General features: G+C 47.3%; 1 protein-coding gene and 1 non-coding gene across 2 annotated transcripts; both read left to right on the top strand.

The window, feature by feature from the left end:
• The first annotated feature begins 1204 nt into the window (after positions 1-1204).
• On the top strand, positions 1205-1335 carry LOC125349808. The gene has a single exon (XR_007210612.1). It is a non-coding gene; the product is annotated as a small nucleolar RNA SNORA11 (small nucleolar RNA).
• A 68102-nt stretch (positions 1336-69437) lies between these two features.
• LOC125349672 (CXADR like membrane protein) lies at positions 69438-141059 on the top strand. Its single transcript, XM_048344025.1, has 7 exons — positions 69438-69777; positions 125570-125727; positions 130697-130898; positions 132324-132491; positions 133613-133735; positions 138912-139050; positions 139638-141059. The coding sequence occupies exons 1-7, from the start codon at positions 69750-69752 to the stop codon at positions 139936-139938; spliced, it is 1119 nt and encodes a 372-aa protein (XP_048199982.1). The 5' UTR covers positions 69438-69749; the 3' UTR covers positions 139939-141059.
• The last annotated feature ends 3120 nt before the right edge of the window (positions 141060-144179 follow it).

Genomic DNA, 144179 nt, shown 5'->3' with positions numbered 1-144179 from the left:
AGCAGACCTCAAACAGAAGAGTCAAAACTCAGCCCTCGCACACTGCATGCAGGTCTATGGCACATGGGTGTCCTAAGAAATACCAAATTTGTGGAGAAAGAAAAGGAATAGGTAAAATTATTTTTAACTTAGGTTGACTTATTCTCCAGCCTCATCAGCTGTTAAACCAGCGCTCTAAGAAAATAACCCCACTAATTCATTCCTGCTTTTTGACAAGCCAAAATTAATCATTGAGCTTGGGTTGGTCTCGCTGCTAAATAAAGCCACCAGCACAGTCTTCTTTACCTGGGTTTGGGCTTTCTCAGACAAATAGTAGGAAGCTTGTGCATATGGGGGTGGCATATGAAGGGGAGGGATGGGCCAAGCCCTGGAATCAACATTCTCTATTGCTTGTTGCCAACTGAGCTCAATGGAGGGAATGGCCTCAGCCAAGATGAAGAAAGACCTCAGGCGTACAGAAGCTTGAATTCCAAGGGACCTGCATGTACTCTCTTGGAAGTGCTGGTCTCCCTTAAATTGTGCTACAATTCCTTTGCATTACAGAACTTGAAGTGGGCTGGGAAGTGGTTTAGCGGTAGAGTGCTTGCCTACCATGCATGAAGCCCTGGGTTCGATTCCTCAACACCACATAAACAGAAAAAGGCAGAAGTGGCACTGTGGTTCAAGTGATAGAGTGCTAGCCTTGAGCAAAAGAAGCTCAGGGCAGTGCCCAGGCCCTGAGTTCAAGCCACAGGACTGGCCAAAAAAAGAAAGAAAGAATAAAGAACTTGATTTAACCACTGTTCAGCTATATGGGACCAGGATTCACAAATAAGGATAATTGAAAAAAAATTAAGGAAGATTTTTTAAGTAGCAAGACTATAAACTATAAATCCCTTCTGTGATTTAAGTGTCAAGGCTCCTTGGCAGTGATTCACATGACAACACCTTTATTGAATAGGAGCATTGTCAAATGGGTGCTGATAGTTCACATCTGTAATCCTAGCTACTCAGGAAGCTGAGAGCTGAAGATCCCAGTTTAAGGCCAACAGGGCAGGCAAGTCTAGAAGACTCTTCTCTCCATCCTTTAGCCACCAAAAAGCCAGAAACGGAGCTGTGGCTCAAGTGGTAGAGCTCCAGCCACGAGTGAAAAAGCCAAGCGAGAGCAAGAAGTCCTGAGTAGAAGCCCCAGTATCGACACAAAATAAAGTAAAACTTTAAAAGTGGGGTGTGCTCAGAGCATGGGTTCCAAAGAATGGCTCTCCTGTTTATAACACACTCAAAAGCAATCTGTGGTCTTTGATGAGGAAGAAAACAAAAATGCTGTGGCTTCCTATGAATAAATGCCCTACATGGGGGAAAAAAAAGAAAAGGGGGGCACTGGGCCTCAAGGAAATGGATAGTCTTTCTCTCCACTCTAAATGCTGTAAGTTAGATTTGCATATGGATTCATATTTTAGGCAACCCCTTTGTGTATCAAGTATAAGGAAGAGCTCTGTGACTCTCCCTGTAGATACAGAGAAATATTTAATGATGAACGGTGAGAAAGGATGACAAGGAAAAGTGAAAGTGGCAAGCTGCAAGGAAAGTATAAGGTAGGGAAATCAACGTATTTAAAACCGGGACATTGGCTTTCGGCCCCATAAGCATTCCCGCTGCTTATGCACATCTTGTCTCAGTGCCTTAGTTTCTGTGACTTTAAAATATGAATAACAATCATTTATTCTGCATAAGATTTCTGCCACGGACAACTCATGAGACAAGTGACAATTCAGCAGTATAGACTGAGCACCCTCAATCTGAAATCCACACTTTCTTAGCACTAACATGATGTCCTAAGTGGAAGGCTCTAAGTCTGACTTCCCATGGCAGGTCACAGTCAAATACAGGTGCATTTAGAATACTGTATAAAATCGTTATCATACCTGAATACGGGCACAAAAAAAAATATGAATTTCCTGTTTAACTTGGATTATCATCAAGATACCGCATTACGAAAATGAAAATATTAAATGGAAAACTAAATCTGATCTACTGTGGTCCCAAGCATTTTAGACAAGAAACATTTGGCGTAGGATGAAACCATAAAACTGAAAGGTTTGGAGGAGCTTTTGTTCAGGGAAGAGCTATAGAAGCTGTTGGGGGGAAAAAAATAAGAAAAGAAAATGGAGCTGAAGAATACATTCACAAATATATCTTGACAAAGACCAGCAGGAAGTGGCCCAGGTTCACGGGTAAATGTCTGAGGAAGATGCATGGTCTGGCAAGGCGGGGCCACAGACGGCCACGTTCTTCCTGGTGGCTCATAGACCCTCTGAGCCGAGAGACCTTGACATGGAGGGGAAGGCGTCCCAACCAGGAGGCTGTACTCTGACTTGTCAGTAGTAATGCAAGTCGAGGCCTGGGTTTATCGTTTCCCCTTTGTCCCCAGATGCATTAAGAAGAACTTGCTTGGTTTCCCGAGCCATGCCAGATACAACGGCAAGAACTAGATAGCCAAGAAGAAAGAATGCCAAGCCAGGCACCGGTGGCCCACGCCTGTGGTCCTAGCTACTCAAGAAGCTGAGATATGAGAAGCTCAGCTCACAGTAAGCCTGGGCAGGAAAGTCCATGAGACTCTTATCTCCAATAAACTTCTCAGAAAAAGCCCGACGTGCGCTCGGGCTCAAGTGGTAGAATGCTACCCAGCCTTGGGCACAAAGGGGCTCAGCGATGGCACCCAGGCTCTGATTTCAAGCCCAAGGACTGGCAAATAAATAATTTTAAAAAGAAGGAATACGAAGAAAACAGCAACATGCCTGCCTGGTTAAAGGAGGCAGAGAGACTGGCTTCTGCCTTCCCCGGTGTGGACTGTCATGTTAGTTCTTCATCCGACGGCATGTCCACATGGCCCCTGTCAATCTTCTAATTGCTCCCTGACTCAGAGGCACAGACCCGTTTACTTCTAAAGGGAAATCTCAGCCCCTACAAGGTGATGCGGCAGGAAGAAGCGTTCCTTTCTGAGTCAAACTGTCCCATCCATTGCCCCTTTGAAGTCAGAACTGACTCAACAGCAGGCTTCATCACTCTCTCATCTAGATACCACACCAGGCAAAACCGCATTTTAAAAGTAGTAGAGGGAGAACTGTATAAGCCTTCAAAAGATAAGAAAATGGAGCCATAAATATCCTATGAAACATGAATGTGCATAGGAATGATAAGCCTTATGAAGAATCTTACATTTTTTACATCGACCCAATCAACCCTGCCTGATAACAACCCCCTCCCCGCACACCCTGAAACAGGCATTGTTGGTTCTACACAGGAGGGTGTGAATTTCACTACAGCTAGATCTACGAGGACTTCAGGGAGTAAGCCCATATCTAAGCCAATTATATATCATCTACTTTGTGCTTGTACAACAGTCTCATTCCGTTTGCTACCGAAGCACTGTTGCACCAGCAGGGATGAGCTGCCAGCCAGATCAACGAACCGGGCCCATGAAATGGAGAGGACTGGGATTCGGCTTCCCTACAGGTCAGCTCCGGCCAATGAGAGTCCTTCTGTCCACCAATGAGATCTCCAAAATGATTCCAAGGCTGGAAGAAGGGAGAGAAGGGGGTGGGGGGAGGGAGAGAGGGGGGAAGAAAGAGAGAGAGACAGAGAGAGGAGAGAGAGGCCAAGGAGGAGGAGGAGGAAATGCTAAGCTTCTTGGAATCACTTCAGTGGAACTCTTCCTGCCAACTGAGCCAGACAAGGCTCCTTTCTGGCTCTGGCCCACCATCCACAACACTGTTCTTTAAGGGCAGCCACGGAAGCGCAGGCTCTGGGCTGGCCAGGCAGTCTTCTCAAGGAAGCCTTCTTAGCTGATTAAATAGAATATTATGCAAAATATTCAAGCCACCCAGCACTGGCTGTGTGGGTGTTCTAGATAAAAATCTCAAAAAAAAAAAGAACTGCCATCCCAGGGTCATTTGTTTAATTTCAATCCTGCAAAATGTAAAAATAGAACGAGCCTCTGAGAGGGGCTGGGGCTTGACAGCTTCCACACGGAGCGTCCCCGGCACGCGGGCGGCGGGCTGCTCCGCCTGCGCTCGCTCCTCCAGGGGAGAAGGGCAGACTGGGAGAACCCGAGCGCCAGGGGACGCTTCCTCCTCTTCCTCCCTTGGCCCTTGGCCTCCGCTGCACATCGGCCTTGAAGATGCTCTCTGCACCATCCTCTTGGCCCATCTGCCTTTCCTCCCACCGGCCGCCTTCCAGCCTGCCCTCTCCCCATCATCCTGTCCGTCCGTCACTCCCCATTTGCTTCTTCCCAGCGACCAGGTCTGGTCCCATCCTTTGGCATCCTCACCGGCCTGCCTTGGCTTGGCTCCTGGCCCCCTTGGTCTCACCAAGTCTTCTAAGAATTGCTGTCCCTCACCTGGCCCTCCCTCTACCTCCCCCCTCCCCCACCAGGTGTCTGAAAAGGTGGCGTTTGGGAGATGAGCTAGATGGAGTGGCAGATGAGTTGTAGGAGCTGTCTCTTTCCTACCCCCTCCTCCAGCTAAATCTGTTGAGTATTCAGTGAGCTCAGAGCTCCTGGAGGGAGGGGAGCAGGCAGGTGGTACATCACTGGGCCTTTAGTTTGAAAAATCCATTTTTATTCGTACAAAGGCTTTTTGAAAAATAAATGCTCAAGTTACACTCGCCAAATTCTTGAACCTCAAAGTCTGCAGCCACCTCCATACCTACCCTGGGACGAGCCTGGCTCAGGAAGGAGAGCTGTCCTTCGCAGCTCTGGATCTATGCCGAAAGCCCTCCCCAACGCCGACACAGGACAGTCTGTGGCCTTCTTGCCTCTAAGGGCCTCACAAATGTCCCCCCTTTGACCAGCTTTCAAACCAAAGGAGTTGTTTGTCTCCAAATAATGATGATCAAAAGAGTTATTAAAGGCCTGCTAATAGGTGCATAAAACCAACCCCATGAAGCTCTTCCACACAGCTAGAATGGGGTTATCACCCGTAGTCTGTGAGTGACAGCTGCTATTCTTCAGGTCCCTGGAGACTTTCTCTCTGAAGACAAAACTTAACCGCCGCGTGGAGGAGCACTGGGAGGAAAGGTGGGTAGCAGCTCATGAGCTCACCATTGATCAATGCCAGCCCATTCTAAAAAGACGAATTTATATTCCTGGTTCTGTGTGTGTGTGTGTGTGTGTGTGTGTGTGTGTGTGTGTGTGTGTGAGAGAGAGAGAGAGAGAGAGAGAGAGAGAGAGAGAGAGAGAGAGAGAGAGAGAGAGCACATGCGCACCAGGTCTGGGGCTTAAACTCAGGGGCCTGTCCTTGAGCTTCTTTGCTCAAGGCTAGTGCTCTGCCACTTGAGCCACAGCTCCACTTCCAGCTTTTGGTGTTTCACTGGAGATAAGAGTCTCATGGACTTCCTGCCTGGGCTGGCTTTGATCTGAGATCCTCAGATCTCAGTCCCCTGTGTACCTAGATTACATGTGTGAGCCACAGGCACCTGGCTATATACCTGGTTTTCTAGCTACCTTGTGAGTCACCTAACAAAAATTACTCCACCTACAGAAGTCTATTCTCTCTCTCTCCTCTCTCTCTCTCTCTGTCTCCTCTCTCTCTCTCTCTCTCTCTCTCTGTCTGTCTCTCTCTCTCTCTCACACACACACACACACACACACGAGGGATGTCCATAAACTACAGCGACCCTCCTGAGAGCCCATGCCAGCTCAGGATCCATTCCCTGAGATGCATCACTTCCTCTCTCTGTTGTAACAATGTTTCCACCTCTGGCCTCTCCGAAACTGTATCTGTCCATTGTGCGGATGCACAATGCAGACCCCACAGCTTCCAAACTGATGGGCTGCCAGGTTGTGCCTTAGGAGCCAGGGCCTTGTGAAGCCCCCAGAGACGGGCGTGGGGAATGGGACCGAAAGATGCAGGCAGCACTGGGGCTTTGCACGTGGATGAAACCGAGGCACTAAATGCTTTTATTGACATTCGAAGAATGATTATGAGTAGGCCGAAAAAGAAATGTGGCTCCTAGGGCATCCATCCACAGGTGCAGAAAGGGAAAGGGAGAGGAAGAAAGACGAGGCTCTTTGAAAGACCCAGGAGTCCCCGCAAATGACAAGTGACCTCAGCAGAACCCCAGAGATAGCAACCCCACCTCAGGGCCAAGCAGAACGAGATCATCTGTGGCAGAGTTGTCAGCACAGCCCCAAGCATAGGCAGCTACGATCTGCAAACCACCTGCGCAAAGCAGCCCCCGGGGAGCCACGCCTGCCGAGGCCTCCGAACCACAGCCGTGGGGCTGGGTAAGCGTTCCCGGTGATTCCCACGGACCGCAAGGCTCCCGATGGCAGATGCGGGGGACAGAAGTGACAGCCAGCTCGGGCACGAGTATGGGAACTGGTGGCGAAGGGCCGGAAGGCAGTGGCAGGGGGGTGGATGTGATTTCCCTCCAGATCCACGATCTTTCGGTACGGCAAACCAAGAAGGCGCTCCCAACAGGTGGCCGAGTCAAAGTGAGATGCTTCCTCACGACTCCACTGTGGCGTCCATAATGATTTCTTTCCAACACATACCGATTCCCAGTCGGGAATCGCCCAAACTGGAAACCATCTGAACGTGATCAGGGGGCTATCCGAATCTCTGCTGTCCCTCTGACACCCTGGGTGTCTCGAATGGCAGTGACCCCTAGCAGAGCTCTCACCTAAGTTGTAGGTAGAGAATGACACCCCTAAGCAAGGTACTAAGAGAGGAGCCCAAGGAGGGGGGGCTCAGGCAGCACCGACGACCCTATCATAGACCATCAAAGGAGCCAAGTAAGAGTGCTGAGAAGCCAGGCGCTGGGGGCTCCCGCCTGTCATCCCCGCTACTCAGGAGGCTGAGATCTGAGGATGACGGTTCAAAGCCAGCCTGGGTAGGAAAGTCTGCGAGACTCTTATCTCCAGTGAACCACCAGAAAACTGGACATGGCACTATGGCTCAAAGTGATAGAGCATGAGCCTTCAGCTGAAGAGCTCAGGGACAGTGCCCAGGCCCAGATGACGGTTCAAAGCCAGCCTGGGTAGGAAAGTCTGCGAGACTCTTATCTCCAGTGAACCACCAGAAAACTGGACATGGCACTATGGCTCAAAGTGATAGAGCATGAGCCTTCAGCTGAAGAGCTCAGGGACAGTGCCCAGGCCCAGAGTTTGAGCCCCACCACTGACAAAAAAAAAGAGTGCTGAGAAGCGGAGAAGGTGGCCTGGATGGGGACATCCAGTAAGAGCAAGAAACACAACCTTCCAGTGAGGAGCGAAGGTGGGAGGTACGGCTGAATAAAAGGAGTAATTGTTAACCTCATCTCCAGAACAAGACTGGGTGGCTCACAAAGGAGCCGCACGTCACCCATCTCTAACATGCTATCTAATCTACAGGCCATGGGTGCACGTAAAGCAGGGGCTGGGAGAGCACCTCCTTTTGACTCTGCTCTTGTACAATGAGCCTCCTTATCAGATACGGAGCCTCTCTATCGGTAGCAATGCAACATTTTCAATCTGTTTCCAGTATTCAGTTTCCTGAATTCACAGAGGGAGTCCCAGCTCTGATTTGTCCCCCCTGAAGAAGCCCTGGGGCAGGGCGTACCCGCAGAGGTGCGGGCAGAAGAAGCCCTAGAGCAGGGCGTACCCCAGAGGCACGGGCAGAGGAGTCCCTGGGGCAGGGTGTACCCCAGAGGCACGGGCAGAGGAGGCCCTGGGGCAGGGTGTACCCGCAGAGGCGCGGGCAGAAGAGCGCCAGCTTGGCCCCCTGTGCAAGTTTCTTTGTGTTTGCCTGAAGTGGTGGGAGGTTTTTACATCTGCTGCTATCATGAAAACATTTTTTTTTATTTATTTTTCAGAAGCCTTTAAAAATGATTCCTTCTTTGGTAGGGGGCAGGAATTGAAGTATCTCCCAGGCATCTGTGGTTGTGGGAGATCCTGGGCCTGGAGTAGAGCTGCCCCTTACATTTGCTCCAGTCTACCCAAGATCCCAGCCTGGGGCCTGCATTCAACCACTTGTTCCCTGTCACCCTGAACACCCCTCCCGCTATTTGCTGAAGAACTTTTCCAGTGTGTGTGTGTGGGGGGGGGGGGGGTTAGTGGGACTTGAACTTGTGTTGAGTGGGTGCTTTCCCTGAGCTTTTTTTTTTTTGGCCACAGCTCTATTTCCAGCTTTAACTGGAGAGAAGTCTCATGGACTTACCTGCCCCAGCTGACTTCACACTGGGATCTTTAGATCTCCGTCACCAGGATTACAGATATGAGCCATTAGCAGCTAGCTATGAAACTGTTGGAGGAATGAAGTTTCTCTGGGTCTGAGGAGGTGGGCGAGAGGGTTCACACAACTTCATTCTAATGATGTCTTCTCACCACAGGTCCACATACATAGTCATGATTTCTCCAGGTAACCACACACATTCCTAAATGCAAACCAGGAGTTCCCTTCATTGCTAAACCTAGGAGATGAGAGGACGGTGAGCCCAATCTCTGACCTAGCCACAGTGGTACCTGGGCATTCCTTTTGTCTTTCTGCCAAATCTTGGAGTTGCACCATACAAAGGGACTCTGCATAAGGCTGAGGGGGGAGGGGGAGGGCGAGGAGAGCCAAGGCGCCCTGCCTTCACTTTTGCCAGAAAGGTGGGAGGAAGCGGAGGCGATCTCCATGCCCCGGGTCCGGCCTCCCCTCTGCCAGGAGCCGTCTCCAGCCCTCGGTGGGAATGAAGTCAGCCTGCCACCCCCAGAAACCACGAGGGGATCTCTCTCTGGGACACCAACTCCACGCCCGGTGTCAGGCACCGCAGCCAGGCCACAATCCGTGTTAATAGCTTTACTGTGCCCTCTGGTAACTTCCATTGAGTGCTAAGAACATTCCGAGACCGGACAGCACCCCCAGCCCGCCCTCGGCGTCCCGGGGCCCCCCGTGCTGCCTTCCAGGGGTGCTTCTGGAGGGCTCGGGGCGGCGGGAAGTTCTTACCTGGGTTTGGCTGGAGAGCCGCTCATGTGGGCTCGGACCCGGGGCGCGGCGACCGGGGATCGGCGATCAGCCGGGACCGGGTCGCACCGGCTGCGGGCTCCGGCTCCCCACACCCCCGGGCCTGGCTTTGCCCCGAGCGCAGCCGAGCCAGCCCCGTCCGTCCGGGGCGGGAGAGGAGGGGCGCGGAGCCCGGGGACGCGCGCCGGCGCGGCGGCTGGAGCGGGAGCCGCGACCCGGCGGGCGGGCGGGCGGGCGCGGGACACCGGGCGGGCGGGCGCGGGGCTCGGCGCGGACCCCGGGCGCCGCCGCGGGCCGCCCGGGGCAGGGTGCGCGGGAGGAGGTGGGCTGCGGCTCCGGCGCCCGGGCGCCCACCGGTTCCCCGGCGAGGTGTTCCCGCACCGGCGCCTGGCTATAAATACCCAGCCCCTCCGGTGCGTGCGCCCGCTCTCCCCGGGGCTGCCCGCCCGCCCGGGCGCTGCCTCCTCCTGCCCCCCCCCCCGGCTCTGCCCCCGCCCTGCCTCCTCCGGCCCCCCCTCCCGGCTCTGCCCCCGCCCTGCCTCCTCCTGCCCCCCCTCCCCGCCCTGCCTCCTGCCCCCGGCCCTGCCTCCGTCCCTGCCTCGGTCTCGGCTGCTGCCCCCGGCCCTGCCTCCGTCCGTCCGTCCGTCCCTGGTGCTGCCCGGCTCTGCCTCCGTGGTTTCGGCTCCCCTCCCCGCCCCCCCCCCCGATCGCCTGGTTACCTCGGCCCCTCTCCTTCGCGCGCTCCTCCCTCTCTGGGGGAGCCCTGACGCCCCCGGATTCTCCTCCTCGCGCCTCGTTCCCGCACTTGGCACTGCGGTGGAACTCAGAGGCGGAGGAGGACCAGACAGTAGCATCCAAGCCAACCGCTCCTTAGGATCCGAACGTCCTGGGTTCGAATCCACACACACACACACAACCCGGTGGCGGGGAGACGTGAGCCCAGTGTACCCCTGATTTCCAGGGAGGACGGGGAGGGGGCGGGGGCGACCTGCACCTGTCTGCAGGTGACCCGCAGCGGGGGCCTCGGGTGTGGAGATCCTGGTGCTTCTGAGCAGGATGGCACCCCGGGGTCACGAGGTTCAGGGGAGAAAACTGAAGCTCAGCGGGGTCCAGGGGCTCCCCCGGGACCCCGGCCCCCTCCCAAGGGCTCCCCAGGACTTCCTACCCTGGAAAAGAATGGCTTCTCTGGGGCAGGCTCAGCTGCCCCCACACAAATGCCTCCTGTGTCTGCGAGGCCCCCAGCCCCCGAGAAAAACATAAGCCGGCACCTGGCGGCTCCTAAAGGCCCTCCTTCCCCCCACGTCCTGGAGGGCAGAATCCGCCCAAGGCGCCGCTGCTGCGCTCCTCCTAGCCGTGCTCAGGACCTGAATTGACCCATCGCTGTCCACCGTGCTTTCCAGAGAGCCCGCTGCAAAGGCCCGCTGGACAGACCCCCCTCCACGGAGGCCCGCTGGACAGACCCCCCATGGAGGCCCGCTGGACAGACCCCCCACGGAGGCCCACTGGACAGACCCCCCATGGAGGCCCACTGGACAGACCCCCATGGAGGCCCGCTGGACAGACCCCCCCACGGAGGCCCGCTGGACAGACCCCCCATGGAGGTCCGCTGGACAGACCCCCCTACTTGGAGGCCCGCTGGACAGACCCCCCCATGGAGGCCCGCTGGACAGACCCCCCTCCACGGAGGCCCACTGGACAGACCCCCCATGGAGGCCCGCTGCAAAGGCCCGCTGGACAGACCCCCCTATTTGGAGGCCCACTGGACAGACCCCCCCATGGAGGCCCGCTGGACAGACCCCCCACGGAGGCCCGCTGGACAGACCCCCCCATGGAGGCCCGCTGGACAGACCCCCCCTTACCGACGCCCGCTGGACAGACACCCCTCCACGGAAGTCAGCTGGACAGACCCCCTCCCCTCTTCCCCCCAGCCTCCATACCCTTCTGACCTACCAGAAAAATAACTCGCCAACATGAAGCCCTAGGTTTGATCTCCAACAGTGTAAAAGAAAAGACAAAACAGACAGCAGCAACAATAAAATAAACGAAAAAGGGCTCTGAGTTTAACTCAAGCAGTAAAGTGCCTGCCTAGCAAGCACGAAGATCTGATTTTAAACTCCAGCATCACAATTAAAACACAAAACAAAAATCAATCAGAAATCAAACATTGCTATGAGTTCCCAGACACTAAAGGCTATGCTCTGACATAATTATCTCATTTCACATTCTCCAATTCTAAGCACATTTTCCATGTGTTTTATGCATGACCCATTCAGGTAGCCATAGCTGTAGATTTATTGAGACAGGAGGAGGCCTGCTTTCTTAGTTCATGGCCCAGAAAGGACAGCAGACTTGTACACATGAATAAAGCTGGGGTAGCAGTAGTCCCCGGCCTCCTTATCTTTGTACAGGCAAAATATTTCTAGATATTTATTCTATGGAACCCTAACTAGGTGTTGTTGTTTTTTGTTTTTTGTTTTTACAATATTAATAGATGGTATCCAATCAAGGATTCTGCAGCCCTGTGTGTTTGGGGAAAAATCAAATTAAGGAAAGCTAAAAATAAAAAAGCCATGTTTCATTTTGTTTTGTTCTCTTGCTCTTGCTTTGAGACAGTCTCTCTATGCAACCCAGGTTGGTCTCAAACTCCTTATCCTCTTACCTTGGCCTCACAAGTGCCGAGATTACGGACATGTACCGCAGTGCCCAGCTGGCTTTTTAGTGCAGGACAATTTAGGCATTTCCTCTGTGTATGGGTATGGTGAACACACCTTCAGTCAGAAACCCCGTTCTTGCAGGGTGCCTGGGGGAATTCGTGGGGCAAGGCACGTAGTGAAGGGAACGCTGCGCTGCCCTCTGGCAATGCGGCAAGCCGCGGGGCTGCTGGGTTGTGTGAGCTCCGGATGCACGACCGGTGTGAACCCATCCTCGGCATTGGCTCGGTCCTCCATCTACTTAGCTGAATCCGCGGGCCAAGGGGAGCGTGCCACCTCTTCCCTGCGCCTGGGCTTGCTGTGGAGAACTGGAGCGGCTGGGCGCGTGGGGCGTGACTCCTGCCACGGAGCAGGCAGTTCTCCCCTCCCTGCCCTGGCCTGGATTTTCTGGCAAGCTGGCCGGTACGGTCCCATGGTGAAGGGCCTAGGATCGGGGCATAGATTCGCTAAGGTGTAACCTTATCTCCATTTCCCACCAGCTGCGGGACTTGGAGCCAGTTGCTTAACCCCAACCCTCAGTTTTTCTGATTTGCTAAAGAAAAACAAAAATCAACGTCATCACACAAAGCCCTGGCACCGCTGACACCCCAAATCTTGAGTTATATTATGAAAAGAGGTAATGATGGCAATAGTCATAGCGCATCATTGCAGGCCATCGCTCAGTAGCATGGCAGGGTTTGGCTTAATCCAAAACCTCCTAGGAGCCAGGCGCGGTGGTTACACACGCAGCACTCAGAAGGCAGAAGAATCACAAGTGTGACGTCAGTTGGGGCGACACAGCCTTGTCTCTGAATAAATACATACATGCATCCACACCTGAATAAATACCTCCCAGGACCAAGAATCCAGAAAGCCCGACACTCCCTTTGCGCTCTCCCCATGCGGCCTGCCGGAGTCACCCAGCAGTGAGAGGCGTCCCCAGAGCGGGAGGAAGTGAGTAATCCACACGCTGTGTCATCTCAGAGGCCTCTCCGTCATAGAGAGTTTGGAGCAAGCTCCGAAATGAACACGAAGGGATAGTGAGCATTCATAGGTGCCAAAAGCTTCCTTTAAGGGAGCAGCTCCTCAACACCAGACTTCCTTCTACGCGATGCGCATTCACGAGCTAGCCATCGCACGGTCCGTCTGCTCTCCGGGCAGCCTGAGCGTCGCTAAAGAGAGCTCAAGAGAGCCATCCGTATCTCGCTTTGAAAATTTAGAAGAAAAAGACAAATGGTTGGAAAGTTGATGGAGTGATAGGGTAATTTGATCCAAGGAGCAAATGAGCCACTAGCTGCCCTGTGACTTCTTAAGCGTGAGGGAAAGGGAGGGGTATTATATCCCGAAACACACTTGAGGAAACACGGAGGGACTGGGAGCCTTTCTTTCTTTTGGAGACAGCCATGAATCCACTGGCAATTAATGACAAGATAACTAGGAAATAGAGCCAAGACTATATCTGTAGTCAGCATACAATAGAGGCACCTGCACATTCATGTTCAATGCGGCACTGTTCACAGTAGCCAAACTATGGAAACAGCCCAGATGCCGTAGAATGAACCAAGAACATGTGCTGCATACACATAATGGAGTAGTATTCAACCCTAAAGAAAAATGGAATTGTGCTGTTCACAGGGAAAGGGATGAACTGGAGACGATCCTGTTAAAGGAAGTAAGCCAGGTTGAGAGGACAAAGGTTATGTATTCTCTCACCTGAGAGATAAGCAAGTATCACATGTTCGCACTTGTGGGACTGCTTGAAGGTGTTCGAATGGGGGAGAGTGTTAGAGGGTGAACAATAACCAAATCCATGGCATCTGTGAACAAAGATGGCAACACAAAACTCACCCAACTCTGTTGAATAATACAGGTGGAGAATGGTGAGAGTTAAGTGAAGAGGTCAGTCTGTTTCAAATATTGTGTGTGTGTGTGTGTGTGTGTGGTGTGTGTGTGTGAAATAGCACAGTGAGCCAGGCACTGGTGGCTCATGCCTGTAATCCCAGCTACTCAGGAGGTTGAGATCCAAGAATTGCAGTGCCAAGTCAGCCCAGGCAGGAAAATCCCTGAGACTCTTATCTCCAATTAACAACCAGAAAATGGGAAGCAGTGCTGTAGCTCAAGTGGTGGAGCACTAGCTTTGAGCTAAAGAGCTCAGGACAGTGCCCAGGTCCAGAGTTCAAGCCCCACGACCAAAAAAGAAAAAAAGAAAGAAGGAATCTTTTGAGGTTGGGAATGTGGCTTAGCAGTAGAGTGCTTGCCTAGCACGCATGAAGCTCTGGGTCTGATTCCTCAGTACCACATAAACAGAAAAGGCTGGAAGTGGCACTGTGGCTCAAGTGGTAGAGTGCTAGCCTTGAGGACAGAGAGGCTCAGGGACAGTGCTCAGGCCCTGAGTTCACGCCCCAGCCAGGACTGGCGAAAGGAAGGAAGGAAGGAAGGGAGGGAGGGAGGGAGGGAGGGAGGGAGGGAGGGAGGGAGGGAGGGAGGGAGGGAGGGAGAGAGGGAGGGAGGAAGGAAGGAAGGAAGGAAGGAAGGAAGGAAGGAAGGAAGGAAGGAAGGAAGGAAGGAAGGAAGAAAGGAAGGTGGGTGCACAGTGAAACTCCTTTGAGCAATAAATGCATATTCCTGAAAAGTAAGTTACAGAAGCTGGTTGCCAGTGGCTCACAGCTGTGCATTTTAGCTATTTAAGAGGCTGAGGGATGAGGATCTCAATTCAGAGTCAGTCTAGGAAGACAAATTAGAGAGACCCTTAACTCCAATTAACCAGCAAAAGTGGAGGTAGGTACTATGTAACTGTACCCTTTTTGCACAACACCTTGTAAAAAAAATTTTGTGTTCAATTAATAAACAAAAAAAAGTGGAGGTAGGGCTCAAGTGGTAGAGTTTTTATTTTAAAATAAACACCAAGGGGCTGGGAATGTGGCTTAGTGGTGGAGTGCTTGCCTAGCATGCACGAAGCCCTGGGTTCAATTCCCCAGCACCACATACACAGAAAAAAGCCAAAAGTGGCACTGTGGCTCAAGTGGCAGAGTGCTAGCCTTGAGCAAAAAGAAGCCAGGGACAGTGCTCAGGCCCTGAGCCCGAGGCCCAGGACTGGCAAACAAAACAAAACAAAACAAAACCCACCAAGTTGTGCAAGTCAGTGAGTCCAAGTCCCAGTACCAATGCATGTATCTCATACACACACACACACACACACACACACACACACACACACACACGACAGCACAGTAAAATCGTTCCTGCTCAAGGTGTGGGTATTGGCGTGAAGGGGAAAATGGAGAAAGACGGTGAAGGGGGATGAATATGGTCCAAATGTTTTCCTTATGAGCATATTGAACACTGAAGCTTGAGATTGGTTTGGGAAAGCGGATGGTGGTGAAAGAGAGGGATGGTGGGGCGAGTCTGATTACTGTACTGCGAATGCATAAATAGACAAGTCACAACGAACCCCCTTGAACAGTTACTTGATGCCAATGTTTTTTCCTTTTTTCTTTCTTTCTTTCTTTCTTTCTTTCTTTCTTTCTTTCTTTCTTTCTTTCTTTCTCTCTCTCTCTCTCTTTCTTTCTCTCTCTCTCTTTCTTTCTTTCTTTCTTTCTTTCTTTCTTTCTTTCTTTCTTTCTTTCTTTCTTTCTGTTTTTCTGTTTTTCTTTCTGGCCAGTCCTGGGCCTTGAACTCAGGGCCTGAGCACTGTCCCTGGCTTCTTTTTGCTCAAGGCCAGCACTCTACCACTTGAGCCACAGCGCCATGTCTGGCTTTTTCTGTTTTATGTGGTGAATCGAACCCAGGGCTTCATACATGCTAGGCGGGAACTCTACCACTAGGCCACATTCCCAGCGCTTGATGCCAATTTTTTAAATGTATGGGGGGAAAGAATATGACTTCAACTGTCTATGCCAAGGTTCCACTGGCTGCACTTTTCCTGTCTGGCTAGGACTCCCATTAGCCCGCTGAAAGGGAACAGGGACCCAACTGAACAGAAAGACACTTTATATACAAATACAGAGCTTTCTTCCTACTCCCAGTAAAATGGATGATGAATTGAGGCCCTTTCTTCCCACTCTCACCTTCACCCAAAATGTCCTCAGACTCTCACCCACCCCCCAGCTCCATCCTGGCAAGGAGAGGGGTGCGAAGGGCGACTCCTCCATGCCTGACCTGGGGCTCACTGTCTCCTTCAGGTGAGCAGTGGGGCGGGCCGGCGCTGTCCCTCCTGAAGGCCAGCTCCCGACAGGCGGCCAAGACAGACTCCAACTCCTGCCATCAAACACAACTGTGTTTTTACTATTCTAATTATTATTATTCTAGAGGGTTTGGAAAGAAACCAAGCTAATAAGAAAGAAAAGAAAAGTGAGCAGAGCTTTGTTATTTCCCCAGGCAAAACATAACAAGGAGGAGGAGGGGGAGGAGGAAGAGGAGGAGGAAGAATAGGAGGGGAGAAGAGGAGGAGGAGGAAGAAGGGGAGGAGAAGGAAGAGGAGGAGGAGGAAGAAGAGGAGGAGGAGGAGGAGGAGGAGGAGGAGGAGGAGGAGGAGGAGGAGGAGGAGGAGGAGGACACCTTCACAGCTGAGACTGCACAATGGTCCACACATGTACTTTCCGTCACCCAGTCTCTGCCTGGTGGCTGTATGGCTATACGGATGTAAGGATGTGGGTGCATTAAGGGGTTTATTGGGTGAGGATGGCAAAACACCACCTTTGTGAAGAACCACGGCAATGTTGTACCACCCAAAACACCTTTTCCTGTGAGTTTTACAACATCCAGAAAGGTGAGCTTTATAGAGGAGAACTCAGAGTCATGACAGAAGCTAAGTAACTAGTCCAGGGCCACCCAGTAAATAAGGGCTGTGATTGACAAAAGCAATCCAGCTCTCTTGCATAGCACACTTTCTAGCCGCTCTCTTGCATAGCACGCTTTCTAGCCAGAGAGCCAGTGACCGCAGAAGGTAAAGTAAATGCTTCATCCAACTTGTACATGAGGAAACCAAGGCACAGTTTAAACTGAGGCTTGCAGTAACTTCTTCGAGCTCCAACAAGTATAAAATGGCGCCTCGCTCTTGAATCTGGGGGCAGGCTGTATCAGTCCAACATTATAGCAAATCTAGACATTTCTAGATTTGGAAATGCAGGTGCCTCCAGGAATCAGAAAGTGTGTCATTCTTTGGAGGAAGGCCCCCCGGTAAATCACCGTGCCAAACCAGAAAGGTCAAATCCACAGGGAAGCTCAAGACATTCCTGTGGGCGAGCACCAGTGGCTCGTGACTGCAATCCTATCTACTCAGGAAGCTAGGACCTGAGCATCCAGATTCAAAGCCAGCTCAGGCAGGAAAGTCTCTGCGGCTGTTACGTTCAGTCAACCAGCAGAAAGCCAGAAGAGGAGCTGTGGCTCAAGCGGTAGAGCACCACCCTTGAGCAGAAAAAGCGAAAAGGCAGCACCCAGGTCTTGAATTCAAGCCACAGTACAGGCACAAACCTTCAAGCCGAATGTCCAGTTCTCCCTGGGTGAAACAGAATAGGAAAGATGACAGTAAGAACAGTAAGAACAGTATGCATTTAATTCAACCCTAATAAACCTCAGGTCTGGTGGGAAGTGCTCTATGTTTTATTTACTCATGTAATCATGACTCTCGCTGCGCAACAGGTATTATTATCCTCTTACTTTTCACATGAGGAAACAAGGCAGAGAAGGTGAGGTCATTCACTCAAGGTGTTTGAACTGGCCAGGGCAGAGCGAGGACTTCTTAAATCCAAGGCACCAGAACCAAGCGTGGAGGCTTCCTGGCTGTCTGGACATGGTTGGTGGCTCTGAAGAGATCTACCAGAGAGGTCCTGGGGGCAGGGAGAGGGGCGCTCTGGGGCTCTCATCCACCCACGCTGCACCGGGCCCCCAGACACGTGGCCTCTTCCCTCCACCCACCTCCTGGACAACCTCACCAGCTGCCCCGGGTCAGCCTGGCTGGGAAGGGAGAGGGGCAGCACTGCTGCTCTGTCCCTCTGCCAAGCTGGGGACTTCTGCCCCCCTCCCCCGTCTCCGGGAGCTGCCATCTGGCCTGGATTACCAGTTTGTTTGTGCTTTCCAAAGCCTGCTTTCAAGAGAGGGAAACGGGCTTCAGTCCCACAAACTGCCCGTTAATCCACTGAGGGGTGTTATCCCTGATTGCAGGCATTGCCCAGTCTTCCTTACAGAGACAGGGAGCCAGCCAAAGACGTGGAAGGACACGGGTGGCCAGGCACCTTTGGGGTGTGCACTGGGCCTCAAGCCGGTTGTTAAGGAACGGGGCAGAGGGACATGGGCGTGGATTGAGAAAGAGACAGCTTGGGATGGTGGATGGACACACGCTCACAGCTCAGTGGGCTCAAGTCCTTGTCCAAAGTTCTGACCATGAGGCTTCACTGCTGTTGCCTATAAAACGAGACAGCTGGGTCTGATGGACCTGCAAGGCCCCTTCTGTATCGTATGAGAGAGAAGAACTTCTCCGTGCGGTGGCCGTCCATGCCCCTTCCCGGAAGGGCTCGCATCCCCAGTCCTCTACCATCACCATGCCATTGTTCCAGCTGCCACAGGCCTGACTTGGATCTTATTTTGTCTTTTTCCATGGCAAAAACAAACAAAAAACTAATAAAATCTTATAAGGTGTCAGACAATTAGCTAATCGGAGATACGGTCAATACATTTTGCAACAATTTCACAAAGAAAATCTATCAGATCCTACAACTAAGTCAGGCTCTGTCTCTCCTGGCCAGTGACTACCAGGCAAAGCAGGTGATTCAAAGCTCTTCCAACGGCTTTTGTTGTTTAAGTTTTTTTTCTTACTTCTCCTCTATCTTAAAAGAAATAAGAGCCAGCTAAAATAAGAGCCAGGCTGGATTGCATGAGGAAGAAATCATCTCTGGTATCTTGGATTGTACTGTAAGTCCTAGGAGTAGGTGCTAAGTCTTGGTTAGATGACTTTGTACAGCATGAAGTATAGCACCGTACACCCCAGCAAACAATCAATACAGCCTTTTAGTGGTGACAGCTGGTGATGAAATGCTCTGTCCTTTGTCGAAAGCTCACTGCTCATTCCTTTTCACCAGGTCATGTTGGCAGCCATCGGAACTGGATTTGAGTGGAGGGACCTTGTGCACAAAGGGCCTGGGACTCCAGAATTAAGTCTAGTGCTGTGGCCGGGCTTTTCCCTTTAGGGAAAGTCACAGTAGCAGATAACAACAGCAAAAAAGAGGAGATCCAGGCAAACGGCACGTGATTTCTGGAGAGGACAGCGGCTCTCAGATGGAGGAGCGATATTCTGAAGGCAGAAGGTGAACACGGTGACACACATAACGTAGGGACGTGCAGTTGGCTTCCGGGAGGTCTGAGCTGTACCCAGCCTCTGGACCCCACTCCCTGAAGGAGCCAGTGAGAACAGCCAGTCCTACGGCGACCCGGACGGTGACCCGGACGGCTGGCTTCCAAAGTCAGAACCACGTGGCAGGGCTGTGCGGAAAACTCAGTCTCAGAACCCAGGTCCTGCACACACTGACTACTCTATCCCCCCTCAGGATCAGGCTGGAGCTATGTGCTTGGGCAATCTGTGGGCCAGAAGTCATTAGAGTCCATCCTGGAAAATGTTTACCGACGGACTATCAACGGGTGTGGGAAGAGCCTCTTCTGCAGTGTGTGCTGAAAGGTGCTACTCGAGCTGGCCTTGGAGACGCACGCTTGCAGGCTCGGCTACTCCGGCGGTGGGAGTAGAAGCATGGCCGTCTGTGGCTGGCCTGAGTGGAAGCGTGAGACCCTGTCCAAGAAGAAACTAAAGCTACAAGGGCTGGGGGCATGGTTCAGAGGGGTAGAGTGCTTGCCAAGTGCCAGGCTAAGTTTAAACTCCAGAACTACCAAGCAAACAGAAAAGATAGTACCCAGGACCCAGAAGGCTCCCGTCAAGAACAGGGGTGGAAGTCCCAGTTCCGTGAACGCACGGAGCCACTCAGGAATGCAATCAAATGCAGCCTCTGACCCACAGTGATCCTTCTGAGAAGCTGGGCGGCTGCCGCCCCCATAGGTTTCAGAAAAGCAGAAGCTAGAGTGTCTCTAACAAAGCATTAGGCACGATGATTTAATACGTAACTTAACATGGACAAAAGAGAAGCAACTTGGAGCCATGCTGAGTGAGTCTCATTTGCCCTTTGAATGGGCTTCTGGCAGAGGTCAAAATATCCTCACTTAATCCTGTCTTTCACTCCGCCCGCAAGCCTTAATGAAAACGCTTCTATAAGTGATCCGTTAGTTGGCCAGAGTGTTAAGTATCTTTCCTCTCACTTAGATGCCGTATTTGTGAACTGTCTCTTCAAATGGCTTTCACTAGGAACAACGACTACTATTCTTTGTAGATGACGTCTAACTAGGTCTGGCCAGAGTAGCAGGGACATCGACCACCACTGAGGGTCTGTTGACAATTGTGGAGGAGACCGCAGCATTCATGAGTCTCTTGTCCATGCCGCCATGCTTCTAGTCTAGTTGGTTTTTGTTTTGCTGATGGTACTGGGCCTTGAACTCAGGGCAGGTGCTTGCTGTCCCTGAGCCTTTTTTTTTCTTTTGTGTGAGAATACATCATCCATATAAGTTTTTATTTTTAATAGTTTCAAACTCCCTGAGCTTTTTCCACTTAAGGCTGGTGTTCTACGACTTGAGCCAAAACTCCACTTGTGGCTTTTCGGTGGTTAATTGGAGATAAGACTCTCATAGACTTTTCTGCCCAGGCTGGCTTTGAACCTTAATCCTCAGGTCTCAGCCTGTTCAGTAGCTAGGATTACAGGTGTGAGCTACCAGAGCCTGGCTTAGTTGGGTTTTTTCATTATTCCCACAGCTTCTAAGTCACAAATTTGGTTACCATTGTCACATGGTACTTCTTTTTCCTAGACTACCCACGAAAGTAGCAGAGATATTGGACACAGAGCAGTTAGCTATTATTAGGCTGACATGGAATAGAGTTAATCACTGTGGTGAGAAAAGGGGCTCCTCAGCAAATTCCGGGGTGCTCCATTTATTTTTAATATACTTTTGAAAGAGACACAAGAGTCTTAATGTGAACAAAAAAGAAAAACTTTCATAGAGTTCAAAGAATACTGAAATGGCCAGGCTTATGCCAAGAGACTGACTCTAATTTCATTGAAGCACCAGTTCCTGGGTCTACATGAGGGGCTATTGCTCTTGCTGAGAATCTGGCCTATTTTGTGCCCCACAAAGGACAGTTCACTTTGAGACAGTGCTGGATAATAATCCCAGCAGACTAATGGGAGGAGACAGCAGTAATAAATATCCCTGCTATGAGAGCACATGGGAAGTAAACCCTTGAGGTATCTCTAGAGCACCAGCTGCTTCCTAATAAAGGCAATGATAATGTGATTCCTTGGCCAGGCTGCAAAAACATCTTTTAGTTACAGGTGTCAAAGCCTAAGTGTCTGGCCCTTGCTTTATGATGGCCATTTAGTATGCTGTTAGCGTCTGCATGCAATATAGATGGCTCCTCTCTCTGTCTCTCTCTCTCTCTCTCTCTCTGTCTCTCTCTCTCCCCCCTCCTCTGCACACACACACACACACACACACACACACACACACACACACACACACTGGAAAGACTATGTCAGTATCCAGTAAGAAGGCAGCTGTCAACAAAACAGGAAAGAGAGTCACAATCAGAACCAAGAATGCCAGCACCTCGATCTCAGCCTCTATCAGTCTTTTAATCTTCCTGTGAGAGAATAGATGTATTTATTGAAACTTCTCAATATTTAATACTTTGTTATGGTAGCCTGAGGAGACTAAGATTGGTGAATACATAGATGATAGGTAGGTAGGTAGGTAGATAGATAGATAGATAGATAGATAGATAGATAGATAGATAGATAGATGCATACATGCATACACGCACACACACGTCCTAATTCTAGGTACAGTTCTTTATCAGATTCTTGCTTTACAAATATTTTCTCCCCATCTAAGAATTGTCTTTCCATTCTCTTCACACTATCTTTGAAAGATCAGATAGTTTTAGTTTTGATGGAGTAAATGCTGAAGTGCATTTACTTAGTTTTCAAACCTTTGAGTGACATTTGGTAACATCCCATTGGTCCAAACCAGAATCAGAGGAGGCAGGTCCTGCAAGGGGAACTAGACGGTGCAGATTAGAATAAGGGATGGTGAGCAGTGAGGAATCACCGTGAGCCTCAGCTCCCGGCTGGGGCCACATCTGCATTTTACTTTCTTTGGTCGAGTGGTTATTAAACTTCAACTGTCATTCTTTCCCAATTGCTTTGGTAAGATCTGAGACATTTCTAAGAGCAGAGACTAAGGGTAGGTACCATGTGGACAATTAGCTCTAATTTTCAAGAAATCTTCAAAGGCAGAGAAGACCAAGAGTCCATTAATGGACTCTTACATCCAGAATATTATACAATAATTGGAACCTTTTTGGTTGCAAATGATAGAAATCTAAATGCAAGTGGTTTAAAAAGAAAAGGAATTTTACAGCTCCCATAAACATAGCAGGCTTAATATTATTTGAGGTTTTGGATAAATGATCTCCAATAATGACTCTTTTGTGGTACTAGAGATTGAACCTAGGGTCATACAGATGTTAAACAACTACTCAACCACTGAGATATACCCTGAACTTATGGCATTTGTGTGTGTGTGTGTGTGTGTGTGTGTGTGTGTGTGCGTGTGAGAGAGAGAGAGAGAGGTGGGAGAGGGAGCAAGCAGGAGAGATAGGGAGAGAGAAGGAGAGAGAGAGAGAGAGAGAGAGAGAGGGAGGGAGCAGAGTTGGCACTGGGTCTTGAACTCGGGGTCTTGTACTCTTGGTTAGCCTTTTTTTTCTGGTGGTGGGGCTTGAACTCAGTGCCTGGGCACTGTCCCTGAGCTCTTTCGCTCAAGGATAGCATTCTACTGCTTTAAGCCACAGTGCCAGTTCCCTGGTGGTTGATTGGATATGAGCGTCTCTTGGACTTTCCTGCTTGGGCTGGCTTTGAATCACTATCCTCAAATCTCAGCCTCCTGAGTAGCTAGGATGACAGGTATGAGGTACTGGTGCCAGACTTACTTAGCTATTTTTGCTCAAAACGGACACTACTAGTTGAGCCGTGCCTCCATTTCTGGCTTTTGAGTAGTTAATTGCATATAAGAGTCAGTAGGGTTTGTCAGTCTGGCCTGGCTTCAAACTTGGACCCTCAGATCTCAGCATCCTGAGTAGCTAGGATTAAAGGCGTGAACCACTGGCACCAGGCTGGCTACCTAGTTTTTAATGAAGTTTTCTTAGCACCCAACCATACTCATTCATTTATGTCATATGTAATCAAAATTATTTCACTTATAGCTTGTTTGTTTTGCAGTACTGGGGTTTGAACTCAGGGCTTTGTGCTTGTGCTTTGTGCTTTACCAATTGACCCATACATACCCCAAGTAACTCATTTATGTCTTTTCCTTTTCTTTTTCCTTTTGGTATGAAACCAGGACTCTGATACTTTTGCTCACTAGCTGGCATTGTACTACTTGAGACATGCCTCCAACCCCTCATTTATGTCTTATATACAGTTGAGTTTGTTCATGTATGTCGTATATACAAGTAGCTTAGTATTTAGGACAGAGTCATATAGTGTGTGTGTGTGTGTGTGTGTGTGTGTGTGTGTGTGTGTGTGTTTTGTGGGTTTTTTGTTGGTTTTTTTGCCAGTCATGGGGCTTGAACTCAGGGCCTGGGCACTGTCTCTGAGCTTCTTTTTGCTCGAGGCTAGCACTCTACCCTTGGGCCACAACACCTCTTCCAGCTTTTTCTGTTTATGTGGTGCTGAGGAATCGAACCCAGAGCTTCATGCATGCTAGGCAAGGACTCTACCACTAAGCCACCTTCCCAGCCAAATTCAATTCTTTTTTATAGTTTTTTGCTGACTTTTAAAAACCATAGCTTTATACCTTTCAATTATGACATTCAGAGAGTAATAACCGTGTATGCCTAACTTATGTAATTATTTGTTTGCTCAATTTATAGTTTTATTATCAACTGATTGCTTTTTGTCTCTTTGTTTTTTAAAACATGATGTCACTACGGAGCCTATGTTGACCTCAAACTCTCAATCCTCCTGCCTCAGCCTCTCGATTGATTCAGGTATATAGTGTGGGAACTTCCAGTGTAACTCTCACCCCAGGTGCTGAAAATGATAGAATCAGCTGTAAGCAGGAGGTCTTGCATCCCACAAAGAACCACCAAGTTGTTGTTATGGACAGAAGGGGCAGATAGACTGGATAGGTTATAAAGGACAGGTGTCCGTTACAGCTGGTGGTGTGCTAAAGGGAGAATTCATTCAGACACCACAGCTCTCTGACTCCAGGACCACATGGCCAGGGAGGAAACCCTGGCAGCCTTTGTCAGGGTGTTTATTTGGCAGAACGGCCATTCGGGGGCTCCACCAAAGAGGCTCAGCCCTAGGAATCAGGCTGCTAGAGGGTGATTTTTTTTTTGTCTTGTTATGTTCCAAGATCTGCACAAGCTCTGAATGTACACTGTTCAGGAACAGTCTAGCAGGTGGGCTGGCTCTGTCATGAACGAAACTCTGGGTCTGTTTAGATATTGGGACACACAGACAGAGTCCACAGGAGCAATCTTGGACAGCCTGTCTGTGGCCTTGACAGTGAGTGGTCTGAAGGAAAGATGAAGTATTCTTCATGGGCACAGACCCCGAGACAAGATGAAATTCCATCTAATCATCCACCCAAGGCCGAGGGTGAAATTTACCAAATGACACGAGGATGCAATCTGTATATACCCTGAGGAGCGGGTATCCAAACTTGCTTTTCTCTGATTTCCTCTTTGAACCTGGAAAATGAGAACTGGGAATGGGAAAAGCGGCCATTCACTTTGATCAATGCTGACAAATCAATACCTTCCATTTTTCAGAAGGAATTAATGAAAAGAGGAGCACCCCTGGTGTTTCATCTCATAATCAAGGCAAAGATGCTTCATTTTCATTTAAGGACATTTACAGGCAGATTTAAGCAGATGACAGTGCACAGCGTGGTCTGTGGGGTAAGAACATTTTGCTCCCTTCTTTTCTTGTTATTCCTCCTATCTAAAAGCCACACGTTTATCTTCTACTAGTCTCTGTTTTGCAGAATGCCTAACAGGCTTCCCAATAATATATTTAGTTCCTCTAAGCCAGTTACAGCATAGCTATCCTCTAGTTAAAGATTTTTAAAGCAGGAATATTCCTTTGAGGTCATTCTGATAACTTCTTCCAGGCCCAGGGAAGTTAAATAAACATCCCCAAACACCCAGTACTTTTGGCAACAGATAAAAGTCTATAGCTTAGACATATATCTCAACTTTGATTTGAGCTCTCTTTCAACTGTGCTGATCAATATGATGCTACTCTAGAGGACCGGAGATGTTTTCTGGGTGATCCATCGAGAACATGCACTTTGGACTCTGGCATCTTTGGATAGCATCATTGCAGCCTGTGGAAATAAGTCTAGAAGTAGGGCAGGACAAACTGTATGGGAAGGACAGAAAAGGAGGGAAAGGAATTAGAGGAATTTTATAGGATGAGAGAAAGGGTGTGGGGATAGACAAGTAAGTCAGAAGTGAAGCTAAGAGTCTAGGTTTGAGCAAAAGAAATCAGAAAGGTAAAAAAAAAAGGGGGGGGGGAGATTTAATTTCCTTCCTGACTGGAAGATCATTATAAGAGTGCTTCTCTCCGACAGTTGAATTTATTACATATGATTAATTTGCCAGGCACTGGTAGCTCACACCTGTCATCCTAGCTACTCAGGAAGCTGAGACCTGAGGAGCATGGTTCAAAGCCAGCCTGGGCAGGAAAGTCCATGAGACTCTTATCTCCAATTAGAAAACTGAAGTGGCGGTGTGGCTCAAGTGGCAGAGCACTGGCCTTGAGTTGAAGAGCTCAGGGACAGTGCCCAGGCCCAGAGCTCAAGCCCCATGACAGATAAAAAAATAATAATAATTTGACATTAGAAATTTGGGAGTTGGAACTATCCAGCTTTAAATGTGCTGTGAGACTTAGAGTTCTGAGACAAAAAGAAACCAGTGCCACAGAGGATGGAGGGCATAGAGATCCGTTACATCTTTGGAGCGTGTGTTTTGGTGCAGAGGTGCACAGCAGAGATTCTTCGAGAATGCTGGTTGGAAGTGTTTGTACCTGAGCTAGAGGAAAAAGAAACGCGTTCTTCCCATGCATAGAGCAGGAACGTGCTCAGAGAATGGCGAAGCACATCAGATAGAGCAGAGCCCTCAAAGGCCAGACAAACATGCCCGTCAATGAGATTCTAGTGTGTGATACTCCAGGGGCGAAGAGGAGTTGAGGACACAGAAACAAACCTCTGGATTTTGTCATTAAAAGGTAACAGCTTATGGTGAGAATCAAATTTGAGTTTGGCCACAGAAATTTCTTTAAAAATACATGGATGGCCAGGCACGATGGGTCACCGTATCATCCTGGCTACCCAGAAGACTGAGCCCAAATGGGTCTTTCTGTGTTATTATGGTCCCAGTTCTACCAGTCCACGTGTCACAAGTGAAATCCACACTACTTTGTTCACTGGTGCCTTGCCAGGATCCGGCCCATAGTAAACCCCCAGACAATATTTGCTGAATGATTAAATGAGACGTGCTGAAGAACTATCGCTTGATATAGATCCAGTGATGGTACCCCTGGCTTCCACAGATGATGCAGCAGAGCAGAGATTCCATAGCTGAGGACGAGACGCCATTCTGGAAAATCCACCAGCACTCCTTATCCTGGGGTGTGATCCAGATTTGTGGAAGCAGAAGGGGGGCGGGGGTGGGGGGGAGGAAGAGCTGGGCTGCCCGCCAAGAAATCCTCTGAGGTCTTGGGGGAATTCGATGGTGCGGGAGCTCTGACTCACGCCCGGAAGCCATCCCAACACCTCGACACTCCTTGAGCAGCGGAGCCCGGCACCAGGCTCGGGGCACTTCTGGATTCTCTCTGGTCTTCCTCCTTTGAGAAGAGGGAGCTCGTTTTGCACCATGACTTGTTCGGCCTTCCAGCTGCTGCCGTTACGCTGAATTCAGGATCTGGTGAGGTGCCTCAGGCGGGATCCATGACCTTCCTGTTGCCATTCCCTCGGAGCCCAGGAAGCTGCCAGGAGCAGGAAAACTGGAGGTGGAAAGATGGACTCAGCGGATGACATCAACTCCACGTGTCCTGATTAAGCTCATGCTCCCCGCCCTCCCCCAAGCCTGCCCCCTCAACTCCGTTTAGCTCGCGGGGCCGTCACAGTTTCTCAGCTCCAAGCGCTCTCTTCCTCACTCTCATTCCCGACACCTCTGTGTCCTGTCCATCGTGCTGTGCAACGGCTTCCAGATGAGCCTTCTCCGCAGTCCTGGTGCCCTTGGCTTTATCAAGCTCTTCCCAACGCTCCTCAGAAGGACCACAATGGCTTCCTGTCCTTCCATCTGCCTCCAAGCTCTCCAGTAGCAGCAGATCTGAAGAGGTCCTTCTTGTTGGGAATAGCCACGGCTCACCTACTGCCTAGTGAATAAAGTCCAGAACGCACAACTTATCCTTCAAAACAGCATTTAATGCCATGATTTCCAGCCAGGCACCAGTGGCTCACACCTGTAATCCTAGCTACTCAGGAGCCTAAGATTCGAGGGCTGTACTTGAAACCAGCCAGGGCAGGAAAGTCCACAAGACTCTCGTCTCCAATTAAGTATCAGAAAAGCTGGAAATGGAGCCGTGGCTCCAATGGTAAAATGATAGCCTTGAGCAAAAAAAGCTCAGGGACTGTGCTCAGGCCCTGAGTTTAAGCCTTAGGACTGACATACACACACACACACACACACACACACACACACACACACACACACGGGGGGGTGGATAGAGGGGGGAGGCAGGAGGGAAGGAAAAGAAAGCAAAGCAAGGTTAGGCCGTGGATCTATCCTGAGCAAATGCGACAGGGTAACGTGGCAGTGCGTGGTGAGGTGTCACCGTGGCAGGGGCTGGTCTCGGGGGAGGACTCTGGCATTGAGACCTGACTGCAGAAATATTGGGGAGAAAGCACCACACAGAACAGACCTCAGGCATCGAGCGGCTGGGACAGGACCAGCTTGGGGGGACCCAGGACCTGAAGGAGGAGGGGAGAAAGGGGAAGGGGCAGCCACTCCCAGCAAGCAGCAGGAGCTAAATGGGTTGCTGAGGCCCTGGTGCCGGGGACAGCGATGAGGACACAACGTTGACAGGGGCCCCTAGAGAAGGAGGGCTATGAAACTGGGCCAAAGCCCAAGTGTGATCTTTGGCAGGACTTCAGGTACTAAATGTTCTCTGTAGTTGGCAGCAAAGAAAGCCTCGTCAGAGATGGGCAGTGTGACCTGTGTCCTCCATGAACACCACTGCCCCTGGCTCCCGGCGTTCCCAAGTCCCGTTCTTGTTCCTATTCCTTCATTCTTTCTGAGGCCAAGCCCACGACCCACTGTACCTGCTGCTGCTATTTGAGCTCTGGGTCACGAGGCTATGCATCAATACCGGGATCTGCGCTTCACAAGGAAGCACACAGGAAGTCTGGACTCTCCCTACCTCAGAGAGCCTTCTGGCTGAGACTTTGAGGTTGACAGTAGTCCGTTCCAGGATGCTACAAAGGAATCAGCAGCCTTGCGCTTCCCTGAGCCCTGCCTCTGACGTCACCATGGCAACCCACTGGCAAGGGAGCGTCCCCAGGGAGTAGGAGAATGTATGGCCAAGGGCTCGGATTTTCAACTAGACGCTGTCATTTGTGAGCTATAGGGCTAAGCAACTTCAGGCTCCCTCACCGCACAGACAGCAAGTGTGCTGCGTCTACGGAGCCTCCCAGGAAGCTAGGTCCTTAGTAGGTTCTCAGCTGTGCTGCTTAATATAACCTATTGTTGCTAACACGTAGTGCTACCATGCTGCTATTTTGAGAACCACTTGTGCAGGCTCATGATGCCCTGAAAGAGGAGGTGCAGAGGTTGACTGTCCCAAAGTGGGTGACGATCCAAATGGGATTAAGAACTTGGTGAACACTGGTGGCTCACGCCTATAATCCTAGCTACTCGGGAGGCTGAGATCTGAAGACTGCAGTTCAAGGCCAGCCTGGGCAGCAAAGTCCATGACAATTATCTCATTCATCAGCAAAAATCTACAACTACTGAAGGTGTGAATGGCTCAACTGGTAGAGTGCCAGCTGTGTGTGAAAAAGCCAAGCAAACGTGCAAATCCAGGAGCTCAAGCCCCGGTACTGAAGTATGTGCACTTGCGTGTGCGCACACACACAAAGAACCTAAGCTGTGAAGATGGGGGATGATGGTGAACAGCGTCTTCCAGAAGAACCGGAACAGGTGAAGCAATGACGTTGGGTGAGAGAGCTCTCAGTGCAGACTGAGGAAGAGGAAGGCTTCCGGGAAGAGCTTGAGGCCATGGGGTGGTTACGGACTGGATGCTCGCACGTGGAGGAGGATGAGCAGGCCGGAAGCCACCCCGTCAGCGTGAAGGCAGGGACGCCCGCCACTCCCCGGCCCCCCTGCACAGCGGTCTTCCTGCCCCCCTCCCTGCACCCCCCCCCGACCTTGGCTTGGCGGGTTAGTGGCTCTCCTGACTCTCCCCATCCTTCTTCTCCACCATCTGTTTCCTAAACAAGCCTCTCTTGATTTCTAGCATGGCACCTGGCAGTGGCTTCTAATTTAGTCTTTTTTGCCTCTTAGCTCAGCTATCCTTCACCCCGAACCCCAACCCTATTCATCCTGCCTGCAGCTGACAGAATGTTGCTTTTTAACTTCACAAATCCAACACCCCCATTCCACCACTCAGCGCTCATCCCCCAGCGCGCCATCCGTCACCGGCCAGACAGGCTCTGCCCCCTGCCATGGCCAGTCATTCACAAGTGAGCTCCCGCGTCGGGCCGGTGCCACCCTCCACGTCTCTCCCTTCAGGCCTTCATGCTCTAGCAGCACTCAATTATTCATAGTTTCGGAGCATGCCGCTGTGTCTTGTCATGCTTCTAGCTTTCGTGCATCCCTTTCCACCTGCGTAGACACTATTCCCATTTACCACACCCGCCCTAGACAAAGCCCTTCCAGAACCTTCCAGAATCTACTAGATGCTTGTTCTTTTGTGATGTCCATCTTCGCTGACCCAGCTGGCTCTGGGGATCTTTTTCTTACAATCTCCCAATAGTCTTCACGCCATGACATGAAAGCCATTATGCACTGTGCTAAATTCCCGTGACCCTCTCCTCTTTAGGTCGTAACTCCTGTCAGAGGGCAGCCACTGCCTCTCCGTGCTTAGAGCCTATCCCTATCACATGACTGACTCAGTGTAAGGGCAAAGGCTGATGACTGGCAGAGTCGATGGGTATTTAGGGGTAGAACAGCCCATCCTCTGAAGCATAGTATAAATAATTAGGCTCTGAGTTCCAAAGGAAGATCTAGTGTGGTTTTAGAGCTGACAATATCTGTCTGTTTCATCTCCAGACTTCTTATTCCCTCCCCTTAAACCAAGGTCTTAAAAAAATATGGAACAAAAACACAGCTGGCTCTGTCTGGCTCTCTCTCTCTCCTTCGTCTCCTCCTCCTCCTCCTCCCTCTTCTCTCTCCTCTCTCCCTTCTCTCCCTTCCCCTCCATACATATATAATAGACCAAGAAATATTTCTGCCACCATTTTTCATCTTTCGAGCGGCTCTAAGAATTCCTGGGGCTCCAATTATCTGTTTACTCAGCAAAGCTGTCATAGGCCAGGCACTGTGTCTGCTTTTTTTTTTTTTTCATTTCCATCTTTTTCGTCAGTGGTGGGGCTTGAACTCAGGGCCTAGGCACTGTCCTTGAGCTTTTTTCGCTCAACACTAGTGTTCTACCACTTGGAGCCACAGCGCCACTTCCAGTTTTCCGGTGATTAATTGGAGATAAGAGTCTCAGACCTTTTTCTGCCTGGGCTGGCTTTGAACTGTGATCCTCAAATCTCAGCTCTCTGAGTCACTAGGATTGCAGCAGTGAGCTACGAGCTGTGTCAAGCTTTTCAACTGGACACTCATGATGAAGTGACACCAGGATTGGTTTAAGCTGCTGCAGACACAGAGTGCCCTACCCTGACCTCAAAGCATCAGCTACCCAGGACTCTGCCCCACCCCGGCCCTGAGAGCTTTTCCAGGGAGCTGCGTCTCCAGGGAAGAGCTCTCTTCCTCTCCACACTCCCCAAGTCCTGAAGTCCTGTTGTACTTGAGTCAGAACCAGACAGTTGGCATTAATTGCTCTCTAATTGTTTCGAGGGTGCTATTTTTATCTCCCCAGTGCACTGCACACTCCTTGGTCTTTTGGTCTCACGTCGCTATTGTGCTCCCAGTGCTTAGTGAAAGCTGATTTCTCTATGAGCTGTAATTATTTCCAAGGCCATCCTGGAATCCCAATCACCCCTGGAACTTCGCTGCGCCGTTACTGGTCCCTTCTTTAAGGACATCTTGAACAGAGGCCCCACCTCAGCCTGTGCCGCTGTGACCCCAGCTCTGGGGGTGAGTATGGAGGGGCAAGCCTGTTGTCACGGGTTCTAGTGCAACGCTGATCACCCGTCAGCCCCTGTGACAAGTCGGAGGATTGCTGCCCCGGCACACCCAGGCATCAAGTGAGTCACCAGGGTGGAAAGGGGTCAGAGGGGTAGCTCAAGTGGGAGCACCACCTGCCTAGCGAGCAGAAAGCCCTGAGCTCAGTCCTCAGTACTGCCGAGAGAGCAAGAGACTCCGCCTGGAAGCCCCAGCACCCCAACGACGCCCTCAACATCTACCGCCGCAGACCTCCTGCCGCACTTCCCCCTTGCTCGCGGGGCCTGACGGATTCCTCGTCTGTGAGTTCGTAAGGCCAGCTTCTTGCAGGAGAGACTCAGCCCAGTGCCTGGCATGGGTACCTGCTCGGTGAATCCGTGTGCTAGCTGGCCTGAGAGAGTGGCCGTCATGGAAGTTGCTCTTCCCTTCCTGGGACCACCCTGACCTTGTCACCCTTGTGCTGCAAACGCACGCTCCAAGCTCAGTTCATGCAGACATAGACTTGGACTCAAATGAATCAGAATACAACCTCCCTGGCTCTCTGGTGGCCCTGGGTCTGCATCAGACATGCCAGGACCTGAGCTCCCCAGGGGCCCAGCAGCCCCTTCTGTGGCCTGGTGCAGCGGGAAAGCACAGCGTCCATGGCTCACTTCCTCCAAGGACTGCAGATTCTGCCTTCCACCGTGGAAAGCAGACACCCAACCGGCCCCGCAGACAAGCTCCTCCCGGATGCCTCACCACCGGAGCCTTTCAAAGATGCCCATGTTCCCTCTGCCCAACTAATTCGCTGCACTCAACATGGCAGGAGGGAGTGCTCTGAGAGACGGGGGGACCCACGCACATGCACAGCGCGGCTCCTTTGGCCTTGGCTGTGGCCGGGAGGGAGGAGTGGGCCCGCCTGCCAAGGTGTGGCCTTTAACCGTCCAATCCCTGCGGTCCTCTGACCCCCTGTCCCCAGGAGGGCAGTAAGCTTGAGATGTGACTGCCGCATTGTTTATTTATTTACCGCAGTAATGGGGCTTGAACTCAGAGCCTGGGTGCTGTCCCTTAGCTTTTTTCACGCTCTACCACTTAGGCCACATCTCCACTTTTATGGGGTTTTGTTGTTGTTATTTTGGGTGTTTTTTTTTTTTGGTAGTTCCCGTATTCTTCTCATAGGGCCCCTGTCCAATGGCCGCACTGCTCCTCCCCCTTCCTCTCGCCCTGTCCACCCCCCACCCAGTGTCCTCCGCCCTCCCCGCCCTCCCCGCACAGGCCCTGCAGCCGCCCCTCCTGGACTAGCCCTGTCTGCTGGGCCCCACACGATGTTCTTGCCGGGCTGCACCGGAGGGCGCGGCGGCCCTCTGCCCCTCCCTGCCCTCTGGGTAATCTCAGGAGTTTTCTGGGAAGGAGACACTCTCCACTCAGACCCCAGAGTCCCTGCTCCCTCCACATCCTCCCGGAGCAACCCCGCTGACATGGCGAGGAGGGCGGGGAGATGACCGGCACGCAGGGTGAGGGATCTGGTAGGAAGCAGTGGGGGGGCGGGGGCAAGGCCCCACACGGGTGCAGAGAGCCGCAGGGGGACCAGCAAAACCCACCCGCCCGGCTCCATGCGCTGGCTCCCCTTCCCAGGCAGCTCTTGAGGCCGAGTCTCGGTGGCTGCTAAGCAGGCATCTGGCTTTACTGCGAGGGGCCGCGGGGGGGGGGGGGGAGGAGGGGGGCGGGGGCGGCAGACAGGGCCTCGTCTGCGCTGCGCTGTGCCCTCAGCCGCAGGAGGATGTTTGTTCTGCGTTTATGACACTCGGGAAGCCGGCTTCCAAGACTGCATAGATAATGGCTGGGGAGCCCGGTGTGGCTCCCCACGAAGCATGCCCGTCATCTGAGCTACACCTGCCGCTGCAATCCTCTCTCCCTCTCCCTCTCAGAAACACGCGCACACACACACACGTACACACACACGCACACACACGCGCACACACACACACGCGCACGCACACACGCGCACACACATGTACACACACACACTTGAGAAACTGGGAGCAGGTGGACAGGGGTTCGTTGCTGTTGCACACCACAGAGACACACAAAGCTCTGGAAATGAATGATGTCATGCCTTCTAAATTCAGTGAGCCGCGGTGTCTCTGCTTCCTGTCTGCGTCTGCCTGTGGCTCTCAGCAGCGTCCCCCTCCCGCACCTGAGGTCCGCAGCACTCCCTGTCGTGACCGTTCTGCCATGCTCCTTGGGTTGTGAGGACCCCAGCACCCCTCCCCCGGGCAGTGGATGCTGGCTGGCATCCCAGCAGGATCGAGGGTCGACGCAGCTTCCCTCCCCCCCCCCCCCCCCCCCGCCATCCCCGTCCTGCTTGCCCTGGATTTTTCTGTTTCCCTCACAAGCATGCTGTCGCTTTTCCTAAACGGGGCCCTCTCCCTGGACACACACCCCCAGATCGCTCTTCCCTTCTGCCCCTAATTGCCACCACCCCCGGGCTCGGTGTTGTGCAGACACTTCACAAGAGAAGGAGCAACAGAGACAAGCGGCACCAGCGAGCGGCTCGGAAAACAAGTGAAAATGGAATATTAGACATTCCAGCTTGAAGTGCAACGGCTCGCCCCCGTGAGCCACTTCCGCCACCAGAGAGACTGTACGCCTGGCTTTCTTCAGTGGGCTTCGTCATCCCTGTCTTCATTCCCTCCGGACCCCTCCTCCTCCAGTCTCACCCTTTCCTTCCTAGCTGGAGGGTCCCCTAGAACTCCTGTACCATTTTCAGTGGAGCAATTTAACTATTTCTTTGCCCCCTCCAGACCTGTCCTGAAGCCCAAAGGGTGTGTTTCCATAACCCCTAGACATGCACCAAGACGTTCTGCTAAGACTGAGCTCCCCAAAACATGCATTTAAATCAGCCCAGGCTCCAGTGACTCATGCCTGGAATCCTACGTACTCAGGAGGCTCAGATGATGAAGATGTCGGCATAAAGCCAGCCGGGGCAGACAAATGGATGAGACTCTCTAACCAGTAAAAGGCCAAAGGGGGAGGTGTGGCTCAAGTGGTAGCGCGCCAGCTTACAGCAAAATAGAAGCTAAATGAGAGCACGAAGCCTAGAGTTCAAGTTCCAGTGCCAGCACGTTTTTGTTAAGTAAGTTGAAATTAAACAGCTTGAAATTCACTTGTTCGGTCACTCTAGCAGCGTGTTAAGTGCTTGGCAGCCGCCATGACTCACGGCCTCTGTACGCAATAGCGTTGCTAGCACCGTACAGATGAGCTAAACCCAGATCCCCATCTCACTCCCTATGACCCCCATTTTTTCTGCCTATTTCCTTGATGCGCAGCAAGTCTCGACCCTGCTATAAAGGACTCGGTAACAGTGCTCTGATCCTACCAGTTCTTTAAAGTGGGCAGGGAGGCACCTGATGTTGAGGCACCCAGCAGACTTGACCACTGGGTGGCGACAGTGGGTCACGGGTGGTAAGTGGGGCCCAGGTCCCCCCCCCCCCACCAGGAAACAGGGAAGGTGCTTTTAGGAAACCTTAGGGGAGATTTTCTTGCTTGTAATTATTTTAGTCCCCAAAGGGAGTCACTGAGAAGGAAGCTCCAAGAATACTTTCCAAGGAAGAAAACTTATTCTTGTTTCTTAGCAAGGCAATGCTTCTGGAGGCTAGCAAGACGGGGTGGGGGCGGGGAGGTAGGAAAGAAGGGGGAGCACTTTGGATGATAAAAATAACTGCTTGTCCCCCTCCTCCAGCCACTCCCTCAATCCCTCCTGCTCTCCAAAGCCAGACCGCAGCCTCAAGCACCTGCAAAAGGAAAACCCGCTTGCACACTTTGAGCCCTGACTTGACCCGGTTCCTTCCATCGGCTCCCAGGGGAGGCCCGGGTTCTGTCGTGCTGCCATCTGCTGGCTCTTTCTCCTGCTGCAACCCCGCCATCCCCTGAGAGCCTGGTACAGATGCAAATTCTCCTGACTTACCCCTGACGTCACCAAAAACGCGTAGCAGACCCTGGCGGACGTGTGTTCGCAAGCACCTCGGGTGACTGATCGTGGCGGGTTCACTGATTTCAGTGATGCAGTTCCATCGCGCTCGACAACGAGCAGCGAGCCTCTTCTGTTTGGCGAAACACATCATCGCCAGGTATCACCCGGTGCGTCTACGGCCAAGTGGTGGAAAGGGGTTGATGAGGCCCAATGGTGGGAAACGGGTCTCTTGGGTGTGCCTTAGAAGAGTATATCTTGTGCCCAGCAGAAGAGTAAACTAGACATGACCCCACATGGATAGGATGCAGAATGGCTCGCTTCACATGTGTGGGTCGGAGCACTAGGAAAGAGAAGCATTAAGACCTCTCTTATTCCAAGGAGGACACCGGCCCAGGACTACTGCTACTGCTACCTGACTAGACGAAGGCCCAAGCTCACCCCGTGCATGCCAAGGTCTGCTACCCCCCCAAACCACTTGCCCAACCTCATGCTTGAGGTTTTGCTTGAGGCATGGAGCACATGGCTCCGATGAAGAAAACGTCCTCCCTCTCTGTCATCCATCGCTGAAACTTGTCCTGCTAAGATCTCTCACATTCCTGAAAGCGAATGTGCTACCCAGCTTCCCAGCACTGTGGCAAAGTACCTGAGGGAAGCAGCTCCAGGGAGGAAGGGTTTAGGGGGGCTCACAGTTTTACAAGCTTCAGCCCCAGGTCCCCAAGCCAAAGCGGTTCACCTCAGACTGGACAGACAGTATAGCCAGAGAGGAAGGGGCGGGCGCAATGACCTTCTAAGTCACGCCCCCAGAACCCTATTTCCCCCCGCCCCCAGGACATCAGAGTAGGAATCCATCCGTGGATCAGCCCATCAATGGTGCCAGAGCTCTAATGCTATGACCGCCTTCCAAAAGAAACAGCTGCCTCGGAGAACGAGTCTTCAACAGAGGCGCTTTGGGCACCTTTCCGACCCAAAGTGTAACAGCTAACAGGTTGCCTGCCTGAGTAGGACTTTTCAAAAAGCTCCCACTTCGCTGTCCCCCGCGGTCCCTTCACACAGCTTTGCACAGCATGAAAATGCGTGCACCTTTCTGTGTGCTAAATTCCCCTAGCCAATACAAGGGAATAGGATTCAGCTGCGAAGAAAAAGGAAAATGAACCAGGCCTGCCATCCTAGCTGAGAGCTGAGGAGTTGGGTTTGAAGCCAGCCTGGGCAGGACACTTTTTGAGACTTTTATCTCCAATTAACCACCCAGAATCCTGAAGTGGAGCTGTGGCTAAGTGCCACGGCACGAGCCTTGAGCAATGAAGCTCCAGCCCGGCACCCACGCTCTGGTTCCAGCCCCGGAGCCAGAGCAGCAGGTGCAAAATGGCCCACTCGTTCTCTTCTGCAACCCGGGGCTCCGCGGCTCAGTGAGGGCGGCCCGGCCTGCTGTGGGAGCCTGGGTGCCCGCTGCGGCTCAGGGAACCAGCCTGGCCGGGGCACGGAGGGAGGCTCGCCCGCTCAGCACTGGACTACGCGGACAGCCATCTTGACTCTTCCTGGCTCTGCTTAAACGCGCTGTCTGCGCTCTACCTCTGGCCAGCAGCACTCTTCCTGCCTTCCCCCTGGGAAGCTGGGTATCTAAGAACTACCAGTTTAATCAGCTGTCCAGATTTTCAAAGGGCCAGAATAATAGGCCAAAATCCATTGGAAGCCTGGGGCATAACCGAACCGCAATAATAAAATGAGGACAGTTGATTATCGCTAATCCTCTGCTCAAATATTTTTATATCTCTCCTGATAATCTCTTTTTCTCCCTCTCTCCTTGCTTTCGTTTTTCTCGCCGTGCTCCTACCCCACATCTTTTGTGGCTGAAATATATAATGAAATGGTTTTTGTGTGTGTTCATAAATTTTTAAATATAATCATATAATCTCTTCTCCAAAGTCGACGAGCAGGAGCTCTAGATGTTTCTGTGGTAGCTTGTGGTGGAGGAAGGCTGGCTAAGCTCAGAGATAAATGATCTCTTGACACCAGTCTAAACTTTCCTCCCTGATCTTCAGACATTTTCCTACATTGCCACCCTGCGTAAAGGGCGGCACTTCAGCTTTCTGCCAGCATGGACCATGGTCTGTGGCCAATAAAAACCATCTCCTATCACACGCCTTGGCACAGGCGAACCTTGAGGGCCTTGTGCTGAGTCAAACAAGCCAGTCACAGAAGGGCAGATCCTCTGCAGCTCCATTTACAGGAGGTGCGAAGCACTGTCAAACGCAAGAAAACAGAGTGCTATCTCCCCCTCCCCCCTCCCCCAGTCCCCACCCCCATCCATTTTCCTGCTACTTCTTTCTTTGCTCTATCACAGGTTTGGGCCATGGCATGCCACCTTACCCCAGGACCAAACACGAGGCCAATCAGTCATGGACTAGAACCTTTAAAACCACGAGCTAAAACAAACTGCGCTTCTTTGTGGTTAGTATCTCTGGCATCTGTAGTAGACTTACAGAGTTAACCCCGCACCCTCCTTTCAGGAAAGTGGCTGGCTTGCTCACAACCAACCTTAGGCAATGGCACTGACTCTGCCTACCCAGAGGCCTTCACTTCATCCCACCACGCTGAACTGGAATGCGGTGTCCTTCTCCTCAGGCAGGTGTAGCAAAACTACTGGCATCTAAACGTATCTCCCTATCAGTGCAAAGGGAGGACAGTGCCAGGAGATGGGGGTGAAAATGAGAGCACCAACCTAGGTTTTCCACCACCCATGGGAAGAAGCTGCCCAGGGCCAGGAGCTGGGCAGAACTTTTACAGGGAGAGAACCACAGTTATTAGCACCACCGCATTCTTGGCCTATGCCTGTCACAATGCATAATCACCCCACTTTCTCTCCAGTGCCTCGGGCAGGATCATTATAGAGATAGAGAGGCGCAGAGAGACTGGAAGTCAGCTCCTGCCACGTCCGGCTCTCCCGTAATTGGCTCTTGCTTCAGATGGCGTGGGAGTGGGCGGGAGCTCTTCCAGACCCATCATCAATAACCACTGGCCAAGGCTGTCCTGTTTTGTCCTCTGGTTCAAAAAGAGGAGGAGGAGGATGGAGAACGGGGGGGGGGGGGGGGAGCAGCAAAGCATTTCAATCCTCCCCGCGCCCCCACCTCCTTTAAGCTTGAATCTGAGAATTTGCCCCAGGCTTCATCTTTCCAACCCAACAACAAAAATCTGAAAAGTGAAGTACAAATCAGTGGTTTTAGTTTAAAAAAACATTCCCTTTGAGTGCTGCATAAGGCATAAGACTAGATCATGATCGAAGCAAAAACACTTTCACTCAAGATTACTCAAGACCAAGTCTAGCTGTCCTTCCCTGGTCGTTCCCTGCCCACCAGCGCTGTCACGACAGCCAAGATGCGATCACATGTTAGCCAGGCTGTGCATCCAAGTTCAGGAGTGTGACTCACGAACTCTGCGCTCTCAGCGCTTACCTGGGAGGCCCCACCGTCGTGTTGTTGCTCAGGAAGAAGTGCGGAGGCGCCACCTCTGAACCCTGGTGGCTGCGAACTCTTGGAGAAAGAAAACCCAAATCAGCGGAGGGAGAGATCTGTGCTTCCCCTCCCCCTGGTCTATGGTGTCAACTGAGGGCACGGTCCGGGGAAAACACGGAAGAAGAAGGGGCGGCGTAGGTGCATGGAGGAGGTTCCCCAGGAATTAATGAGGCCCGGACGGAAAGAAGCAGGAGAAGAGGATGTGTGTGTGTGCATGTGTGTGCATGTGTGTGTGTGTGTTGCTGTTTCAGCAAGAGGTCCAATCAAAATGATCCGAGTCCAAAAATCTGTCATCTTAGGTAATTAGAATTTTGCGATTACATGGAGTATACGACTCCCTCCCCTCCTCCCCTCCTTGCACCTAAGCACCCTCGTGTCTACGTAAAAACAACACACAAAAGCCACCAGCAGCTGCAGGACAGAGGAAAGGAGAGCCCAAAGCCCCTCTCCATTAGCCCCTTAGAACTCTGAAGAGCCACCACGCCTAGACTGGCCACGAGGTGGCAGTCGCGAGGGCGCTGATTCCAGGCTCTGGCCCGCTAGCCCGCCCTTCGGGAGACCAGCCCCTTTGCTGGCAGAGGCCTGCAGTACGGAGGTAAATTAGAGGCTGGAGCTGGAAATAATGCAGAGCTGACGATCCCACAGCGAGCATTTCTGTGATGGCAATTTTTATCACTAATAGCACATTTGCTCTGCACCAGGGATCTGAATTAGCAGAGGTTTAATAACTGAAAGCAGCCTAATGTTTAGACTAAGCAAAGCAAGGTCACGAGAGCTTCCAGAGAAATGACCTGAGTAGTCTCCCCACAGGGCTAATATAAATAAAGCGTTTCTTTGATGAGCTTTGTTCTGCTGCCTTCAAAACGACAGGTTTTGGAGCATCACAGTTAAATGACATAATCATGCAAAAACAATACTTAATAAAAACCCCAAGCAAACAAACATGAGAGCAGAATTTTCCAAGCTACTCTTAGCTATTGGGAGGCAGCCTAGTACAGACAAGAGAAGAGGTCGTGGAGTTGACTCTGGATTTGAATCACAGCTTGGCCTGGCCGTAACTGCACATCTTTGAGCAAAGTCTTCACCTCCTAAGAATTCATTTCACAGGCTGACCACAGGCGGTTCACTCCTGTAATCCTAGCTACTCAGGAGGCCGAGCCCCGAGGACGGCGGTGCAAAGACCATCACCGGCAGGAAAGGCCAGGAGACTCTTATCTCTAGTTAAGCAGCAGAACACTGGGAGTGGAGCTGTGGCTCAAGTGGAGGAACCCCAAAGCTCGCGAGTTGAGGAAGAATTGTTCTGTAAGGCAGCAGTGCTCAGCAGGGGCACTTTGGGATGGTGGGTGATTGAATCATTAGAGCTCTTGCATCATCAATAGATCAGTCCCTTGATGGACTCAGAATCCGAGATCGAGTAGCATGGCATTTGAATGTAGCTACAAGGGACACCATCAAAAACTGAGATTTCGGGGCTGGGGATATAGCCTAGCGGCAAGAGTGCCTGCCTCGGATACACGAGGCCCTAGGTTCGATTCCCCAGCACCACATATACAGAAAACGGCCAGAAGTGGCGCTGTGGCTCAAGTGGCAGAGTGCTAGCCTTGAGCAAAAGGAAGCCAGGGACAGTGCTCAGGCCCTGAGTCCAAGGCCCAGGACTGGCCAAAAAAAAAAAAAAACTGAGATTTCTAGCCACTGAGTACTTTGTGTGTCATTATTTTGACTCCTAACTACCCCCAAAATAACAAATGTGGAGATGCAGTAGAAGTGGTACCACAACAGATAGTCTTGAGTGAAAAAGTTAAGTGAGGGCATGACCCTGAGTTCAAACCCCAGTACTGGAGCGTGCGCGCACACACACACACACACACACACACACACACACAATGTAAGTTCATTACATTCATTTCCATTTCTCCTATCCTTTTCACTTATATTTGTCCCTTGTGTTGCAGAGTTGCCTCTGTGCATGCGTGTGTGTGTGTGTGTGTGTGTGTGTGTGTGCGTGCGCGCACATGGTGTTAGGGATTGAACTCTTGAGGTCTCATGCACACTAAGCACCAGCTCAACCACTGAGCCGCACCCTCCAACCCCAAGACTCCTTGACAAGGGGAACTGCACTGGGAATTATAGGAACTCCTTGGCAGTAGAGATCTCTGAAGCAGTTTTAACCAACTGAGCATGAAAAGCCTTTTGACAACACTCCGCTATGCTCTTTATAGACTAATTAGCAATTTTCAACATAGACTTCAACTCAAATGAATCTTTTGATTATAAGATTTATATCTCCTATCTTGCCTTTTGATTTGTCATGTTGTTTGAGTCGATTGATTTTTTTTTTCTTTTTGTAGCTTGAATAGAAAGGATAGCTACTTTCTTCTGACAGAGTGGCTTTTTAAGGAGGGAGGATTGTTTTGGACTAAGAACAATAAAGGAACATAGCAAACTTTTTTTATAATTTATAAAATTTATCTCTTACTCCTTTTTTTTTTTTTTTTTTGGTCAGTCCTGGGCCTTGGACTCAGGGCCTGAGCACTGTCCCTGGCTTCTTCCCGCTCAAGGCTAGCACTCTGCCACTTGAGCCACAGCGCCGCTTCTGGCCGTTTTCTGTATATGTGGTGCTGGGGAATCGAACCTAGGGCCTCGTATATCCGAGGCAGGCACTCTTGCCACTAGGCTATATCCCCAGCCCCCTCTTACTCCTTTTCCTTGCCAAGATCCCTTACTCTCTACCCAGTTCTGTTGAGAAAAATGACCATGTATAGTAAGTCTAAGCTGTGAATAACAAAAGAGCATGAGTGGAAAATATATGCACACACCTGATTGTCACACGCTCTCTGACCAACCCACTGGACAATAGCCACACGGTGATGAGCCGCACAAAAACTTCAACTGGCGACCAGGATGTCACCTGCAAATGATCTCCAGCTCCAGCAAGATTGGAGAGTGGCTGTCGTGCCAGGTTTCTAGAACACAAAAGAGAATCTGCTCAGAAATCCTCTCGACACTGCAGTGGAGGTAAGACCTAGAACTTTCAGTACTGTTCACGTTGTGCTTTCGATTTCACTCAGTATCTCGGTGTTTTTTCTATTTTAGAAATCTTACGTTTGCTTAAGTATTTCTTAAATATTTAGTCAAAAAAAACCCCAAAACCCTTGCCCAATGTCGGAGTGGAGTCAGGACTTGGCACCCTCCAGCCACCCACTCCTTCCGGTGCCTGGGCCTTTGTCCTTCCCAAACCAGCAACCTCCAAGACACCAAGAGCCCTCGCCAGGGCAGCGGGCTGTTCACAGACCTGCCAGCTTTCCCACAGGTGCGCAGACCCAAACGCCGCCCACCTGCTGCTCAACCAGTACTTTTTAAATGTGTTTTGCCTTGAACTCGGGGCCTGGTGTTTTGCTTGGCTTTTTCATCCAAGGCTGGTGCTCTCTTACATGAACCACACCTCAAGTGTGGCATTGTGTTTCTGGTGAATTGGAGATAAGAACCTTAGGGATGTGTCTACTCTGACTGTCTGCAGACGGAGATGCACCTGTTTCAGGTTCCTCACTGCGGCTGGGATGACAGGCCTATGCCACCATACCTGGCTTCTTTTACGGAGTTGCAGTCTCACAAACTTCTCTGCCCAGACTGGCCATCCAGTCACGATCTGCCTGGTCTCAGCTTCCCAAATGGCTAGGATTACTGGCATGCCACACTGGCACCGGCTGAATGCACAGGGTGGGTGGTGGTGGAGGGGGTGTTTTGGTTTTATGGTGCTGGGATTTGAATGAAAGCGTTCAGATCACCTTTCTAGGCAGGTGATACAGCACTTGAGCTAGGCCTCCCACCCGACCTATCTATTTTGAAAGTAAGACTAACTCACATGGAAGTTTAAATGTACTTTCCAAACCAGAATTCACAATGATAAATTATACATTTCTGTGCCATACGAAAGCATATAGAAGATTAAAAACACATTAGCGTGCACGCAGGTCTCTGGCCATGGTAATGTTAGAGAAATGAAGTCCGTTAGAATGCAAAGCCAGCTTCCATGGTGCTTGGGTTTGCTCTGGTTTCCCCTCCCACAGTCCAGCACCCAGCGGGCCCCGGGCGTCTTTCGTGAGGATCTCGGGGAGCGTCCCTGGAAGGAGAGCCATTTCCAGGCCAGCAGAGTCCTCTCATCCGGTAGCTTTGCTGTGGGGGAGCAGATGCCGCCACCCTCTCCCCTTGGTGGGTCCCCCTTCTGCTGAGACCCATGACGCGAAAGCCACACCGTGTGCAGGAGGTTAACTTCCCTAGCCACGCTCGCTGCGAGCGCAGGGAAGAGCGCTGGACACTCGTAGTGTGTCTTCTCATGTCTTTTTTTAAATTAGAAACACCAACAAAAATTATTCTGTGGCAGAAGCAGGTATTTCATGCTTCCGTTTAAAAATCTTTCTGATGCTGGGCACTGGAGTCTCACACCTGTAAGCCTAGCTACCCAGGAGGCGGAGATCTGAGGATGGCGGTTCAAAGCCAGCCCTGGCAGACAAATCTGTGAGACTCTATCTCTCCAAAAGAACAAAGTAGAATCAGGGCTGGAGATGTGATTCACGGAGGAGAATAGCAGCTGAGCAAGCAAGCCAAGCAAGCACCAGACTCTGGAGTTCAAAACCCAGGGAGGGCCAAAAGAGAATGCCGGACTTTCCCATGGTCTCCGGGCAAGCCTTCTCAAGCGCGGCTCCGCTGGGCTCCCCTCTCCCTGCCCTGGAGACACGTCCACGGCTGACCTCAGAACATGATGCCCACAGACACGCCGCCTCCCGTTCAGGGAAGAGCTTTCTCTGAAGTTCCCTTCTGGAATGTTCCTCTAGTGGGCACACAGTTGCCTTCAGTCCTTTCCCTGGAAACTCACCAACCCGGGAAGGTCAAACTCAAGTCACAGAGTAAGACACTGAGTATCCAACACCATTCTCTCCCCTGGGTACCACTTTCAGGTCCCTAAAGCCGCCTCCCCACAGTGAGAGGGCATGGAAGCGCCAACCACCTGGCACGTCTTTGAGTCTCCATACTTGATATGAGTCCCCCAGACATTTTTTTAAAAAAGCTTGCATATATATTTTTCCCCTGTGAATCTACCATCAGATTCAATTATCCAACTTTCCCAGGGGGAATTTGAACTTCCCTACAGCAGTGCGCACTGGCTGCCAGGAACGTCCCTAGTTGTGACCAACATCACCAAATGTCCTCTAGGAGGCAGCACCGCCCCTCGCTGAGAATCCCAGGTCTCAAGCGCCAAAGGGCTCCTTGCAATGAAGCGCTCAGCCTAGGAGGGGCACAAGCGCAGAGCCAGCGTGAGCACCGCCAGCCGCCTTTCCTCGCACACGTGGAGTCGGTGGCCACAATCAGGAAGATGTCCGCAGGCCGCCCAGCTCAACGGCAGGTGCTGATTCTGCACAGGGTGCCGCATGTACACTGAAGTTCAAGAGGGTAAAGGAAAAACCAAGATGCCCAGGGAGATGAGAGCATTTCCAGGGGGAAAAGCCTCCCCGAGCTTACAGGTCTTCATTTCTGTGCTGTTGTAAAAAGAAAAGAAAAAAGGAAAGAAAGAATCCTTTAACCACCCAGCCCCACTCAAATGCTTTGCACGCCAGTGTTCCAACTGTCACTCCCTCCCCGCACCGGTTCTCTTGGAGGCTAGGACACACAGTGAGTGCTTTTCCTATTACAAACCAAAAGTTTAAGTCAAAACCCAGAATCACTCAGAACCTCCAGAAACCAATTTCACTTCAAGAGAAAATGCGAGATCCAAGTCTTAGGAAAAATCTTCATTTCTTTCTTTTTCTGTTTTTGCTTTTTGTGGTGGCATTACTGAGGCTTGAGTTTGGGGCCTCCAACTCTTGCTCTGCTTTGCTTGTTCAGCTGGCGCTCTGCAACTTGAGCCATGCCTCCAGCCTTGCCTTTTGCTGGTTATTTTAAGTTATACATTCAACCACCAGTGAGATGTTTCACAAATCTATGAAAAATGAAGTTCATTAGGAAAAAGAAGGTTAAAGTTGAATCTACCTTGAATTCTAAATTCTCCGTGTCTCACAAGCAACTCTATTTTCCTGATTGATTTAATTCCTGGTGGAACTATGCCCAGCCACACATTTGAAAAGTATTTCACGGGGAAAAAAATGTGAAGTCATACTTCTCAGTATCTCTGAGCTGGACAAAGCCAGACTTTACAATTATTCTCTCTCTCTCTCTCTCTCTCTCTCTCTCTCTCTCTCTCTCTCTCGCTCTCCTCTCTCTCTCTCATGTGCCAGTCCTGGAGCTTGAACTCAGGGACGAGGCACTGTCCTGCTTTTATATTCAAGGCCAGTGCTCTACCACTTGAGCCACAGCTCCACTTCCAGCTTTTTTCTGGCTAATTGGAGGTGAGTCTCACAGACGTCTGTGCCCAGTCTGGCTTTGAGCCTCAATCCTCAGATCTCAGCCTCATGAGTAGCCAAGATCACAGGCATCAGCCACTAGCATCTGGCTCCATTTTTTAAAACTTTTGATAAGGAAACAAGGGAGGTTAAAGACCTGGTCCGTGATCTCCAGACAAACATGGCGAGGAATCTCGGCTGGGACCCAGTTTTTCTGATTCCAGATTTGGAACTCTTCCATCCACATTTGCTTCTCCCAGCAGACCTGCGACCTCGGGCTTCTGGATGACGCTGCCCTGCCCACAGCGGCTGGTGCCAGTCAGTACCCACGCCCATATGGAGCCCTGTCCTCTCGGGAATCAAGTACAGGTGCAACAACAGCGTTCCTCTCACTGTCATGACACAGAGCCTAAATTCCTTTAGTCTTCAATCATCGGGCGCTGATGGAGACACAGTAACTAACACCATATTTAGCAGTTATAAAAACCCTGGCTGGTGAAACTGTGCTGGTCCTCCACGGGCTGGACAAGCATGGCAGGAGAGCACATCTCTAGCCTGCTCACCACACTCACTACACAAACGCTAAGCAAGAGTGCAAGGCCCTGAGTTCAAGCCCTAGTGTTGGCACAGAAGGAAGGAAGAAAGGGAAAGAAGAAGGAAGGGAGGGAGGGAGGGAGGGAGGGAGGGAGGGAGGGAGGGAGGAAGGGAGGGAGGGAGGAGGGAGGGAGGGAGGGAGGGAACAGAGAGGGGAAGGAAGGAAGGAAGGAAGGAGGGAGGGAAGGAAGGGAGGGAGGGAGGGAGAGAGGACGGAAGGAAGAAAGGAAGGAAGGAAGGAAGGAAGGGAGGGAGGGAGGGATGGAGGGAGGGAGGGAGGGAGGGAGGCCACTGTTCAGCCTCTGGAGAGGGTGGCCAGGATCTCACCGCCCTCCCAAGGCTGGTGGCAGGAGCCCCCCTCTCCCCTGGCATGTGCAGGACTATTCCCACACCAGCAAGGTGCAGCTGTGAGTGAACAGCACAGATTGAACTCAGTAAAGCCACCTCAGGGAAAGCAGCGGGGAGGGGGAGGGGGTGCCCACTTCACTGTGCCTCTGGGATGGGTCTCCATAGGTGACCATTCACTCCATCACTAAACCAGTGCATTTCTTCAGTGCACTGAGGAGATTTGAGTTCAGAAGCTCTTGGAGTGGGGGGGGGGGGAGAGAGCACCCGGGAGCCTTGGGACCCTGAGAGAGCTGATGGGGTCAGGAACCCCTCCTTCGGCCAGACCTTCCGGTTTCCTTCTTCCCAGTCCCATAATGACTCTTCCTCCTCAGAGGTTGTCATGACAACCGCGTGGGTCACGTGGCTGTCACTTTATGGTCCGCTTCGGGAGCTGCTTGTAATTCTCACTCCGAGGCACAGTGACAGCTCGCTTAGAATCAATCAAACATTTATGAGTAGAGAGGGTTAGGGGCCGACTGGAATCCTTGGTCCTCGCGGCAAGGGCAGGAGAGAGGCAGAAGTACCTGGAGGTGCGGGAGAAGGGCCCACATTGTCAAGGCTGGGCACATTGGAGGGATCAGCTCCCCAGGGCTGCCTTCGGGTGGTGTGTTCTGGGGAAGAAATGAAGCCCAGACGGGTTCCAGTTCCTTAGGGGAGGTTGCAAGGCTTAAAGATCATGAAAATGAGATCTGGCCGACCCCCGGGAGAGGACTTGGGAGCTGAAGCCCATAATAGATGGCGGAGGGAATGGCAACCATGGCGGCGTCCTGGAGCTCTGGCTGCCCTGAGATCCAAGACTTAAACAAGGGAACTGGTTTCCTCATTGTTCTGGAGACTGGGAATTCAGGCTCAAGACAGAGCAGCTTCCGCGCAGGTGGCAATCTTCTTTGTGTCTTCTTCACAAGGAAGGTGAGAGAAGCCAGTTACCTGGCACCTCTCATTTTATAAGGGCGCTAATCCCATGACACTGGCCCCACCCTCGTGACCCCACCCATGCTCAAAGCTCCACTCCCCAATCTCATCGCGATGGGGATTGGGGGTCCAACACGGGAAGTCTGAGGGACACATGCACTCAGACCATAAGGAGGGTGGAGTGAAATAAAACAAATCATGGTTTGAAGTCGACCACTGAAGGAATGGAGTTATTCGCCTAGTAGTGACTTCCTTCTTTCCTTCCTTCCTTCCTTCCTTCCTTCCTTCCTTCCTTCCTTCCTTCCTTCCTTCCTTCCTTCTTCCTCCCTCCTTCCCTCCCTCCCTCCCTTCCTTTCTCTCTCTTTCTCTCTCCCTCCCTTTTCTCCCTCCCTCCCTCCCTCCCCTCCCCTCCCTCCCCTTCCTTCCTTCCTTCCTCCCTCCCTCCCTCCCTTCCTCCCTCCCTCCCTCCCTTCCTTCCTCCCTCCCTCCCTCCTTCCTTTCTCTCTCCCTTCCTTCCTTCCTCCCTTCCTCCCTTCCTTCCTTCCTTCCTTCCTTCCTTCCCTTCCTTCCTTCTTCCTTCCTTTCTTTTCTTTCTTTCTTTCTTTCTTTCTTTTCTTTCTTTCTTTCTTTCTTTCTTTCTTTCTTTCTTTCTTTCTTTCTTTCTTTCTTTCTTTCCAGTCCTGAGGCTTGAGACTCAGGACCTGAGTACTGTCCCTGGCTTCTTTTTGCTCAAGGCTAGCACTCTGCCACTTGAGCCACAGCACCACTTCTGGCTTTTTCTGTGTATGTGGTAATGAGGAATTGAACCCAGGGCTCCATGCATGCTAGGCAAGCACTCTACCACTAAGCCACTTTTCCAGCCCCCTAGAAGTGATTTTCAAGCAGGAATAATACGAAGCCCAGAAGATCTGGGCTGTCTGCGAGGTTATAGGGTGACAGAATAAGGGTAGAGAGAGGGACACCATACAGCAGAGAACTTTGCATTGGGCCTTTTTTCTGTTTGTTTATTTGGTTGTTTTTATAAGGTACATAACTAAGGGAGTATCTTGCAACATTTTCTTTTCTTCCTTCGCCCATGTGTGAGCACATCCTGGTGACACAGTTTTGCTGGACCACCACTAGCCTATATATAGGTTGCCTTGTATATGCATAGTGGTTAAAAAACTGAATGAATGAAAAGGAAATTATTCAGCAGAACTAATGATACTTTAAGAACAATTGGATTTGATGAAAAGGTCAAAACAAAAACTAATAGTCAACGTCTTCTCCTGGCGTCCTAGTTTCTTACATCCAAATGTGCTAAATATTATTTCCTGGCAGAGGCATTCGGAAAAAAAAAAGAAGTTAACATGTCCAGATGGATCTGACATGGGTGACAACCCCCAGAAGTGAAAATGCCTCCTAGATTGATGAACAGACACCCCCCCCCCCCGCCCCTGCAGAGCCACCGGAGTCTCCGCCAACATTTTTCCATTTGAACTGTTTACAGCCCAAACCGAGGAGACCACTCATCTTGTCCTGGTGTCCCAGCTACCCTCTCTCCCTGCTGCTGCGGCTGATTTAGGGCAGGACTTGGGGACTGTGAGCTGTGGGTCCGGTCTGTGGCCTGCCTCCCGTTCTTCCTCTTTGTTCCTCTCTCCAGCATCTTCCTCGTACGCCTTCTCCCCTTCCTCCTTCTTCCCTCATTCTTTCACTTTCCTTTTCCTTCTTGTCTTTCCTTGCCCGGGATGGGGACTGATAGTAGGCAGCAGAGTCACTCGGGGCTAAAGAACTCACTGTCATGGGCTAAAATAAAACTTGCATGGTCACCCTGGGTCCCTAAAGACTCCCAGCGCTGGTGCACACTCAAGGTCTTACATGACTAATCCATTTAAACGCCACTGCAGCGAGGACACAAATGCCTGTGTTTCCCTCCTCTCCCAAAATCTATACTGGGCACCAACGGCTCACACCTGCAGTCCTAACTACTCAGAGACCTGAGGATCATGGTTCAAAGCCAGCCTGGACAGCAAAGTCCGTGAGACTCTTACCACCAGTTAACCATCGACAAGCTGGAAGTAGTACTGTGTCTCAAGCAGTAAATGCCAGTCTTGAGTGAAAAATCTACGCTACATAGCACACAGGCGCCAGTTCCGGCACACACCAACCGAAGTCCTGCCCTTCCCTTACGCAGGACTGCGAGGCCTTTATCATAGACTTGGTGTCCCAACACACAGCGTCAAGCTACACACACCAGGCGTCGGTGTGGACCCTGCCTCACGGGCCCCCTCCGCAGTCAGCACCCCCAGCTGCCAGTGCTAGTGACTTTCCCCATCACCTGCCCATAGCAATGTAGCGTCTGCAGCCTGCCCCCCCCCACCCCTTGCCCCCGCTACAGTCCCCAGTGGCTTGCCAGTCTCCACCAGGCCAAGTCCACGCGCCCTGCCCGTCCCTCTCAGGCCTCGTCTGCACTGGCCCATCCTCCCTCCACTCGCACTGCCTTCTCTCCTCCCCAGCCCTGCCTCTTTCTGGGCCCTACTTAAACGCTCCCCAGGAGCCCCGCTACCCCATGGCTCCAATGGGGTGCTTGCCTCCCCCCCCCACCCCCCCGTCCCCGAGCCCGGGCTCCTAGAGAGTGGCGCCTTCCCCATTCCCCACAGCTGGCCGGAGTTGTGCTGGCAATGAACTGGGCGTGCGGAGTCCACCAGCCTGATCTCCTTCCCATTCACCCCCTCGGAACCCCCGCGCCCCAGGCCGGATGCGGGGGGCCTGGCACCCAGACGCCAGGAGAGCGCAGAAAGAAGCATGCGGGGCTCGCTCGTCCCAATGGCACTTACGTAGTTCACGCACGACAGTGGAACGTTTTGGACACATGTGAACGCAAATGGATGTGCCCCACAATCCACTCATTTTCCTGATCTAAGAATAAATCATTTTTCTCTGTTGTTGTTGTTGTTGTTTTGAGAATCTCATTTAATTTTGGGGGGCATATAGGATTCAAATTCAGAACTTTGCACCTCTAGGTAGATACTCTTCCACTTGAGTCATTCCATAGCCCTTTGGCTTTTTTTTGCTTTTGCTTTTATTTTTTGAATAAGGTCTCAGTTTATTTCCAGGCTGGCCTGGACTATAATCCTTCTTGCATAACTGCTACGACGCCTTGCACACACTATATATCCTTCTTGCACACCCGACGACACCTCATCCTTTTTGGTTGATCAAAGGTCTCAGGGACTTTTTGTCTAGATGAGCCTCAAACTATCATCCTCCCCATCTCAGCCTCAAGAATAGCTAAGGTTACAGCTGTGAGCCACTGTCCTTTCCTTCCTTCCTTCCTCCCTCCCTCCCTCCCTCCCTCTCCCCTCCCCTCCTGCCCTCCTTTTCCTTCTCTTTCTTTTTGGCAAAGACTGCTTGTGTAGTCCAGGCTGGGCTTGAACTCAAGATCCTCCCGCGGCCATCCCCCAAACGCTGTACCCAGCAGCACTGGACTTGAGGCCACAGCTAGCAAAGCGTCTGCGATGGCTGCTGTTGTTGAGTCGTCGGCGGGCCCCAGGGCTTCACGCATGTTAGGGAAATGCTTTGCCACTGAACTGAACCCCTAGCTGTGGAATGGGCAGCCCTTGCACGGTCGGATGTCATCTTCCTTGAGATCATCTTATTCTTACCTTCTTTAAAGTAACAAAGCTTAGTGCTGATGATGAGAGTAAGCATCTGCTCAGCGTCACACAATGAAACAGCGGTAGAATGTCTCTCTTTGGGCAGCTATAGCAAATTATCTGAGACTGGACGATGTGTACAAAGCAGAAATTTACTTCCTACAGTTCTAGAGGTTAAGTCCCCGGACAGAGCCCTTATCATTCGGTCTATGGAGAGCTGTCTTGCTGCGTCATAACCTCTGTCTTACGGAAGGGCAACCTAGGCGAGGGTTGTGGGAAACCTCCTCTGATGGGTGAGGGGGCCCCCTCCCCAAATCACTGCCTCACTAAAGCCCCACCCCTTATTTGGAAGGACCCATCAAATCCAGCACAGTGTTGGCATAAGAAAGTAGGTTGGAACCGAGGATGGATCGTCCTCCCTTGTCCACACTCTGGGCAAAGACCCCAGTCCCTTTGCTTGGACATTCCATAGTGCTCTCCTTGAGTTATGCGACATGTCAACAGATCATTCTGGATTGTGTCCAGGTTGGCTCTCTAAGTCCCAGGTCAGTAGAAGCCTGTGACATGCAATGAGAAGATTTCAAATCTGACACTTGCCAGTTCCCATTGAAATCCCTGGGAGAAATGTCCCTGTCCTCATCCATTTTTAATGTCACAGTCAATCTAGCAGAAAAAAACATCACCTCCAGGTAAAGGCATTCAGAACACGACTGTCACTCTGGCATGTTTCGGCTGAGGTGGCTCACCGGGTCACTCTTGCTTTCTCCCTAGTCTTTGCCTTCCCAGGGTGTGGGGCCCGGGACAAAGGACAAGGGCCACTCTTCCTGCGAGCCTTTCCTACCCTTACCAAGACAGAAGCTTTCTGTCTTAACAGAGCTTTCTGGGGCTCAACCTCGGGAGCAAGGCGCGCAGCTCAAATGCTGGCGCTACTGCTGATGAGTCCAGTGAGCTGAGCCACTCACTCAACCACACTTCCCATTCCCTTGTCTCTAAAGAAGGAATAAGAGCCTGCTTCATAGCTTTTCCCCCATCACTATGACCTGATACCTGACATAAACAACTTAAGGGAAAGCCAGGTGCTGTGGCTCACACCTGTAATCCTAGCTACTCAGGAGACCGAGATCTGAGGATTAGGGTGGAAGGAAGCCCAGGCAGGAAAGTCTAGGATACTCTTATCTCCAATTAATCACTAGACAACTGGAAGTGGTGGTGCGGCACAACATGGTAGAGGGCTAGCCTTGAGCAAAGGAGCTCAGGGACAGCCCGAAGCCCTGAGTTCAAGACCCGTAGCTGACAAAAAAAACAAACAAACCAACAACAACAACAACTTAAGGGAAGAGAGATTTATTTTTGTTTTGGCTCAAAAAACCAAACCAAACAACAACAACTTAAGGGAAGAGAGATTTATTTTTGTTTGGGCTCAAAAAACCAAACCAAACAACAACAACTTAAGGGAAGAGAGGTTTATTTTTGTTTGGCTCACATTTCAGAGGTTTCAGTTCATGGGCATGGGACTCAAATGTCTGGGCCTGGAGTGAGACAGAGCATCAGGGTAGTTGGAAAAATGTCCAAGGCTATTCATGTCATGGTAGACAAACAGAGGGACTACAAGGAGCTAAGGCAAGATACAGGCACACTGCCCCCCTCCTAAGGATACGTCCTCAATGGCCTACTTCATCCAGGTAGTCCCCACCGCCTACCTTCCTTTTTTTCTTAATGTCAATACTGTTGTGCCAAGTCGCAAGACCACCCCCTAGAAGACCACCGAGATTCAGACACTCCGAAATGCAAAAGCAAGACAAGGCTTTATTTAACAAGCTGCCAACTCGGGCCTCGTCCTACCCACTGACACAGCGGAGGTTAGGAGGGAGCCCCGAGCTGTGATTACACAGGCTTATAAAGGCAAAGAACAAGGTTACAACAATCAGGTGTGCAAGCAAGATTAGAACACAGGTACAAATCTGATTGGCTCAGGGTTTAATTCTAAAAGGGGGTTCACGTGTCTGGCACTTCAGTCTTCTCAAGTTGGCACCAAACTGTAATCCCCAGATCTCAGCCTCCTGAGTAGCCAGAATTATAGGCGTGAGCCTCCAGTGCCAGCTCACCTCTTAATTTTTATTTTTATTTATTTTATTTTTTGCCAGTTGTGGGGCTTGAACTCAGGGCCTAAGCACTGCCCCTGGCTTCTTTTTGTTCAAGGCTAGCACTCTACCACTTGAGCCACAGCGCCACTTCTGGGTTTTTTCCATATATGTGGTGCTGAGGAATCAAACCCAGGGCTTCATGTATACGAGGTAAGCACTCTACCACTAGGCTGTATTCCCAGCCCCTCACCTCTTAATTTTTAATCACCTCTCAATAATGCAATCTATCAGTAATCCACCAAGGATGATTTATAAACGAGAAACTTATCAATGTTACTATACTTATACATTTTAATGGGTATTTGTAATATCCATTAATTAGGCCAGAGCCTTTGTTCTTTTTTTTTTTTTTCAAATTTTTATTATCAAACTGATGTGCAGAGAGGTTACAGTTTCATACGTTAGGAGAGCCTTTGTTCTTAAAAGTTCCTTAGCTGGCAAACAAGTCTTCAGTCCAGGAGGTTGTGGGAAACATTTTGTACTCAAACCACATCACAGCTTGATTTTGGAAGACTAAGAGAGATCTTCACGAAAGTACTTTTTAAACTATAAATCACCCTGTAAGCCTAAGATGCTACATTTTCAGGTTATCCTAGCAAGTGTCCAATTTCCTTTGGAGAGACAAAATGCCAGTGGTGGAAGCAATGTTTTGTCTTTGGAAACAGAGACATTTTCTTTGCAAATAGCTGTTTAGATAGGTCTCATCACACCCAGAAAATCAGTCATCTAAGTTGCTCTTCTTTTCTTCTTTATCCTCACAAATAACAGAATTTGAAGAAATTGCTGTCAAAACACCAGACATTCACATATTCAAAGAACTTCTGCTAGCCCCATGCTGGTGGATCAAGCCTGCAATCGTAAGTACTATGAGGCAGAGGTCTGAGAATCAGAGTCCAAAGCCAGTCCAGGTAGACAATTCCAAAATTCTTATCTGCAACTAGCGAGCCAAGGGTGGAAGTGGAGGTGTGGCCCAAGTGGTAGGGTGTGAAAATCGGGGGGATGTCACTGGATTCTACCTGAGATGAGGTGGACAATTAAACCTTGCCAAGGGGGGAAAAATGCAAGAGAAATGGCTGGTGAAATGCAACCAGCTATGTTAGATCAGGTCCTTCTAAATTCTGGGGTTACTGGTTATTGTTACTTTGCTACCCATCATGATGGCCTGTTTTACCCATCATGCAGTGCAGGGGGGCACCAACCGCTGGAACATAGTTTCCCGAGAGAGGAGCTGGCGAGGGGTTGGTGGCGGCGAGAGTGTGTGACAGGGGAGGGTGGCGTTCCTTCCCCAGGTAACTACTGTCCACTTAGCACGAGTCTGCAGAGGCGCTGCCTCGTCTACTCCATTTGCAGAAAGTGGGTGGCGAGGCAGACGGGGTGGTCAGGAATACAAGTGAAATGTAAGGCCCTTACCGGGCAGTCGGCATTTATTCACTGTGGAAATCAAACGTGAGAGGAAACTCCCAGGCTACCTTGGGACAGGCTGCATCTGCAGCCACATGTGTTGAATGAATTATAAAGAATGAGTGAAGCTGGGAATCTCCCCGTTGCTCTCCCCCAATGGTTCCCTGAGTGAAGGAGAGAAACTTAGGAATGGAAATACGATCTGGGGGCCTTGCTTAGCGTTGTTCAAACATCGCAGCTACCCTGAGGCGCCACTTCGCTTTCCAAGCATTGATTTTCTTTTTGCTGTCTTTATCTCCTCTCATTATCCTCCCTTCCTTTCAATCTTCCTTGGCTTCCTGCCTTTTTTTTTTTTTTTTTTTTGCCTCTCTCCTACTTTATCATTTCTTTCCCAATTTTCCAGTTTTGTTTTTATTCTTACATCCTAGTAATGAAATACAAAAAAAAAAATTATTTGCAACAGGAGACTGGCACTAAGTAAAAAGACAATGCTATCCCCTCAGGAAGCAACTTTAATAATCTCTAAATGTCCGAGTGCGCTCAACCCAACTACTAATGCGGCCACAATTTACATAACTGCTATCATAAAACCTATATCACAGCAGTTTGGGCTGAAGGCAGAAATTAGAGCCATGTGTGCATTCTTTCTGGTTTTAAGGGCCACTGCTCCCTTAGCTGGTTCTGTAATAAACAGCAAGCATCACCATTGTAATAGTGCCAGTGAGATCTACGAGGGAAACCGCACAAGCAAAACTTCACCCGCTGGCCGATAACGAGTACGACTGGGTGGACGTGATCTGAGGGGCCCCTTGGCCTCCCCGCACAGAGCCTTCCTGCCCAATTCAGAGTCCCCACACCCACAGCTGGATAAAGGCCCTCATTCTCTTCTCCCTCTCCATCCAATCACACGCTGGAAATGTGGGTTCACATTAGATTTGGACTGTCTTATATATCTATAAGCTATCACGTTATTTAATGCCGATTTGGAAAGCTATGGTTATCTGCCCCTTGTTTATGTTGTTCAGCTCTGATAAGAAATCAGAAACAATGCGCTAAAAGGAAATAAAAATGTTTTGAGACAATTTCCAGCTTAACAGAGTAAAAAAAGACTTCACAGAGAAAAGGCCTTTGCACAATGCCGTAGGAATCAGTAACACTGAGAAGTCTGACAAAGGAGGAGACAGAAGGCAGTTCCAGATGGAGCAAAGAATGTCAATGAACACAGGAAAGCCTGAGGCTTGTCCTTGAAACAGAGCTAAGTTTGTCTGGGCAGGCCTGGAGGGGGAAAGAGGCAGGTTGAAGGGTGGAAATGTTTGTGATGCTAGGTGATGAAACCTTCCCTAGGCGACCCAGGGCTGGGATAGGGAGCCACTGGAACAAGAGCCTTCATTTGTAGAGCTCCTCCTGAAGCCAGGTCTTTAGACCCAGGCCCAAAGTCCAGGCAGGAGTCCTAAGGTCGGTCTGGCCCACTCACTGCCTAAGCCAACCAAAGGAAAGAGACATGGTGAAGGGCAGGCTGAGGGTCTGTCTGCAGCACCAGGCCCTCGGGCTCCTGACTGAGCTTTCGGCTGCCCTTCCCGGCTTCTGCCCTTCTTTCTTCCCGTTCTAAGGTTTAACGAGGTATACACTGGGTGTTTCAGAGTGCTGAGACAAGTCACGCCAGGAAAGGATTAAGGAAGAGAAAACCAGCCAGGTGTTGGTGGGCTGCTGTAACCCTAGCTACTCAGGAAGCTGAGATCTGAGGATCCCGGTCCCAAGCCAGCCCGGGCAGCAAATCTGAAAGACTCTTCACTCCAATCAAGCAGCAAAATGCCACCCAGTATGGCTCAAGTGGTAGTGCATCAGCCATGATTGAAACCAACAAGTCAGGCCTGACAGCAGTGGCTCACACCTGTTATCCTAGCTACTCAGGAGGCTGAGGACTTCAGCCAACTCAATTCAAAGCCAGCCTAGGCAGGAAAGTTTGTGACACTCTTGTCTCCAATTACTCACCGGAAAACCAGAAAGGGGAGGGGGGGACTGGGAATATGGTCTAGTGGTAGAGTGCTTGCATTGCATACATGAAGCCCTGAGTTCGAGTCCCCAGCATCACATACATAGACAATGGCCAGAAGTGGCGCTGTGGCTCAAGTGGTAGAGTGCTAGCCTTGATCAAAAAAGAAGCCGGGACAGTGCTCAGGCCTGAGTTCAAGCCCCAGGACTGGCAAAACAACAACAACAACAAAAGAAAACCAGACGGGCACTGTGGCTTAAAGGGCTAGAGTGCTAGCCTTGAGTGAAAAAGCTCCAGGACACCCAGGCCCTGAGTTCAAGCCCCAGGACCACTACCAATGCACACACACACACACACACACACACACACACACACACACACTTAATTAATTAATTACATGTGAAAGAAAGGGCTGAGCAGATTCTAAAGCTTTTGTATCTAACTTATGTAGACACAGAAATTTGAACTGAAAAGGGTAGGAAGAACTCAAATATGTCTTGGGTATTCTCATGGTAATTCTCTGCAAGAAAACCAGTGGGGGTGGACCAGAGGCCCCCAGAGCCCAGAAGCAAAGTAACCCTGACTCCCCTTCAGGGTGAGAAAAAGCCAGAAGCTCAAATTAAAGTGTTATCTTGTTGGGAAAAGAAGCGTGAAGAACTGCTGGGCCCTCTTCTAGCAATGCCAGTGAGCTTGTGTATTTTCATTTGAGGTGTTAAATATTGCCAGAGAAAGGCATTCCAGGGGCTTTTAGGTCAAGTGCTAGGATTTCTTTTAACCCTTCAGAATTCTAACTAAGTGATTATGACAAACTGAGGTCCTAAAACTGGACACAGAATTTTCTGGAACCTTAGCAGAGTAGTTACCCATGTTGTTTAAAGGAGAAGGAAGAGGGAGAGGAGGAGGAGGAGGAGGAGGAGGAAGAGGGAGAGAGTGAAGAGGGGGGAAAGGGAGACTAAGAGGAGGAGGAGGAGGAGGAGGAGGAGGAGGAGGAGGAGGAGGAGGAGGAGGAGGAGGAGCTTGCTTCATGTCTGGGCCAGCCTAGACCTTGCTCTTCCTAGTTGTACATCCTCTGGTTAGGATGACAGGCATGCACACACCTAACCAACCATAGGTTAAGATGCAGTTTCTCAACATTTTTTCCCCTCCTCAGCCTGGCTTTGAACTGCCATGCCCCAAACTCCACCTCCCATGTAGCTAGGATTAAAGTCTTGAGCCACCAAACCTAGCACTAAATAGCTTTTAGGAGATTAAAAATATATTCCAGTATGGGCCAATCATGAGGGCACATGCCTATAATATCAGCTACTCACAAAATAGCAATGAGAAGATATTGGGTTGCAGACAACCAGAGCAAAGTGTTAGCCTCTATGTAGCAAACAAAAGAAAACAATTAAAACTGAATTGAGAAGAAATAGTTGGATGCTGAGTTTTGCTCCCACTAGTGGAGAAAGAGAGAGAAAGAGAAGGAGGAGGAGGAGAAGGGGGGAGGGAGGGAGGGAGGGAGGGAGGGAGGGAGGGAGGGAGGGAGGGAAGAGAACAAAAGGAAGAAAGAAAAAGGAAATGAAAGAAAAAGAGAAAGAAGAGAGAAGGAGAGAGAGAGAAAGGGAGAAGGGGGAGGGGAAGGAAGGAGAAAGGGAGGAAAGAAAGAAGGTCAAAAGAATCACTTCTTAGTTGTGTGGCTTGGGGCGAGTTGCTTAACTTCTGTCAGGCTCTATTGCCTGTCTGGTAGATGAAAACGATAAATAATTCTTGACCCGTATGCTTTTCGGAGTTGTAATCATTACTAAGTGAGACAAGTGTTCGGTAGTTTTATACACTGTTGAGTCTTATACGAACGCGTGCATATCTTCCCAGCGTAGGTTTTCTTCACCAGGGAGCTTCCTGGGGACAGTGACCTTGAATTGCATCCTAAGAAGAGAAAGAAAGGTGGCTGCCAGGTGGCCGGAGGTTGTCCAGGGCTTAAGTGTCAGTTTGGACAAAGGCTCAGAAGAGAAGGAAGCGTGAGTTCATCCCAGAAGCCCATAAAACTTTGTGGCCTTGGAGCTCTCAGGAGATGAAAGCTGACAAGCTAAGTGTGCAGAGACTCCAAAATGGCAGGAAGTCACCTGCCCATCAAGCATCAACAGCTCCCCCAATATTGTGTATGGCAAAGGAAAGAAATGAGGCCACTACCTTTGGGACACTACTTTAAATTCTTGTGTTTATTTTCATAAGCTCATGAAAATGTTATATCCCATATGCATCACATACAAAACAATAACTTCTCCATCAAACAACAACCCAAACATGAGCTGGGAGCCAGTAGTTTATCACTGTAATCTAAGAGGCTGAGAGCTGAGGATGGAAGTATGAGACGAACCCCAACAAGAAAGTCAGGGAGACTCTTACCTCCCCAAATGCAAGAAGCAGAGCTGTGGCTGAAGTGATAGAGCGCTAGCCTTGAGCAGAAAAAGCTAAGGGACAGTACTCAGGCCCTGAGTTCAAGTCACAGAAATGTCACACACACAACAAAAATGTTGGGCAAAATTGAATTCCATCAAGACCTTCCACGTCTACTATGTCTAGCCTGATTCTCTGAACAAAGAAGCTGCCCCCAAATGATCATTGGACTGAGGATGTAGCCTAGTGGTAGCAAGAGTGCCTAGCGTGCACAAGGTCCTGGGTTGATCGGCACTGACACACACACACACACACGCACACACACACACACACACACACACACACAGAGCCTGTAGGTATTGGAAGGCTGAAGAAGGGAAAAAGAGATCACTGATGGATGTCTGGGCATGGGAAGGCGGGCATACGGCGGCATCCTGGGCACAGCAGTGAGGTGTGTACCAGGGCTGGTGAAGAGGCAGCTACGGACGGAAGAACAAGAGTGAAGCAACCAGCACTTAGCAGCACTGTGAGACTGACTACAGTTGATTTTCACAAGAGCTCCAGGAAGCCGGTGTTCTTGGCACATCTCACAGATGAAGAAGGATCCTGGGGCCTAGGTAGACAGTGAGGGGTCTGCACCCGAGTCCCAGCCATCAGACACAGCCTGGATCTCCTCCATGATCTCCTACCACTTCAGAACCCAACAGGAATCGCATGGTGCCTGCGCTTCGGTGGACAGAGAAGGAAGACATGAAAAAGCAGGAAGGTATGTAGGAGGAGACAGACAGGGGCAGAGAAGAAACTGAGGGGAGGGAGGGAGAGGGAGGGAGAGGGGAAGGAGAAAGAAGAGCAAGAGAAGGGAAAGAATGAAGCATAAAGGGATGAATAGGAGAAAGGAGAGGGTGGAAGCAAGAGATAAAAAAAGGGAAAAAGAAGAAAAGGAAAGGGGAAAGGGGAGGAAAAAAACCAGCTCACAAGAAGTGAGCCGGGGGCTGGGATGTAGCTCAGTGGCAAAGTGCTTGCTTAGCAAGTGCAATGTCCAGGGTTCAATCCCGAGTTCCAAAAAGGAAAAGACAAACAAAAATACAGTTAAACTCCTCCCCCCAAACAAACAAACAAACAAAACACCTTTGCCTGATGCTGGTGGCTCACATCTGTCATCCTAGCTACTCAGGGGGCTGAGATATGAGGACCACAGTTCAAAGGCAGCCCAGAGCAGGAAAGTCTGTGAAACTTTCATCTGCAATTAATCACCAGAAGACCAGAAGTGGTGCTGTGGCTGAAAGTGGTAGAGCTCTAGTATTGAGTACAAAGAAGCTCAGCGACAGTGAGTGCCCAGGCCCTGAGTTCAAGACCCAATTGACAAACTAAAGAAAAAAAGAAGGAAGGAAGGAAGGAAGGAAGGAAGGAAGGAAGGAAGGAAGGAAGGAAGGAAGGAAGGCAAGCAAGCCAGGGGCATTTTGAGGACATCACAACTCTTTTGAGACTCTAGACCACATCATTTCTAGACCACATCATTTCAAACATATTAAAATATACCCTTTACTGAAAAAATATTGCAATGCTTTGTCATTTGGGGTTTGAAATTTCATCCAAGAACCATTTCCTGGAAATCACTGCCCATAACCAGAAATTCTTGCAACAAGAAAAATCTCAGCTATCAATTGGTTTTAAATATGTAAAAATTGTATAATCATCAAGGCACCAATGAATGAAAAAGACATAATACACCTTTGTAGATATACAGAGGGAAATGAAGAAAGCGGGGGAGGAGAAAGGAGAGAGAGACATACAGAGAGACAGAAATAAAGGCAAGAAAATAAAGACAGATGAGATGAGAATGGGGGGCTGGGAATATGGCTTAGTGGCGGAGTGCTTGCCTAGCATGCATGAAGCCCTGGGTTCAATTGCTCAGTGCCACATACACAGAAAAGGCCAGAAGTGGTGCTGTGGCTCAATAATAGAGTGCTAGCTCAGGGACAGTGCCCAGGCCCTGAGTTCAAGCCCCAGGACAGGTAAAAAGAAAGAAAGAAAGAGAGAGAGAGAGAGAGAGAGAGAGAGAGAGAGAGAGAGACAGAGGCACAGAGAGACAGAGACAGACAGAGATGAGAATAGGATGAGAAGAAAAAGGAAAGAAAAATAGAGAGAGGCCTACACACTTACCCATTTCAATTTTACCAATTTGTTTAAATAGTGAAACCAGCTAACACCACTTAGGACTTGTACATTTTTAGGTCTCTCACCAGAGGCTGAAGATAAACAGCCAGGGTTTGCATAGGTCAGCAGAGCCGGGCTGATGACCCATCAGGGAGGCTTATGGTTGCCATGGAAATGCCATTAGCCACCCTCTCCCCCAGCCATCTTCACACATCTGCACAAGGGGCGTGGGTGTCTGTGGTGGAGTTAATTCCATCTCCCTGTAGCTTCCCTTCTGGAACCTCCGACCCTCCCCACCCCACCCCCAGCACCCCTCCCCCGCATGGTGATGAGGATGAAGCGCGGCTGGGCAGTGTGTGAGGAGTGGAGTACCACACAGCGCTGGAAGCTGGGTACCCAGGTATGAGCTGGGCCCATCACTGTGACCAATGAACTCTGCTCAGCCCAGCCAACCTGGGCACATTCTGAGGCCCAGCTGCAGTCTAAAACAACATTAAACAGTCCCTTTGCTTTGGGGGTTGCTATGACAGCCAGGAATTTCAAACCAAACTGGACCTGGAGAAGAATTCTGTCCTTGGCCCCAAAAGTCTGTGGTTCCAAACTGTTTGCTGCGGGTTTTTGCTGTCCACTTTGACACTGTCCAGATGGAAGGGTCTCTAAATTGGGGATCTGCAAACATTCCAGTGGGAAGGTTATTTTCGAGTTGGCTGACACCCCACTGGAATGTAGGTATAACAGGAGGAACGTCTTGGCAAGAGCAGTTGGAAAACGCAGCAAGAAGTCCCAGAGAGAATCTCGTCGATATCTCCAAGACTCTTTTAGATTTATTTGTTTGGTGCTCTGGAGTTTGCTAAGCCTAGTCACATAAATTATTCACTTAGATGCTCACATCTGCCTGGTATTGCAATACTCATCCAATGACAGGAAAGCTGAGACCAACAGGCTCAAGAGCAATCCACTAATAAGCAGATTTCTGACTCAAGATGCTGTCCTTTTTATTCCACCATGATGATCTTCAAGAACGTGACACAAAGCCTAGTATGGTGGCACACTATTGTAATCCCAGCACTTGAGAGGCTGAGCTAGGAGGGATGTAAGGCCAATCTGGGCTATACAGCGAGGTCCTATCATGCTGGAAGGTTTAGAAGCAAGGCCTTTATTTTTAAAGAAATGATATTGTAGGTGGATGGCTTCTTTTTATTGTGATAAAATGCCACATAAAATTCAACCAAACTTCTTTTTTTTCCCTGGTCGTGGGGCTTGAACTCAGGGCCTGAGCACTATCCCTGAGCCTCTCATGCTCAAGGCTAGCACTCTACCACTTGAGCCACAGCGCTACTTCTGGCCTTTTCTGCTTATGTGGTACTGAGGAATAGAACCCAGGGCTTCATGAATGCTAGGCAAGCACTCTGCCACTAAGCCACATTCCCAGCCCTCTTTTTTTAAATTTTATTTTAATTTATTTGCCATGTAGGGGATCAAATCCAAGGCACAGCATACAGGAAGTTCTATGCCACTGAGCCCATGAGACCAACTTAATGATCTCTTTTTCTCTTTCCATTCCCTTTCCTTTTCCTTTTCTATCTTGCTTTGTTGTTATTGTTATTGGTGGTGGTAGTCCTGGGGCTTGAACTCAGGACCTGGGTGCTGTCCCTCAGCTCCTTTGCTCCAGGCTAGCTAGCACTCTACCACTTTGAGCCACAGAGCCACTTCCAGTTTTCTGGTGGTTAATTGTAGATAAGAGTCTCATGGACTTCTCTGGCCAGGACGAAAAGATTGAACCCAACCCTTAGATCTCAGTCTCCTGAACAGCCAGGATTACACATGTGAGACCCAATGCCTGGCCTTCTTTCTTCATCCTTTGTTCATATGTGCCCGTTTCAGAGAAAAGTTCTCTGTGAGCACACATGTGATTATACCTGATCATCCCCAGTGTTATAATTATGCAGCTAATACTAACATTGTGGTTTGGGAGAAACTACAGGGCCCAATGTGATAGGATATGCCTATAATCCCAACTTCTGAGGAGGTAGAAATTGAGAGAATCATGGTTTGAGGTCAGCCAGAGCAAAAGGTAGCAAGACCTCACCTCAATCAACACACTGGGTTTGCTGGAATGTGTCTGTAAACTCAGCTACACAGGAGACATAGGTAGAAATATTGTGGTCTGAGATTGGCCATGGGAAAAAATGAGAGGATCTACCTGAAAAGTAAAGTGCTGGTGGTTCATGCCTGTAATCCCAGCTACCTAGGCTGAGATCTGAGGATTCTGGTTCAAAGCCAGCCTGGGCAGGAAAGTCTGTGAGACTCTTATCTCTGTTGAACCACTAAAAAAAAAAAAAAAAAAAAAAAGCTGGAAGTGGAGCTGTGGCTCAAGTGGTAGAGTAGATAGCCCTGAGGAAAACGTCCAAGGGATAATGCCCAGGCCCTGAGTTCAAGCCTCAGTATCAGTACCATTAATAATAACAACAACACCAACACCAACAATAGCTAAAGTCTGAAAGCCTCCCAGTGGGACTCAAATGGAAGCACATTGTGTAGCCCCACCCCTTTAAATTGGATACTGCTGCTTTAGAGGCAAAATCCAATTCTGGTTTATAATAAGTATAAAATAGCAGTCTTCCCTTATGCTGATCCTATTCCCTGAAGACCTTGATAAGGTAGGCGAGAATGAACTGTAAAGAGATAGGGTCAGCCAGTGTCTCTGTTACACACCCTCTGGGAAGTCAGGGGAGAGGCCGACCCTGAGTGGGGTTTTGTGGAGCCCTTCTGGGACCATATGTAGCCCTGTCGACTGAAATCGAGCAGCATGGGGTTGGCAGGCTGATGGTGGCGTCCAGCTAGGCCTCCACAACTCCTAACCATTCACAAAGAATGGGAGAGTTTACAAGGCACTAGCATCCTTTTCCTTTTCCTTCAGATAAACAGCAGAGACACAGAGAGGTGCATAATGCGGTCCAGCTGGCTCCGTAGGGAAGGTGCCTTGAGAGCCCCCGTCTGATTGGCTGACATCCGACCTCCTGGCCTGCCCACTCATGGGTCTCCACAGCCATGGCTGTCATACGCAACCTTGAACCTCCTGGGCACTGTATTGTCAAGGAGGATGCGAGAGAGGACAAGACAATGGCCTGAATTGGTCATGCGGCTCTCTGCGGGAAAGGCCATCTCCCGAGCATGGTTACTGCTGACATCAGTCTTGCCAATGAGCAGCGACAGCTTGTATCATCCCAGCCACACATTAGGCGTCCCCCGGGGACACACTAGGCAGAACCCCAGGGCCTAGCCAGGCTTCACACACACACACACACACACACACACACACACACACACACACCCTCCATGTTGGTCTATGGCTGCAAATGGGCCTCATTCATTACTAAGAAAAAAAAAAAAAGAAAACCAGCTCTTCTCTAAGTCCTGATTTTGTCAGTGCATGTCATGGGGTTTTCTGTTCTTGTTTCTGACCTATAAGGAACTGACAATGATGTACCGGGCAATCTCTGTCCTCACTCAAAGAGCAAGGAGCCCATCACTAGGCAGCTGGGTTGCAAATTTGGCTCAGTCTCTAACAAGCATGACCCTGAGATAGCCTGTCACCCTGGTTGAGACTGTCTGCAAAAGCAGGAAGTTAGATGGAAAAAAAAAATAGCTTGCTAGTGAAGGCAGACTTCTGGGCTGGAACACATGGTTTAGGCCTAAACGCACGAAAAGTACACAGTTGCTCCCGTGAGCAACAAGTTTCCCTTCCCCAGCCAGGAAGCTCAAAACGATTGTTGTCTTCCAACTGGCGATTTCAGTACCCGACCTACACAGTGACAGAGGGACAAGGCTGGCTTCTCAGAAAAATCACCCACAGCATGGTTTGGCTACAGACTGAAGCCAGCCTGGGAGTGGCCACCAGCAGATGGCCATGGGAAGAAGTCACTGAGAAGTCACAGCAGGTCTGTGGGAGGGGCAGCAGGAACACTAAACTAGGAGTTGGACTAGGGTCCTTATGCCACCTCGCCATCATCTAGTCGTGTGGCCCTACCTGTGTTCCTCTCTGGGCTGGAAACAACTTAGATTAGACATCTCAATGTTCCTTTCAGTCTAACAATCTCGGCTCTAGTACTTAATCTTCTTACCGCCGCCACATCTGGCTCCCTTTGCCAGCCTATTTTTGAGGGTAATTCTGAGTATTAGAAACCAGAGAAAGGCTGCCTCCTCTTCCTTTTCCTCCTCCTCCTCCTCCTCCTCCTCCTCCTCCTCCTCCTCCTCCTCCTCCTCTTCCTTTTCCTCCTCCTCCTCCTCCTCCTCCTCCTCCTCCTCCTCCTCCTCCTCCTCCTCCTTCTCCTCATTCTTCTTTTCTTTGTGCCAGTACTGGGGCCTGATTTCAGGGCTTGGTGTTAACCCTTAGCTTTTACATTCAAGGCCAGTGCTCTAAAACTTGAACCACAGCTCTACTTCCAGCTTTTTGGTGGTTAACTGGAGATAAGAGTCTCAGAGACTTTTCTGCTCAGGCTGACTTGGAACTATGATCCTCAGATGTCAGCTTCTTGAGTAGCTAGGATTACAGGCATAAGCTATTCATGCTTGGCTAGTGTTGGTGGCGTCCCTTTTTCATTTTTCTTTTTTGCCAGTAGTGGTCTTGAACTTAGGGCCTGAACTCTGTCCCTGAACATTTTTGCTCAAGGCCAATTCTCTACCACTTGCATCACAGCTTCACTTTTTTTTTTTTTTTTTTTTTTTTGGTGGTGGTGAGGTGCCAGACTTTGAAGTCAGGCCCCACCACGTGAACCCCATTTTAGAATTAAACCCTGAGCCAATCAGATTTGTACCTGTGTCCTAATCTTGCTTGCACACCTGATTGTTGTAACCTTGTTCTTTGCCTTTATAAGCCCTGTGTAATCACAGCTCAGGGCTTCCTCCTAACCTCTGCTGTGTCGGTGGGTAGGACGAGGCCCGAGTTGGCAGCTCGTTAAATAAAACCTTGCCTTGCTTTTGCATTTCGGAGTGGCTGAATCTCGGTGGTCTTCTTGGGGGTGGTCTTGCGACTTGGCACAACAGTGGTGGTGGTGGTTAGAGGTAAGTCTTGTGGGCTTTTCCTATCTGAGCTGGCTTCAAGTCATGATCCTTAGATCTCAGCCTCCTGAATAGCTAGGATTATAGGTGTAAACCATCAGCACCTGGCTAGTGTTCTATTTTTATATAGCTATATCTCATCTCAGGTAGGAAATGATGTGAGGAGGGCAGAGAAATAGCCTTTTAACTTAAAAACTTTGGTTATTTACTTTAAAACAGCATCTCCATACGTAGGTCAGGCTGGTCTCAAACTCTATATCCTCCTGCCTCAGCTTCTTGATGGGCCACCACGTCTAGTTTAGGAAATGTTCTTTACTTCTAAAGGAAGATAGCTGTCTGTAGATATAGTTACACTGAAGAGTCAGTACAATGTCCCGATCATTCACAGATACATTGTTGCATTTAACCAGAGAATATATTGTTGCATCCAAAGATACATTGTCACATTTGGGGCACATTGTCTCATTCATTCAGAACACACATTATTGCACTTGAAGATACATTGTCATACCTAGGATACATTGTTGCATTCATTCAGAACATACATTGTTACACTAATTCAATTTAATACTAATTTTATGAGAACCAAGGTGTACATTGCTTTCTTTATACAGTTTCCAGAAGTCTTCAGAACAAATAAATATTACAAAGACATAGAGAATGCAGAGAAAAATTAAGAACTGTGCCTAAAATAGTTGAAATCAGCCTGTCTTCCTCCAAGGCCGAACTGCCTCTCTGAGGTGTTTCCGGTAGAAGCTGGACGCAGGCTATAACAGGAGATGTGAAACCCTGACCTAGCTGACCTCCTGGAAAAAGGTGGAAAGCTCCGCAAAGATTCCGGAGGCTCTTCACCCATGGCAACCTTCGCTATTGTTCATCTTGACTTTTGAGTCTCCCTCAAAACTCCACAAGGTTTAGTGGGACACCAGTGGCTCATGTCTGCAATTCTAACTACTCGGTAGGCTAAAATAAGAGGCTCTCAGTACAAAGCCAGCCCAGGCAGAAAAGTCCATGATACTCTTATATCCAATTAAACACACACACACACACACACACACACACACACACACACACACACACACACACACACACACACACACACACACACCCCAGACGCTGGTAGCTCATGCTTGTAATCCTACCTACTCAGGAAGCTGAGATCTGAAGATCATAGATCAAAGCCAGCAAGAAAATCTTATCTTTAATTAACCAATGAATACTGGAAGTGGATCTGTGGCTCAAGTCATAGAGCACTAGCCTTGGGCCAAAAACAAAGCTTAGGGACAGCACACAGGCCCTGAGTTCAAGCCCCAGGACTGGCACAAAACAAAGCTAGATAAAACACAGAAACTTCTACCCGGTGGAGGGACAACTCTGCATCTGGATACTGGCAGGCAGATGGGGTGAGACCTTTTCTACCCTTATCAACGTTTTACAGGAACGGCCTTGCCTCCTCTGCTGACCACATGGGGGACTGGGGACTGTCGCCCCTCACGTGTGGTAGAACAGGACCCAGCCAGTCCTCTTCTGACCTCTGGGAAGTGAGCAGCCACTTTCTTTACCATGAGAATGTCTTATTCCATAGCCTCCCTGGCACACGGCCTCAGACACAGCCTCAGTCAAAGTTATCCAGGCAAAACCCTGAAAGCCAGCTGGGGCCTCTTACTGTCTGTCCATAAAAAGAAACAACATGTTGCACAGCCAAGTCGAGAAGCTTCCTTGCAGGATGGAAAAGAATATATAAAGACAACTTTGTTTTCATAGAAAAAGTAAATGAGATTGAAATTGGCTCTTCCTACTACACAGAAAAGAATGCTATAAACTCCACTTTAGTTTTTTTTTTTTTGTGAGAACAAATATCTGCCAAGTTTCTGATGTGTTAGACACTGCAGCAGGCGCCCTGCCCTGCAAACTCGCTGATTCCCAACAGTGTTAGGCACAGAGGGAAGGAAGGCGTGGCAAAAATGGAGGGACTTGCCGAGGCCCAGCTTGCCACCTCCGCCTCTCCGTCCTCCATGTGCTCATGACCTTGTGCCTTCCTCTTGGGAGGATGGAGCCTAGGCTGATTCAGAACCCCTCAGGAGGGAAAGGTGCGGTCCACAGTGCCCAGGTGTGCTGCGAGACGGGCGAGGGATGGACTCCCTCCCACTGCCCTCCCCCTCTCCTGACAGACTCTGCTCCCCGGCTCTTGGTCTTGGCATCTCCTGCGGTCACCTCCACAGCATTCTGTACTCTCGTGTGTGTGTGTGTGTGTGTGTGTGTGTGTGTGTGTAGTGAATGCGCGTCCGTACTGAGGCTGGAATTCAGTGCCTCACAGTCTTGCTTGGCTTCTTTTCTTCTGCTCAAGGCTAGTGCTCTAACACTTCAGCCACACTTCTCCTTGCAGTGTTTTGCTGGTTAACTGGAGATTGCCTCTTGGACCTCTCTGCCTGGAGTGGCTTCAAACCTCCCTTAGATCGCAACACCCCGAGTAGTGAGATGGCAGGTAGGAGCCACCAGCACCTCCTTTCTTGGCTTCCCTCACCTATGAAAAGAGGTTGCTTTTGATCACAACCAGGCAGAGCAAGACCAGTTAGAGAAGACTTAGGGCACTGGTGAGAGGGCTGGAGAGATAAAGCGACCGGGCGATTCCCTAGCTGACCAGCCCCAGCGGGCTTCATCTCTCCAGCTGCAGCCCTGCTTCTCTGGCTCCCGTCCCAGCTCCCAGTCTAGGCAGAAGGTGAGCAGCCTTAGCTCACCCTCCAGGGTCGTCATAGCCGGGGACCAGAGAGGGCAGGAGGATTTCGGGGAGCCCCAGGACAAAGCATAGGTGGGCTGGGTTTCCGGCACTTGAGACTTGAGTGTGACCCTCCCTGAGCTCTCCTTCTCCAGAAGCAGTCCTCAAGTGCAGACCCAGCAGTGGGGGTGCACCCCAGTCTGCTTCTGAGGCCCCTAGAGTGGAGGGAATCCATTCCCTCTGCCCCTTGTCTTTCTCAAGGGACTGCGCACATTGTATCCAGGGCCAAGTGCAACGTCGCTCGTTCCAATGAGCACCCTGTCCCTCGGAGCTGAAGTCCGGCTTGGGGGCTGGCTGAGTTCTGGGTAGGCTACTGTAAATACAGACAGCAGAGAAAGAGACACGGCCAAAGGCCCAGAGAAAGTCAGGCCGCGTGGCAGTGGGATGCCAGAGCAGGCACTGAAACCCGAAAAGCAGCCATCAAACCAGGAGGCGACCATCTTAAAGACCCCACCTAAAGAGCCCAACAGTTGACGCGGTCGGCCGGGTAGCTTCGCCTTCACCAAACCGCACAGCCAAGGGAAGCCGGGGATGAGGAAAGGGCGCGGCGAGAAGCCAGAAGGGGCGGCAGGAGGGATGGGAAGGGAGCGGGCAGGAGACCGACAGACCGACAGACCGACCGACCGACCGAGCCCGGAGAGCCGGCACCGCCAAGGCCTCGTGGGGGGCGCCTGCCCCAGTGGTGGGGTCCGTGGTGGGGTCCTCCCGGGCACGGAATCGGCCCCGCACGGCGCCGCCCCCGGGGCTCCCCGAGCCCCCGCGCGGTCCCGCCCGGGCCAGAGGGGGGGCTCGGCCCGGCCGGCTCTGCCCTCCCGGCGGGCGGCCCTCGCGGCTCACCCCGAACGCTGGGCGGGAGCGCGGGCGGGCGGGCGGCGCGGGAGGAGGGAGGGGAGAAGGAGGGGCTGCGGTAGGAAGCCACCATGTGGCTCCGGCTCGGTTTTTTTCTCTCTTTCTCCACTCGTATTTCTTTCCAAACAGGGAAAAGTGTTCCCGAACGCGGTCGCGCCTCCAGCCTCGCCTTCTCCTCGCGGAGTCCGGACCCGGCTCCGGTGCGGGTGTGAGCGGCCGGGCCAGGCACCAGAAGCCCTCCGGGGCCCGGGGCGCGGGGGGCGCGGGGCGCGGGGCGGGTTCCCGCGCCCGCACATGGCTGCAGCCCCCGGCGCGGCCCCCCCGGCGCCGCGCCCAGCTCGCCCCCGGCGCCTCGACCGCGCCGGCCCGCCCCGCAGCCCGGCAGCGCGGAGCGGGGGAGCGCCCCGCGGCCGGGGCCAGCATGTCCCGCGTCCTCCTCCTCTGGCTAGGTGAGTGCGCGGGGAGGGGGGCAGCTCGGACGGCCCCCGGCCGGCACGCGGGCCCGGAGCCCGGGGAGACGGGTCGCGGACCCCAGGGCCCCCCCGCCGCCCCGGAGGGCGTCCCCCGCTCGGTCCCGGCCACCCAGCCCCGCAGGAGCGCATCTGGCCGCGGAGGACCGCCCAGTCGGCCATCGAGAATGCCTCCCACATCTGGGCCCTCGAGCCGGCCGGGGCGGGAGGGCTTCCCGGGCGAGTTGGGCGGAGAACTGTCGGCCGGCGGTGGAGGTGTGTTCTGGGGCCGGGCTGGCGTGCGGGAGCGCGCGGGGTAAAGTGGAGTCGCGGGGAGGAAGGGCTTCTCCAGGAATGGTGGTCCAGGTTCCTGAGGGTGGGGGAGCTTTTGTTTCCAATGGGAGCCTCGGCACGGTCAGATTGGAAACAGATGTGTGGGGCGGGGGGGGGGGGGGGGGAGAAGGGGGAAGACGGGGCAGGAGAGGGGAAGAAAGAGGATAAAAGGGTAGAGCCCAAGGCGCCCGGGGTAGGCGCTGTGCAGAAAGGGACCCTGGGAAGGAAGGAAGGAAGGAAGGAAGGAAGGAAGGAAGGAAGGAAGGAAGGAAGGAAGGAAGGAAGGAAGGAAGGAAGGAAGGAAGGAAGGAAGGAAGGAAGGAAGGAAGGAAGGAAGGAAGGAAGGAAGGAAGGAAGGAAGGAAGGAAGGAAGGAAGGAAGGAAGGAAGGAAGGAAGGAAGGAAGGAAGGAAGGAAGGAAGGAAGGAAGGAAGGAAGGAAGGAAGGAAGAGAGAAGAGAGGGAAGGAGAATGGAGGAGAAGGGGAGGGAGCGTGGAGAGCCCACGGAGGGAGGCTGAGAGAGAAAGGGTGAAGCCAACAGAACAAATGGAGCCGAGGAGGCCACCACCTTCCACCGAAATCCTGCTGGGAGTCGCCCCCATCCCAAGCCCGCGTGTGCAGCCTCGGAGCCCGGGCTGGTGTACCTGGGCTGGACACAGGCGTGGTTACACGACAGATAAAGCAAGAATGTGTGAGAGCAGAGGCAAGAGGATGGAGACGGGCAGTCTCTGGGGGGGGGGGGGCAGGGCGGGAAGGGGGGCGGAGCTGAAGAAAAGTTGCACCCGAACCAAGGAAGCCAAGAGAGAACCCAAAGTTCTCCAGAGTTCAGAAGACCAAAGGGCTAGTTAGCGGTGGGGACAGTGAGCAGCACCCCCCCCCCCCCCCGACACAGGGCTACAGGAGCACTGGCTGTGGACTTGAACCGACTAGCCAGGTAACCTAGGATACCCTTTTCCAGTATGGAGGGCTTCGTTCTGAGCTCTAAAGCAAGACGTCTAGATGGTTCTCAAGGCCCTTTGGTTCTTGCACCCCACATCTGCAGCTGGAGGGAAGCTGATGCCTGGAATCTATGAACAAAAGGGAATGGTACCAAAGAGTGCCCTTTGGGTTGGCTAGAGCTTTGTCTTTTGGAAGCCTTACACACCCACTAATGTGCGTGCGTAGGAAGCCCTCTGGCTGGTCATCACCCATGCCAGGGGAATGGAGGAGGTGGACGGACTCACCTAAGTTATTGCTGGAGGGAGGGCTGGGGGAGGAGGTATTTTCTGAGCCCTTCAAGACCTTGGCCAAGTATTGCAGTACTTCTATGCATGCACGACCTAGCTGGATGGCACATTTGTTTTCTTTGCTGATCTCCACTACTAAGCTACCAATGACCAGATGTTCAGGAGAATCAAATTTCACACTGCCTTCTTCACAACAGCCAGCCTCCATAAAATCCTCAACACGCCGAGCACTTTATGTGTGGTACCTTGCCAGTGCCTTTAGTGCACACCCATCCTACTGGCTACCTGCTATGACGAGCCTCATTTTACAGATGAGGAGCTCGAGGTGTACAGAGGTCAGATAACTTGCTCAAGGCCATGAGCTCACAGTCAGCAGGGATGAGATTTGCATGTTTGTTGGGTAGTGTTCAAAGTGAAAAGTGGCTTTGGCCCCCATAGTCAGTTGAAATCAGCGATGGGACTAGAGGTGAGTGAGCACTGGATTCAAAGGTCATTGATTCATTGTTTTTCTTCGTTGAGTGCCTACTATGTGTAGTCATTCCTCTGGTGAGAAAAGAATTTGTGGGGTAGAATCTTGTAGAATATCATAAGAAACTATCCCCTTGATTTTCTCCTGGGTCTCTTGATAAATAATCAGCTGATTGGGGATTCTGTATAACTGGATTCTCATCTCTCACACCTGCTCCTAAGCTTTTGCCACTATTGAGCATTCTCAGATACGTGACAACCCAGCTCTACATTGATTAAACTGCCCACGTAAGAAACAAGCATTAGAGGGGATCAAGACTGAGGGAACTTGTCTCCAAATGATCTCCTGCAAGGGTCAGGAGCCCACCAGGAGAGGAGTGCTGCAGGCTATGGGAAGCCCCTATTTACAAAGTGTTTTTGAGCTATAGTGTACTTCAGGTCTCCTTAGCAAAGCTACAAAGAACATGTACAAACCATACACTGTCCTTTGCAAGGGGGCAGTCTCAACTGCTTCTGATTCTGATTGCACAGGATAGGAGAAGGGTTGGAAGGCGCAGAGGGTTCCTAGGATGAACAAAGATGGCCAGCTGTCTCCTTGCCTTCTGGACCTGCCAGCAAGTAATGTGGAGCGACTGTCCGGTGTGAGGGAGGATAAAGGGGAGCAGCCCCTCCTCTGACCACGTCCCTGCTCCTGTCTTTGCTGTCTAGGTCCTCGTTATTCCTCTGTAGCATCTCCAGGACGTTGTGAAGGCTTGTGTGCAGAAGTCTGTTGTTCTGCAGGATAATGAGTGGTCACAGAAACAGCCCAGTTTCCCCTCATCTGCCCACATGGACGATGTGGGCATCAGAATGACATCGTACTGGCAGCCTCATGTCTTGTGTCATCCTAGTCCTGTTTTGTGCTGAACTGGGCACTGTACATATCAGTGTAATTTCCTGAATGTAGCTAATGATAATGAACTAGACACACTTTTTAAGAGGTAAAGATGGTCAGAACTGGGCAAAAGCTCAGTGCTCACCTAAATCACTGTTTCTTAAAATTTTGAGTTCCAGATCCCCCTCCCCAACCCCCCTACCCAATAATCTGATGAAAATTATAAAACCGCTTCTTGGAAGACACACATGCATCTCAAATTCTGTCAGTAATTTCTAGGGGCTCATTGACCTGGTACTCTTCCTTGGAACTTAAGTGTCCATCCTTGATCTAAATCTACCTTTTCTTTTTAAAAATTCTTAATTTAAATGAGCATTTCTATTATATGTTAATTATATGGAGGTTTTGGTATGATATTTTTCTATTATTACATATCTATTATATATTAATTATATGGAGGTTCATTGTGATATTTCCATACATGTATATAATGTGCTGTGATCATAATTGTCCCCTCTATTACTCTTATTCTCCCTACTACTTCCCCACCTCTACATTTTTTGCAATTTTAATCTACTCATTCTTTTAAGAGGAAGAGAGAACAAAACCGAGTCTTGGCTAAGACTATACCGTATAGCTTAATAGAAGGACCAAGACTGAAACCCCAACTTCATGCTGTGTCCTATCATATGTTCTTTTTTTTTTTTTTGCCAGTCCTGGGCCTTGGACTCAGGGCCTGAGCACTGTCCCTGGCTTCTTTTTGCTCAAGGCTAGCACTCTGCCACTTGAGTCACAGCGCCACTTCTGGCCATTTTCTGTATATGTGGTGCTGGGGAATCGAACCCAGGGCTTCAAGTATACGAGGCAAGCGCTCTTGCCACTAGGCCATATCCCCAGCCCCCTATCATATGTTCTTGATATAGAAAAATATCTTTCCTTCCCTCCTTTTCAGCTCATGAGGTTAAGCTTCACAATCACAGTTGCCTCCCGATGCTTCAGCTAATTGAGCTAAATGTTGAATAATTGGCATGGTTTTCATGTTGGGAAATTGCTTGAAAAATAGGGCAAATGTCGTAACATTTCAATTTAGCCATCGTAACTGGAAATCCTGGAGACATTCTAAAGTGTCATGTTTGATGGCTGATGTCTTCAGAGAAAAGGAATCTATGCTCCAAAGACGTGTTTGTGTGCATGCAGGGAATGAACTAGAAATGCACAGCTTTCGTCCCTTCATAAATTTTGCCATGTTACCCCAGACAACTCATGCCATTCTGATACTTTGTGAAATGACATAGAACACGGAGGTCATTACCATGTTTTTTTATACTACTACGATTCTCTGAGGGTTTTCTTTTTGTCAGTTGTGGGGCTTAAACTCAGGACCTGGGCACTGTCTCTGAGCTCTTTTGCTCAGGGCTAATGCTCAACTACTTTGAGCCACAGCACCACTTCCAGTTTTTGAGTGGCTAATTGGAGATGAGAGTCTCATGGGGACTTTTCTGCCAGGGCTGGCTTCAATTCCCAATCCTGAGATCTCAGCCTCCTGAGTAGGTAGGATGACAGGCGCGAGCCACCAGCACCCAGCTTCTCCGAAGTTTTCGATTCTGAGAATTTGCTAGCTGGTGAAGACACAGTTGTAACTGGAAACACGAATTGTTAACATAGCAAGCCTTACCTAATGTCTTCAGGCACTGCCGCTTGTGGTATATGATTATAAACCCGGAGAAGCCAACCAAATAATAAGAAGAGAGCACTGAGACTCTATCCTTGGGTTGTCCTGTGGTTTTGTGGGCCAAAGAACACCACTGGGATGAAGCAAACGATGAGATCTCACTGTCCAGGAAATAAACTGAAATTCTCCCCCTAAAGACTTCATCCTACACAGAGTAACCTATCAGACAACCCCAACAGCCAAGTGTGCTGGGGTTTGTCTGTCACCCCGGCATTGGGATGGCTGAGGCAGGGGTATTGCAAGTTCCAGGTTAGCCTGGACTGCGCTGCAGGACTTGGATTCAAAAAAGTAAAACCAAAACCCAAACAAAACAAAGCATGGACACCCAAGAGATACTTTGGTAAGAGTCTATTGTGTGAAACTACAGTAAGCATTAAAGATTTTCTTCTATGTAAAAAATAAAGCCATAATTTACACCCAGAAGTGGACATTGCTGGATTTGAATTTGTGGTTATACTTGGAAACATGAATTGTGTATTATTAGCTCATTTGTGCCCCAAGAAAAGAGTTCTAGTCACAGGAATGGTATCATTGGAAGAGTTAATTTCAAACATTTGCACAAACTTCACAGTTTACAAAATATATCAGCACATCTTATATAATCCTCATCATGCTTTGAGAGTAGATATCATTATTACTGCATTTAACAAATAAGTAAACTTTAGCTCAAAGAAATAAAATGAGCTTAAGAGTAGGCTCCCTTAGAGTGGGGGTATAACTCAGGGAATAGAGCAAGTGCAAGGCCCTGAGTTTAAACCACAGTAAAATAACAACAACAATAATAATACCCTATTAGGAAACAAATAAGCTGGGAGACCAACCTAAGAGTTTTGGTTCCCAAGACCATGTGCTTCCCATTTACTAGGAGACAGGGCTCCTCTGGATTCAATGTTCTACCAATAGGAGGTCCAGATCTTGTTGATGCCAGCCCATAAATCCCCAAGTGGAAAATTCTGTTGGGATATTTATCAACCACGCCGCTGCCCCTGCTCCAGTCAAATGGTTATTGGGCTGATGATTACTGTTTACAAGCAAGTCGGCACACATATCACACATATGCTGTCCACTCCTCCCAGCCAGTCAGAGAATATAAGGGAGAAGGCTGTTTCCTTAGGGCCCCTTTCTTCTAATTAGAGAAGAAAATGGGCAATGATCTCCAGAATGGCTAGCTAGTCTGTGTGAAGTATGGGAAGCTTTTCCAAAGAGGTAGGACAGGGTGTCTGGAGCTGTCACAAAAGCCAAGGAGGAGAATGGAAGCAGCAAGTGGAGGAAGAGAGGAAGGGTGGAGGTAGGAGAAGATGATGCAGAATACAGGGAAGAGGAGAAGAAAAGGAAGATGGAGGATAAAGAGTAAAGGAAGGAAAGGAGGATAGATAAGGTAGAGGAAGAGAGCTCAGAGATAGCAGAGACCGAAAAGCTAAACTAAACTGACCTGGTATCTACAGAGCAGCCCCTCTGACCTTATTAAAAGATGGTATCTTTTATCCTCTTTTGTTTTGTTTTGTTTTTTGCGAGCCCTGGGGCTTGAACTCGGGGCCTGAGCACTGTCCCTGGCTTCTTTTTGCTCAAGGCTAGCACTCTGCCACTTCAGCCACAGCACCACTTCTGGCTTTTTCTGTTCATATGGTACTGAGGAATCAAACCCAGGGCTTCATGTACATGAGGCGAGCACTTTACCACTGGGCCATATTCCCAGCCCTATTTTCTTTCTTTTTTGGTAACCATTTAGCACGTACATCTACAGTACCACCTTTTCTTCTTCATTCACATAGCCCCTCACAGAAGAATGATGAAGGGGTGAGCCCTCTAGAGTTCAGGTCCTAAGCTAGGCTCTCAGATTCCAGTCCTAGGTCAGTCACAGTTTCCATTACCCAAGAACTCACCACGGGGGGAGACGTGCATAAACAAGGAGTTGCACACATGGATAGTGTGATCTGGAGGAAAGTCCCAGGGTTTCTGGGGTTCCAAGGAGGAAGTAGCATAATCACATGCTATCTGGGAGATAGAGTGTTCAGGGGCTGGGCCTGATTTGTGTGTGGCTCTCACCGCATTTGCATCATGTGGAGTCAGTGGCTGGCGGGGTAGCGGGTTACCACGTCAGCATCGGAAGGGATGGATTAATCAGTGCGTGTCCTTGGCATTCTGCCAGGTGCTTCCTAGTGGGATTGCATCTCCCAGTGTCCTTGCCTATTGGAAGTTATGGTCTCATTCTTTATCACAACCTGCCAGCCATGTAGTGACCTCAATTGCCTCATCCCTCATGAGATGATAGAAAAGGAAGAGAAAGAATTATATCAGGGAATTTGGATCTCTTAATTAATAATGGTGGTCTACTTGCCTAGGCTTTGTAAAGTATTCCTCTACATGGAAATCTAGTAGCGTGATAAAGGATTTTTTTTTTTGGTTTTGGTTCCAAAAGAAATCCATACTGTGGAACAGAGACTTGGTTCCTGACATTCTTATTTATTTTCTAGGTTGGTGGAAAGAGGGAGAAAATATCAAATCCCTGAGAGGGAAATTGTTTTGTGACTTCATTGTTTAAATTTAGGCTTGAGTTTGTGGAGATTGTTCAGACTTGGAGCGATAGGCCTTCTAACCCAACCTCTGTCACTTCTCATTACTTCCAATGACAGTTCCAATTATTTCCAATCACTCTTCAAGGGAAAAGCAGGGGGAGGCACAGAAGACTTCCTCACAGACCAGCCACGGAGCAACCGCTGTAAGAACCCGGCCCCTGGGGTCCTCGGGCCCTGGCTTGAAGCCTGGCAGGGGCACTTCATAATTGCATGACCTTGGGGAAATTACTTTACCTCCTGAACTTTAGTTTTCTCAGCAGTCATTGTGGCTAGTGACAATGTCATAGAGGATTTTTTTTTTCTGAAAAATTAAATGAAGTAATGCATGTAAAGAGCTTTAGCCCCCTGCTTGGTACAGAACAAGCAGATAATGGATGTCTGTCATTGCTGGCTGGCCTGCTTGAAGTCAGCTGACACCAGACCATCCGAGTCAGCCTCCAGTGGCCACAGCTGTTCCTATATCCTACAGGCAGGTCCTTTATGTCCTTTGGGGAATATCCCTCTGCTCCAGAACCCCACAAGGCTCAAAGACCTATCTGTGCCCCTTCTGTCTGCAATTTCCCCAAGAGAGTAACTTTTTGTGTTATCTACCCCTGGGCAAGAGTTGCCCTTCTATGCTGCCTACCACACGGTCTGCAGGTCACCGAAGCAACATCGCAGCACGTGAGTCATCTGTTCCCAGCCCCTGTGTACATACTCCTTAGTGCCTTTGCTAGTTTAAAGAGCCACAGCCTGGGAAGATAATTGGTTGGTTCCTTTCAGTACGGTTTTATTGATCATCTACTCTCAGTAGTGCTAGGGATTTCTTATATCCTTACAATGATGTATGAGGTTGGTGTGATTCCTGTGTACGGAAAAGTAGGATGCAAGAGGTCAGTTCTCTGTCTTTTACTGTATAGCTTGGGTGTGGTGTAGGGCAGATTTGAGCTGAGTTTGCCTTTTGCTTCAGCCCTGATCTTGGAAGACAAGAATGTAGAGGTAGAATGGCTAACATATATACAGTAATTAGCCACATAATGATAATGTGCTTTCAAAAGTACATCACTGGGCAATTTCATCCCTGTGCCAACACAAATGAGGCAGCAGGGAGCACATTGTCATCAGAAGATGGACTTCTATGGGACCAAAGCTGTGCACTTGGCCCATGGGTTTTTTGTTTGTTAGTTTGTTTGTTTTGCCAGTCCCAGGGCTTGAACCCAGGGCCTGAGCACTGTCCCTGGCTTGTTTTTGCTCAAGGCTAGCACTCTGCCACTTGAACCACAGCGCCACTTCTGGCCATTTTCTATATAGGTGGTGCTGGGGAATCGAACCCAGGGCTTCATGTATACGAGGCGAGCACTCTTGCCACTAGGCCATATCCCCAGCCCTTGGCCCATTGTTGACTGAGTCATTGTTAGTGTGCCTGGCTCACTGACATACAGACAGGAGCCACTGCGGGCCTGGCCTCCCACGGAGCTCCACATTTATTCCCCTGTTCTCAGAAGTCAGTCCCATCCAAAATTAGACTCTGGAGAGTCCGACACCCAAATCCGAGATGCGTTGAATTACATTTCCTTTTTTAAGTTTGGGAGGAAAGGAAAACCTCAAAGTGAGGGTTTTTTTCCACTGACCTGAGCAACAAAGTGTGACTCTTCTTCCTACAAAGGAGAGCTAAGCTAGTGTCCCAGATTCCTGCAGGCCTAGCATTCCCATTCAGTATGCCCTCTGGGGCTGTGTTGGGGGAGTGGGGGGGTCTCCATCTGCTTTCACCTGGGGGAGTTCCTGCCCCTACCCCCATTGTAGCTAGTAGCCAGCTATAACAGGCTCTGCCTGGCCCTCCACTAGCCTCTGGAAGCAAGGCTAGAAAGGAGGCCACCTCTCTACAGACACCTTCCCTGCTTCACCAAATCTCACACCCCGTTCCTGGAGCACTGCTGTGTCCCAGGCCCCGAGGAATCCTTGTGACTCCCGCTCGCCCCTCCCCTGCAATGCTGCTACCACGGCCTGGCCTGACCTTCCTCCTGCTCCTTCCCTCTCCAGTCCCTAGCAGCCTGCTTTCAAGGATGGGGAAGGGGAGGGAGAGAGAATGAAGAACGCTCACCTGGGCCCCATCTTTCTGTCCTCCTTGTGAGCTCGGGAAGGACCCCATCCTGAAAGGCTTTGCCATCAACTAGGCTCACGGTGGCCTTTGGCCCTGGGTCCCACAGCTTATACATGGCGACCTTGATCTTCTGCTCCCCTTGCCCCATGGCCCCATCACCACGGACCTGATCCCCGCTGTCCTCCAGTGTGGCTTCATCTGCAGAGGGTCCTGCGGGCCTAAGGGCATGAAGAGCCGCATTCCACCTGCCCAGCGCCAAGGCGCATGGTGGGAGCACTCAGGGCCCCCTGCCTTTTCTGTGACTACAGGCTCAGACGCACCAAGCTCAGTGGCTGGCGTAGGTTAGACACTCGGAAATGAATGAATGAGAGAACAAATGAACCTATTTTATGACGTATTTTATGTAAGAGGAGTTATTAGCGTATTACTTCACCTAAAAAGAATCTCAGCTCAGTAATCTTCACTTTAAGTTATCTTTAAAGAGAAATCCTTTTTCATCCAAAAAGCCCCAAAGAGGAAATAAATGGCCATGGCGGGTCAGAAGAGAAGCTGGGGACAGGGAGGGCTTTCTAGCTGCTTTCTGACCTCCCTGGATGGCATCGACTCCAGCGCGTCCTCGGGAAGAGCCGGCGCTGTGCGGGAGGGGGGCGGGAGGGGGGCGGGAGGGGGGCAGGACGCGGGAGGCCCGCTGTCGCCGGTCTGGTCGCCGGGAGTCTGTGGCACGTCAGCCCTTTCAGACGACGGTGATCTGCTTCCATTTAATAATGTCCAGGGCACTTGGCTGCTTCTTCCAACATCACCCTGAACTTTCACCTCCTTCGTGGACGGGGCCAGGCTAGCAGTACTGACTGGCTCCCGTTCTGGCCCTTTTCGTTCTCCTGGGGTGAGTGGCAAACACGTTGAGCGTGAGCTCTTCGTCCGTTCCCAGGCTCTTTCCCCAGAGCATGGAGCTTCCGGCCCCGTTCCTCCCTTTTTCTCTTCTGCCTCAGTGGATTCACCTAGCTTATCAGTTTCCTGCCAGGGTGTCAGGGAAGCAAAGCAAGTGGACAGAGCACATATCGCCCAAGATCACAGAAGGTTTGGGGGTGAGGGACTTCAAAATGTGTGTGTACACCTGCTAGCTCCATTCATTTTAATGAGCACATCACAAAGCAGGCCAGATTCAGTTTTGCAAATAAGAATCAGTGAGGCTGGGCTGGGAATGTGGCTTAGTGGTAGAGTGCTTGCCTAGCATGCATGAAGACCTGGGTTTGATTCTTCAGCACCACATACACAGAAAAGGCCAGAAGTGGTGCTGTGGCTCAAGTGGCAGAGTGCTAGCCTTGAGCAAAAAGAAGCCAGGGACAGTGCTCAGGCCCTGAGTCCAAGGCCCAGGACTGGCAAAAAAAGAAAAGAGAATCAGTGAAGTTAAGTAATCTTCCCAATATAACACAATCAGCTCAACTAGAAGCTAGGTCTTGTGATGCCCAAATCATTGCTGATCTGTCTGTTCAGACCACAGCCCCCACGGTGACTGGCGGCGGCACCCACTGTGCACAGCAGCTCCTGGTGCTTGATGATCCTTGGATCATCAAGCGGGTATTTGGGGAGCTTCCTTTGGAAGACAGCTCCCCGCTAACAGGGCTGCTGCCCACACCGGAAGGCTTGAGACTTGTTTAACAGGCACAGTACCAACCACCCCACGATCCCGGGGTGTCTCAAGAAGTAGGCTTAAGTGTAGAATTGGAGACAGCCTTGAGAAAGCCCTTTGGTAGGTCAACCAGTGGCATCTCAGTATTCTAGAACGGTGGTTTCTCCTGCAGGCAAGCCTCTTAGATCAAGCAGGAGGAAAAAAAAGAAAGGGAAATAGAGGAAGGAAAGACTCAGCCCTCCCCACCCCTACCAACTCACATTCAACCCAGCTGGAGCTAGAGGCTGGAGAGAGCCTCGTATTTATGAGTGTGAGGTGAACCATGGCTATGCTTCTCTGCCTAACCAACTTGGCTTCAATTCCTCCAGTGACCAGCTCCGTGAAAAGATGATGTTTTCTAATAGGGATGCTATTCCCTGTGACTCTGATGAAGCTTCCTGAATCCCCCGACTTTTGCCCCTGGCCTGGACAGAAGCTAGAACGTCACAACCAATGATCAATGAGCCCGAATGTATGCCAGGAGAGGCTCAGAGTGTTCCTGGGAGAAGAGGGCCCCGAGATGGGAAATAAACATACGGAGGGTAAGACATGCTCAGGTGTCATCCTAGGCAGTTACAATTCAAAGACCGACTCCAGATCAACCAGGGTTTCTCCTCCTCACAAGAACCCATCCTAGCTTTGCAACCAAGCTGTCAAAAGTGACCCAGCCTGTCCTTTCCTAGGCTCACATGTAAACAGAAGTAATTGGATCAGTGCTATAGGTGAGGAGAGGATTGGCTAACACTCATATAAGCTTCAAGAACTTCTTTCTAAGCCTTGGCTTAGCTTAGAGTAAACATGGGTCAAGGCATCTGTTCAAGTCTTTTCAATGGAGGCAGTCCACTCTTGTCTGTTTTTCTGTTTGTCTCTACCTCTCGTGCACACCATCTATCCAATTTATATCGATCAGGTGTTAAAATCATAGGCACCGAGCAAGATAGGAAAATGCATTTATATTTCTAGGGCTGTAGAGCAGCTTTGGCTAAAAGAAGCATAAGCCGCATTTGTCAACTCCCCTCTGTTCCAAGTCACATGCCCAGCGGGGAGCAGGAAAGAAGGGCAGCCCAGGGCCGGAGAGGACAGGCAAGCAGGGATGGAGACAGGCGTGTTCACTCACGCTGTTAGAGCTGTTTCAGACCAAGCTGGTCTCTGCTGTGGATTAAACCCCTCCTTAACACCAAGAACTCAGGCTGTCCCTGGTCTTCTAAAGAAGGAGATGTCTGTGACCTTTCTCCCATGGATATTATTTTCCACGGGTTCTCAAAGGGTGTCATGACAGGTAGGTTTTAGAAGGAAATTATTTCAATTAAGGCGCAAACCCTTGTGTTTGGTTCTGTGAGGGGAAGGAGGATTTCGAGCCACAGACGGGCAAGACCACTCCTCATAGTCTGCCTGGTAGACTAGATTGAGCAAGGGCGGGGGGGGGGGGGTGAGCAGTGTGAAACAGAATGGAATTCAATGCACAAATAGTGAGAGCAGGCAATAAGGAAATGGAAGTTATTAGAGAGAGACCGGTCAGTAAGATGAAGCCTTCTTCAGCTAACTACACGTTTGTAGTTGACAGACAGTTGGGCAGCTCACCTCAGGAAGTGGCAAGAAGTGACGGTGCGTGCTTGCGGGGGACGTGATTCGTCCTTCAAGGGTTCATGTGCTTGGGATTTGGTCCCAGTGTGGAAATGTCTAGATCCCTTGATGGATGCTGCCCCCGGGAGGGGTAAAGGAGAAAGGTCACTTTCTGGGGATTCCGTGTAGCTCTCCACTGCAGTGAGCCGGGGCCCTGACTTCTAGCTTCCTGTGCTACTGTCATCTGTCTCTTGAGCATGTCCCAGCTGGGATGCCGCCTGCCACGGGGCTTCCACAAGAGATCGGGCTGCGGAAGCCACGCAGTCCTAGACTTTCACATTTATTTACTTAAAAATAACTTGATGTTTATTTTTATAAACAAATGTATCCTTGAGATGTAGGAATTCAGCTTAGTGGTAGCGTGCTTGTCTAGCACGCATGAAGCCCTGGGTTCGATTCCTCAGTACCACATACACAGAAAAGGCCAGACGTGGTGCTGTGGCTCAAGTGGTAGAGTTGTTATCCTTGAGCAAAAGAAGCTCAGGGACAGTGCCCAGGACCGGAGTTCCAGCCCCAGGACTGACCAAATAAATAAATAAATAAATAAATTTGCTTTCTATATTATCCAATCTTTTTTTTTCTTTTTTGCTGGACCTGGGGCTTGAACTTGGGGCCTGGGTGCTGTCCCTGGGCCTCTTTGTGCTCAAGACTAGCACACTACCACTTGAGCCACAGAGCTACTCTGAGTTTTCTTGAGTGGCTTATTGGAGACAAGAGTCTCACGGGGACTTTCCTGCCTGGGCTGGCTTTGAACCATGATCCTCAGATCTCAGCCACCTAAATAGCTAGGATTGCAGACATAAGCCATCAGCACCTGGCATAATCATTTTTTTTTAATAGCAGCGAAACACTGACTAAAACAGTGGGAATTCACATCTGCATCTGTTTCTATCCTGAAGGAAGGTTGGGAGGGAGCATTTGTAGGGCATTTCCTGTGTCTGCGGTATATACTGCATGACAGAAATGCAGACCAATGACTTGTTCTTTGCACTGCAGGCATGGGGGAGGACACTGTTACTACTGAGATTTGAACCAAAGCCCATCTCCTTCCCACCACGCAACTGTCAGCCTCCCTTCTGCTTTGCTGTACCCCCAAAGACTTTATTCCCTTCACAAAAAGAAAAACGAAATGAGCCCAGCCATCCTCTTAACAGTCAGCCCTACCCAGCTCTCTGCCCCTGACAATGCCCAAGTCATGCTGCCTCAGGGCCTTTGCACTTGGCTCCCTGTTTCCCTCTCCTCCCCTGCTCCCTCTGGAATGTTCTTTCTTCCGATCATTGCAAGCCTGGCACCCTGCCTTTCAGGTTTCAGGGCAAATATTGCCTCACTAAGACCTTTCCTGAACTCCCTCCTGTCTCACCAGAACTTCTGCCTGGTTAGACATCATCCTGTCACACCATGGTTACATTTTCTCCCTACCATTAACCAAACTCCTGGATATCTTTTGTTATCCTTAATCATGTACCTTACCATGCTCAGGCTGTTGTAACAAACTACCATAGCCTGGTGGCTTATAAACAACTGAAGTCTCTTTCTCACAGTTCTAAAGGCTAAGAAGCCCAAGACTGAGGTTCTGGTAGTTGTTGTTGTTGTTCTTCTTCTTCTTCTTGTTGTATGTGTTGTTGTATGTTGTTATATGTATGTGTGGTAGGAGCCCTCTTATGGATGATGGTGACTGTTGTCTTGTGAGAAGGCTAGAGAACTCCCTGGGGTCTCCTTTATCAGGAAACTGTACCTCAAGACCTAACTAGCAAAGGGTCCTGCCTACACACTATGACATTGAGGGCTAACCCATGAACGTTAGTAGGAAGGGGATGATACGAACATTCAGTCTACAGCAATGTGCCTGATAGGTTTCTCTGAGAGGTTGGAGGCATGGCTCAGTTGGTAGAGCACTAGCCCTAGGAGAACCTGATCTCTCATCTATGTAATCTCCTCTGCATCCTTGGTGTTTGGAGCAGTGTGTGGCACCGAGGTGTCGTGTAAACATGTGCTCTTCTCTCTATGAGTAGCACAGCTACTCATAAACTTTAGAAATGAAGTTATTTAATGAGTCTTTAAGTACAAACTCTTAATATTTATGACTCTGCTTCATTCTTGTGACAAATCTATCCAGGGGGTAGTACCAGAAGCCCATCTGACAGAGGGTTCTACAGAAGCTTAGTATTTGAGGGGCTGGGAGTGTGGCTTAGCAGTAGAGAGCTTGCCTCACATGCACGAAGCCCTGGGTTTGATTCCTCAGCACCACATAAACAGAAAAAGCCAGAAGTAGCGCTGTGGCTCAAGTGGTAGAGTGCTAGCCTTGAGTACAGAGAGGCTCAGGGACAGTGCTCAGGCCCTAAGTCCAAGCCCCAGGACTGGCAAAAAAAAAAGTTTAGTATTTGAGAGAATATATAGGTAGTAAGTAATGAAGCTGTATCTGAATCCGGCAGTCTGACCTGAGAGCTAATGCCATAACTTAATAAGGAGATTTGTTTGGCTCATGAGTCTGATGGCTGGGGACATGTAAACAGCACGTCAGCAGTGCTCTGGTGTCATGATGTGGTGAAATAGGAAGGGGATGGGCAGTGTGTAGAAAGGGCATGTGTGTGAGCAAGGAAGCAAGAGAGATTCAGGGGAGGTGTCAGGCTCGCTCTTTTTATAATAATCCATGAGACTTCAGGAGAAAGTGAGAACATACACTCACAAGAAAAGCCATAATCCTTATTATTAGAGACCTCACCACCTCGCTCCAAGCCCCATCTCTTGAAGGTCTCACCAACGACACCAAACCACACAGAAAGCAAGCTCCCAGTACACAAACCTTTAGGACTCAAATCACATCCAAACCATATCACTACTCAGGGCATCTAAGACAGAATGTCTTAGAATGTTGCCATTCACCTGGGGATCTTGTTCTGATAGCAAGCTCTGACTTAGTAAGTTTGAGGTGAAGTCTAAGATTCTGCAGTCCTGATCAGTTCCCAGACAATATTATTGGTCCATGGAGGACATCTCTCAGGAGAGAAGGATGGAGTGGGGGGAGGGGAGGAGGAAGAAAGGGAGGCAGGGAGGCTCAAAGAGGTGAGGTGCGTGTCCTTAAATTACATGGCTGTTTAATAGCAAAGTTGGGACTCTAGGCCTAGGTCCTGATGGCTCCCAGTCCTAAGCTTACAAGACTTCTGGAAGCCCCAAGGCTTTACAGCATCCCTCCCTCTTCCAAGACTGTTCTTGGGAACACAATCTCCTGAATGGGAGATTGCTAACGGGCCCCTGACACTGCTCTTCACCCCCTAGTGATTATCCCCAAACTTGCTTTTCTCTGGGCTTCTCATCATAGCCCAGATCAGGTCTTGTTTTAGAGATAAGAACTTGTGGACTCTCCTAACACAAACACTCAGCTGCTCCCCATGTGGTCTCCAGGTCACCCTTGCCACTCTGCTGCGTGCAAAACAAAGTGGGATCATCTCAGGTCTGTCAAGTTCCCATTCACTGCAACAGGGTTGGCATTATAGCACTGGTGACAATGAGTGTCAGTCCATTTGCGCAGCCCTCATTATTTCCCAGCCTTTCCTGTTCTTTCTGACACAGGAGATTAGACATAGACAAGCTCAAAACTTTTACAAATCCTGTCTTTCATCCAACAGAAATCCCTCTCGGTGAGATGTCCATTTTAGCAAGCAACAGGAGCTCAATACTTGCAAAGAGTCCTTTCTGACAACCTTCACTGTGAAAAATGATGCTCTACTCTAAGCAGCGGTGGAGGGGTGGGGTTGGGGGTGGGATGGGAATATCCTTCCTGCAAATGACCTGTCCACGAAGATCGTAACACCATGATTGCCTTTCAAAATAAGAGCCCTCCCATTTACAAAGAATTTTAAAATGTCTGTGACCAACTTGTGCTAGACACTTTTATAGGTTTGCAACCTCATGTAATACAAGCACACCTTGAAGTATGCGTTCCAAACCCTACTCCCCAAATAGAAACTGAGGCTCAGAGTGGGCTAAGCAACTTCTTGCACCATAGTCACACATCTTCCTTCTACCCTAAAGCCCTTCCAATGGCAGAAGACAGTCCCTTCACGTATATCTCCTATCTTGCTCCTCTCTTCCAAACTAAACACTTGTGTCTCCTTTAAACCTCTCACCCTGGTTATCATAGTCACTGTTAACTGTCACTAACTGAGGTCATGTTATATGCCAGGCACCTAATATGTAGACTGAGTTCATCTTCATAACAACTCCGAAATCACTGCATTTTATAGAGGAGCAGACTGCTGGAACTTGGAGAAGTGATTTATCCCATGGCATTCAATTAGCAAGTGATGGGAAGCGGCTCCGAGCCCGGGGCTCTGTGACTGAAAATGAGAATGTGATGGGGGAAGGGACGAGACGGAGCCAGTGGAGAGACGATGCAGACTCTGGTCCTGCCCAGCTGTCTTTGCCATGCTGGCACATCTGGTCTCCTCTACGGAGTCACTTAGCACCAATGAAGGCTCTTCCTAGGAGCCCATATTATCCAGGCCATTGCTCCAGGGGGAAGGTTTGACACCAACTGGAAATACTTGTAGAAAAATAGAATTATTGAGATACCATCGTCATGTGATTGACTGCACGTTTCAAGTATACAGTTGGCCAAGTTTGGATGTATACATACACCCCTGTACCCATCGCTACATTCAAGCTATTTTAAATACATTATATAGATCTCAAATTCATGACATCCCTAGTAATGAATCCTGGAGGTTCCAATTTTCACAGAGCAGACAGAAGAACTCAGAAAGAATGGGAAACACCTATCTTTGATCCTGGCAAGCCTTGGAGAAGTGTAGGCTAAACACTGCTGTAGCCCAGACTCCACAGACCCTGTCTGCCTCTGTATCCAGACTTCTTTACTACTCTAGTTTTCTGACTGTCTTCATCTTGAGGCCAAAGACTACATTTCCAGACCTGTTTGGCCTCTCTGGATCCACAGGAAGTTTCCATTTACCCCCAAAGTTCTTGGGCCTGAAAAGTTAAGGAAAGTGCAACCCATTGAGGTTGGTCCTTTAGCGCAGGTTCTCCTCCAGTGTTCCTGGTTCAGCAGAGGTAAAATGACGTGTTAGGGCTTCTTAGATGATGCCAAGAAGATGTGGATTTCCATCCACTCCCTTTCCCTCACCCTACACCCAATACACCCAATACACCCAAATTCTTACCAGTACACCATTTTGAGGGATGGGTCCTGAATCCAAAGATAGGGCCTTGCTCTGTGGCAGCCTAAAAACCACTTCCACCATTTGAGTTCCTTCCTTCCCCTCTGTCAAGTCCATCCCTGTCTACTCTAAACCCCCACTAACTTTCCTTTTTGCCAGCTTTTCAAGCACAACTCTTTACGCACAGCTTTTTTTCTTTTGCCCTCGAACACCCTAAGTTCTCTGACGACACCATGACATGCTCTGCAGTGTCTAACTCTGAGTCCTTAGTTAAGGGGAGTATGAGTGTGTCACACACACAACAGAGGAAGTCTCACAGATGTCCTGTGGAGCAAGGGAGATGCTTTGCATGCTCTTCAGTCTAAGTGGGACTTGGCTCGACATGCTGGGCTGCTCCAGCTGAGGCTGTATCTGGGGGCGAGGCAGCTTCCACCTCTGTCCAAGCTGGAGCTAATGGGCCGGGAGGGAATGGACATCTGGGGTGGTGGGAGGGGAAGGTTCCCAGTGCCATGCTCCGGGATCTCAGCAGCCAGGGTTTCATTGGCTCCATCTGAATCTTAGCAGGAGGCCTCCAGAGTGAGGCCTACACACCATCTGTTTCTTACGGAAATGGGTGAAGAGGCCCAGTTTGTGAGGGTTGCCTAACACATTTGAAAAGGAATCTGTGCCCCAGACAAAATTTGACCTCAAGTTAGGCAAGCCTATGTTAGTGTTTCTCTGACTTAGATTTCAGAGACCAGTAAAAATTCAAAAAAAAAAAATCAATTCAGGCATGAAATCAAAGATCCACTATGAAAACCATTGCTGATTATAGTCTTAAACAAAAATATAAATTAACATCTTGATATGAAATTTATTCATAAAAAGAAATGGAGGGCTGGGGATGTGGCTTAGCGGTAGAGAGCTTGTCTAGCATGCATGAAGCCCTGGGTTCGATTCTTCAGCACCACATAAACAGAAAAAGCCGGAAATGGTGCTGTGGCTCAAGAGGTAGAGTGCCAGCCTTGAATACAAAGAAGCCAGGGACAGTGCTCAGGCCCTGAGTCCAAGCTCCAGGACTAGCAAATAAACAACAAAAAAAGAAATGGATCCAGGCAACCATGCCTCATGCCTGTAATCCTACTTACTCAGGAGGCTGAGATCTGAGGATTGTGGTTTGAAGACAGCCTGGGCAGGAAACATCCTCATGAGACTCTTATCTCGAATTAACACTCAAGAATTGGTAGTGGCACAGTGGCCCAAAGTGATAGAGTGCTAGCCTTGAGCAAAAAGAGCTCAGGGACAATGCTGAGGCCCTGAGTTCAAGTCCCATGACTGACAAAAAATAAAAAATAAATAGTAAAAGACAGCTCTCACTTTTCAACAATGAATTAACATTTACTGAGTGCTAACTACATACTGGGAACCATTCTAAGTGGTTTATTGATATCTCATTTTACACGCATATACATTGCATTGTCTTTTTTCCCCTTACTTCCCTGTGAAGCTATAAATATTTCATCATAGGCTAGTGGCAGGTTTGTACCTTAAAGTTAGGGAATCACTAAGATGTGGTTTCCTGAAGTAGCTCACAGCTATAGGAGCCCAAACACTAGGAGCCTTAAGTTTTCCACCTGATGCACAGGCCAGGATGTGACCATCCTGGGTAAGCTCTTCCATGCTTTCTCTGGATCCAGATGATAAACACGTTTCTTTGAAATTTTCTTTGATCTACGGAACCCGTCAAACTCTGTTCCCAGTTGACATAGAGACTCATAAGCTTGCAGCCTTGGTTGACAAATGCAATACCTCAAGAAAATCTCAATCTCACCAGAGCTAAAATGTTTTCAATTACATTTCTGAGGCATGGAAGATGAAGGGAAAGCTACTACTTTTGCAATAGAGAGCCTTTTCTCCTCTTTTCCTGCCTGTACATTCAAAAGCCTAACAGCCACTATCATGTTTCACCATGAACACAAACCAGAGAGCTTAGGCCAAGGAGGAAAGTCAAGGGGGGAAAATACTAGGTTGAATAACAAGCTATGAATTGAATAACCTTCAAACAACTATTTTTTTTAATCCTAAGTGCTTTCTAATTTCTAGATTAAAGGAACCTCGTGGGGCCTTAAATAGAGAATATAAAGAGCTCCAGGTTGCTGCCTCCAGACAAGGCCTTCACAAGATGAGTAAGCCTGTGAGGTGATCCATTGCAAGAAGTATCCCCACAGACCAGACACATCTTCCAAAGGAGGCGAGAAGCGGCAAGCGGGAGGCGCTGAGATTCATTTTTTCAATGCTTACTAGCTCAAGGATATCCAATGTCATGGATGTGAACTATTTCAGATGATAGTGCTGTAGTATACAGATGGAAGTAGAGCCAGATTCCATCCAGATGACCTTTGCTAGTGGGATCCCTTCCTGTTCATTACCTTGATTCCTAGTATAGAGAAGATGGAACCAATTACAATTGCCTATTATATACTATGCAAGAACAAAAATTAAAACTACTTCAAGAATTGAGGTGGTGGGGGCTGGGGATATGGCCTAGTGGCAAGAGTGCTTGCCTCCTATACATGAAGCCCTGGGTTTGATTCCCCAGCATCACATAGATAGACAGTGGCCAGAAGTGGTGCTGTGGCTCAAGTGGCAGAGTGCTAGCCTTGAGCAAAAAGAAGCCAGGGACAGTGCTCAGGCCCTGAGTCCAAGCCCCAGGACTGGCCAAAAAGAAAAGAACTAGAGGTAGGAAATACTTACGGACACAATAGTTGTAGTAGGGCAAACAGTCAGCCAAGTGTGGGAAGAGCATGCAGCGCTAGCCAGAGCCGGTATCCTGGCCTCCACCTCAGCTGGGAAGGTGAAGGTTCATACAAGTTCCTAAGCCTGGAATTTTAATAATGGGCTGGAGGAGTGAGGAGCTGTAGGTGATGTCATCACTTACGGGCTCGGTGACCTCAGGCAAGTCCCTTCTCCTGAGCTTCAGTTTCTTTATCTGTAAGGCAAAGATGCCAAATCCTATTTTACAAAGGAGGAAGGGGAGGCTCTTCGTCTTAGAAGTTAAGAAACTTGACCAAAATGACAAATGACCACATGCCAACTCCACCAGCTGAGAGCATGTGCAGTCAAATGTTCTCTAAGGAGCGAGGCACAGACCACCATGTGGGGCGTAGGAAGTGAGGAGCGTCAGCTCACACCTAACATGTGTCTAGGAATGCATGCGCGTAACACTGCTTTACAAATACCAGCAACTTTAGGATCTGACTAACATAGCGTCAATTAGAAAGAACATGCTAGAATCAGGGACTCTCCCCCAAAGCCTGGGCTCTCTGCGGCTCCAGGCATGAAGCAGTGGAATGTCATGGGCAATTGCACGTAAGAGCAGCCCTGAAGCTGGAGTTGACTGGTTCCCCGTTGACTCATTCAGGGATCTTATCAGTGATCTTATCTACCATCCTGTCCCATAATTGGACTCTTTCAGGAAGATAAAACAAACTGTTAATTATCCTGGCAAAGTCTGAGATGCGGGAATTAGAAATTTGGACTTCGAGGAAGTGATAGAGCAGAGAGTAAAGCTCCTGGTCTAGGTCCAAGGGTGAAAGATAAGAGAGCTCGAGCACGTGAAGAGATGACATGCAAAATGGCAAAGAGGAAGAGAGGATGGCCCTTACAAAACATTCCTTGAGGGACGCCAAGACAGATGCTTAGGAAGCAAGCAGTACAAGACTTTTAAAAAGAGGAGTGGAAGCATCCGCTTCACCATTTCAATCCAGCGCCTTAGACCGCTCGGCCGCGCTACCTCTCTCGCTTCACCATTTTAAAACAAATTCTCGGCCCAGTGATTCTACTGCTAGCAACCCATGCTCAGTACACAATCAAATCTCCTCTAAAGTCTATGTGGCTGGAGGTGCAGGCCGAATGTAGAACATTTGTCTAGCACGCACAGGGCTCTGGGGTTGATTTATAGCTCTGCAGACAAAAAAGGAACCAGCAAAAACTAAAATCAAAACAAACAAAACACTACTATAGTCAAAATTTATGTGTAAAACCCTTTATTACCACAAAAACACCAGCACAAACAAAACACCTCTAAATAGTAAAGTGACTAAGCGATTTATGATTCCTAAATCCATACCTTAAATAGAATGTATCTATAATGAAGAAATTTTGTGACTTGGTAAATACCTATATTATCATACTGAATAATAAAAAAGAATACAAGGGCTGGGAATGAGGCTTAGCAGTACAGTGACTGCCTAGCATGCATGAAGCCCTGGGTTGGATTCCTCAGCACCACATACACAGAAAAAGCCAGAAGTGGCACTGTGGCTCAAGTGGTAGAGTGCTAGCCTTGAGCAAAAAGAAGCCAGGGACAGTGCTCAGGCCCTGAGTCCCAAGCCCCAGGACTGGCAATAAATAAATAAGTAAAAAAAAAAAAAAAAAAAAAAAAACCAAGGGGCTGGGGATATGGCCTAGTGGCAAGAGAGCTTACCTTGTATACATGAAGCCCTGGGTTTGATTCCCCAGCACCACATATATAGAAAACAGCCAGAGGTGGCGCTGTGGCTCAAGTGGCAGAGTGCTAGCCTTGAGCAAAGAGAAGCCAGGGACAGTGCTCAGGCCCTCTGAGTCCAAGGCCCACAACTGGCAAAAATAAATAAAAAGAATACAAAACTGTATATACAGAAAAACCTTTACTATGTCTCTGTATAAATGCATGGGAAAAGGCCTATTGAGTAGTTACAATTGATTGTTATTTTCTTTTTTTTTTGTCCTGACTGTCTAGGATTTATATTCTAAGTAGTAAAACTTATTTTTTAAATGATTCTTTAAAATTGCTACACGTGTAAGGATGGCTTGTCCTTAAATGTCCCTCTCTTTTGCTGGAGGAAAGTCTCTCACCCACATTTTCTCCCGGGCCACCCTTCCCCAGGGGCGCTGCCATCCCCAGGACGGTGTCCCACTGGTCACTGGGCTCCATGCAGGCCTGGGTTACCCTGCTGCCTCTCAGCCAGGAGCTAGGGTCCACCTCCTTATTGTCAGACCCTCTCCTGTCTGGCCCCTGCGCATGTGCTGTCTTCACCTTAGGAAACGTCCACTTGGCCTGGAGTGAGTCAGGGGCTATTTGCTCTGATTCCTGAAAGCGTGTGTGCTCAGCTCCATTTTAGGAAGTGCTGTCACACGGGAATAAGTGTACTTGAATGTCCCCCACACAAAACTACATGCCGGAGGATGAAGTGTGGCCTGTCCATCTGGCTACACAGGGTCATTGAGGACAAGCATTCTGAGGCTGGCGACTGAACTGGAGCTGGGGAGGCAGTAGGAAGCCCCAGTACAAAGCAGTAGCAAGCAAACGTGGGCTTCGGGTACAAGACAGACTCGCTGACCAAAAGGGAGAACTTCCGCAGGGTGCTGTCATTGCCATGGAGGAGCGGTTTTTAAAGCGTCTCTTAAGAACGGGGCAAAGACCTCCCTGTGTAGGAACCGCTGGGCACTGTGTCTTGGACACTGAAAGGTGGATGAGGTGGTTTCAGCCAGGGTATGAGGCTTTGTTTCCCCTGGCCGGGGTGGGGGAGGGGGAGGCTGTGATCCTGCTGTAGGGCTGGACAGGTTTCCATGTCAGCTGCCCTGAACACTGTGTTAAGGATAGGCCCAATGGCTCACAGAACTCAATGCGGGGCTGGGAATGTGGCTTAGCGGTAGAGTGCTTGACTAGCAAGTGGTGCCATGGCTCAAAGTGGTAGAATGCCAGCTTCGAGCAAAAGGGAGCCAGGGACAATGCTCAGACCTTGAGTTCAAGCCCTGAGTTCAAGCCCCAGGGCTGGCAAAAAAAGAAAAGCAAAGACAAAGAAACTCAGTGGGGCTCTTAGCCCCACAGCACTTATCATTAGCATGATAAGTTTGCATGCATACATGAGTCCTGCTGCCCTACTCTGGGAGTGCCTGAGACCCTTATGGCCAAAAAAAAAAAAAAAGAGAGAGAGAGAGAGAGAGAGAGAAATCTCCCTTGCTTTGCCACCACTCCTGGGCCTCTGGGACCCTGTGCCTGCCTCAGAGCCCCAGGGTTGTGAGGGACTCCCCTCATTTTCAGATGTCAGAAAATCGACACTTGGCCCTTTGGTGATCTGAAGCTCCGTCCTGTCCTTCCTTGCTGAAGGTCTCTGAAGACCAAGGATTTCCCCACTCTCCTCTCATTTGCTCTGATCACGGACGATGCACAGATGCAGCATAGTCCACACTAGATGCTGCACCACCCAGAGAGGAAAGGGGCCCCGAGCTTGAGAGCGGTAAGAAGACCCAGGGTTTTGTGCTCTTAAAGGACTTCCAGTTAAATGGAATATACAAAATAGGGAAGAACAAAAGTGAAAAACAAATGAGACACAGAACTGACCCGAGAGGGTTGTAAATAAGAACATAACTAGCAAGACATGAACCTTGTAAGTTCCACAGAGATGGGTTGGAACAAGAAGAAAGAGGAGCTAGATCCAGTCCTGTCCTCCAGTCCCAGAGGGCTCTTTGGTGAATTTTGACAGCAAAAAGGCGATGTTGGGAGAGTGCCACCTCTGGACACTTCTGGGGGCAGCAGAGGGAAGTTGCGGGGCAAGGAGAGAAGTCCCAAAGGTCCCGTGACTCCAACAATGGCTCATTTCAAGCCCAGCAGCCCAGCACAGTGGTTTCCAAATCTGGAGGAAAACTGTTCGTTTTCAGTAAACACTGAACCGGCGCCCACGGAAGCAGCTGTAGGTGGAGAGCGCCAGGGTGGTGGCTGCCCCGGTGCTGCTGACTGGAGCCGGGGGCCCTGGCCTCAGAGTCATCAGATGGATGGTTCTCCCTCTGAAGCTGCAGAGAGACACGGGGCCAGGAGATGCAGCCGAGGAAAGAAATGGATAAGCCTGGCAGGTCTTCAGCTTTTGTGTTTTTCAGCTCTGAGTCTTAGAAAAAGGTTTCTCCTGCCCACTTCCTTCACTGACCCCAGCAGCTTGACTGCCCTCAGTTGAAGAAGAGATATTCTGCTCGCAGGGAATCTGTCGTGTTTTGTCTATCTCCCTGCACCTCAGAGACCACGTTGTCTTCACTAGCTTCTCACGGAACTCAGCAATCCTTCCAGTTTACAATCGCTTTCTTCTGCATAGGGAAGGAGTTCCAATTCGCAGCAGGGCAGATGGGAAGTCCGTCTGTGTCATCAACTTTGCCACTACAGTATGAGACGACAGAGAAAGGAGGCTGCCATCTAGTCTACGTCTATATCTATATCAATAGCTGCCTTATTATCACATGCCATCTCTTTAACCTGATGGCTAGGAAACCTATCGAGCCCATGATTGGGATTCACAGAATGTTTCGTCAGCTGCCCAAGACAGAAGGACTTCTTTCCAAGAGGGTCTGTAGGATTACCGATAATAACAGCTATCGCTTTCTGAGTGCATACTATACACCAAGAACGTGCTAAACACAGAACACCTAGCGTCCTGTCCTGCGTCCTAATGTTAGCCATAATGACCACCACCCTCAGACCCAAACAACCCACACAAGCCACGGACAGGCCTCATCTTAAGTAGCAGACTTCCAAAGTGATAAGACTCCTACAGTCCCCAGTTTCTGAAAAGCAGGAAGACCTAAAAGCAGGAAAGCAGTTCACATTCAGACAGGACAATCTTGCTGACCTGTTCTCCACACTGGGGGAAAAATAACTAGCCTCTGAATCCAAACACAGCCTGCTCTGCCTTGTTTAAACACAGCCCGGGAGGCAAGCAGGCAGGCCGCCTGTGGTTGAGGAGGAAGAAACAGAGGCTGTTTGGGATTCCACACAGACTCTGGGCTTTTGAAGCTGTCAGGCTGATATGCAAGCTCTGTCAGGCTCGTAGATCTTGGCGTTCTGGCTGCCTCCCCATGATGACCATTTATAGTCAATCCTCTGAAGAGAGCATGGCCCTAAGGTTGGGCAAAAGTTGGAGAAGAGGCACCTGGACATGGCAAGGCAGGCCTAACTACTAGAAACTTTCCTACATCCAATCACCACTTTCCAAGAACATGGACCCAACTGCTCCCCCTTAAGGCCTTTGAGGCAAGAACAGTTGTAGAAGAGAAGTTGCAAGGATAGAAAGATCATGGCCACAAATTGTGTAAGTTCTTAGCAGAATCCCCAAGTAGGAAAAGTCAACATAGCTCTGTGACAGGAGCCTCCTTATGCCCGTAGACTCTTTCTTTTGCTCTCTCTTGAGGTTTAATTCAAGCAGAAGATGTTTAATAGCTTGGGAAAAGGAAAGACAGCAAGGTAGAATTGATGGCTCAACTTGGCCACCTGAATTTCCACATATTTGTTTGGGGAGAAGACAACTGATTATGTCCGAGGTAGACCTTCTGCTCTTATCGCTAGGATGGTGGAAAATTAAGATCCCTACAGATGCAAGGCTGGGTAAAAAGACATCATTTCTGAGGGGAAAAAAAGCTACCAGGAGAATTTCTAGCAAATCAGGAAACTGCAAATAATGATGCTCAAAGAAGGAAAGCTGGCTGGCTGCTGAGGCCATAGGGAATCAGTACTTCAAGTGGTCACCATGGATACCGCAGACCTGCTGTGTACCTGCCAGAATTCAGAATGATAATAATGTCTTTGTTAATCATGAGAGGCGTAGCTAACTGGGGGGGTGGGGGGGCGGGGAAGGATGGTCAGGAACAAAGAACATTCATATGAGATCCCAGGTGCTTGGTTATTATAGCTTCATATATAGTATTTTACTTTTTCCATGTCTATAACACTGAGCTAGGTTCATTCTGATATCACAGATTACACACACACACACACACACACACACACACACACACACACACACACCCCAAGGCTTCAAGAAATCATCAAGTAAATTACTCAAGGTTTCAGAGTTGGCATATGATAGAGCAGGCTTCAAACTTCTTTCTACTGTCAAGCTATGTTTAGCCGCCTGTTTGTAACAAGGTTAGTTACATGTTCAGAACACTCTCTCCTAGGAGATGCTCTGTCCTCAGAAGACCAGCTGACAGATCAGACATTGCTCTGGTGCCTACAAAGATCCTTCATCAGGCTGCTAAAAACTGGAGAAGCAGTCTCTTCTCTGAAGAGGTGTCTGTTTTTGTCAGAACAGCTTGTCCCAAGCACAGGGTAGGATGATACTGTCAAAATCACATTTTTATAGTTCCTTTTTCTAGAACTTTGTGGAGATCATGACCCTTCTGTTATGACATCCTTTCTTCCTTGGCCAAATTACAATATACTTGATTATGTTATAACATTCTTTGGTTAGTTTCAATTCCAAGGATTCTGAGGTTACTTTTATTAACTTTTAGGAGTTTATTATCATGTTAAAAAAAACTTTTAGAGGAAACTTCAACTTCATTTAGTCATCCAAATTTATTGAGCACTTACTGTATGCCTGGTACTGCATTTCATCCTGGAATCAGGAAAATGGATAAAATTGTCTCTTCCTGTGTGAGGAAGAAGTATAAACAAGTACAATGTAATATGTGCCAAAGCATTACTATGCGTCCAGTGTAGGGATCACAGCTGCTCTCATTAGATTGGTTTTTTTAATTCATTAAAAAGTAAAGTCAGGGGCTGGGAACATGGCCTAGTGGCAAGAGTGCTTGCCTCATATACATGAAGCCCTGGGTTCAATTCCCCAGCACCACATATATAGAAAATGGCCAGAAGTGGCGCTGTGACTCAAGTGGCAGAGTGCTAGCCTTGAGCAAAAAAAAAAAGAAGCCAGGGACAGTGCTCAGGCACTGAGTTCAAGGCCCAGGACTGGCAAAAAAAAAAAAAAAAGTAAAGCCAGGGGCTAGGAATATGGCCTAGTGGTAGAGTGCTTGCCTTGAATACATGAAGCCCTGGGTTTGATTCCCCAGCACCACAAATATAGAAAAAGCCAGAAGTGGTGCTGTGGCTCAAGTGGCAGAGCGCTAGCCTTGAGCAAAAAAGAAGCCAGGGACAGTGCTCAGGCCCTGAGTTCAAGGTCCAGGACTGGCCAAAAAAAAAAAAAAGTAAAGTTAGAGCTGGGTACTGGTGACTCCTGCTGATAATCCTAGCTACTCAGGAGACTGAAATGTAGGAGATTGGGGTTCAAAGCCAGCCTGGACAGACCAATCCTCGAGACTGTCACCTGCAACTAACCAGTAAAAATCTGGAACTGGAGGCATGGCTTAAGTGGTAGAACACCAGCCATAAGGCTGGGGGAAGCCAAGCAAAACTAGTAAGTCCCAGAATTCAAGCCCTAGTATTGGCACAAGAAAAATTTTGAAAATAAAGTCAATACATTACTAATTATAAGGCTGTATTTTAGATACTTGGAAAGCCACCAGAGGTCTACTGAAGGAGATAAATACATCTTTAAACAGTTAAATATCTCTAACAGTCCACAGCAACTTTTGGTAAGCATGGTGTTATTAATTAAAACAGAAGTGACTTATTTAGTACTTTACCTAGAGCCGAGCAAACACCAGGACCATGGTGGCACATGCTGCCACGTCACAAGAACACAATCGTTGTTGGCAAGTAAACATTCAGTCAGCTAACTTGGATTCTGTCTTATAAAACATAAAATCGGGGAAATACTGTTATTTCTTTGTTTGACAGAAAACTTGTATGTGATATGCTGTAAATGGTCCCACCATACAGTGATTTGGGGTAAAAATACAAAATGTAAGTAGAGATACCCTGGCTCCCTCGGAACCCAGAAGCTGGTCATTAGTCTGGTCCTTATAGAGATGATAAAAATGGATTCTGATCCTATTGCCATAGCTTTATGACCTAAGCCTGGAGCCATCTGACTTGTGTTAGGATTCTTTTTCCCCATACCCTGCCCTCAGGGAGTCACCAGCGCTCCACGGCCAGTATTTCTCTCACTTGGCTGTGCATTCTGATCGTCCAGGGCTCTTGGCAAATCTGGGTGCTGTGGCTCGCTCCTGTAATCCTAACTACTTGGGAAGCTGAGTTTGGGAAGATCACAGTTCAAGGACAAACTGAGCAAAAACTTCATAAGACCCCCCCCCCCCCACCTCGTATCTCAACCAATAAAAATCTGTCATGGAGTAAGGGGAGGCTGCCTGCCATCTTAGCTCTGAAGGAAGCACAAATGAGCAGATTGTAAATCCATGCTAGCCTGTGTGAAAAGTAAGACTATTAAAAAAATAATGAATGCAAAAAGAACTGGGGGTATGGATCAAATGCTAGAGCACCTGCCTAGCAGTTACAAAGCACTGAGTTCAAACCGCAATACCTGCTTCCCCCTAAACAGATAAATAAATATAGGTTCTGACTCAGTAGGACTTCGGGCACTGCATTTGTAACAAGCTCTCAGATCCTGCTTGTTCTACTGGTCACAGGACCACACTTTGAGCCGCATCTTGAATATTATAACTGGAAAATACTGCTTCCCAATATCTTCCTTTATCTTGCTGCTCCTGCATCTCCAACTCAGGCTATGCTCCTTCCTCCTCTAGAGTCCAGAACGAGCTCAGCCTCAAAGTGACCTTCTGACCTCCAGCCCCTCTCTCCACCCCATCCTACATGTATCTGCTGAATTAATCTTGCTCAAATATAACCTTCCCACATTACCCTCCTGTTTTGCCTCGAATTTTTCAGGAGGAATGCCGCTACAGAACCCCTCCATTCATTTTCTTTTCTTTTTTTTTTTTTTTTTTTTGCCAGTCCTGGGGCTTGCACTCAGGGCCTGAGCATAACTATCTCTTCCTTCTGCTCAAGGCTAGCACTCTACCACTCAAGCCATAGCACCACTTCTGGATTTTTCTGTTTATGTGGTGCTGAGGAATCAAACCCAGGGCTTCATGCACACTAGGCAAGCACGCTACCACTAAGCCACATTCCTAGCCCTCTCCATTCATTTTCCTGCTATTCATTTCCATTGTTCCTGTGCACTAGGGACTTGGTGGACTTCCTTCTCATGGATGCTCCTTCCTGCATCCAACTGTGGTGCTAGTCCCCACCCCCTTCCTCCAGTGCTCAGACTTCCCACTTCCACAGCTGGAAATGATGTTTGCTGCTGTCCTGAAAATGCCACTAGCCCTTTGTCTATTTGTGGTTATTTATGTGCACTTTTATCTTCCCTGTGGACTCCAAGCTCCTTCCTCTCTCTCAGTGAACCCCAAAGCACCTCTTGCAGTGGTTTGCTCCCATCAAACCCTAAATTAATTCATCCCAGGAGCATGGCAGACATTCCCTGGTTTCTTTTAATGGGTTGCTGTTCCCTTTGCATTATTTATGTTCCTGTTTTGGATGTGTTTTAACATTGTAAACCACCTAAAATTCTTTTTGGAAATTGGTGAGCTGTAACTCATAAGTAATCAGCTGTTAGAGTAGATAGTCACTCAGGAAATATCTGCTGAAAGGATAAATGGGATGCCTTTAAGGCTGGGTAAAGAGCAGGTTGCCGTCTGCTCTTCTCACTCCTTTCTGCCAGTGGCTCTTTTGTTCATCTGTTCCTGTACCATGTCTTCCTGAAGCTGCAGTTCTTTGGACTCTTGCTCAAATTTAGGGTGACCTCCAGTTCCCCTAGGACTTCTTCTTAGATGGAAGTGCTGTGGCATTTAGTAGCACATCAACGGTGAGATCCTTTATGTCAGGGGCCTTGTTTTCTCCATCCTTGTCTTGTGTGTTACAGCACAGTAGGGAAGAATGCTGGCTCTACATCTGTAGATTCTGAGCAGCTTTGCAAATAGTTAGGGGCTCAAACCTCCACACTGCCCACCAGACCTCCTGAATCAAGTACTTAATTTGTGTAGACATGCATGAAACCAGAGTTTTAGACTCCAGGCCCAAATTCCAGGAGTTTTACAAGTCAGGTCCAGTCACTCACCCTAGTATGCCAAATCAAATAAAGGAACATGGTGAGCTGGACACTGCCAGGCTAGGAAGTCTGTGAGACTCCTATCTCCAATGAAGCACAGAAAACCAGAAGTGGTGCTGTACCTTAAAGTGGTAGAGTACTAGCCTTGAGTGAAAAAGCTCAGGGAAAGCACCCAGGCCCTGAGTTCAAGCCCATGACAGAGAGGGGGCTGGGAGAGGAGGAGGAGGAGGAGGAGGAGGAGGAGGAGGAGGAGGAGGAGGAGGAGGAGGAGGAGGAGGAGGAGGAGGAGGAGGAGGAGGAGGAAGAGGAATGACAGAGAAAGATTTTTTACATGACATAAGCATGGCATGAAAAGACAGTACTTCAGCCCATCTCCGCTGTCTTTAGGGTACAGACATTTCTTAGGTTAAATTAGGAATATTGGGGCAGGGGTGAGAAAGAATGCATAGTTAAAACAGGCCTACGTCAGCCAGGCACCAGTGGCTCATGCCTGTCATACTAGCTACTCAGGAGGCTGAGATCTGAGGGTCTAGGTTCAAAGCCAGCCTGGGCAAGAAAGTCCATGAGACTCTTATCTCCAATTTACCACCAGAAAACAGAAAGAGGCATTGTGGCTCAAGTGGTAGAGCATTAGCTTTGAGCTTCAGAGCTCAAGGACAGTGCCCAGGCCCAGAGTTCAAGCCCCACAACTGACAAAAGAAAAAACTAAACTAAACAAGAGTCACTGATGCTATCAGGTGTTCCAGTCTCCTATCCACTCCTTCTTCACTACCAAAGTGATTTCAGGAGAGAATGGCTCAGAGCAAAGGACATAGGTACAAAATAACTCCTGGTGTGTATGCCTAGCCTTTATTCATGGCCCAACTAAGGAGGCGATGTATTAGCAAATACTTAGTTTAAGCACTTCTTCCATGCATTGTAGCACCTGCAGGGTCTTTGAGGCACAGATTGCTGGACATACAAAACCTACCCCCAAGAAGTCTGAAGCCAAGGATTTACATATGTAATAAGTTCCCAGATAATACTGACAGCCCATCCAAAATCTACACTTGGAAACTGCCGTTCTGAGGGTTGGACCCCAGCCATTATGTATTTTAAAAAAATAAAATAAAATCAGTGCTTCTTACATGCAGACTGAGCACAAGTAGTTTAGCACTTGGTAAGGCCTTACTAAATATTTAACAGGTCAAATTGTTTGCTCCATCTATCTTAGTTCTACCTCCCCAAATAGACTGTAAGTAACTTGTGGTTAAAGACTGAATCTTCAAGGGCTCCTCTTGCAAATGCCACAATCCAGCCCAGTGCCAATTCCAGATGTGGGCACCCAGTCCTCACTTCCAGTCAAGTAATTGTCTTTCCTGTTCCTTGTGCTGTGGTTGCTGGGCAAAAGGGAGCCAAAGAAAACCAGTGCTGCCTCTTCCAGCCAATAAGAAGGAGGGCAAGTTCCTTGTCAACTTCTTTGAAGCATTTATGCTTGAGATGGTTAAAGGAGGAGACATCAAGAGCAACAGAAGTAAAACAGGACCAGGCCAGGCCATCTATGCATCATAAGATACCAGCAAATCAAAACACTTGTCTCCAACATTAAGCATCCCAAATAATTCCACATAATTTAGCTTCTCCTAATGATCTCAAGCTGCTTATCTGCTTATCTCTGATTTTTCCTCTAAACAGTGTCCATGTGAGCTGACCTTTGGAAAGTTAAAGCAAAATTAGCAAAATGTGCTTCTAAAGACTGTCCTTTGGGGGCTGGGAATATGGCCTAGTAAAAAGCAAGACTGTTCTTTTTTTTTTTTTTTTTTTGCCAGTCCTGGGGCTTGGGACTCAGGGCCTGAGCACTGTCCCTGGCTTCTTTTTGTTCAAGGCTAGCACTCTACCTCTTGAGCCACAGCGCCACTTCTGCTTTTTTCTGTGTATGTGGTGCTGAGGAGTCAAACCGAGAGCTTCATGCGTGCTAGGCAAGAGCTCTACCACTAAGTCACATTCCCAGCCCAAGATTGTCCTTTCTAAAATGTCGGTATTTACCTTCTCAGGAATATTAAATTGAGAGGGTGTAGTTAGATTATTGCAAAAAAAAAATGTTACCACTAAGGTTTGATTTATAGTTCTCTGAGCATTTGGGAAATAGATACAAAAATAAATTTATCACTATCAGGCACGAACCCTTGTTAACAAACAAACATGGGAGATGTAAAAAAAAAAAAAAAAAAGATTGCTAAGTTCCTCGCTTTTGTCCCGTTTGGGCTAGACATTACACAGCAGCGTTTAAGTGAGTGGGAATGTGGCTTAGCGGTAGAGCGCTTGCCTAGCACGCATGAGGCCCTAGGTTCGATTCCTCAGCACCCCCTACACAGGAGAAGCAGAGTTTAAAGCATCCATTGTTAACAGACACACCTCCCCATCTTTGCAGACCAGGCATCACGACCATCTTCCGAACTTGTCCTCCCGTGTGCCCTCCATAAGCCCAAGCATTCTCACCACCAGAGCACTACCTCACTCCCTTGTAACTGCCAGTCGCCAATCCTCTATCCTGTTAAGTGAGAGATAATTATCTCCGTAATTGGAGCAGTAGAGAAAAGCCAATGTAAGTGAAAAGTGATGCAGGAAGCCAGTTCGAGCCCCCGTTTACTGCATCTGACGACGACCAATACATTCTTGTGTTCTCATGTTCCCACACGGGTGTTATGCACGGTCAGATGCCTCCCACGCCTGCCTGGAGGGTCTCATTTGCTGCCTGCAGCACGGAAGCCTACATGACACACCAACAACCAGAACTTGTCCTCACCCTGGGCCCTCTGTTCCCGCCTCCTCCTCAATGTCATGTGCAGGCTCCCCCTATAGCAGTCTACGCAGCTCTGGATTCACAAGGGCCTGCAGGCCTTCAAGTGAGTTCATGGGTCATCTGCAAATAAGCCCATTCTGGAAGATCCACAGGCTGATATTTACCTGCTTACCAAAAAGGAGTAATAATTGCTGGGGATATAATGAGTTTTAGTAGACCTTCCAGACACTGTGTTCATCATTTAAAAATAACACATCCAATTGTAAGTGCATTCGTTTCTTTATGCTTTGACAGACCTTGGGTCTTCTCCGCATTTTCCAAAAGTCTTAGAATAAAGCCTGTGCAGCAACTGCTTTGGGAATGGCTGTCCTTTATAGTTGTACCCTAGTGCCTTACGTAGTATCTGGCACACCGTGTGTGTTCATAAACTCCATGGAGAACAGCAGGAGTCATAGTGAATACACACCGAATGTTCCCTTTTTGCCGCATGCTTGTGAAGCCTTTTATGCATGATCTTTAATAGAGTGCCTTTTGCACTATGTCCTACTCATGCCACACTTTGTAGACTAAGTCAACCTCAGCGTGAAGCGGTGAAGTAACTTGCCCATTTTTAACAACTAGAAGCAATGAAGCACATTTTGAAACTAGGTCTGCAGGTTTCTATATCCCTTGTGCTTGACCCAACAAAATATGAGGGCAGTAGTTGAACTAACCTTGATTTTAGGTACTGTAAATAGTGAGGTTACTGGCTTTGTGATTTATTGAGAAACTTAAAAGTACACCCAAAAATATAACATGTGTAAGAAACAATGTACAATGGTACTCGTTTAAAGAAGAAGGCAATGTGGCCCAGATAGGACTGGGGAGCCAACGAATGTATTAGCGTTCCTGAGTCTGATTTCTAGCAGTGAAGATGCTCACACAGACCTTCCACACTTGCCCACAGTCAAGCTACACTGGAGGAGGGGGCAGAAGGATTGTAAGTTAGAGATCAGCTTGAGCTCTGTCAAAAGAAATGGGGGGAACGGAAGGAAGGAAGGAAGAGATGGAAGGACAGAGGAAGGAAGGAAGGAAGGAAGGAAGGAAGGAAGGAAGGAAGGAAGGAAGGAAGGAAGGAAGGAAGGAAGGAAGGAAAGAAGGAAGGAAGGAAGGAAGGAGAGAGAAAGGTCTGAGGTTGTGGCTCAGTAATAAAGCATGTTCTTAGCATATATGAGGCCCTCAATCCCCAGTACCATACACTCATGCACACATACAATAATAAAAATAAAACAAACAAATAAATAATAAAAAGTAAAGTAAACAAATAACAAAAAACCTCCCACAGGGCCTGAATTTTCTGCCACAGTTCTTGCTATGAAATAGTCTTTTCCAGGAGCAAAGCAGGTTATCAAGTTCACAACATTATATTATGTAGGCATACTGAGAGTTAGCTAGCTAACTCATTAAAAGGGATTACTTTTCCTGATTGATGAGATGGCAGACTATAATTGGAAGGGCACTTAGAGGCTGAGAAGCAATCCGTGACTAGCCTAAGATCCCAGAGCAGAGCAGTGCCAGTATGACAGCCCCAGTCTAACCCTGCAGTCTGGACCACTTTCCATTACACCCTCTTCCTGTCCTGGCTGAGTGTCAGAATTTTAGTCAAGCAGCATGCTTTTTAGGTGGGCCGAGTAATCTGTGAGAAAGCCTGGGAGAGCAAACCTTGGCGTTTTGTGCAAAAAGGACCAGGTAGGAAGAAGCAGGAATTGATTCACTTAATAAAGAAAGGCTGCAGGAAGAGCAATGGAATCAGTTCTAGGACGCCATTAAGAGCAGAAAATGCTTTCCCACTCTTGTCCACTCCTGGAGGGTAACTGAATAATCTGCACTTTAAAATATTAACACTAACCAGGTATAATGATACACACCTGTAATCTCAGCACTTGGGAGGCAGAAGCAGGAAAATCATAGGCTTGAGCCATCATTATGGCATCTAATTCCCCACTGTGTTCTCTGAAAGGGACAGAAAGAAAAGCCCAAGAAACAAAGCAAATCTCTCCAGCTTGGAAATGGGAAGAATTAGGGTGTGTTTGAGCAAGTTAAGTGGACTAGTTGTTTCTCTTAAAACAAAACAAAAAAACACAGTACTTTCATAAATGCTTTTGTGCTCATTATAGATGTTCTTGAGGTCTCCACAAAATTCAGTCAAGAGAATTTCTTTTGAATGTCCTGGCTTGCCTCAGCTTTATTAAAGAGCGTAAGGAAAGCGGATATTTGTATTTTCCATACTAGGGCCCAAATATTAAGCAAGCAAAACAAATCTCTGGGATCTGATGTGGCAATGGCCAAATAACTTAAAGGAGAGAAGCTGGAGAGAAAGAAAAGGAAGTTCAGAGAAAAATCTCAGATAAAAGTTTGCAGCCAAGGGCTGGGAATGTGGCTTAGCAGTAGAGTGCCCGCCTAACATGTACAAAGCCCTGGCTTTGATTCCTCAGCACCACATACATAGAAAAGGCCAGAAGTGGTGCTGTGGCTCAAGAGGTAGAGTGCTAGCCTTGAGCAAAAGGAAGCCAGGACAGTGCTCAGGCCCTAAGTCCAAGGCCCAGGCAGGACAGTGGTCAGGCCTTGAGTTCAAGGCCCAGGACTGGCAAAAAAAAAAGTGGCTTCGTGGTAGAGTGCTTGCCCAGCATGCAGGAAGCCCCATGTTTGATTCTTTAGTATAAACATAAACAGAAAAAGCCAGAAGTGGTGCTTTGGCTTGAGTGGTAGTGTGCTAGCCTTGAGCAAAAGAAGCTCAGGGGCAGTGCCTAGGCTCCGAGTTCAAGCCCTAGGACTGGCAAAAAAAAAAAAAAAGTTTGCAGATGAGCCCTCCTCCTGGAAAGAAAATCTCTGGAGATGATCTGTGCCCGAGGGGAGGAGCAGAGTTCAGTGTTCCACATGACTGGCAAGCTTGAATGTCAGAGTTTGCTGCCACTCACGCCCTGAAACCTTGGGAGCCCCATCAACGACAGTCCAGAGTGATGCTTTAATGTCAATTACACTGAATGTCACTGCTCTGTATTCTCTCAGCTAGATGTGTTTTGTGGCAAGATTTTGGTTCCTAGAAAAAACCCTTAGAAAAAGGACAAGAACAATTCATCCAGGGAGTCACTCAGATTAGTGATAAAATTAGAACTCAAACTTGGACATCTGGCTTCTAAACTAATGGCCATTCTCTAATTCTAAGTGATCACAGGTCCAAAAGCAACAGGGCCCACAGACCACGAACTGAACCCTCTAAAACTGAGCCAAAGTAAGTCTTTTCTCGGGTATTTTTTTATAGGAGTGAAAATCTGGCTAACGCATGGGTTAGAAGAAACAGCATCAACTGAGCCAGGTGTGGTAGTATATGCCTGTAATCACAGCATTCGGGAGACTAAGAGTATCAGGAGGCCAGCCTAGGCTACTTTGGCGGTAACTCAGTGCTGACGTCAGTCTTCACTAAGCAGGCAGCGGGGAATGGAGGAAGGTCAGAGTCAAAGGTATTATTAAGGAGGCAGAATCCACAGGGCCACAGATGGAAAGCAAAGGAAGAAAGAGGAATGGGTTGAGCTTCGTTCCTTGTTCTAGCTCAGATACAAGCAGAGATGCTCTTCCCGTCAGGTAAGCCATGCAAGAGGCACAGAGCTGCGTGTGAGGTAGATGCCCAACAGTGCTGCATTATCTAGATATTCTGGTCCTACAAGAAGAGATCTGAGTGTGGGGGTAAGATTTTAAAGCCAGCAGCATCCATTTTGTGTGGAGGCCTTTGGGATGATGAAAACACCAGGAAAAGTAGGGAGGAGAGACAAGGCTGGAATCAGAATTCATGGAACATATCCATGAGGAAGAACCAGTGAAGAAAGGAGGTCCCAAAGAAATAGGTCTATGCAAGCAAAGGCCAGAATTTCAAGAATGAAAACACACAATCTGAGAACACAGATCACAGAACATATGGTCTGGGAACACAGAGCTGAGGAGTGGATCTATTTCTACTTGTGACCTGAGAACAGAGTTGTGTGTGACTCATCTGTTTTTGTATAACTGCAGAAAAGAATAGTAGTAACCAGAAATTGGGGGGGCTGGGAAATGGGAAGCTGCTAATCAATCAGTATAAAATTTCAGTTAAGTGAGGCAAATAAGTCCTAGAGATCTGCTGTCCAACCTTATATTTTGTGGATTTTTAAAACTTACTTATTTTGCACCAGTCTGGGAGCTTGAACTCAGGACCTGGACACTGTCCCTGAGCTTTTGTGCTAAAGGGGAGTGCTCTTACCACTTGAGCCACAGCTCCTCCTCCAGCTTTTTGGTGCTTAATTGGAGATAAGTCTCACAGACTTCCCTGGGCAGGCAGGCTTTGAACTGTTATCCTCAGAGCTCAGCCTCCTGGGTAGCTAATACTACAGGTGTGAGACACTGGTGCCTGGCCTCGCATTATAAATACAATAGAATACAAATACATGCTCTTTTATGGACAAGGAATGTGAGGCACAGAAAAGTGAAGCAATGTGCTCAAGGTTACACATCTGCTAAGAATTGGGTTTGGTTTCGATTCCAGGCAGTGTAACTCCAGTACCCTTGCCGTTAGTCACTACATGATTATGTCTTTTTATTTTTTTTGGCCAGTCCTGGACTCAGGGCCTGAGCACTGTCCCTGGCTTCTTCCCGCTCAAGGCTAGCACTCTGCCACCTGAGCCACAGCGCCCCTTCTGGCCGTTTTCCATATATGTGGTGCTGGGGAATCGAACCGAGGGCCTCATGTGTAGGAGGCAAGCACTCTTGCCACTAGGCCATATTCCCAGCCCATGATTTGTCTTTTTTTTTTTTTTTTTTTTTTTTGGCACTGGGGATCGAACCCAGGATGTTGTACTTGCTAGGCAAGTGTTTTGCCACTGAGCTACATCTCAGCCCATGATTATGTCTTATAACAAATAAAAAGACACTGGATAGGGGCTGGGAAGGTGGCTTAGTGGTAGAGTGCTCGCCTAGCATGTAGGAAGCCCTGGGTTCTATTTCTCAGCCCCACATAAACAGGAAAAGCCAGAAGTGGCGCTGTGGCTCAAGAGGTAGAGTACTAGCCTTGAGCAAAAAGAAGCCAGGGACAGTGCTCAGGCCCTGAGTCCAAGCCCCAGGACTGGCAGCAAAAACAAACAAACAAAAAGACATTGTATAAAGCCTTCATATCTCCCAGGGATAGCTGGATTTTAACAGGAAAAAAAAATCATTAAAAATCTTTATGATTAGCTGTCTAACAGAACCATCAGCATTGCTATACACCTGAGAGGAAACAACAATGAGAGCTTTGTTGGACAACTTGTCCCTGGCCAGTCATTGTGGAGGGCCTGCCTCTCCCTGGACCCCCAGCTATCCCTGAGGAGAGCCAAGAACTATCTGCATTTGCCCAGACCACACTTCCTGCTGATGTGGAGCTTCAACTCTAGGGAGGGCTGAGTGTGAGCCGAAGAGCAGGACGGGGGATAGGCCAAGTGACCGGTGGGGTAATGCAATAGGGGCTGATGGCATTCAAATCACTAGCAGAGTGAAATCCATTCAGGGGATGGAGCCAGTCCGGGCTGTCAGGAATATGTGAGAGAGGTGTCTCCTCTTACCTTGGTTGCCACATGCAGCCCTAGGCAGAATACTCAAGCAGCGAGTCACCGCTAGCTGTCAGGAGAATAAGTCGGCACAACGTGAATCCTCCTGGAGCTGCGAAGTCAGGTAATGCGTCTCTGTGCATTGCTGAGATAACACATGCGAACTTGAATCCAGAATCATGGGAAGTCCTAATGCTTTTTGTTCCTGTGTGTATAGTGCTGGGATTCAATTCAGGGCCTTATCCACTCTAGGCAGATGTAACATAGAAGGGTCTGAAGAAAGAAATGGTTGGTTTACAACAACAGTAGACTGCCTGTTTTAAGAAATTCTACCCAAGCTGCCGTGGAGTTGCGTATGTCTATATTCCCTATATGTGGAGGCTGAGGCAGGAAGATTGAGAACATGAGGTCAGTCAGGCTAGGCTACATGGTTCAGACTACATTGTAAAACAGCAACAACAATACCACACACACACATACACACACACACACACACACACACACACACACACGAAACTCTGTCCATTCAAGAACCTCACACATCCAACACTGCTCCCAGATGATTTTGTACCAGGAACCCTAAAGCCCTACAGCCTTGCTTCTCCCACTTATGGTGTTGACGAAGGACACTGAGGTCAAATCCACGTGCTGCTAGTTCCTCATCCCGCCTTTTCCTAGCACTGTGGAAACTACCCTAGAGGAGCACTCTCTAATCTTTCTCTTTTTTGAGACATAGCCTTGCTATTTAGCCCTGCTGCCCTGGAACTCGCCTTGAAGCCTGGACTGGATTCAAACTTATGACCCTCCTACCTCAGTGTACTTAGTCTAGAATTATAAGCATGTGCCGCCCTACCTGCCCCTAGGCTCACAATTCAACAATTTCTAAGACCAGAGTAGCATCCCTAAAGGTATCGCTAATACCCCTTCTACTCCATCCCTGGCATCTAGGGGCAAGGTAAAACCTGACGAATTCTGACTGCGTCAGCTTAATCTTCTCTGTATGGCTTTACCAGAAGTAGTTAATTTTCTGGGGCTCCAATGAGAGGAGAAAACCTGAGTGAAGGTGCTACTGAAGTCTCTACGCATTCATATCCAATCCAAGACCTTGAGAAATGGTCCCCTAGCTCCAACAGGCACTTGCTATGCTTTGGGGGATAAGATACCCACATGCGAACAGTGGATATATGACTGGATAAACCGCCTCCTATGCATAATTAAAATTAATTAAGTCATAAATGTATAAAATTAAGAGATACATTACATGATATGGTAAACAATTTAACTGGAAGAGCCCATTATGAGCTAGAATCGGGTAAGTTGGGCTAGGCTTGTGAGGAAGCCTGGATTTAGAGCAGTGGTTTTCAAATGGGAGCAATGTTGTGCACCAGGAAGACACCTGGTAATGTCTTCAGACATTACGATTGCCATCATCTAAAGAGAGGGGAAAGAGCGTTTGTAGAGGGAGTGCAACTAGTGAATAGAGGCAGAAGTGCTGCTGGACATTCTAACATACAGAACAGCCTCTGACCATAGGAATTATCTGACCTGAAATGCCAGTCGGGCAGAAGTTGAAGAACTCTGCTCTAGAGTTGGAAGACTGAAAGCTTTTTAGCAAATGGTGGGAGGTAATGGTAGCTGTAAGATGGAATCAGATGGAGGAACAATAAGACACCAGGCCACCACCCCAGCCCACCCTGTAATCTAGAAGAAGATCCCTTGGGTTGTCTTCTGAACCACCTAATGATAGCCTAGCTTTTGAAAGGTGGGTCAGTAGCAATAAAAAAAAATAAAAAATAAAAAAATAGAACTAAGAATTCCAAAATTCGAATCTTAAGGTATTTCCACTGAAATCTCAACTGGAGATCTAATCAAATCTCTGAAAGGAGGGAGTTTGATTGCTCAAGGCCACACAATTTGCCTCCCAGCAGAAGTAGCCATTGAGCCCAAGACCTCTACGTCAGTGTCCATTGTTTTGTTCTGCTTCTGACATCTAATAGTCCAATGACCTTTGGAACATTTCTCATCCATGGTGGTACCTTCTGAGTTGAAAACCATTCTAGAGTTCAGAAAACTATAGTTCAAATTTTGCAAAGGCTTCACTGCAAAGAGCCCTTTAGTAAATATCTCAGGCTTTGAAGGCCCATGCAAATACTGTGAAGCATGAAAGCACCCACAGCCCATGATGAATTGAAATTTTATATAATTTTCTCACATCAGAAAACGTTTGCTTCCTTTCATTCCAAACATTTAAAAATGTACGGGGCCAGAGCTGTGGCCCAGTGGTGGAGTGCTGACTAGTGGTAGCAAGACCCGGGGTTGATTCCCCAGCACCACAAAGGCATGCGCATACGAAAATGTAAAAACCATTCTTACTTAGGCCCAAACCATGCAATATGTGGGTATGAGGAAAGGGGGTTATTGCGAGATTTGTCCCACAGCACAAAACTTCTGATGCAGTCGCTCCTATGACTCATCTCTCTTCTTCCCCCCGCCCTTTATAATTCCCAGAAGAGTTTTGAGAGCAGGTAAAATTGTATAGTATGTAAAGTTTCTTCAAGATCTACTGAAACGTGAAGTAAATGCCAACAACAACACAATAAATACCCCATTTTCGTTCAATATAAAACAGTTTTATATTTGTATGTACAGATAGTGTACCTATAAAAGAAAATATCTAGAAGGGCTGGAAATGTGGCTTAGTGGTAGAGTGCTTGAGGCCCTGGGTTCGATTCCTCAGTACCACATAGACAGACAAAGCCAGAAGTAGTGCTGTGGCTCAAGTGGTAAAGTGTTAGCCTTGAGTACAGAGAGCAAAGCCAAGCCTTGAGTTCAAGCCCCAGGACTGTCGAAAGAAAGAAAGAAAGAAAGAAAGAAAGAAAGAAAGAAAGAAAGAAAGAAAGAAAGAAAGAAAGAAAGAAAGAAAGAAAGAAAGAAAGAAAGAAAGAAAGAAAGAAAGAAAGAAAGAAAGAAAGAAAGAAAGAAAGAAAGAAAGAAAGAAAAAAGATCGAGAAGATTAGTTATAAAGCTACTAAGAGTTACTTGGGAGAACAAAGGTGGGGTAAAGGGAACAGGTCAAGGAAGTCCTTGCAAGGTTTCTTCCTTTTTTTTTTTTAATTAATGTGTCAATATATTCATTCATTTAATAACGTTTTAGAGTTTTAAAGAGCTGACATGTATCAAGTGGGATAGTGCGCGTGGTAGGGAGGGGTAGTAGTGTCATAAGTTGGTCTCACCAATGGTCCCCTCCCCCTTTCTTGGCACTTGACTACTTAGATGGCTGGTTGGCTTCTTTGGAGGTGTACTACCCATTGATGATCAGTCCTGCTTTAATAATCTAGCTTTTGCTGACCCCCCCCCCCCCCCACACACACACAGGCACCCGCACCTTCTTGCTGTGTCCTGCGAAGGCCCCAGCCCATTTCCAAGCACCCACTGCAGCCCTTGGGGGCTGGCAGTCCTTGTCTGTTCCGTGGGGGGTTCTGAGGGGCTGGAAGTGGGGCGGAGGAAGGCTCTCGGATTCCATTTTAAGGACCAGCGTGCAGCTCTGCCTCTGGAAACGCCCGGCGCCCGGGGCGCGGCTCCCCGCCCCCCACTCGAGGGCACATGTGGTTTCAATCACCGAGGCTGGCGCCTTCCGTCCCCGTCCGCCCGCGCAGAAGCCCAGCGGCGAGGGCGCCCGGGTGGCCGCCTTGGGGGGGGGGGGGTTCTGAACGGCCCTGGGACGGCTCAGGTCAGCCCGGCGGGCGGCGGGCCGCAGGCCACAGCAGCACGCCCTGGGAGCTGGGGCCGCCCTCCATCCCCGGGGAGAGACTAACCCCGCGCCCTCCCCGCCTGCTGCGGGACCAAAGCAAACACCCAGCAGATGGCGGGGCCGTCGGCTCCCAGGTCCCGCCTCCTGAGGGGGGGGTGGGGGGGACGGGGAGGGCCAGCCGTCTTCTAGAAGAAGAGGGACCCAGGGACCGGACCACAGGACGGCAGGCCGGACGCGCAGGCCTCCGGGCCCCGTCTGCAGTGAAGCCAGCCCCTGCCAGCCTGTGCCTGCCGCGTCCCAAACCAAACGCCCTTAGCCAGCCCCTAAGTCAGGTTCCATTTATGGTAAGCCAGTAGTTAGAGTGCTTCTTTGGGCTTGGGTTCCAGAAGGTATTTCTTGAAAGCAAGAATCAAGACTCCAGCCATGAAATGCTACGTGGGAAATACAAACAGATAGCTGGCGACTGTCTTGCTTCAACCCACCTAGCCCGCACCCCCCTGGAATACGAAGACCCACGCCTCTTCCAAGATGTAGTGCGCTACTGCGCACTCTGACACATTAACTGTCGGTCTTTAGCCTTACACCGGTCATTTTTATAGAAATAATTAACTTTTGAGAGCAACTGTATTACATGGCGAAGTTGTATGACCATTTCCTGGGGTGGGGGAGACAGGAATAAGGAAAAAATGAAACTTTGACAGGAACAACAACAGTTTGTTTATGGACGCCCTTGGACGCCTTGTAGCTGGTCCCCACAAAACCAAGCCACCCCCCACCCCCCACCCCCCCCACACACACAGCATCTGCCACATGGCCAGCAGCGTGCATGCCAGCACACAAACTTGAACATGAACCAGTCTGGCTCAGAAACTCCACTAGCTCCCCTTGGCCTGTGCACCAAGAATGATCTAATCCCTTCAGTATGTGATTGCTAAAGAAAAAGTTATTCAGAACGCTTGTTAAGGGTGGCAAGGAAGATTTTGTCTGTCCTGAACCTTACCAGGGGCTACTACAATGGAGCTGGGTGGCAGGAAAGAGAAGCTGAGCTCAACTCCAAATACAAAAGAAGAAAAATAGTGAGCTAATAAGATCAGTTACCTGAAAGGTGGACATTTTTCATGCACAGAATATCAGATCACTACCAGAGTTTGGTAGAGTTCATAGCTGGAAGCAAATATGCCCAGAAAAGCTGATTTCAGAACTTAAAACCACAGTAGCTTAAAAGACCACAGAGAAAATGAGATTTAAACAAATATTTTTCCTAAGAAGGCCTGTCTCTAGAAGGGTTTCCAAGCTGCAAACACAGCAGAAGAGATGAGCAGAGAAATTGCTGTGCTAGGCAGAATAGGCTTTATTTATACTAAACTGATAGCCTGGTTTGGGGCATTCTTGTATCTCTTCATGCTGTTCCCAAACCCCGATTCATGTTCCCCAATCTGAATCCTTTCCTAATAGTTTAAATGCAACATAACTGTTCAAAAGAAGAAAGAAAAAGAAAATTTAAAAACGTACTAAAAAGAAACCCACCTCTACGCCTTTAGGGTTCTTAGATCAAATTGGCAAAGGTCCTGTACTGGGTGTGCACTCAGCGGGAGAGCCACAGAACACACATAAACTTGTAGCAAGAGTAACCTGCAGGACAGGAACTTAGGGACAGATGTAAAAGACAGATTCACTTTTCACCATATACATTTTTGTTCTGCTTGATTGTTTACTGTGTGCTTATATAGTTAAACGTTAAGCCTTTTTACAGGGTACTAGTAGTTAAGTAGATTGGGGGACTGTTCCTCTCATGTAACAGAGCACTTGGGTGATTCCTTGCTCTTCACTCCACCTCCACCTCTAGAAGGAAGTGCACCAAGCCTGCAGGAAGGGAGGTCAGCCAGAACTGGTTTGCTGCTCTGAAGAAAATGCAAAGATTACTGGGAAGAGAGTCTCTTGGGGAGAGAAACCCAAGGCTCATAGTTAGAGCATTTGAATAAATGCATGAGTGAATGAAGGAACAAATGATCTTACAACAGCCATCTGAGTCATTTGGGTGTGGGCAAGTGACAGGAAGGAAATAAAGTTAGGAGGAATAGCTTGGCATTATAAACCCTTCTTTGCTGAGATTTGACATTTTCTCCAAGTATATGCACTTGATGTGGGGAGCCAAACTGCAGTGTTGGGTCTATTTTTGCCACTTTAATGTGAGAAGCGGAAATCAGGTTTAGTCCATTTATCTGTATGCCACTATTAAGTCACATACAGATCAAGGTCCAGATCTTAATAGCCATTATCTGTCTCTGGGAGAAAAGGAACTCAGATATTGCTTGTAAAGTATGAACCAAATCTGATTATAGATCTACTCACATACTTGATGTAAAAAGCATATTAAAAGCCTGTTGCCAATAATAGTATATAAGTGTGTGAGCTCACATATATGTAAAAACAATTAGATCACAAGTAGAGAAAGATTTAGAACAGCTCTGTAGTTGACCCAGAGTAGAAAAGAAGACAAGGAAAAGCTTTGAGGGTACTCTACAGCAATCAACTTTTCGTTAACTGTATATACTGGCAGGCAGTATAATACACTATCAAGGGTAGAGATCTCTGAGTTTAAGTGATCAGGTTCAATTTTTGGCTTTACTCTTTATTTTATGATTTGGACAAATTAATCTTTTCACTTTAATGTCCATCTGTACAATGAGAATTGTTGTGAAAATGAAAAGTAAATGAATGATTTATATTAATAAGTTGTAATGTGGCCTTTAATAAATGTTCAAAAATCATTAGCTACGGGCTGGGAATATGGCCTAGTGGTAGAGTTCTTGTCTCACATACATGAAGCCCTCAGTTTGATTCCTCAGCACCACATATATAGAAAAAAGCCAGTAGTGGCGCTGTGGCTCAAGAGGTAGAGTGCTAGCCTTGAGCAAAAAGAAGCTAGGGACAGTGCTCAGGCCCTGAGTTCAAGCCCCAGGACTTTGAAAAAAATCAAAAAACAAAACACACAAAAAAAGAATCATTAGCTAACCTGGCATGGTGGCATATGTTTGTAATCTCAGAGTTTAGAGGCACAGGAAGGAAGACCATGAGTTTGAGTCCTTGGCTACATTATGGGACCTGATCTCTAAAGAAAAAAATTATTAGTCGTTAGTAAGAAAACCTTCCAAGGAATGAGGTGTGGCCCAGCCATAAGAGCTCCTGCCTAGCAAGCACAAATCATTGAATTCAAACCCCAGTACTTTCCTGCAAAAAATACACACACACACACACACACACACACACACATTTCCACATGAGGGGGATAAAATTTATAGGACAGCAAGTTTGTATTGTCACTGTTACCATGTTAGAGATGATTTCCCTGTGGATACAAAATGTTGCTCCTTCCATTATTTTGTTTTGTACCTCTTCCTTCCCTCCCTAGAAAGAAGGGAGATGAGACTAAGTTCAAAACAGTAACCTCCTCTTTGTTATTACCTTTGATAAGGAGGTAGAGGGGAAAGGATGAAGACTAAATTGAGGTTTTTATTTATTAGTGAATTTCAATTATTGACATAATCTCAAGCTTTCATTGTCATGGATCTCTAATAACTGACTATTGCTCACTCAGTAGTAGGGCTGTCTATTTTAATTATTCTCTTTGTTCACATGTCTGCTGAAGGTAATAAAAGATTTAGATTTAGAAAATGTCTTGGCACGTAGGATAAGACTGAAGCTAAAAATAGATATGTCAATGAAGTAGGCTAGGGTGCGATCTAGTTTTCTGAGAGCCTCCAAATCAAAAGCATAAATTCTGTCTGATCTGTGGTCTGAGATGAGCATGTTCACAAATGTACCTACAAAAGGGAATGTACGTACATGTTCCTGCATATGTAAATGTAAATACATGCATGGAGCATGTATGGGAATACACTGAGAACAGAATTCTAAGAGCTGTACTTGTGAGTGCTTGGTCCTTATGGACCATTTCAGTTTCCTTCCTTTGATTATTATTACTAGAGAATAAAAACAAAAGTTTATTCCAGATAGTCAACCCGTGGCCTGTAGGAAAGTATGTGACATTACTGACTTTCGTGCTTTCTGCCACTGGACTTTGAGAACTTTGATGAATGGTCCATAGTGATGTTCCAAGCTACCTGCTTTCAAGTTCGTTTGGCAACTACTTTGTCAATCAGGCTGCCATTCATAGTCTGTGACATGTCATCACCTATTATTTATAGCTGCTAAAATTCCAACCTATTCTTTTTTTTTCTTACCAGTCCTGGAGCTTGAACTCAGGGCCTGAGCACTGTCCCTGGCTTCTTTTTGCTCAAGGCTAGGACTCTGCCACTTGAGCCACAGCTCCACTTCTGGCCTTTTCTGTGTATATGGTGCTGAGGAATCGAACCCAGGGCTTCACGTATACGAGGCGAGCACTCTACCACTAGGCCATGTTCCCAGCCTTCCAAGCTATTCTTGAAGGCCCAAAGTAAATATTGCCTTTTCTGTGCAGCTTGATCACCTAGTGATTGTCCTCCTCTGAATTCCTAGAATACTTTGGAACTGTCACACCAGAATGATCACAGACTGCCTTGAACCCGATTTAGTGGGTGTCTGTTTTGTTTATTAGACCCTGGTCCCTTCAAAAAGACAATGACACTCATCTTGTACCCCTGGCAGTACCTAATATAGTAACAAGAGTACTGATTCCATTTGTTGAACGTAGACAGACTCGTGGTCACTCCCCTCTGGACGCTAACTATGCTGGGGATATCCTGTTAGTTTGCGGAACATAGTCTTGGAAGCATGGGGAATAGGTGTTGGTTTAAGGAAATGGTGTTGCAATTATGTTTTGTTTTGCTTTTTTTGGCCAGTCCTGGGCCTTGGACTCAGGGCCTGAGCACTGTCCCTGGCTTCTTCCCGCTCAAGGCTAGCACTCTGCCACTTGAGCCACAGCGCCACTTCTGGCCGTTTTCTGTATATGTGGTGCTGGAGAATCGAACCCAGGGCCTCATGTAGACAAGGCAAGCTCTCTTGCCACTAGGCCATATCCCCAGCCCTGGTGTTGCAATTATTATCCCCAAATATCTTATAATATACAATAATAAAAAAATGGACACGAACAGATCTGTTGGTATCTTGGAACCATTTTGTTGTCATTTCAGACTCTCAGTAATAATAAAAGAATGTGAACAATTTGACACATTTTAGCAGACTTGGTTATTGTCATTTTGGAATTTTGAGACAAGGTCTCCCTAAGTCTTCCAGGCTAGCTTCAAACTTGGGTTCCTCTTGCTTTGGCCTCCTCCTAATTTGGCCTCTCAGATGCTAGGACTGCAAGTGTACACCACCACACCATCCTAGCAGACTAGTTTTAATAGGACATTGGCCTAAATAGAAGATCCTAATAGAGATGACACTCTGTGAAGCCTGCCTCTGTTTGCAATCCTAAATTACATACAACTAGAGTATTCCAGTATTCTGTGATTCAGGATAAGCAACTAGCCTAGTACAAAGACTAAACTTTAAGACTGAAAGGCTCCTGAGATTTCTTCAACTGATTCCTTATCCTTGCTTTTCCCATCTGGGACAGATTTTTGTCCCTTCTTTCTTGGCCTGTCCTTTTTTGTTGGTGTTGTTTGTTTGTTTGTGCTGCACCTGGGACTTGAACCTAGGGCCTGGGCACTGTCCTTGAGCTTTTTTGTTGTTGTTGTTAACTTAAAACTAGTGTTCTATTGGGGGCTGGGAATGTGGCTTAGTGGTAGAGTGCTTTCCTAGCATGCTTGGAGCCCTGGGTTTGATTCCTCAGCACCACATGAACAGAAAAAGCCAGAAGTGGTGCTGTGGCTCAAGTGGTAGAGCAAAAAGAAGCCAGGGACAGTGTGCAAGCCCTGAGTCCAAGCCCTAGAACTGGTAAAAACAAACAAACAAACAAAAGACCACAACCTAGTGCTCTACCACTTGAGCCACAGCTCTACTTCCAGCTTTTTGGTGGTTAATTGAAGGAAAGAGTCTCATGGACTTCCTGTCCAGGCTGGCTTTGAATCTCAATCCTCAGATCTCAGCCTCCAGAGTAGCTAGGATTACAGACATGAACCACTGGCACCCAGCTCTTTGTCTGTTCTTTTTCACTTCGCAGAGATGACACTTTACATTTGAGTAGATTCCCTGCTCCTACCCACACACCCCCATGGTAAATTTTACAATTAAAATAAGTTTTTCGACCTTAGGCACATAAAGGAAGCACCTTTCACAGTTGTATAAAGGTAAAAATAGTGACCTTAAATTGTTAGAAGTTATTAAAATAGTGTATGTTTCAATCTCCTGGATAAAATTCTTCTCAAACACCTGATATTGTTTACAATTTCTACTTTTTCCATGGGTGCTTGAAATTCAAGTGAGTGAAACTGGAAAGTTAGCACATAACAACAATGGCAACAAACTTCTTATCAAGCTTCAATCCAGTGTAGTCTATAATTCTTTATTACTTTTAATTCTTGTTATGAATTGTGGGGCATTTGCTAATGCTAAGTAAATTCTGCCACCTTGTGGACTATAATGTCTACACACAGCAAAGAAGTGCCACAGCTAAGTTGGTTCAGCTCCTTTTAGTTCTTTCCAAAGGCAATTTCTCTTCAAGAATCTTCAACATACATGGAAACAATGAAGCACATGTAGATCTTTTGTACAAATTGTGGAAGATCACATTATAGTAACAAAATATACTGACAGAGACAGCATATGTTTTTAATTTCAATCAAGAAGCCAATCGAGAACTGAAGGCCCTGCATTCAAGCCCCAGTATTGGCATAAAATAAAATAAAACCAAACTGTTTAAAAGGAAATAACTTTATATATACCATACTGGATCCTTATAACAACCTTTCAGGATTGATGATTTTATTTTCCTTTTGCAGAGAATCAAAAGGCTTGGAGTAGCCAGGGAATTAACTGCTCTTATAGCTACTACTTATATACAGGTGTATCTGACTGCAATGCTCATGCTCTTTCTAGAGTATTGTTATCTCTTGAACCATAGTGTTCCAGAAATAGTCTGAAAGTCACATACACATGTACACACACACACACACACACACACACACACACACACACCTCTACAGGCTTTTGTATAATATATGAGATATATTTGTATCATGAGACTTTTGGATGAGCTACTTCCATCTAAGCCTTGGTTCTTGATCTGTAAAATGGGGGAAGCTGATTCGAAAGTTTCCTAAGTCTCTTTGATTTTTCTGACTGATATGTGATGATTCTGGTTCTCTCAACATTTGCTCAAGTATTCTGTGTAAAACAAAACCCAAGGGGCTGGGGATATAGCCTAATGGCAAGAGTGCCTGCCTCGGATACACGAGGCCCTAGGTTCGATTCCCCAGCACCACATATACAGAAAACGGCCAGAAGCGGCGCTGTGGCTCAAGTGGCAGAGTGCTAGCCTTGAGCGGGAAGAAGCCAGGGACAGTGCTCAGGCCCTGAGTCCAAGGCCCAGGACTGGCAAAAAAAAAAAACCAAGAAAATGCTTCCTAGTCAGTCAGTGGGTGACTGTGCTAGATGCATGAGAAAAGATGATCACCTAACAGAAGAAGGGCTTCCATGTTCAATTGCTGGTAGAAAGCATGTATGGTTTGGCTCTTACTTAGACTTTGTATTGGCTAGTAATCTCGCACTGATTTTGTTGTTTGAGAACTGCTATTCTGCACAGTTTGATGAACATTTAAAAATCTAAGACACAAACCCACTCATTCTTTTTTTTTTTTTTTTTTTTTTTTGGCCAGTCCTGGGCCTTGGACTCAGGGCCTGAGCACTGTCCCTGGCTTCTTTTTGCTCGAGGCTAGGACTCTGCCACTTGAGCCACAGCGCCACTTCTGGCCGTTTTCTGTATATGTGGCGCTGGGGAATCTAACCCAGGGCCTCATGTATATGAGGCAGGCACTCTTGCCACTAGGCCATATCCCCAGCCCCACCCACTCATTCTTGTCTCTATACCAGCTACAGTGGTTTCACCTAGAAGAGCCTCAAAACATTGTGTGCCTGTGCTGTTGTTGGTGGCAGTACTGGAGGGAAGTAAGGCTGGGGAACTGGAACCAAGCTATGGCTGTAGGCAGGCATTCAGTAAATAGCTGAGACACAAAAGAACTCCCTGTTAGGAAACTGAAATCGTTTTTCTTTTCTTTTTAACACAGCATCCTAGTTTCTGTTAAAAAGTTCCTGGTGAGCCTGTTGCCAGTGGCTCATGCTTACTCAGGAGGCTGAGATATGAGGACTAAGCTTTAAAGCCAGACTGGGCAGCAAAGTCCATGAGACATTTATTTCTAATTAATGTAGTAAAGTGTTAGCCCTGAACAACAAGAACAACAACAACAACAAAAAACTTACTTGTGACGTGAAAGCAATAAAGGGAATGAGATTGATTGTAATACATTGTAAACATTCATGAAAATGCCACAATGAAATCACCCCTGCATAACTATACTAATAAAAACTTACTTCCTCCTTATTTCTATGAAGAAGGTTTGGAACGATCAAAAGACTCTTTAGTAAAAATGATGCTCTCAGCTGGGTGCCAGTGGCTCATACTTGTAATCTTAGCTACTCAAGAGGCTAAGATCTAGACTGAAGTTTGAAGGCAGGCCGGGCAGAAAAGTTTGTGAGACTCTTATCTCCAATCACCCAGCCAAAAGCAGTAAGCGGCGGTGTAGCGTAAGTGGTGGAGTGCCAGCCTTGAGAGAAAAAGGCAAGCAAGAGTGTAAAGCTTCACGTTTAAGCCCCAATACCAGTACATGCACGCATACACACACACACACACACACACACACACACACACACACACACACACACCTCCTTAACTTTTTAGAGAATAAAATTGAATGTAGGCAAGTCATCTGGAAAAAATGTCTTCTTATATAGATGAACATGAGAAGAGCTAGTATCTTATGAGTAGACTCCTCTGTAACATCACTGGGCTAAAGGTTTCACCTCTGTATCTTGTTAAATTCCAGCTTTGCAAATGAGAACACTAAGACTCAGGTGGTAATGCTCTCAAGCTCCTTTGTAAGCACTTGAGATGCAAGCAAGCACTCCACTCAGGGAAAAACAGTAGCGTTCACAAAGGCATTTTGCATATCCACAAGGAGGCATACCTTGTGTGTCCTTACCACTGCTATCTTCCAATACCTCTTCCCACAAACAGATGCTGCCCTGTGGAAACAATTTCTCTGTGCAGTTCTGCCACCTACTGGCTTTGAGACTTGACATTTCAATTATCTGGCCTATGGTTTCATTGTAAATTAAACTGATGATCTTAAGGTCTTTATAAATGAAGATGAATCCATCAGTGCCCAGAGAATCCTTAGATAGCTACAGACAGAGTTGCTGAGCCATCCTTCCCTCTCATACATCAGATGACAGACTCATTTTGAGCAATTCTTATGAACACTGTCAAGCCTTGGTGTTAAACACGGAGCCTAGGCCCCTGTCAGCTAAGATTATTGAAAGGGGTGTAGATTTAAAATTATTTTTTAAGGCTACAAAAGAATCACAGAAATACAGAGATCCCAGTGGTCCTCTAAGGAACTGAGTCTAAGCAACTGAGGTTCAGGGAAGACTACAGATTCATAAGCTCTGGCTGGGGCTCCCTGCCTTGGGAAATCCATTTATATTCACCAGTGGCCCCTCCTTTCACTGCAGTATTTAATTTTGGATATGTATAGATAGAACTTGGTGCTCTGTCAAAGCACATCGCCCACCACAATGTTCCAGTCTTTTGGGGGACATCAACCAAATCTGAGCGTTTGATTCCCTCTAGTGGTCTAATCTAGCAAGTTTCATAGTTAATTCTGCATTTGTTTATTCAGTGTATATAGTAAGTGCCTATTGCAAGAACATCTTTTTGTCCTTCTGTCAGTACTGAGTTCTCTAGCTCTATGTGGGGTGGAAAGAAATGGTTTCATTTGAGCATTGTTAGGCTCAACACATATAGAAGACAGAGCTTTTGTAAGTGAGACTTCAACAACAACAAAACAAAACAACAACAAAAACAACAACAAAAACAGACAAAATTTTCAGCTGTTTTAGACCTGCACTATGGGACCTGAAGGAAGATGGGTAATGCTTGTTGTATCCCTGTCACCAAGGTGGGACTCTAACCTATGATGAAAATTGTTTCATCCCAAATTCAAAGGCGACTCCAGGACACTCAGTTAATTGGGCTAGGATTTTATTAACTGCACAGTGTCTGTACTGCACAAATAGGGTAGCAAAGCGCAGCCCCCAAGCCTCAAAAGTGAGGGATGTTTAAAGATGAAAAGCACACACAGGAGGTCAAGCAAGTTAGGCAAAGCAAGCAAGCAGACATAGAGAAGCAGAATTGGTGGTTAGATAAGGTGCACATGCTAGACTATTCTCTCTTTGTTTGATTCTTGGTTCTGGGTGTAACTGGTATTTACTGCATTCGTATTTAACTTCTTAATTTACCTTAAATCTCTCTATCTCTGGAATTTCCCCTGCAATGAACTAAAATATGCAAGCTGAATGAAAAAGTAATAATTATTCAGTTAGGCTTGGTCTTCCTCATTCATTTCTTTTGCAAAGGTCAAGCAGCTCGAGGTCAGTCCATTATTTGGAATGGCTCAACCTCTCTAGCTAGGACTAGAGGTGAATTTCTTGGTCTGAATGTCTCAATGATATGAGTTATTTCTTCTCTAAATGATTTATTAACTAAAGGTTAACTCTTTTACCCCCGTGTCTTGACTTGTGCCTTAGTTTATTCAATGATAACCAAGTGTATAAATTAGATTCAAATCAATTCAGCAAATATTTACTGAATATCTTGCAATGTAAAACATACTTCATAACAAAAAATGTTCTAATATGGATAGTAAAAGGAGTTGAATGTGTCATTTCCATGTCAATTATATAAATTTAGTCAAATGTGACTATGTATTGCATTCTTTTTATGGTCTTGCACTTTTCACTACATTTGTTACTATAGGACTCTGTGTTTGGTGTACACATCACAAGAGATGACACAGTACATAAGTGTGGATTAGTATGTTAATCTGAGCATATTAAAGCCAAGAAGAGGGGCTGGGAATAAGGCCTAGTGAAGCCCTGGGTTCCATTCCCCAGCACCACATATATAGAAAACAGCCAGAAGCGGCGCTGTGGCTCAAGTGGCAGAGTGCTAGCCTTGAGCAAAAAGAAGCCAGGGACAGTGCTCAGGCCCTGAGTCCAAGGCCCAGGACTGGCAAAAGAAAAGAAAAAGAAACCGAGAAGAGGCTGAATCATACTGTAAGCAGCCCATGAATCACAAAGGATGATAGAACTTTATTGAACTATTATTATTCACTGATAGCCCCTTCCTGTTTTCCCATACGATGCTTTTGTTCCTGCCATTTACCCTGCCCACATCTCAACCTCTTTCTTTGACCTCCATAAGAATTCCATTTTCCAAAGCCCACACCAAAACCCACTTTCTCTCACTTTTATTTTGTTTTGTTTTGTGTTTTGAGACTCTGTCTCATAATCTTGCCTAGACTGCTGTGGAACCTGTGTAAGGTTCTCCAGAAAGGAAACCGGCCATATGGTTCAGGTAGAAAAGCATTTATTGGGAGGACAGCAAACTGCCTGCCCACACAAGATGGAGGCCCATGGAGACAGAGGGGAAGGAAGAAGAGGAAAAGAGAAAAAGAGGAGGGGACTCATGTTGGGCGGGATTCAATAGGGAAAAGCGGGAGGTGGGACCACAGCAGATAGGGAAGTGATCTTAGAGCCTGAGGAACCTCTCAACTGTGTGAGGAAGGCAAGACCTGGGCAATCCAGGATGTGGCCTCAGTGGGTGAGTAAGTGACCTCAGAGTCTGGGGTCCTTTGCTGACTCACAGTCAGGTGATTGACAGTTCGGTGATTACTTGTTTCAGGCAAGTAAAGAAGTGGGGGGGGGGGGGAGAGGCTGTTGTCCAAGGCAGACTTAACACTCTGGGCTCAAGCAATCTTCCCATCTCAGCCTCATGAGTAGCGAGGATTACAAGTATATACCACCATGCCCACTAATATCATCACCACCTTCTTAGTAAAATCAGGTGTCTTAAGCTAGGTATGATGAGAAACATCTGGAAGTCCAGCTAGGTAGAGGTAATGGTAGAAGGATCGCGATCTGAGGCTGGCCCAGGCAAATGCTAGAGACTCTTTCTGAAAGATAATCTAAACATACAAAAGGACTAGAGGGTGTGGTTCAGGTGGTAGAACACTTGCCTCGCAAGCCTGAGGCCCTAAGTCCAGTCTCACCAAAACCAAACACACCCAATAAACCCCTCTTGTTTTCTATTCAGAGCCATGAAGTGCTAAACACTATACTAGATGATTAACATTCAGTATTTCTGACATTTACAAAACCCTTGAAAGAGATAACCTGAACCCTATATTCACTTGCCTACAATTGCTCTCTTCTGCATAGCCTTTTGATCACAAATAATATTCATGTTACTATATTTTCTTAGTCATCATCTTTTTTTTTTTCCATTCATGGGGCTTGCACTCAGGGCTGGGCACTTTCCTGAGCTTGTTTGCTCAAGGCTAGCACTCTACCACTTGAGCCACAGAGCCACTTCCAGCCTTTTCTGTTTATGTGGTACTGAGGAATTGAACCAGGGCTTCATGCATGCTAGGCTAGTACTCTGCCACTAAGCTACAATCCCAGCCCCCACTTAGTCATCGTTTAATCCTCGTAAATACAGGTTACTGATTAGGAACGATTGTTACAGATTGAAAGGAGCTAATTAATTTGTAAAATAAGAAGGCTCACCTCTAAGGCTTTCTACCATTTCAAGTGGCTTTGAATGGAGGACAGACATTGCTGGGTGACTTAATGCATGAATTCCATGATCATCATCCTTCTAGAAGCCTCTGGCTAGTAAAATAGAGAGGTTAAAGATGTGATGAATTCCATTAATAGGAAGCTAGTGTGAGATGAACAGGACTTTTTGTACTTCTGGTAAAAGATTTTTCCAAAACAAGCTGCTCCTTGCTCACAAGAATACCCCAAAATCATTTGTGGTAATGTGTGTTCCCCACACTGTTTTCAGTTTCTGTATCGCTCATTAAAGGTTTGCCTCTTCTAGTTTCATACTATGTTGGAACCTTGGGAACTCACACTGAAATCAAGAGAGTGGCAGAGGAAAAGGTCACCTTGCCCTGTCACCATCAACTGGGACTTCAGGAAAAAGACACCCTGGATATCGAATGGCTACTCACAGATAATGAAGGGAAACAAAAAGTGGTAAGTATATACCTGCTAGAGTAACCCTCTTCTAAAATTCTGTCCATTAAAAAAAAAATCATACATTAGTATACAAAGAAGGATCCATTGCAACATTCCCACACGTGTATTCCTCTATTCCACTTCCCCTTCTTTAAAACAACTGCAGTATATTTCACGTTTTATTTTCATACTGGAAGGTCCACCCAGGGAGGGCTCCATGCAGATACCCCAGTGTGAGTCTGCGCCCAGTACCTGTGTTACCTCGGTAACCAGCACACCTGGGCGGCAGTTGCCTCCTTCTCTGAGGTCACATCCAATCCACCAGGCCACACCTCCCACCGTTCCCTAGATAATCTGGCTCAACACAGTCCCCACTCTCTTTCCTTTTCTTTCTTGCTTTTTTCTTTTTCCCTTCTTCCTTCCCCTCTGTCTCCCCACACCTCCATCTTGTGTGGGCTGGCAGTTTTCTTTCCCTCTAATATAAACTCCTTTCTGCCGGAACCATGTGGCTGGATTCCATTCTGGTGAACCTTGCACATACATGCAAATAAACTAAGTCAACCGTATTCGCCTCATTTGTCCTGTATTCATCATCACTCACCTGTTCCCACTTGTAGCCATCTGAGCCTGTTTGACTTTCCTATCATTCTTAGGGTACTTCCCTTCCTTGTCCTCTTGCACTTGTTTTCTTAGTCTTCCAGTCTTTCTTATTGGGTCTGAAAGAACTTGAATTGTTTTTTTCATCTGGCTTATACTTGACTCTCCATAGAAAACAATAAAGAAAGGAGATTTGGATTGCGAGGATGAGAGACTCTAAGTTCCTTGATAAGCTAGAGATACTAGAAAGCCATCTACCATTTGCTGAAGGAGGGAACTACATTATTAATATCTTTGCCAAGGAAGTGGCCTAAGATCCAGCACCTGGGTCCCCCAGTCCAGTGGGCAGGACCCGAGCCTAAAACTCTAGGCCTGCTCCTTTCCCTACTTTTAAACTATTACTACCTGCATAGGCCTCAGCTTTGCACAAAGTCACAGTTTACATATTCCAAAGATTAGGCAATATGCCAAACAACATACGATGCAGATGAATAAGGGTTTGAAAGAAACACTGCACTCAAACAAATGCCCCAGCAAATGAAATGATGCTGGTTCTAGAGCTGGGGAAAAAAAAGCAGCAAGCCTCAAGTCTTCAGTGTTCAGGTTGGGTAGGCACATGGAACCATTAGTTCCATGTGCTTCAGACACTTATTAGAAATGACAACTACGAGCCAGGTGCCAGTGGCCCGTGCCTGTAATCCAAGCTACTCAGAGGCTAAAATCCGAGGCTCACAATTGAAGCTAGCTGGGGCAGGAAAGTCATCGAGACTCTTATCTCCCATTAACCTCAAGAAGTCAGAATTGGAGCTCAAGTAGTGGAGCACTAGTCTTGAACATAAAAACTTAGGGACAGTGCCAGGTCCGGAGTTCAGAGTTCAGTCCCCAGGACTGACAAAAGAAAGGAAGCTATGCGTTCTATTGTTCTCTTTCCTGCCTGGTCTGTGTACAACTGTGGTGGTTTCCTCTGTTAGGCTTTCCAGCATCATTATTCTGTTTACTCAGGGACTTAGTTTTGTTTTTATTCAGACTTATCTTTTTGTTTAAGGTTTTGTGAGTTAGGAGAGTAAAACAATGAGATAAAGGAAACTTAACTTAGGAGAAGTACCAGTAAGTCACATTAGTGAGAAGGTAGAACTTTGACTCATTTTTTAAATTCCAACTAGTTTAACTAGTTTTAGAGATTCATTTACAGGGTTTCTTTGGTTTTGTGTTGACCCATTCTAGTCTACAGAGGAACAAACCTTTGAACAGTGTGTGACACGTCCCTTCATGAAACTGGGCCTTGCTATGAGTTTGAGGTTATTTCCAGTTTTCTGAACCCATTTTTGCCTTTATGACTAAGTAAACACTGAAGTATTTCCTACAATGCACTTGACCATTTTCTCTGTAACTATAGATGCTCTTCACCTTAGAATGAAGTTATATTTCCATAAGCCCATGGTAAAATAGACATAAGTTGAAAATATACTTAATGCCCCAACATCAAAGCTGAGCCTCACCTACCTGAAATAGGCTCAAATCACTTATATTGGTCTCTAGCTGGGCAAAATCATCTACCATGATATTTATTGCATAACAAAGTATTGGATGTTTCATGTACAAAGCTATTTTATCATTTTTAAAGTCTCCGATTTTTTTTTTTTTGCAGAGCTTTACTTCTTTCCCTGCTAAAAAGTGAAAGTTCTCCTTTGTTCTGATCAGTCAGCCTCCTGTCAGCTAATTTTATAAAATGGTTCATACTAGGAAAAGCTAAGATTTTTCATTAAAAACTAAAATTCAAGATTACTGTTTGGAGTTAACCTGTGTAAATAGTTGTCTATATCACCTTATTTTGTTACTCCTTATCATTTTGTTCTAGAAGTGCATCTTTCCAAGTTGCTCTGTTCCCTGTAGAACAAGGTCACCTTAACCTGAACATGTTTATTCCAACAACTTGTTGAACAATCTGAGACATGATATTCTCAGTTCTGAATAAGTATATAAGAGCCCATGTTCTTATACTAAAAATCCAAAAGTGAATATGATAAAGACTTCCCTTTCACCATACTTGAGTTATACTCCTGAGTTCCTTCTATGGATCTCTGAATCTATAGACAATACCAAACCCTATGTATTCCTAACGTTCTCTACACTTACATATACAATTTTTAATTAATTATTATTTTTTGGTCAGTCATGGGGTTTGAACTCAGGGCCTGGGTACTGTCTCTGAGCTTTTTTGCTCAAGGCTAGCACTCTACCACTTTGAGCCACAGCACCACTTCCAGTTTTCTGATCGTTAATTGGATATAAGAGTCTCACAGACTTTCCTGCCTAGGCTAGCTTTGAACCACTCACTATTCTCAGAACCCAGCCTTCTGAGTAGCCAGGATTACAGGCATGAGCCACCCGCACCTGCTTTACATATACAAATTTAATTCCTTTTACATCTTAACTAAGCACTTACCAAGCACTATGGCTATGACTTTTGTAGCCATGACTTTTATAGTTTGAACAAATTTTTCACAATTTTCTTTTTCCTCCTTCAAAACTTTAGGAAAAAAAAAAAAAGGTCTTTTGCAAGCTGAGTGTGGTGATATACACTTACCATCTCAGTGCTTGGGAGACTGAAGCAGGAGGATCATAATTTTGAGGTGAGACCCTGTCTCACTTCCCTTTCCCCTCAAAAAATATTTGTCTTACCAGAGATTTTAGCAGTCTCAGAATATGATTTTTGTTTTATTAAGTCAAAACCTTTTACCATCTCACTAAAAGAAGCAATTCACACACACACATACATCCTGTCTCTGGTGCTGGAGTTTGAACTCAGGCCTCACATTTTAGCAGGTCCTCCAGCCACATCTCCAGACCAGATTTTTGCTTGTTAATTAGTGATAGAGTCTCAAAGATTTTTCTGTCTGGAGTGGCTTCAAATCTCAGTTTTCCATATCTCAGCCTCCTGTGTCGCTAGGATTATAGATATGAGCCACCAGTGCCTGGCTATATCTTCTCTTTAGCATATCCCAATTGCCAGGATCTCACCACCTGTGCTTTGGGGTAAAATGAAGGCTTCTTAAACGAGTGATTCTGTGCCAAGTAGGATAGAGCAGAGTTTTAGAGACGATCACAATGCTTGGCATGGTGGCCAACCAAACTTATGAAGTGTTTACTTCTGGAATTTTCATTTAATATTTGTGGATCCTGATTAATGGCTAGTAAGAAAACCTCAAAAAGTGAAATCATGGATGAAAGAGGAATTACTATATCAAGGAGGAACTGTGAGCTGAGTAGGCACAGAGGAGAGCAGTTCAAGGACAGCTGCCTGTTGGAAAGCACAGCTGATCTAGGACTGTTTCGCTTGCTTTTGTTTTCAGACAAGGTCTTATGTAGCCAAAAACTGACCTAGAACTCAGAATCTTTCTGCCTCAGCCTCCTGAGTACTCAGATTACAGTCATGTACTAGTGCAGCCAGCTTTGATCTAAGTCTTGATATAAGACACTGCCCCGATTGTAGACTCACAGGGTGGAAATTTTTTGAAAAGTCATGAGCTAGTGCAATACAAAATGTGAACCTGCAGGGTCTGCAGGACCAGAACCTACAAGACTAGTGTGACATATTATAGAAACTAGAATTGCCTCTATGATATCAAGGAGTTCTGGAAAGATTTCAAGAGTCTATCTTAGGGCTCTGACACTAGCATATTGATTTCAGGGAGCCTTAACTAAAAGCAAGCACAATTTCATACAATACAATAGGGCTTACATAATGGCCATGGGTAATTTGGAATCTCAAGGAGAAAACAAAAAATAATAAAGTTGATAAGACTTTATAACTGCCAAACTGTTGGGAACACAGTGAGGGTGATAGAAAAGACAGGAAGGGTTGGAATAGATGGGGTGCTAAAAGTAGGCTAACCACTGACGCAGATCCCAAGTTTAGCTCTCCATTTCAATCTGAGAAGAAATATTTTTATTGCTTTTGTTTAGGTTGCTCAGAGCAGGCACGGGAACATCTGGGGGTGGGTAGGCAGTCTCAGGAACATTTGAATTTCATCCTCAGTAGCGACAGCATAGTCACTAGAACAAGTTTTTTGTTTTTTATTTCTAGTTCAAAAGATGGGGAAAAACATCTAAGTTTCAAAGTAAGAGTGACTACCTGATTCAAAGTCAATCAGAAACAGGTAACAAATTGAAGGGAGGGCATGGGTTGTGAGGGACAGAGAATGATGAAAAGGGTGATATCAGTCATGATGTGTGTACAAAGTGACATGTTGAAAGGTAGCCCCCCTTTCCCATCTAACTTATTCTCACTAATCTGCAGTAAAGCCAGCAAAGAAGAAAAAGCAAACAATGAAATCCTTAGTATTAGACCTGAATTTTAACCATGACCCTGCCTTGGTCTGTCCTGCAGGTGATTACCTATTCCAGTCGTCATGTCTACAATAACCTAACTGAGGAACAGAATGGCCGAGTCGCCTTTGCTTCTAATTTCCTGGCAGGAGATGCTTCACTGCAAATTGAGCCTCTAAAGCCTAGTGATGAGGGCCAGTACACCTGTAAGGTGAAGAATTCAGGACGTTATGTGTGGAACTATGTCATCTTAAAAGTCTTAGGTAAGACAGGGCCAATGGAACTGCCTACATCTTGCTTTCTTTTAGACAGAGTCTAAATATGTAGTCCAGGCTGATGATCCTCCAATCCCTGATCCTCCTGCCTCAGTTTCCTGAGCATGGCAGTTTTAGGTACATACCACCACACAGTTTAAATGCCTATGTCTTAATCAGGTGTCTGCAGAGATAGCCAAATGCATCATGGTGGTAAAAAAAAAAAGAAAGAAAGAAACCACATGTTCAGTAATTTAGATTACATTTAGAGGTCATTTAGTCCAATTCCCTGTAGAGGAGCATAATATTCTGTATTTTGTACATAAGAAAAAAAGAAAATATAATTACAACTCACCATGGTAGCTTATTACCTAATTTAAATATCCTCTAATATTTGAATGGTATCCTTATATTCAAATTTAAATTGTAGAGATGAGGGTGTAGCTTACTGGTAGAGCATTTGTCTAAATTTAACTTATTATTATAACAATGATTATTATTGTTGTTATTGGTGCTAGGAATCTACCTAGTGCCTAAAACATGTTAAGAGGTGCGGTACTACTGAGCTACATCCCTGTTCTAAAATCTCTGAGACATTATTAAAATTCATCTCTACCTTTTTTAGCTTTGTGCTAGTCCTGGGACTTGAACTCAGGCCCTGTTCCTGAGTTTTTTTGCTCAAGGATAGCACTCTACCAATTGTTCCACAACTCCACTTGCAGCTTTTTTGTAGTTAATTGCAGAGAAAAGTCTCACAAACTTTCTTGCTCAGGCTGGCTTTTTTTTTTTTTTTTTTTTTGGTCAGTCCTGGGGCTTGAACTCAGGGCCTGAGCACTGTCCCTGGCTTCTTTTTGCTCAGTGCTAGCACTCTACCACTTGAGCCACAGTACCACTCCTGGCTTTTTCTGTACATGTGGCACTGAAGAATCGAACCCAGGGCTTCATGTATACAAGCCAGGCACTCTACTACTAGGCCATATTCCCAGCCCCTCAGGCTGGTTTTGAAGCATGATTCTCAGATCTCAGCCTCCTGAGTAGCTATGATTACAGGTGTGAGCCACCAGCACCCAGCCATTTCTGCCTTTTGACATCAAGAACCACTGAGTTATATCTAATTACTTCCAAATTAATGATCCTCTAACCCTATTTAAATATCAGTGAAATCATACTTTTCTAAATTTCTTATATAAGTTTTTATTTTTTGAGAAGTGATGTGGGAATTTCTAAGGCTAGTACTGAAAATTACACCTCCACTAGTAGCAGCTAGAATTGTGTGCATGTGTGTCTGTGTGTGTGTTTGTGCAGAGGAGAGTGGGTTGAACTGACTCAAAGTGGATCATAAGGTATGGCTGGAGAAACAACTCAGTAAGACATACTTTTTCCACTGAATTTGGCATTCGGAGACTCTTTTGAATGATGCATCCCCTACTGCAGTGAGACCATCCAAGCCCAAGTGTGAGCTGGAAGGCGAGCTGACAGAAGGAAGTGACCTGACTCTGCAGTGTGAGTCATCCTCTGGCACAAAGCCCATTGTGTATTACTGGCAGCGAGTCCGGGAGAAAGAAGGAGAGGATGAACATTTGCCTCCCAAATCTAGGATTGGTAAGTCATCTTCCTACTACTCTACTGGGCCAATGAGATACTGGTATCTATGAACTCTAAACCTGCTGCCAGCAGCTCACTATATGACCTTCAATATACTCCTGAAACTCTCCAACTTCCATTTTTTCCACAAACGAGGACAGAAAAAAACTTCGTTGAATGGCACAAAAAAGTGCTATGAGATCAGGAAGAAATGTACCACATAAATTACTACCTATCTCTTATTATCACTTAAATGTTCACAATCATTTTGTAACTTTTGAGAAGGCACTTCCATTTAAAAGTATATTTACACTGGGTGCTGGTAGCTCACACTTGTAATCCTAGCTATTCAGGAGGCTAAGATCTGAGGATCATTGTTCAAAGGTAACCTAGACAGAAAAATCTCTGAGATTCTTGCCTCCAATTAGCCACCAGAAATCCAGAAGTGGTGCTATGGCTCCAAGTGGTATAGAGCGCTAGAGTTCTGAGACAACACCAGGCCCTGAACTCAGGCTCCATGACTGAGAAAAAAAAAAAAAAAGTATATTTATACCAGTTTTCTTTCCTTGTTCTGAAAAGGGGAAATTTCTGTTGTTTCTTCCTTATTAATCTGTATTAGAGAATCAGTGCAGGGATGCAGGAGTGGGGAACATTTTTTCTGCAAGGACTATTTGGAGATATATATGTGTGGTGTGTGTATGTATATATATATACACATATATATATATTTGGATATATGTTTGTTTATTTATTTATTTCACCAATCCTGGGGCTTGGGACTCAGGGCCTGAGCACTGTCTCAGGCTTTTTGCTCAAGGTTAGCACTCTACCTCTTGAGCCACAGCACCATTTCCAGCTTTTTCTGTTTATGTGGTGCTGAGGAATCGAACCCAGGGCTTCATGCAAGCTAGGCAAGCACTCTACCACTAGGCCACATTCCCAGCCCCTATTTGGATATTTTTAACAGGCAAATTATCAATACAGGCAGACACTCCAACAGTCAGTAAGAAGCACACATGTCTGTCCCATCATATGCCAAGGGCTTCACGGACTAGAAGTTACTAGCCCCTGCTAGAAAGCAATAAACAACAGATGCTGTCACTAAAGGGATCTTATGGTCACTCTTTCTGTTTGTATAGATTACAACAACCCAGGACGAGTTCTCCTACAGAATCTCACCATGGCCTCTTCTGGGCTCTACAGATGCACAGCAGGCAACGAGGCTGGGAAGGAAAGCTGTGTGGTGAGAGTAACCGTGCAGTGTAAGTATCTGAAGGGTTTGTGTTTTTGTTGTAATTGTTGTTTGTTTTCCTATTGTTTATTGCTAGGGATTGAACCCTGAGCCTTATTAAGCAGGCATACCAACCAGACCTCAAAAGAGTATTTTTTGTTTCATTTTATAAATCAAATTTACTTATTTTACCATTTAAAACATTTTAATAGAAAACTAATTTATAAATCAATTTACAAGAAGATAAATATCAGTGTTTATACCAACTTTAATGGTAAACAACTAAAATGGAAAAACGTTTCTAACCCATTTTTGCTTCAACATCTGTTTTTGCATCTTGACTCTTGGAGAAAACAGTGCAATGTAAAGCTACAGTCTTTTGGGGCAAAGGCAAAGATTAAGATTTTCCTTAATCATACAATTCTAAAGAAAAACCAACTTCCCAGAAATTTTAATTTTATTTTCACATTGTTTCAGTATAAGACATTTATTTTGGGATGGGGGTGCAGGGGAAAAATGAGGGAGGAGGTAACAAGTTGGCTAAGAAATGTACTCACTGCCTTACATATGAAACTGTAACCCCTCTGTACATCACTTTGACAATAAAGAAATGGAAAATAAAGACATTTATTTTATTTTTTTGTGCCAGTCATGGGGCTCGAATTTTGGGGCCTGGTTACTATCCCTGAGCTTTTGGGCTCAAAGCCAGTACTCTACCTCTTGAGCCACAACTCCACTTCTGGCTTTTTGGGTAGTTATTTGGAGATAAGAGTACCAGGGCTTTACTGCTTGGACTGGCTTTGAACCATGATCCCCAGATCTCAATCTTCAGTGGCCAGCAAAATAAGATATTTTAATCACAAGTAAAAGTAAGGTCAATGTCAAAGTTTGTATTTCTAGAGGGGCATGTCTATTACCAAAATAAATTCAACAGGGGCTGGGGATATGGCCTAGTGGCAAGAGTGCCTGCCTCATATACATGAGGCCCTGGGTTCAATTCCCCAGCACCACATATACAGAAAAGGGCCAAAAGTGGCGCTGTGGCTCAAGTGGCAGAGTGCTAGCCTTGAGCGGGAAGAAGCCAGGGACAGTGCTCAGGCCCTGAGTCCAAGGCCCAGGACTGGCCAAAAAATAAACAAACAAACAAACAAACAAATAAATAAATAAATAAATTCAACAGTTGCAGGAGCCATTCATAACTAGGTCTGACTCCACATATTTACAAGTGTGTGAATGAACAAGCCCCTTAAATAAATGTACTATGGGACTGTGGATGTGGCTTAATGTCAGCCCATTTGCTTAACATATTCAGTCCCTGGGTTTGATGCCAAGCAAGAGAGAGAAAAAGAGGAAGGAAAGGAGGGAGTCAGGGAGAAAGGAAGACCCTTCTGTCCAATTAAACAGCAAAGAGCCAGTAGAGGTGTGGTTCAAATGGTAGAATACCTAGCCTTGAGCAGAAAAAGCTGAGCAAGAGCATGCAGGCCCTACAGTGAAGCCCCAGTGAGCCCCCCCCCAACACACACACACACACACACACACACACACACACACACACACACACACACACAAAAGTGAGATTTGAAAATAACAAAATTAACCAAACTAAGAAAACACAAAACAATACCAGGGGCTAGTGGCTCAAGCTTATAATCCTAGCTACCCAGGAGGCTGAGATCTGAGGATCATGGTTCAAAGCCAGTGGGAGCAGCAAAGTCAATGAGACTCTTATTTATCTCCAATTAAGTACCCCTCCCCGCAAAAGCCTGTAATGGAGCTGTGTCTCTCAAGTGGTAGAGCACTAGCCTTGAGGGGAAAATAAATAAATAAATAAAGCCCAGGGACATTGCCAAGGCCCTGAGTTCAAGCCCCAAGACTGACCACACACACAAAAAAGTAAATCATTAAGTATATCCCACATTCCAAAAGAATATGAAGCTTTTTGTTGTTGTTCCAGTTTTGAGAGATGCAGCTCAATGGTAGAGGGCTTATCTAACACATGTAGAGGCACTGGGTTCAATCCCCAGCACTGAAGAAAAACCTGCTTCATGACTTAAGGAGGGAGCTGGTAAGACTTGAAAATTAGTCCAAGGAACATTTGAGAAGTTACAGATAGAGACAGTTGAACAGAGGTGAAAAGATTGCTAGGTTAGGCATCAGACTGGTTAATGTTCTACAAAAATCACAGTCATTTCTGAAGTCATCTGTTTAACTGGAGCAGTAATTATTTCCATCTCTACTAGACAAAGGTCTACAAGTTGTTCCTACAAAGTTGTAAATGGTTAGCATTGTACGTTTGTTTATTTTTAAGTTTCAGGTAATTATTTGTACATTTCATTGGAGAAAAATATTGCAAATTGCATTTATGGCTATAAAAAAGTTACAACAAAAATATTTTAAATGCAAAAAATTACTAGAAAGATTATGAAGAAATAGGTTTTTGTTTTGTTTTGCTGGTCTTGGGCTTGAACTCTGGGCCTGGGTGCTCTGAGTTTCTCTTGCTCAAGTGAGCACTCTACTGCTTGAGCCATAGCACCACTACTTTTATGAGTAGTTTATTGGAGATAAGAGTCTCAGGGACTTCCCTGCCAGGCTGGCTTAGAATTGCAATTGTCAGATCTCAGCCTCCTGATACCTAGGATTACAGGTGTGAGCCACCAGCACCCAGCTGCTTTTACATTTTTGAACTAAGTATAAGCTGGTAGCAGTTTTTGGCTAAGTTGATCTACAGAGTTGAGAGGAGTAAACATAGTGAAGTAAATTATAGAGAAGAGTTCATAAATCCTTAATGTATACTTAGGCAGATTTTCAAAAGTGAATCTACCTATGTAACCAGCAAGCACTGTGATTAAGAACCTGTCACTGCTTCTTACCACCCCTCCCTCTATTACTCAGATTCCAACTTTATGACTGAGTTCCTTGTTTCAAAGCCTAAGAGAGATGGAATCACTTTTTGTGGCTAGCTTTTTCTCTTCTACATTGTTTTTGAAATTCATCATTTTGTTGCTTGTAACTACACTTGTAGGGAGCACAGCTGACTACATCTTTTTTTTCTTTTTTTTCTTTTTGCCAGTCCTGGGGCTTGAACTCAGGGCCTGAGCACTGTCCCTGGTTTCTTTTTGCTTAAGGCTAGCACTCTGCCTCTTGAGCCACAGCACCCCTTCAGGCCTTTTCAATATATTTGGTGCTGAGGAATCGAACCCAGGGCTTCATGTATATGAGGCAGGCACTCTTGCCACTAGGCCATATTCCCAGCCTCCTGACTATATCCTGATTAGGGAAACATAGTAGGAAATGTTGGGGGCAGTAGATTAGGTCAACCTAACCCCAAAATTCTGCTTCTGTAAATGCCTTGCTTGTTTGTTGCTTGCTTTACCCCGTGTCAGGCCCCTACATCTGTGCTATACTTTTACCTTTATTAACCCCAATTTGAGGACTGCCTGGGATCAAAGTGTCAGCTCCCCAGTCTGCACTGTGTCCCTGGCCAGTCAGCCCGCTTTTCACTGTCGCAGTTTCAGCTCCTGAGTCTGTGCTGCACCCTGGCCAGTCAGTTCACTTTATGCTTCCCCAAGAAACCCATCTTTTTGTTTGAGTCTGTCTCTGAGTGGTGGATTCTTGGAGAGACGGGGAAACCCCCCCCGCCTCGGACCCCGTACACTATATTCATTCTCATTGTTTTATAGTATTTGACTACCCAACTGGTGATTCATTTTAGGTGGAAAAGTTCATTACATTTTATCTAGCAGTACTTCTGTGAATTTATCTGAAATATTCTATAAATGTGCAAATATATAGAAATTACATATTATTTTCAATTGTGAAAAAGTAAAAGCAGCCTCAATTTCTATTACTAGCTAATCCATGTAGATTATGTCGGGAGTAGGGCAGTAAGAAAAACATCAGTCCTTACCTGAAATTGTAATCTACATTATAGCCTTTTTTTTTTTTTTTTGCCAGTCCTGGGCCTTGGACTCAGGGCCTACCTAAGTACTGTCCCTGGCTTTTTCTTGCTCAAGGCTAGCACTCTGCCACTTGAGCCACAGCACCCCTTCTGGCCATTTTCTATATATGTGGTGCTAGGGACTCGAACCCAGGGCTTCATGTATATGAGGCAAGCACTCTTGCCACTAGGCCATATTCCCAGCCCCCAATATAGCCTTTTGAAACCTTAGATATCAAGTTAATATTTTAAATAAACTTTTTGTCATTTAGTTCATGAAGGCAATAAAAGAATAAGCAGTATTTCTGTTAATGATACATCTAAAATGTAAGCAGTATCCCTCTACCTGCTTCTATGCATATTACCTCTACCCTAGCCTAACCCACCGTCATCCCTAGCCCTACACTATTGAAACTGGTGTTACAGCTTCCTTTTTTTTTTTTTGTCAACCATGGGGCTTGAACACCAGCCTGGGCCCTATCCCTGAGCTCTTTTGTTCAAGGCTAACTCTGCCACTTTGAGTCACTAGGATTATAGGCATGAACCATCAGCACCAGGCTACAGCTTCCTTTTCTATTGTTCTACAATCTATTTTTCTTAGATTATCCACCGTGTGCTTATTATTTTCCCCATCCTAGGGCTCTGGGGTTGGGCTCTGTCCCTAAGCTTTTATGCTCAAGGCTAATGATCTACCAGGTGAGCCATAGCTCCACTTCCACTTTTTTAACTGAGATCCCCAGATCTCAGCCTCCTGAGTAGCTATGATTACAGATGTGAGACACTGGATGGAGCCCAGCTCAAGCTACTCTTTTATAGCCATTATAATAAACTCGCATAGTCATTATAATAAACGCTTTGCCCATAGCTGAAAAGACCTTATGTGAGCTGGGCCTGACTCTGTGACTTTGTCTACATATATCATCTCTTGTTCGTTATGCTCTAAACACACTAACATTTTGTCACACTTGTGGCTCTTTCTGCTTACAGAGCTCTATTTCTATATTATGATCATCACAAGATAGTGTTTTCTTATCATTTATATCTCAACTCAAATGCTGAGATATAAATATATTGAGTCTTGATTGCTACAAAATTTAGGTGATATTCCTTCATTCTCCTAAATTATCACTCAATAAGTTAGGTCAGACAAAGAGGGTAATGGAGTGCTACTTGGCCCGACAGGAAGGAAATATCCGGCCCAAGAACTACCGTTTTAATGGATGCGTTTCCTATCTTATGTTTGTTTTCACTTGTTCTTCTGAGAAAACAGATGTACAAAGCATCGGCATGGTTGCAGGAGCAGTGACGGGCATAGTGGCTGGAGCTCTGCTGATTTTTCTCTTGGTGTGGCTGCTAATCCGAAGGAAAGACAAAGAGAGATATGAGGAAGAGAGACCTAATGAAATTCGGTAAGCCTTACAAATTCTCACTTGTATCGAGCTTCCTTTCTAGGGCTAGTTCCACAGTAACTAGTCTATACAAATACCCTTCCCCCACTTCCTCTGAACCATAAAACAATTATTCTAATAAGTAGGAAGTTGCAGCCTAGGGACAGAAGGTATAGTTTACACCTAGACTTTATTGGAAACTATTGTCAACAGACTTTTAAGTTCAACTTTGTATTATTGCTGATTCATTTCCATTTATACAGGCCATATGATAAAAAATGGGTATGACCTACAGGAAATGAAAGGGTTTATGTGTGCAAACCCTAAATTAGCACAAATGTTATCTAGACCATCTCACAGTGAATTGTAGCCTCTCAGTGTAGGCTGGACCTCTGGGCTAACAAAACAAACATTTGCTTAAATCAAGCATTAAGTATTAAGAAATGAAGGGTGATTAGTTCAGTAAATGGGTGCCTTCTGATGATATTTGAAGCCTTCAGCTTGAGGAATTTATTGGGAAACTTCCGAGGGGGAAGTAAGCATAGTGGAAGCCATCACAATCCTGCCAGTACTAAAGTTTATCTTTGCTGTTTCTTTTTTCTCTTTAGAGAAGATGCTGAAGCTCCAAAAGCCCGCCTTGTGAAACCTAGCTCTTCCTCCTCAGGCTCTCAGAGCTCTCACTCTGGTTCTTCCTCCACTCGCTCCACAGCAAATAGTGCCTCACGCAGCCAGCGGACACTGTCAACTGACGCAGCACCCCAGCCAGGGATAGCCACCCAGCCATACAGCCTACTTGGGGCTGACATGAGAGGTTCTGAACCAAAGCAAGTCCACCGTGCTACCCTGACCAAAGCAGAAAACACATCCAGCATGATCCCCAGTCAGAGTGGAGCCTTCCAAACTGTCTGAATTAGAGGGGACTTTCCTAGGAGTCAGGATCTTAGGATTCTTCTAGTCACTGAAACTCAAGTCACCAGCCACATAACCCCTTCAACCGTATAAGAGGTGATTTAAATAGCAGTGAGCATCAAGTGGAACAGATTCGGATGGGCACTTTTGTTTGTATGACACCAAACAAGCAAAAAGATGTAGGGTGATCATCTCCAGTAAGGCATCTCATATTGCTTTTAGACCAGAGGAAAAGGAAGCAGTGATCTAAATTTGTCCGTTTGCTGACCAGGATCTGTGGGGAAACTAGGGAAAGGTGAGGTGAACGTATCTAAGATTTCTCACCTCAGATGTTTTGTATCTATATATTGAGTTACCATTGTCAAGAAGAAATGGGGTGTTTGGAAATTTTGTGTTCATTTCCATATACCTATTATTGGGTTATTGTGATAATTCATACAGCCAAACAGAACCCATGGTCTTATATTATACCTATCTGCACCAGGTATTGGGCTAATTGTTTTGAAGAAAAGAAAAAGGAAGTATGTTTCTTCTAGTCTGACTTGACTTCATGTGCCATAAAGTTTAGGTATTAATCTCAGAAGGTTTTGAAATAGTAAGAGATGGAAAAGAGTGAGTTTTTTCCACTGTACTACTAGTCTTAAGATGAACCCTAAAATAAAACCTAAAAAAGAAGTTTAAAAAGTGTGACAACATTCTGTGAAAAGCTTCTCTTAATGTTTGAAAGATTACTGACAAATATCATAACAACCTGCTGGAACAATTGTGGATTTTTACTCAAAGTAGATTCCTCTCTTCTAAGGACTTCCCTGCTGCTGGACATCTCTGGAAGAACAAATATTCTCTACATGTCATTTAACAATGTTGTTTTAAAAGAAAAGTTTCCTAGAGAAATAAGGTCTGGGAATGTTAATGATCACGTGACATAACATTACAGCTTCCCTTTCTGAAAGTGTGTGAAACCAGAATTTCAAGACTCAGTGATTAGATCAGTTATCTCTTAATATGTTAAGGAATGATATAAGGAAGTGTAGTATTGCACCAAACTTTGAGCTTTCTCTATTTTTCATTTTAGATGGATACAAATCTGGAATTTTTACTGATTCTAGGCCTTAAATCATTTTTAAAAAATCAGGCTACCAATATTTCCTAGTAGTATTGTGAAGATATGCCATAATCATTCCTTCCTGAGAAGCTAAAGCAGAGAGAAACTCAGCATTTTCCCAGTTCCTGCTTCCAAGAAAGCCTAGCTCTGGGCTAGAAAGAAAGCAGACTAACATTTAGGGAAGAAAAAGTAATGGGTGGTGGGAGAAGGCTCAGCTAGTGCCTATTAACATTTAAATTGCTGCTGGAGATGTAACTCAGTGGTAGAGTTCTTAAGGCTCTGGATTTAATCCCCGGAATTGTAGAAAAAAAACACAAAACAAAAACAAAGGAACATTTTAGTTGCCAGCATTTTGGGAAGAATTAACCGAAAGGATTTATCAGGCAAGCTGTTGGGGGAGCTAATGCATCAGAAAAGAAAGGTAAATGAAAAATACCAAGTAGAGCAACTTGGATTTTTTTCTTTTTAGTAGCTTCTACTAAGATATCTATGGTACAAATGCACTTGAATGATCATTTCAATGAAGTTAACAGGAATGAAACCTATTTCCATGGGTAGAGTCTATTTCTTCTTATTAAAGGGCAACACGATTCAGAAAAAGTACTACTGAAAATGGTGGGAAAAGCATTATCTTTAAAATGAGAATCCTATTTTTATAAGGAAAATGTTAATGTGGGATTTTTGCCCCCACTCACCTGTTTTTTCATCCCGACATTTGATTCTCACAATAATGTCTTCACAGAATATAACTGCATTGACTTCTAAAGACCTCAGCAGTTTAGAGGAAAATCTTATTTGTTTTTTCTAGTCCTGGAGGTTGAACTTGTGGCCTAGTGAATTCTAAAAGGAAAATTTTAATCTCAATTCTGTCTTTCCTAAAAAACGGTAGAAAGAGACCTTGAAAAGAAAAACGTAAAGAATGCCTATTACTGTAAGATAACTGGTATATTTGGAATGCTTCTTATGCTAACTCTTACCTCATTGTAAGATTTAAAACCTTTACTTGGACCACGTTTTTATTCTTCTCCCCCAGAGTGGTATCCAGGCAACCTATCTCTTCAGCTAGTAATTCTGAGAATTCTTTTTCCTAGAATACCTGAGCCAAATAAGCATACTATGGAGATGGCAGCTGTGTCATCATTAACAATTTTCTCTTGTTTACTACCTTTGAACTGAAGGTTTCCTGCTTATGAAAGTAGAAGGCTAGTATCACTGAATATCCAAATTATTTTGAAAATCTATTCACAATGGAAATCTATAGCAATCACAGACATATTATACTAAGAGCTGAGAAATTCTAAGGAACTGAAGTGTAAGTAAAGACAATGCATTTCTCTCTTGGAGTGAGGCTCTGAGTTTAAGATAAAAGGTACAGCCACTTTAGGTTCTAGACCACATTCTGCTGACTTCTCAAATCAAATAAATTGATCCTTTAATATGAAACTATGAAAGGGGAAATCATTTAGAAGTCAGAAGAACAAATGCTGTTGTAATAAAATGCATATGGAATAAGGTGATGTTAGGAGAGTGACCGTTTCAATAAAATACATAAATCAAACCTAAATTTGTAAAATAATGTTGATACTTTTGTTGTTACATTGTACAAAAACAATTTCAGAATTGCTTTTTCAGAAAGATATTTATAATTCTGCTTCATTTCTGGTGTTAAGCTGTTTATATTTCAATGTTAACTTCTAAATTGCTTTGCAGTTGAAACTGTGAACATCACAAAACCAAATATTTATTATAGATGTATCTGTATCAGCAATTAAAAAATAAATAAGTAAAGGCAATACTGTAGGAAGGCTGAAGCTCATATAACCCACACTGGAAATTTGTTTATCAGCTAGCTGCTGAAGAAACTCAGACTGAATATGATCTATTATTTATTGATTTCAGTCACAGGTATACCAAATACTTTTTCTCACAAGGCAAGATATCAAGAAATAACGCGTTGTTGCTGTTAAAGCACTTTAAAAAAAAAAATCAAAGTTCACAGAAAGCAAGATGTGGTGGCTTACATCTGTAATACCAGCACTTAAGAGGCTAAGATGGGCTCTTGAGTTCAAGAACAGCCTTTTCTATATAGCAAGGCTAAGCCTCATTGCAAATGCAAGGCCAAGTCTCACTACATCTGCTCCCCCACCCCAACAAGTCACAGAGGGCCATATAGTAGTAATACTAGTAATTTTCACTGATGTAGCATGCACTGGGCACTAAGTAGGCCATATATTTTCATTTTCCAAATGACAAAACTAAAGCTCACAGAGGTTAAATCTTAGCAGAACTAGTATTTAAGCTTAGCCACTAGGATGTGCAGTCCATAAGTGCTAGATAATGATTGTCATTCTCATTCCTGAAATCTTCATTCTTTGACCCTGAACTATGGGTTTGCCCTTCTTTCTACATTCTGCCTTGTCCTAAAACTTTTTAGTACACCTGGGGCACACTTAAGATTGCTTATGCATAAATCCAATTTGTTTACAGAATTTCTTTGGTCTGAAAATTAGGATAACATTTACAACCTTTTAATTGCCTATGCTTTCATATTGATAAGGTAATAATAGGCTTAGGAGATATCTCTCTCTACACACACACACACACACACCCTTAGCTAAATGTTAATCACAGAGTATCTTGAACTTCTCAAGGTTAAATCTTCCAAGTCTTCTGAGTCGCAAAAAGACTAAGCTACATTAAGACGGTAAAAATAATAGTTTATTCAAAGATGATGAGTCATATCAATTTATCAAAAAATACTTACAGACCTCAAACATTTCAGGAACCCCATAGTGAGAATTGTATTTACAAAATTTAGAGCTGGCTTTTTTCCTCCTTTGTGTTATGTCCTCCCTCCTTTCCCCACTTAGCAGTACTAAGAGTTGGCCCATGACCTTACAAGTTCCCAGCAAGAGCTCTACCACTGAGCTATATCACCAGTCTTGTCTTGATTTGTATCATCTTTTTGTTATCATTCTCAGGTGGAAGTTATAAAAATGATGCCAGGCACTGGTGGCTTATACCTGTAATTCTAGCTACTCAAGGAATTAAGATCTGAGGATTATGCCAGCACAGGCAGGAAAGTCCCTGAGACTTTTTTTTTTGCCAGTCCTGGGCCTCGGACTCAGGGCCTGAG

This window comes from Perognathus longimembris, chromosome 3 (genome assembly GCF_023159225.1).
Source record: "Perognathus longimembris pacificus isolate PPM17 chromosome 3, ASM2315922v1, whole genome shotgun sequence".
In the NCBI taxonomy this organism is placed as follows: Eukaryota; Metazoa; Chordata; class Mammalia; order Rodentia; family Heteromyidae; genus Perognathus; species Perognathus longimembris.
The sequence above is the reverse complement of the archived record's forward strand: the minus strand, read 5'-3'. Positions and strand labels throughout refer to the sequence as shown.

Coding starts and splice junctions, on each gene's coding strand:
- LOC125349672 (XM_048344025.1), top strand. CDS start 69,750: ATGTCCCGCGTCCTCCTCCTCTGGCTAG. Junction 125,728..130,696: donor ATGAAGGGAAACAAAAAGTG/GTAAGTATATAC, acceptor TCTGTCCTGCAG/GTGATTACCTATTCCAGTCG. Junction 132,492..133,612: donor GCCTCCCAAATCTAGGATTG/GTAAGTCATCTT, acceptor CTGTTTGTATAG/ATTACAACAACCCAGGACGA.